The 121,896-nt window shown below is 40.7% G+C and overlaps 9 protein-coding genes and 3 non-coding genes across 18 annotated transcripts; 9 read left to right on the top strand and 3 right to left on the bottom strand.

Annotated features, from left to right (window-relative positions):
- Positions 1–1,846: 1,846 nt before the first annotated feature.
- rdh10a (retinol dehydrogenase 10a) lies at positions 1,847–14,781 on the bottom strand. Its single transcript, XM_061666761.1, has 6 exons — positions 14,168–14,781; positions 12,810–13,036; positions 5,524–5,622; positions 3,899–4,044; positions 3,065–3,196; positions 1,847–2,983 (listed from the first exon to the last, which is right to left on the bottom strand). Exons 1-6 carry the CDS (start codon positions 14,451–14,453, stop codon positions 2,860–2,862), a joined length of 1,014 nt encoding a protein of 337 aa, XP_061522745.1. The 5' UTR covers positions 14,454–14,781; the 3' UTR covers positions 1,847–2,859.
- A 3,156-nt stretch (positions 14,782–17,937) lies between these two features.
- On the top strand, positions 17,938–20,992 carry rpl7 (ribosomal protein L7). 2 transcript variants are annotated; one of them, XM_061666651.1, is made up of 8 exons: positions 17,948–17,961; positions 18,308–18,344; positions 18,429–18,528; positions 18,626–18,792; positions 19,000–19,137; positions 19,957–20,066; positions 20,528–20,743; positions 20,944–20,992. In XM_061666651.1, the coding sequence occupies exons 2-7, from the start codon at positions 18,310–18,312 to the stop codon at positions 20,734–20,736; spliced, it is 759 nt and encodes a 252-aa protein (XP_061522635.1). In that variant the 5' UTR covers positions 17,948–17,961; positions 18,308–18,309; the 3' UTR covers positions 20,737–20,743; positions 20,944–20,992. The 2 variants fall into 2 exon arrangements, with proteins under 2 accessions (XP_061522636.1, XP_061522635.1); XM_061666652.1 differs by lacking the exon at positions 18,308–18,344 and having other exon boundaries at positions 17,938–17,961.
- Positions 19,755–19,846, top strand: LOC133396861 (small nucleolar SNORD12/SNORD106). The gene has a single exon (XR_009767437.1). It is a non-coding gene; the product is annotated as a small nucleolar SNORD12/SNORD106 (small nucleolar RNA).
- LOC133396862 (small nucleolar SNORD12/SNORD106) lies at positions 20,125–20,215 on the top strand. Its single transcript, XR_009767438.1, has one exon. It is a non-coding gene; the product is annotated as a small nucleolar SNORD12/SNORD106 (small nucleolar RNA).
- LOC133396863 (small nucleolar SNORD12/SNORD106) lies at positions 20,786–20,877 on the top strand. The gene has a single exon (XR_009767439.1). It is a non-coding gene; the product is annotated as a small nucleolar SNORD12/SNORD106 (small nucleolar RNA).
- Positions 20,993–21,079: 87 nt separating the features above from the next.
- Positions 21,080–24,270, top strand: si:ch211-171b20.3 (uncharacterized). Its single transcript, XM_061666653.1, has 4 exons — positions 21,080–21,731; positions 22,833–22,940; positions 23,042–23,097; positions 23,541–24,270. Exons 1-4 carry the CDS (start codon positions 21,595–21,597, stop codon positions 23,681–23,683), a joined length of 444 nt encoding a protein of 147 aa, XP_061522637.1. The 5' UTR covers positions 21,080–21,594; the 3' UTR covers positions 23,684–24,270.
- Positions 24,271–27,700: 3,430 nt separating this feature from the next.
- On the top strand, positions 27,701–39,573 carry pabpn1 (poly(A) binding protein, nuclear 1). Of its 4 annotated transcripts, XM_061665960.1 has the most exons (8): positions 27,701–27,859; positions 28,006–28,194; positions 29,925–30,033; positions 31,844–31,911; positions 32,161–32,267; positions 32,371–32,458; positions 32,637–32,791; positions 38,883–39,571. In XM_061665960.1, exons 2-8 carry the CDS (start codon positions 28,060–28,062, stop codon positions 39,070–39,072), a joined length of 852 nt encoding a protein of 283 aa, XP_061521944.1. In that variant the 5' UTR covers positions 27,701–27,859; positions 28,006–28,059; the 3' UTR covers positions 39,073–39,571. The 4 variants fall into 4 exon arrangements, with proteins under 4 accessions (XP_061521944.1, XP_061521942.1, XP_061521945.1 ...); XM_061665958.1 differs by having other exon boundaries at positions 27,701–28,194; XM_061665961.1 differs by lacking the exon at positions 38,883–39,571 and adding an exon at positions 37,889–38,419 and having other exon boundaries at positions 27,701–28,194.
- A 1,110-nt stretch (positions 39,574–40,683) lies between these two features.
- Positions 40,684–45,467, bottom strand: ngdn (neuroguidin, EIF4E binding protein). The gene is made up of 11 exons (XM_061665957.1): positions 45,423–45,467; positions 45,100–45,159; positions 44,833–44,904; positions 44,445–44,582; positions 44,268–44,352; positions 44,137–44,189; positions 43,940–44,042; positions 42,596–42,770; positions 42,360–42,513; positions 41,157–41,220; positions 40,684–40,988 (listed from the first exon to the last, which is right to left on the bottom strand). The coding sequence occupies exons 1-11, from the start codon at positions 45,444–45,446 to the stop codon at positions 40,969–40,971; spliced, it is 948 nt and encodes a 315-aa protein (XP_061521941.1). The 5' UTR covers positions 45,447–45,467; the 3' UTR covers positions 40,684–40,968.
- Positions 45,468–46,176: 709 nt separating this feature from the next.
- Positions 46,177–48,056, top strand: cebp1 (CCAAT/enhancer binding protein (C/EBP) 1). 3 transcript variants are annotated; one of them, XM_061666642.1, is made up of 3 exons: positions 46,177–46,256; positions 47,108–47,395; positions 47,476–48,056. In XM_061666642.1, exons 1-3 carry the CDS (start codon positions 46,254–46,256, stop codon positions 47,782–47,784), a joined length of 600 nt encoding a protein of 199 aa, XP_061522626.1. In that variant the 5' UTR covers positions 46,177–46,253; the 3' UTR covers positions 47,785–48,056. The 3 variants fall into 3 exon arrangements, with proteins under 3 accessions (XP_061522626.1, XP_061522627.1, XP_061522628.1); XM_061666643.1 differs by having other exon boundaries at positions 46,187–46,256; positions 47,111–47,395; XM_061666644.1 differs by having other exon boundaries at positions 46,190–46,256; positions 47,144–47,395.
- A 5,298-nt stretch (positions 48,057–53,354) lies between these two features.
- On the top strand, positions 53,355–68,482 carry slc22a17 (solute carrier family 22 member 17). Its single transcript, XM_061666650.1, is given in 11 exon segments — positions 53,355–53,894; positions 55,168–55,634; positions 55,636–55,686; positions 59,831–59,934; positions 61,002–61,156; positions 61,240–61,405; positions 62,016–62,140; positions 63,273–63,378; positions 63,462–63,685; positions 64,812–64,923; positions 66,989–68,482. Coding segments are annotated over 11 exon segments (1,902 nt in total). The 5' UTR covers positions 53,355–53,779; the 3' UTR covers positions 67,266–68,482.
- A 2,044-nt stretch (positions 68,483–70,526) lies between these two features.
- On the bottom strand, positions 70,527–85,730 carry zmp:0000000991 (mucin-2). The gene is made up of 5 exons (XM_061666332.1): positions 85,511–85,730; positions 79,796–79,872; positions 79,481–79,634; positions 78,023–78,068; positions 70,527–76,459 (listed from the first exon to the last, which is right to left on the bottom strand). Exons 1-5 carry the CDS (start codon positions 85,618–85,620, stop codon positions 71,651–71,653), a joined length of 5,196 nt encoding a protein of 1,731 aa, XP_061522316.1. The 5' UTR covers positions 85,621–85,730; the 3' UTR covers positions 70,527–71,650.
- A 2,972-nt stretch (positions 85,731–88,702) lies between these two features.
- On the top strand, positions 88,703–111,965 carry LOC133396460 (receptor activity-modifying protein 3-like). Its single transcript, XM_061666344.1, has 4 exons — positions 88,703–88,997; positions 104,070–104,099; positions 104,186–104,345; positions 109,648–111,965. Exons 1-4 carry the CDS (start codon positions 88,946–88,948, stop codon positions 109,901–109,903), a joined length of 498 nt encoding a protein of 165 aa, XP_061522328.1. The 5' UTR covers positions 88,703–88,945; the 3' UTR covers positions 109,904–111,965.
- The last annotated feature ends 9,931 nt before the right edge of the window (positions 111,966–121,896 follow it).

Genomic DNA, 121,896 nt, shown 5'->3' with positions numbered 1-121,896 from the left:
TTCTGCTGCCCTTGTACATGTCCTGTATTATTCTAACATACTTCTCTGCCACTCCAGACTTCCAGACTTACTCAGTCATAGGCTTTCTCTAGATCTACAAAGACACAATGGCGCTCCTTCTAACCTTCTCTGTACTTCTCCATCAACACCCTCAAGGCAAATAATGCATCTGTGGTACTCTTTTCTAGGCATGAAACCATATTGTTGCTTGAAAATACTCACTTCTGTCCTGAGTCTAGCCTCCACTACTCTTTCCCATAACTTCATTGTGTGTGTATAAATAAATAAATATATATAGCATACCCATCCCTTTTCTTCACCGCTTAACCTCACTAGGGTCGCAGGCCGCTGGAGCCTATCCCAGCTATCATCGGGCAGGAGGCGGTGTACACCCTGAACCGGTCGCCAGCCAATCGCCGGGCACACCGAAACAAACAACCATTCGCACTCACATGGGCAATTTAGAGTCGTCAATCAACCTACCACGCATGTTTTTGGAATGTGGGAGGAAACCGGAGTGCCTGGAGAAAACCCACCCAGGCACGGGGAGAACATGCACACTCCACACAGGCCGGGCCGGGATTTGAACCCCGGTCCCCAGAACTATGAGGCAGATGTGCTAAACAGTCGGTACCGTGCCGGCATATTATATATATATTATATATCAGTTCTGGGCAACCATTTTGCAATCACACAATAGCAGACAGGAAAATAAATGGTGTTGTTTCTGAGGTATGTATGAATTTGTGCAACTGTCTTTACTGTTATTACAATTGTATAAAGACAAGATTGTAAAGGGTTTGAGTAGTTAGGCTCATCTATGCACTTGCATCCACAGAATTTGACACATGTACACTGTGCAACTGGCATCATTTTTATGAAGCCTTTATGTCTTCACCGTCATCCAAGAAGTGTATTTCAATAATGGGCCACCATCATTTCCTCTGTCAAACAGGATTGACTTTACTATAAATGCCTACCATTTTAAATCGACAATATAACTCTGTGGCTGTTTCAGCAAGGGAGACATTTAAAACCAAGGTGGCATAACATCCATCCATTTGCTGAGCCGCTTCTCCTCACAAGGGTCGCGGGAGTGCTGGAGCCTATCCCAGCTATCATCGGGCAGGAGGCGGGGTACACCCTGTATGTGCCCTGCGATTGCCAGCCAATCGCAGGGCACATACAAACAAACAACCATTCGCACTCACAGTCACGCCTACGGGCAATTTAGAGACTTCAATTAACCTACCATGCATGTTTTTGGGACATGGGAAGAACATGCAAACTCCAGACAGGCGGGGCCGGGGATCGAACCCCCGGTCCTCAGAACTGTGAGGCAGACGTGCTAACCAGTCGGCCACCGGCGGCATAACAACATTGCTAAATTAGTAACCACTACTAAATTAGTGTCAGTAAAAAAAAATGATCTAATTACATGAAAATGACCCATATACTGTGTATATATATATATATATATACACACACACACATACATTATATATATATATATATATATATATATATATACACACAAACACACACACACACACATACTTTATATAACAATTTGTGTTACTTACCGCAGATAACTACTACACTGATTTTATAATCTTGATCATTTTCTATTGTCTTGTTTCCTAACAAAAGACAACTGGCTCGTGCCCCGTGAGGCCAACAGCCTTGGTTGACTCAGGCAGTGTGGCACACAGGCGAGGGGAACACCTCAACAAAGGTAAACAGAGAAGTGGGACGTTTTCTTGAGGGTGAGTCACCTCATTCTGAGAAAGCACACGAGCCCGTCACACATTTTGTAATGTAAAAGAAGTACCAAAATACCACGTCATAATAATCTAAATCACTTTATTAATTTAAGTTAGGTAGAGACACTAAACATCAGAACCATACATCGCTATGGAGCAGTCTTCAGGAAATAACAACAAAAACAAAAAAACAAAAAGGCATGTCATATTGTCAAAAAATAAAAAGGCAAAATAACAAAGAGGTAGACAATTGAGGCTCATCACTGTGACTGGAGGAGTGAAGCCTATTGGAATGTCTTTTAAAACTGTGTCCTCCCCATATTGCAAATATCCGACAATATAGGGAGACTTTTCATTTGGGTTACTGGGCTACTCACAACATTTACAACACACTTTCAACTGGATAAACTGACAGCACAGTGTTACTTCATTTTTTAGGGGTAGGGGTGAAGACAGAAAATAAACAAATCTTTTCATACATTTCCCTCCAGCGGTCGCCTGGTAACAGATACAACTACAAAATCTTGAACATATACATTCTTCATTTTACAGGTGACTGAATCGTTTCATGAAGGGACAGTACTTTTAAATATGTTTGTAACTTTATGTGTATTTCAGAGTTGGCAGTGTAGAGAAAGCTTAGAAAATTACAGTGCAGGTCTACATAAAAAAAAGGGAAGAAAAGTTTGTTGTTTTACTGTCTGTACAGTAACATACTGTATATTTCCAATGACACTAGATAAGGCTGGTGACTAAATAGTTAATTATTGGATACTGTTTCAAAACTAGTGACACAGTATATAGATGTCTCTTTTAAAAAACACGCTCTCACACACACACACACACACACACACACACACACACACACACACAAATCCATTGTGTAGTACACAGCTTTCTTTGTCCCAGAGGAACAATATGGTAAACCATTGCATTTGCTCAATGCAAGTGCACCAGCCCAGAGTCAGTCTTTCCGCCTTGCTACCATTTTCCCCCAAACCCTCCCTCGCAGTGGTCGTCTCCTCGTGCTCGCAGGATAATGTAACTCTTCTCCCCCTCCCCCCCCCAACCCTGTTCATGTTGTTGACAGTGCCCCCTAGATCCCATTCTTGGCCTCGTTGTTGTTCATGGCCTCCTTCCGCTGCGCCAGGAAAGGGTACATGCACTTATCGGCGCCGAGGAAGCGGTACATGCACACGATGGCCTCGAAGGGCAGGATGCTGCGGAGGCGGGACACACGCAATTAGTGGTGACGTTCGCTACGGTGATGTGATGAGGATCTGGTGGGGGTCGAGCCTCACCTTTTCATGAAGTTGACCATATAGACGATGCGAGGCGTGCAGATCATGGGCTGGTCGGTGAGAATGGCACGCATGGCCTGCTTGACGCAGAATTCAGGCTTCAAGGGAGGCAGAAATGGTTCGATCTCCTTCCTGAGCATGAGGGAGAAAGTCAAACATTAACTCTCAGATCCCGTGGTTTCGGGTCAGTAAACACCAAAGCGCTTGCCAGTCTTGCACTTACTGCTAAATCGGACGGAGCCAGCTGCCTATGAAGCAGCGGCGTTTCCCCATCAGCAGAGCCCTAGGAACGTCTGTACTATCGATATAACTCCTGCGCTTTGCTGTGCAGTCAAATGTTCATAGTTTTAGACAGCAATTCTTCAGCATCAGAATTGCTGACTTGTACGCACAGGTATTGTTTATTGTGTATACTCGTGCTTAGCTGTTCTGTATTTTTAAAGGGTACAGCAATGTTTGAAGAGGTTTGTTAGCATTGGAAATATGATTAGAGTTTTTTGGTTTATTAATCTAGGCAATTACAATCACTTTTAGGGGTGCGTCAGTTATTCTCACAAATTCACTATTCGCGTTCGGTCTGGGAGACGGGCGTGGATGGATGTTGGGCGGAGCTTATCGGGCCAGGTGCGCCTACTGGCAAGGCGCTCCTGGGAAAGTGTCGTTCCCTTTGTCGCCAACTGCGCGGTACAAAAAAAAGGAGACTCCGACCGCTACTTTGAAGATCAAATGCTATTCGTCAGCCACTTTTATAAGGTGAAAATCAGAGACAGGCAAACTCTTGCCAGGTGCAAAAACAAAACACTGCAGCGGGGTATGCGCACATGTGAGGCTCACCTTATCCTGCAGCCTTTGAACATGCCAGTGTCCACCAGGTAAGGACACACCAGGGTCATGTTGATGCCGTCCTTCTCAGAGGCCTTCAGCTCGTGGCTCAGGGACTCGTGGAAACCGATGGCGCCGAACTTACTGGCACAGTAATCCTGGGTAGAAAAAAAACAAATGCGTGTCAGGTTATCCCAGAGCCCACACAGGCCTAACCCAGCAGGGGCGGTCATTAGCATTAGTTTGCCAGAGCATCAGATGAGCCCATTTTAATGTGTTTTTTCTTGTATGTTGTGACCACATGACAGCAGTTTCTTAAACGTTACCTCAAGTCCAGATATTCAAACAACAAATTGCACAATGGGTTAATGCTGTAACATTTATGAAAAAAAAAGTACTATCATATACATTAGGCAGCACGGTAAATTAGTGGTTGGTGCTTCTGAAAATTTTTTTTATTTTTATTTTTTTTTAAATGCATTTAGGTTCATTCAAGTGAATGTGAGTTTGAATGGTTGGTCGTCTATATGTGCCTTGCGATTGGATGACCAGTCCAGGGTATACCCATCCTGTTGCGCAAAGTCAGATGCAATAAGTTTCCACCTCACCCACTAACCCTAATGAGAATGGATAAAAATATACAGTATTTATACTACAATTTAGGGATGATAGCTACCACTTTTTTTCAGACGGATAACATAACTAAGTATTCACTCAAGTACTCACCAATACCCAATACCATAGTCCTTAGTACATACATGATACATAAAACTTAAATTAACACAATGACATAATTGTGAACAAAGATTTCGCTTTCTTTTTGACGCACATAATGATGTGTCAAACTGCTGCAGTGTAGCACCAACTACTGGCAAGGAGGACTTAAATGTCAGATTTTATTTTTTGCCTTAAACATCAGAGGTTGGTATTGGCAGCCTTCGCGGGTGCTCGATACCTTGATAATCAGGCCAGTACCGATACCTGGTATCAGTACTGGCCCATCCCTACTGCAAATATACGGTTATATTTTAATAAATGCATGGGCATAAAAGAAAAAAGAAGAAAATGATATGCTCTTTTTTTTTTTTTTTTTTTTTTTTAAATCAAAGTATCACTATCAAGCAGAAGCTTTCCATTTTCTTAAATTGCTCCATCGAATATTGTAAATTATATACAATTGAAAATGTACATGCTGTTGTAGGGTGCACGAGCCACTTTTATGCAGTTGTGCATTCTAGTTACATTTCTGTTTATTCATTCATTTTGTCACGGCAGTGTCTTAGCCTTTTTAAAAACGTATTTAAAAAAAGTTCACAAGGGAATAAGAGGCCAGAGTTTTTCCATGGAAATCTGGAGTGACATGAATACAGAGTGAGCCGTGATGAAGATGTCTCCGTCGCTTGGGGAGGTGTCAGCTCATTCTGGAGCTCCCCTGGGCCCCTCATACATGCCTACTGTTTGTCATAGAAGAATCTATAAGAGGCTCCCTAATGCTCATCTGTGTTACTTAATTTAACAGGTCCGGGGCGGGGGGAATCATTTTCTTGGATTTGGTGTAAAAGGCACTGTTTTGTTTTGGGTTTTTTGGGGAGATGGTGGGAACCTTGAATGTGCATGTGCTGTGTTGTGATACTAACCTCCACTCCAGCTGTGCTGAACAAACCCAAGGAGCTGGCAACCGTCACAATGTGGCCGTGGTTCAGCTCCAGCATCTTGGGGAGAAACGCCTTGGTGGTCTGGGGAGGGAGGGGGAAGGGGGCACAGAGGAAAGTGGAAAATAAAGTTAGTTCACTTGTGCCAAAGCCCTTTGATCACCCTTTTTTTTTTCTCCTTATTTCTCCATGGCGACGCACAAAGAGGTGTCTGAATTCATAAGAGGCATAAAAATTTATTGAAACGACCAGTGGCATGTGACAAGAAGTTGACTTTTTCTTTTTGGTGGGAGTGAAAAGAAAAGAGTGAGAGGTGTCAGCCCACCCCCAGCGCCCCTCCCTCCCTCCACCCTTCAGGTATTCACTGGACAAGCAGGTATGTGATGTGATGTGATGTGTGTGTTACAGTGCAATGTGTTATTTTCCCACACAGATCTGATGGCCATTGTTGAAGCGGCCACTAAAGACAACGCCAATCACAAAACTCAACGCCTCACACGATGTATGCCGAAAGTAAGCCTACATTCCATACAGTACATGCTTGCACCAATTCAATGAAACAATTATTTGACAATGTAAATGATTTTCCTAAACAAGATCACATGGACAAAGACAGGGCTTTTCTCTGAATTTCCTAGGTTCTCGCCCCCCGGTGGCCATCACAGAAAACGCATAAGGCACGTTCACTTCGCATGTTAATCGACCCAGAGGCAACATCAATTTCTTTAAACACAATTTAGATAAGTCTGACTTACCAACGAAAAGTGTTTAAAAAAAAACAAAAAAACAAAAAAAAAACACCAGGATAAACTCTGAATAAATCTTACTTTAAAAAGACAGGGATAGAATCTTTCAGCATGTCCCTGTCCTCGTCTATTCCGTTGTACACTTTTTCATATTTATCTGTATGCAAATGGTCATGCAATTTCATTTCATATTGCAATATTAAACTCTGTTGCCGCGTCCCCACGAGGTCGAGCAAACGCACTTGATTAGGCTCCTGATCGGCCCCGACTTCCATCAGAGGTCCCCAGCGGGAGCCAATCAGCAGGTGTGACATGTGACGGCCATCATAGGAACTGACCAATCACTCTCCCTGCAGGGGGTCCAAAAAACAACCAGCGGGCCTTTTGTTGGGCGCCATACTTGAGCTCAAGGCAGACATGCTCCGCCATGGTGAACAACAATAAATGTAGCTGGCCTGCGACTTTTTTTGCCCCACTTTGGTAATGTTGCAGACAAAAACCACCAAAGTTAGACGGTGATCAAATAAATACATTTATACTAGAGAGCACCCAAAGAATTAACGCTTAAAAATAAATCCACTCGACTCAATGCATACCACTTACATTTCCAGTAAGTCTACATATAAAACGTTACAGTTTTATGGCATGGAGCAGCAGGGGAGTCTCGGTGGAGAAATGAACCTTCTCTGTAAACAGAACCAGAGGGAGCGTGGTACCAGATAGCGCACTTGCAAATCCATGTGTGGGGGAGGGAAGGCCTTGTTAAAGACGCGTCAGACCAGACGCCGCATCTGCTGACGTCTCGGCTCGTTTTGCAAGGTAATGAAACTTTGAAGCAATAAAAAGGAGGATTTCACCGTTTTGGACGGCGCTCCGGCCAGGTAGAAGCGCTTTTGGACGCACCTCCAGACATCTGCACTTTTCCAAGAGATCAATTTTAAGCCGCTAATCGAAAAGCTGAGTGGGAGGTGGTGCGAGCGAGCCAGAATGGCGGGGGATGAGGGAGGATGTTGCGTGCAAATGAAGCATTAACTTAAGATATGTCCTGATGAGACTTGAAGCAAACTTTCCCACTCCCACTGCAGACGTTCAGAAAGCAGTCGATGGATCGCCCTGGCAGGATGTTCCCCGACATGGGCCAACACGTTCTACAAAATATACTGGACCCCCGTTTATCGCGGAGGATATGTTCCAGCTCCCACCTATGTTGGGTGAACATTTACATTTTTTAAATATAGTATATAGTCATAGTTATACCCTCCCATATGCATTAATGCTACTCCTTAGTAGCATTCCTTACCTTATTAACTTATTCCTTACCTCTCACTCTTGCTTGTATAGTTTCTAAAAGCCTGCTTGCTTCAAACGGTTTATACTCGTCACTCCCAGTTGAAGTTTATTGTAAAAACGACAAAATAAGAGAATTCAACATTTGCATATTGAAACACCAAACGATCCAAACAAACCATATATTAACAAAAGTCCGCTAGCTTAATGCTAACATGTAAGCTGAAACGCTGTAGACGCGCAACGATAATTAGCATAGATGTCACAGTAATTGTAAAACTTGAAACCACTGCTACCTCAACATAAATTGAGCACCATCGCATACAACTAAAAGAGAATTCAACTTTGCACACAATATTTAAACACCAAAATGTTTAACCAAACCACAAAATAGCCTACATTACTCAAAGGCATCCAGAATACTGCACTCGCTTTTAGGCACTTATTACTAACACGTATCGCTGTATTTATTGTGTATTTCTATTTTTTTTGCCGTATGACACGATTTTGGATGAGTTGTTTTGCTTTTATCATTTTCATGTAATTGCCTCTTATGCTGCCACATGGCCAGGTCGTCATTGTAAATGAGAGTTTGTCCTCTACCTGGTTCGATAAAATATTCTTTTTGCTCTGTGGAAACAATGACTGCAACTTAGTAGGAGACCGTCTCTGCTTCTTCTTCTCTTCTCTTACACTTACACTGGTGTATTGCGGCACAACATAATAGTACACCCGATGTGCGCTACTCTGTTCACTGTAACTTGACAAGATCGCTAAAAACGGCCGTCCCACCTCTCATGGCAGCTCCTGGCATGCGGCCGTGACCCCTGCTGACCTATCGGACACAAAATGTGTGAAGGCAACCGGGGGGCTCGTGTCTTACATCAGAGCCGGCCGTAATTGGGCCTCGGCGTTCCCTTGTTCCGCTAAATTACCCGCTGACACAGGCCTACGTGGGGTGGCCCCTGCTTCGCCGCTCCACCTAATTGCGGCGGTGGAAGCACTGGGGGGTCCGCACAAAAGCCTTTTGCACCTGGGATGTCAGGCTGCATTAGCCCCTCACCGGTACGATTATGAACAAAATATTGGCCCCTCCGTGTCGGGCCAGATGGCCTCTTAATTAGGCCGACTTCTCCCAGGACAACAGGATGAAGCAGGAGACGGCCGATCTGACAGCTGATCGTGGAATTTGATTGGGCTGCAGGCAGTTACAACTCGTACTCCAAGCGAGCGGTGCCAATAGGGGGTACGGATTTCACTCCGGTTTTCCATGAAAGTGAGATCAATTGTGTCCCAAGTGGTACTGCCAGGTGAAAACTGAACATCCAGCAGCCAATTCTCAAAAACACGCCTGCAAAGTTGCCAAAATCTTTGCCGTTTGAACGGCCGTCACGGATGAGTTCAACAGAGACTTCGGTGTACCTCAAGAAAGCATCAAAGGCTTTAACGCTGCACCTGTCTTGCTTGTTTTTGCAATTCATCTAAACGTGAATTCAAAGCAGTAACTTGCATTCTTTTTTTTTTTTTTTTTTTTTTTTTTAAACAAAGGGTCACTTCAAACATTGTCTGTTCAGTTAACGGTTTTATGATCTGGAACAGAGTACAGTGGTTCCTTGAGAAACGAGTTTATTTCGTTCCTTGATCGCGCTCATTACTCAAAGCACTCGTATCTCAAATCATGTGAATGGAAATGCCATTCATCTTTATGAAAAACATACAGTAATGACAATTAAATGGAATTAAACAGTTTTTGTCACACTTTCTCCTGCAATACAGATTGTGCTGCTCATTCTTGTGTGCGCGCCTCGGCCACCTGGGGGCACTATAAGACAGACCTACTGATACAGTGTACTAGAGAATCACCTCCTCTCTCGGATTTTCTTTACGGCATTAATAGTAGACGTTCTTCTCGGAGGATATACAATATATGCCTGTTAGTATTGTTTTGCTGTCTGCATGTGCTGCTGCACTGTTTGTCTTCAGATATCCGTTGCGTAAAGGGTAACGTCAGCGCCGCACAGATGATAATTGCCCTTAGGTGTGAATGGTTGTTTGTCTATATGTGTCTTGTAACTAAACGGCGATGAGTGCAAGGTGTACCCCGCCTCTTGCCCAAAGTCAGCTCACCCACGGCCTTAATGAGGATAAGCACTATTTTAAAAAGAATAATAATCATAAAATAACATTTATTTAAAAAAATAAAATAAAAATGGATGGATGGATCCTTCCATTCCACTGCACAAAAGTGGACAATACTCTTGTCAATTAACAGACTTCTGCAAGTCGACCTTCCCCTTTATGTACCACTCAGGGCGCAACAGAATCGGGCCAAAATGCAGTATACGTAGATGCAAACAATTGATGCAACAAATGGTACTGCTTGGTAGAAAACCGCTAGATATAAAGGGGGTGGTCCTCAGTTTTTTATGACAATGCCGACATACGATCTTTTGCAGTTACAAACAGTGCACAATGTTTGTGCAGTGACATAAAAACACATTGTCATGCGCTAACCTCAGTTACCAGTGTACTTACTATTTGTCATTTGATTCTTTTAAATTTATGGTCTACTACATTAGTGTAGGTTAATGGCACATTCCGACTTCGAGCTACATCGCCGTCGTCGGAACGGAACTCCTTCGTAAACCGAGGACCCGCTGTAGCTATGAAAGCATTCTTGTGGAAAATCATCATCTTTCAAACAACTTGGCCTTTTTCAAACCACGAGACATGAGCAGGTTTCGAGTAGAGTAGCTGGCTTTGCAGAGGCGTACAGGTGCACTGGGCCTGGGGGGGGGGGGGGGGGGTCATATAAAAGCAGTCAAGTAGGACCCTTCTGCCTGGCTGCCTCCATTCTCTGGCTACAGCAGGAATGCAGCCTGCGGAACTTGGCTCCTGTCGCCTGGCATCTCGTCAAGCGGATCCGCAGACAAGAAACCAATTGTCAGATAAAGTGGGTCAATAGCAGCTTACCATTACCCTCTCATCTCGCCCAGCCCGCGCCCCGGTGCTGCCTCCTCTGCCCTGCTCTTTTCCCGCCACACTTGCGGCATATCGTTAAAAAAAAAAAAAAAAAAAAAAAACATCGGCTTGGGATGCCGAAGTCGGTCCAAAGCGGGTAACGGAAAACTCAGCTCATCTCAAGGTCTCACCGTCTCAGAGAACCGACATTACCGATCCCCATCTGGACTAATGAAAGCATCCTCAAACAGATGCAAGTGCAACACATGGATAAGGATCTGAGCTGGACCTCCACCTCCCCTCTGCATACAAACACGCTCTAACCATCTATTTCCATGGATTCCTGTAACACAGTGTGACAAGTATAGAAACAAATCTTGGCTCTCCCGTGAGGGACAAAGAGTTATTATCAGCATCTCCGCATGACGACTTTGCTCGTAAAATTAAATTTCCTGTATCCTAAATCAGGCTCGCTTGGCCAGTCCTTCACGCAGGGGTGCCTTTTAGGTGATGACCAAGTTGTAAACCTTGTGTCATGTTTTTGTGGGACCCCTTGCCATGCAGTTAGACGCGAATGGTGCAGCACACATGCGCCGTATAGATTGTGCGCACTTTCTGCTTTTAAAGCATGAGGGCTCCATGTAAACCTTGAGATCCATTTGGATGTTGGCGTCATAAGCGCCAACTGGGGGAGTCAAGCTATTTTAAGCGGTTTTTAATAACATTTGCATGCAGCGCGCTTCCATAATGCGTTGACGTAGGAAAGGACGGTGGTTAGTCTGAGCTCTATTAAACCAGCTTGTGTTTTTAATGAACCACGTCCTCTACTCAGACTGTCTCCATTCATTAAGACCTTCTTTCATCAGGAGCACACACACACACACTTTTGTGTAATTCTAACAGTACTTCAGATCCCACTGACATGTTTTCCTCGCAGATTTAATGTCATTTGAAAAAACCTGTTCATTGGAGCCCCGTGAATGACCGGCGATCAATCCGGGGTGTTCACTTGCCCAAAAGTCAACTAGGATGGGCTCATGAGGACAAGAAAATGGAAAGATGGCATTTGCCATTTAAATAAATAAATAAATAAAAATAAAATCTCACTGCATACCACCGAACAACAATGTCACAAAAAGTGGATACACTGGTTAATTATGTGCCATCAAGTATAAGAGCATTTAATTGTTCTGTTCTAGGTCACTGGCTTCGATACGTAGTTGAACAAGATACATTATTTGGGGTAAATAAATCATTTTCAGACAAATTTAGTTCAATTGGATCATTTACCACAGCACGCCTAATTATTTCTCACGGCACATTACACTGGTTGTAAATCAGCGATCACTTGATCTAGCTACAGCACGTGTGTCAGTAGCAGGCCATCATCAGAACTAGAACTAGTAGACATTCCAACAGCTTCTTCCCTCTTGCGATCAACTTCTTAAACACCTAATCTATAATTCCATTACAACAAGCTGGCAATTTTTTGACTTGAGTTCGTTGTCACATTTCGGTGGGGCCAATTATGTATGACTCGTGCACTCACTGTAGTTGTCTCGCCATGCTGCACTAGTTGCATACACTGGCCACTCGTGCCAGAGTAGCATCTGCTCCATTTGCACACCGATTGAGGAGTATCTGTAACATTTGCACAACCGACATTGTCCCAGATGATCGCACTACTCGTCACTTTAAACCGCATACACTCCTCGAAGTCTCGGCGCCCTTTGCGCAATGGTCATTGCACCGGACTATTGCAATATTAGTCGTTCGAACTGCTCTAAGTGCTAGAGGACTAGGAAAAGGCATCTTTTTGCGCAATTGTTTTTTGTCAATGTCTTTATGTCCCCAAAGTGTTCTGTAAATTGACTGTCTGTTGTACCAGAGTGGCTCCAACTACCGGAGACAAATTCCTTGTGTGTTTTGGACATACTTGGCAAATAAAGATGATTCTGATTCTGATTCTGATCACCATCTCGGACTGAAGCGGCTCGAGAAAAGAACAAGCCTGTGATTTCCCTCTGGCGGCATTCTAAAAATGCAAGAAAACTATTTGGGGGCTTTTGTAATTCTCCACACACGCATCCAGCAGCATCATACAGGTGCCAATAAAAATCTGATTCTCCATGTTCACCAGTGAGGGGGATGAGATGAATCGTAGGCATGCATGTCAGCGTGGAAACAATGCTGAGAAGCCAGCGTGGAATTTGAGCATATGGCTATAATAATCATGTTTGTGTGCGTGTGTTTGGACGGCTTAGTGCATCACCTCACCCAGAAGTGTGCGTGGCAGTTGACCACCATGGTGCGCTCGATCAGCTCGTCGGGGCACTCCAGGAGATGATGACCCGACACCACGCCGGCATTGTTGATGAGTATGTCCACCTCGCCCACCTCCCGACGCACCTTCTCGGCTGTGGAGTACACGCTCTCCCGTTTGCCCACGTCGCACGCGTACGTGTACACCTGGGGCTGGAACGGGGGCACTTCTTCAACGCCACCTGAGGGGGGGCGGGGGGGGTCACATTGGATCAATGAAATTGTTTGTGACTTGATCAATTGAATGGTTTCCTCGGTCAATGATTTTCCATCACAATTATGATTTTCATCATAATCGGCTGGGCAAATTCATTTGCCGATATCAGCCCAGCGGCAAAAATCGGCCAATTTTTTCATTTTCCTTTACATATTAACAAATTACAATTTAAGATAAAGATCGTGACAAAGAAACATTTAAAAAAAAAACTAAATCGACAAAAATTGGCTGAAAATCAGACGGATTTTTCTCTTTGCTGTGAAGTTCAATACGAAAAGACAAAGTATTGTTAAACAGTCAAATGTTCTACATTTAATTCATATATTTATTGTTATAAGCATTAAGGGATCTAATTTGGTTTTATTCATTTTTCATTTCATTCATTAATCTGTCGATTAATCGGCTTTCAGAATTTTCTTCGTCCAAATATCGGAACCCGCATTGGCCTTAAAAAAATAATAATAATAATTCCATATTGGTCGAGCCCTAATCGGTATTACACAAAACTAATTTTCACAAATCTGTGTCAGGGCTAAGGAATAACCACTTCCATGTTTGTGTGGATCCACGATTGGTAAATTGGGCCTTTTTCTTTTCTTTTCTTTTTCAATTCCCCAGTGAATAATAAACATAAATGACCGTATTGAAGAGCATGCAAAACATGACATTTTCATTGCCGAATGATCAAATGTGACCAAATGCTGTATATATAGTATTTTAACTGCAAAAAAACATTTCACTTAATGGATCTGAGTGACCCAAGAGGTGGGCATGCCATCTAGTGTGAACGTGTAGAATTAGAATTGTTTAGCCTTGGTACATTTGGCATTCAACTTGAATCCGCATGCAAATAACGATATGCAAAAGCAATTCACAGAATGTATCGTCAAAGTTGACACGATCGTTTTAGATTACATAACGTGCACAATTCGGCGTGTAACGCATGGAATATGCATTTCCCAAGACAAATGCAAGACGGCATGGGCATCGCTTGCTTGTTTCAGCTACAAATATATATTCTTTAAAAAAAAAAAAAATAATAATAATAATAATAATCATCTCTATTCTATATCAAATAATAAATAACGCCCCTCACCGTCTTTGGAGGTCGGCGTGTCCACTTCGTGGTAAATCTGCCGCACCATCTCCGCAGTCTCCTCGTTGCTTTGGCTGTTAATGTCCCACAGCACCAGGATGGCTCTCCGCCGGGCGAACTCCTTGGCGAAGAGCCGCCCGAGGCCACTTCCAGCCCCGGTGATCACGCACACCTGTCCGGCCACGCTCTTCTCCTTGGGCCGCACCACCCACTTGGCCCCGGCTGTTACGAAAGCCCACAGCACCTTCAGGATGACCACGAAGAACTCCGCGATGATGATCATCATGGTGGACAACCGAGTCAACAAAAGTCAACTGAACGAGGACGCGAGCGCGAGGCTGACCAATCTTTACGCGACCCGGAGCAGAGAAGACGGCGACTGCTTCACTGACGTCGCCGAGAAACGGGAAACGGGAAACGCGAGCTCGCCGGGGAAAAGGGCCACCAAGCGGAGAGTACAAGTTGAGTCCAAAGTCGCAGCGGGGACACTTTGGGGCGGACGCGCAGCACACTGACAGGCTTCCTGCTCGCCTCCTCTGCTCCGTCTCATCCCGGAGCGCATCCGGGCTCGCTATTTATTCGGTCCTCCCATCAACACCGGACCCAATCGGACTGAGCCTTTCAGCGCCACTCACGATGGAGCGTCAGGTCCGCACAATGGTGGTGGGGGGGGGGGCGGGGGGTCACAAGGTTGGGACTCAACTCCAATCACATGACCACTCTTACTTGTATCCATCCATCTATCTATCTATCTATCTATCTATCCATCTATCCATCTATGCCATACTTATTCTGTATGGCCATCCAGTCCTAAATCGAAAATCTAAAGTTTACAGAATTGTTGCTTTAAAAAAAAAAAAAAAAAAAAAAAAATCAATCTTTCTCGTCTGTATTATTATTATGAGATACCGGTGGTGTCTGACATCCTACTAATTGTCTAAGGGAGGGTGACAGTGGATCACTCACTCCTGACAAACAAAAGGGAAAACGGCAGATCCTTATTATTCCATATGTGTCCGTACACAAATTTCTGTTTTGTTTTTTTTTTGTGTGTGTGTGTGCGCTTGTCATCAAGATAATTATTCATATTTCACATGAGTTGCAGAGTGTGGCCGGGACTCAACAAGAAAAGTGCGAAGAAAGTATATACCCCCACCTTCCTCCCTCCTCTTTAAACTCTGCACTGGATTTGCAGCATGCAAGCTTTGCCCAAGCTGTACGTGAGTGGGCGTGTCAGGGCTCGGAACCTCAATTTTATCCTTCCCAACAGTTGCATGAAAACCAAATACCATAATTAAAGTGCACGTAGGCCCATGTCGCACTATATGTGCTATTTATATACAGTGCAGTCAAAAAGGATTGGCCCATTTCTCAAATTCTGAGATTGTTTTCCATAGTTTCCCTACTTTAATGTTTAAGATCATCAAACAAATGTAAATATCAGACAAATATAACTCAAGTGAACTTAAAAGGCTGTTTTTAAGTGGTGATTTTATTTATTAAGGGGAAAAAAAAACTATTCCACGGCCTGGCCTGTGTGAAAAAAGTAATGGCCCCCTAAACCTAATAGCTGGTCGGGCCGTCCTCAGCAGCAACAAGTGAAATCAAGGGTTTTCTATAGCTGGCAATGAGTCTTTCACAACCCTGGGGGGATATGTTGGCCCACTCTTCCTTGCAGAATTCTTTGAATTCAGCAAAAATGGAGGGATTCGGAGCATGAACGGCCATTTTAAGGTCATGCCACTGCATTTCAATCGGATTGAAGTCTGGATTTTGATCAGGCCACCCCAAAACCTTTATTTTGTGTGTGTGTGTGTGTGTGTGTGTGTTTATCTGTGTTTTTTTAAAGCCATTCAGAAGTTGACTTGCTGGTGTGTTTTGGAACGTTATCCTGCTGCAGAACCCAAGTGCGCTTCAGCTTGAGGTCACAAACTGATGGCTGAACATTCTCCTTCAGGATTTTCTGTTAAAGAGCAGAATTCCTGGCTCAATCGATCAGAGCAAGTTGTCCGCGTCCTGAAGGAGCTAAGCAGCCCAAAATCATTACACTACCCACCATCATGTTTGACTGTTGGTATGAGGTTCTGTTTCTGAAATGCTATGCTACATTTACACCAGATGTAATGAGACACACACACCTACCCAAAAACTCAACTTTCATCTCGTCAATCCAGATAATATTATCCCAAAAGTCTTGGGAATCATTCAGATGTTTTTTTTTTTGTTTTTTTTTTTAAAGATGAGCCTTTATGTTCTTTTTGGTCAGTAGTGGTTTTGGCCTTGATCCTCTGCCATGGATCCCATTTTTACAGAGTCTCTTCCTTATTGTTGTGTCATGAATACTGAAGCAAGGGAGGTCTACAGTTCTTTAAAAAATTGTCCTGAGTTCCTTTGTGGCCTTCAGGATGAGTCATCACTGTTCTCTTGGAGTAATCTTTGTAGGCCGGCCACTCCTGGGAAGTCCGTTCCATGTTTTCTCCATGTGAGAATAACGGCTCTACCTATGGTTCGCTGGAATCCTAAAGCTTTTGAAATGGCTTTCGTAACTCTTTCCAGACTGATGTCAAATACTTTATTTCTCGACTGTTCTGGAATTTCTTTGGATCATGTCATTTTGTTGCAACCTTTTTAGATCTTTTGTCTGACTTGAAGTGATTTGGTGATTGAACAAGTCTGGAGGTAATCAAGCTTAGGTGTGATAAGTGGGGGAAAAAACTGTGATGAGCCACAATTCATTCATGATTCAACAATGGGAGTAATTTTTCACACAGGGCCAGGTAACTTTGAATATTTTTTTTTCTCCTTAATATATTAAATCACCATTTTAAAACTGCATTTTAAGTTCACTTGGGTTATATTTGTCTGATATTTACAATTGTTTTATGATCTTAAACATTAAAGTGGGGAAACTATGAAAACATTTAAGAATATGAGAAGGGGGCCAATACTTTTTCACGGCACTTTAGTTTAAACAAAAAAATTCCAGCCACTTGCCACCCAAAAGTAATTTGCCCAAATTTTGGCAGGGCTATGGATATACAAACTAAAAACATTTTTTTCTCAGTGTTGCATGGTCTTATTTTCCTACTTGGCAAATCAGTAACGCTTTCTCTCAGTACACTGTACAATACGTCTGTAAAATAAAGTGAGAGCGCCCTCCTTTGGAAAATGGATGTAAAACTGTCACATGTCTTTTTTTTGTTGTTTATTGAATTTATTTTACCAGATTAATCCCTTAAGGGAAGTTTCAATGTACACCTTCCCATATATAGTTTGTGTTACACATCATACAGAGAATCGGATTATACTCATGCATGCATGCTAGGAGGGATGTCAGAGTGACATTATTATTATTATTACTATTATTATTATTATTAGTTTAATTAGTTCTTAAAGTTTCTTTATTCAAACTTTCAGATAGCATATGAGAATAATAATAACAATATTTTGTGTTCATGTGTGCAAAAGCTATAAGAAATGATAAGTAATTCATCCAGAAAGTGACGAATTAATGTAATGTAACTATTAAAAATTATGTCTAAAAGGTCTACTAATGTAAAGAAATTTGTATTTTCTCTACAAGCTAATTGTTCTTCAATGACTGTTTCTGAATGAAGTTTTAGATTGTATGTAAAATACAGTTATACATATATATATATATATAAAACTGTGTTATAAAATCGGTTAATAATCAGGCATCTGAAAGGACAGTTTCATGGGGTCCTCAAATGTTCAAGTTGCGCATGCGCGTGTCGAAATTTCTCTTTCTCGGTGGACGCAATGGCGGACGAAAAGTGAGTATCCATAGCCAAGTCAAATCTTAATGCATCCTGAGTTTAAATAAATATCACAACGATTTTTAATGCTTGGATATACTGTTAAGCTTGTATACAGTGTTATTTAGATCGTATTGTTGAAGATATATGTGTTACGTTGCCGTTTTGTCAATTTTTGTTAGCCAGTGTAGCAGAGTACAACATGGCTGTCGTTTCAACTCTCAACACGAAATGTGGCAAAACTCCTTTGCACCGAGAAATGTATTTGTTGGATCGCTACTGAAAAACTCCTACGTGCTACTACGTTTGCTTGTTGAATGATAATGATATTCAACATATCATGGTTGTTATTTACGCTTTTCTGTAATGAAACCGGTGAGCAAGTTTCCACCTTTCCGAAGGTACGTTGATAATCGCGATAGCTAGCGTCAATATGCACTTTTTTTTGCTATGTTCAAGCTGACGGGAAAATTTTAATGTTTCAGAAAAAAGGTTCCCACGGTCCCTGAGAGCCTTTTGAAGAGGCGAAAGGCCTACGCCGCCTTGAAGGCTAGACGTTTAAAGAAGATGCAGTCCCAGAAAAGGGTAAAATAGCAATGCTTACATCAGGTCAATCTCACTGGAGTGTTATGCTGTCAATGGGATCTGATAATACTGAGACTATTTTGATTCATGTCATTAGGCCCGTAAAGCAGAACGAAAGGTCATCTTCAAAAGGGCTCAGAAGTACCACAAGCAGTACAGGGAGATGTACAGGCGTGAGATCCGCCTTTCACGAACTGCCCGTAAAGTGGGAAACTACTATGTGCCGGCTGAGCCCAAATTGGCATTTGTCATCAGGATCAGGGGGTAAGCAAAGGCATGACAGACTATACTCCATGTTACGATGTTGGTCCTATGTGGTTCATGATGCACGCTCTTTCCCCGACTTATCGACTTTGCTGATACAACCATGTACATTAAGCCAAATTTGATCTGAAACCACACAGAATGATCACATTAATTCGGTGTTGCCCTACAGGTATATTTGCTAATTCAATTAATCATGTTTTGCAGTATCAATGGTGTCAGCCCAAAGGTCCGCAAAGTTCTGCAGTTGATGCGTCTTCGTCAGATCTTCAATGGTGTGTTTGTCAAGCTTAACAAGGCTTCAATTAACATGCTCAGGATCGCAGAACCTTACATTGCTTGGGGGTGAGTTAATTGCTGCTGTCAGTGAGTTGGACAGAACTAAAATCAATATTACTTGGCCCCACCTGCCTTATGTTTGACTTGTCTACTAATGTTATGTAAAAACTAGGGTTGCATTGCTATTTGTGTCAACACTGTCTGTGCTTGAAAAATGTACCGATACTAGAGATACCAGCCCGACATTTAAGGGTACCTGTTACCTGTAAGTACACAGTACTTGTATTCCAACTCCTAAAAAAGTAGCATCAGTAAAAATACTTAAGGCTCGACCAATATGGATTTTTTTAAATTTTTTGGGGGGCAGATTCAGATATTTGGCAGAATACAATCCCCATATCCAATTAATCGGCTGGTTAATTTAAAAAATATATTTTTAAAGGATAAAATAACTTTTTGGGTCACTTAATGCTTACAACAATAAAGATGAATTATCAGGAGAACGTTGCTGTTTTACAATACTTTAGTGTTTAACTTTAGAACAGAGGGCTGAATTTATTTTTCTTAATGCAATTATCTTAGTCTTGTTATGTGTTCCAAAAAGCGGCAGCTCTGCAGATTTTTGACAATTTGAAAAGGGCTGATATTGGCCATTTAACCGGTCGGGCCCTAAAAACACTTGGAATGTGGTTAATGATGCAGAACTTTTTTCCCCGTCTTATCGTCCATGGTGAAAACAAACTGAAATTAAGCCAGTTTTGTCTGAAACCACATTCACGTGTAAAGAAAACATTCTGCAATAAGTGTAGATAATTGGAAATGTTTTATCTGCTGTTCCTACTATTCTTCTTTTTTCCAGCTAATCCCACAACTTTAACTTCACAGATACCCCAACCTAAAATCTGTGCGTGAGCTCATCTACAAGCGTGGCCATGGCAAGATCAGGAACCAGCGTATTGCTCTCTCGGACAACATTTTGGTGAAGAGGAACCTTGGTAATACACACACGCTGCTGCATCTCAATCTGTGCTGATAAAACTAATTATGCTGACTGTCGTGGTTAATGATGCACACTTTTTTCCCCGTCTTATCGACAATGGTGAAAGAAAATTAAAACTAAGCCAGTTGTGTCTGAAACCACGTCAGGAGTGCACATAATGAAATGTTTATGTTGCTGCTGTTAAACCACAGCTTTTAGAGTTTGTCACTTAAGTTTGCAATGTTGTATATTGAATTTTAATTTTTGGTAGAGTATACATGATAATTATAAAATTGCAGCCTATGCATAAAGGCTTCCAAGTAAATGGCTTACCCCTGTTTGCAACACTTGGCACTGTCTGCAGCAGTCGGAATGCCCTCGACCACTTAGAGCAAATGCAGTTATGCTCTTTTAGTTCACCTATTGCAAGTGGCCCCTCAAGTGTTGTGGTTTATATTCTTAAATGTTCACCTGCAGGAAAATGTGGCATAATCTGTGTTGAGGATCTCATCCATGAGATTTACACCGTTGGCAAGAAGTTCAAGTTCGCCAACAACTTCCTGTGGCCCTTCAAGCTGTCGTCACCTCGTGGTGGCATGAACAAGAAGACCACCCACTTTGTGGAGGGGGGTGATGCTGGCAACAGGGAGGATCAGATCAACAGAATGATCCGAAGGATGAACTAGTTATTTGGTAAGTTACAGAAGATGCTTACAGATCTTCAAATGGTCTCAACATGTGGTTAAGGATGCACAATTTTTTTCCCCGTCTTAGCGACTATGGTGAAAACCAGCTAAAAATAAGCCAACTTTGTCTGAAACCACATTTACCTCTGAAGACACTGAATGTGATCTATTTATGTTACTTAAATACCATCAATTTGTGTTTTTCAGGTTTGTACAAGACTCAAAATGTTCAATAAAAAGTTGGGAAAAATGTTAACTGTGTTTGACGATTTTGTTTGCAATTTCCCAATATTATTCATGGACAGCTAGCTTGAGAGCAGTAGAAGTAATTGATACTACAACACATCAATGAAAATAAAAGAAAAACCTTGCACACTTGTCCTATTGAAGGGTTGTGGTAAAATCCAATATTGCCAATCTTTCAAAGAAATGGTAAGTGTTGTTCAACACTGCATGTATCTTTTGCAATGGTCAGCGAGCCTTTAACGTTCCACTTGTTGGCATGTGGCCAAAGCAAAATTGACATGCTGATGTAACTGGAGGCTGCACAAGGTGGGTCTTCCGAGCGATGCTGCCATGGTGACGGAGTCGTATATCTTGGCCACAGTGCAGGCTACGTTCCGTGTTCATTGTAAGTCACTTTCCACTGACGGAAGCGCTTGTGTGCTGTAAAATACTTCGTGTATAACATGACGTTAAAGCATAAGAGCATCGCTGACGCTGTCCACCACGTCACTTTCCACTGACGAAGAGCTTGTGTGCTGTAAAGTACTTCGTGTATAACTTGACATTGCAGCATAATAAAACATCGCTGACGCTGCCCACCACAGAAACTTTCCTGGGCAAGGGTCGTGCAAAATGCGACCATCGTGGGCCCGGCTCGAGCGGCACTCCGACTCTGACTTACGGCTGATTCGTGATAGGAGCCGCTTCGAGAGGCCCACCCTTCAGAGAACCGATACGCATGTTCTCATCGTCGATACAACCTTTGAATGGTGAGTGAGCGACAACTGCTATGTACGACTACATTTGAATGAATCGCTTTGTGCTAAACGAGTGCTAGCTTGCGGTCCGTTGAGGTACGTAGGAATTTAAGAGTTGTTAAATTGGTTTAACCGACCAGCTTCATGTTTGGCGTTCAACCCTATAAGTGGGGTTTTCCCTTACGTCACTGGCATGATCTGATTTGGGACCCCAACTGAATCGATGACAATCAATTTTATCCCTACACTCATCTTGTTATGAATGATCCAGTGGCTTCGTGATTTTATCTTATACCGCTTGTTCCTCTATCTGTGGTATTTGGTTAGTCTGACTTGTCTAAAGATGACTTAATTTAATCAGCAATTTGTTGTAATCGAGTAGAAACTGCAGACCAGAAGTTGACTGGGTGTAACTTGTTGAATGTACCGATAGGTGGGGCTATTCCATTTATAATAAGCACTATCATCAATTAAAGCTGTACTTGATTTTTAGAACACTATTTAAACAAGTATTCTTAGATGGTGTGTTAGAGAAGACAAGTGTCATCCCTCCACTAAGAGACAACCATTATATCGTTGCAGCCATTTGCCAAAAACCTAAGGGGGTCTGAATACTTTCCGTACCCGCTGTATATATAATACGCACACCTTTGACATTGCAAGAAATATTGAGTTGCAGCTGAACATTTCTAATTTCATAATAATGGTAGCAGCATGATGGACTGGTTATATAACCTGTCTCTTGCCCGAAGTCAACTGGGATAGGATCCAGTTTACCTGCAAACCTCACGACAAAAAGCACTGTTACAAAAAAAGATTGGATAAAAAGCCAGACGCTCCTTTTCCGAATCTTTCCATCGTGATAAGAATAAGGAAAAATACAAGCATTGTTGTTACGACTTTCAGCTTGTCCAATGAGGGGTCGCCACAGCGAGGCACTCGTATAATGAGACCCAAGTCGTTATTCTTATCCCTTCTCTCCAGTTGATAAAATCCTAAACGGCTACTCCTATAATTTCTTGTCCTGCCACAATGATTAATCCCCACAGATTTTCTCCCCCCCCCCCCCCTTTTTTTTTTTTTTTTTTTTTTGTGTGTGTGCATTCCCCACAGCTACTCTGCGATATACAAACCCAACCTGTGTCCGGCCGTCTTATTCCCATCCACGTTAGTCCTTAGCGGCTTGAGCACTTTTCCGGTGCAAAACTGCAAATATAACAGGTATTTGGGGGTTGGGGTGGAGGGTTGTAAAATAAATCAGTCGTTAATAGCTCACTGTATACCATATAGTCAAGCCTCTCTGCTTTACATCTCCTCTGCAGGGCCAGAGGGAATTATGTAGCCTACACCCTCCTGACTTTTAGAGGCAACCTGAAGAGTGAGTAAGCATGTCATGTGGACTGAGAACTATTAGAATACCTTCAGGAGAGGATAACATGAGCATAACATGGTGAAGGTCCTCTTTCCGCAAGATGCTTGTGTCTGGGAATACTGGCCCTTCCTCCACAAGAGCATTTTTAATTTCAGAGGTCACTTATGTTGGACCTGGGAGAGGCTCACATGATCCCAAAGTTGTCAGAGTTCTTCCACACCAAACCCATCTAATCCAACCATGCCTTTATAGACCTTGCTATGCTCACAGTAAAGGAGCTTCTGCAAACAGTTCTCACAAAGTTGGAAGTATATGCTTCTTACAAATATACTGTATACTGTAGTATCTGCCAATATAGTGCACATTTATCTTCATTTTACATTGACAAAATGGAGGTCAATTTAACAACACCTCCCCTCTACTTTCTCCTATTTGACATCCTGGTGTAGGTCAGTCGTACCCAGACCCCTTGATGGGAGCCTCCTGCTCCTTTCTTCATAGGATATCGGAGTTGTCATGGTTGGAGGGTGAGACAGCGACGCAGGAAAAGCTCAAGAAAATGAGGATATCCAGAAAAGCCTCATCATCCTGACAATCACTGCTACGCCAGTCAAAGTGGTCCAGGGGGGGAACAGACTTTAGGTTGATGCCAAGAACGGGCGAGGGACATCAAACCTTGAGGGCACCGTGTTCGTTTAGGTGGCTCCTTCTCTCTGCTCTTTTGTCTTCGCTCATGCTAGTTTTCTGCCTGGTGTGGTTGACTGTTACATTATGTCATTTATGAACCTTTCACTGTCAAAATCACTATATACAGTACTGTATTGAGAGTATTGTCTATTGGTTTTGCAAACGTGATTAAAGTGGCATATACATGCAGTTTGCAGTACTGCGAATACACATGTATTTTAATGTGCATTTTGTCTTCTCTCCATCGGTCACAACTTTTCATTTGATGCTTATACATGGGTTAAACATTAGAGTATAGTCATAGTCAACTGGTGGAATGTGGACAGCTAGTATAAAATGATAGGAGGGTCCTGGGTTTACAACTGCAGCGAGTTGACAAATGTGATCAAGTGCCACAAGAAGGCATGCTCAGTTAGCTCCATACTTACTGTTTTTTTAATTTTAGTCTTTTATATGGGTGGCCTAGAAGTGTTTTAATACATACTGTATTTACTGAACCCTTGTGGTATGGAGAGACATAACTTCTCTTAGTCACCCTTCAAGTACTTCCAAAGTCTTTGACTTGGTAGAATAGATTTGCTCCTTAAACCAACCCCAAAGAAAAACTTCACTTGGTGTTTTTAGTAGGCACTCCTGGCTGGTAACTCATATGGACCATGACAACCCATCCATCTCACGGAAGTGGACATTCAGCCAATCACGAACAACAACAGCTCAATGTGGAAGTGCCCAATGTTGCATTAAAATCATCCAGCCTTCCATATTCTGTACCACATCCTCAGGGTCGCAGGTGTGCTGGACCGTATTCCAGCTGAGTGAGAGGCGGTGGTACTCGCTGGATTGGACGCCAGCCAATTGCACACCACAAATCCAGGGGTGACACTCGTTTTTGTCATGGGCCACATTGCAGTTAAGGTTTCCCTCACAGGGCCGTTGAGACTGTGCAACCATATAAATGTGTAATCACCTCGTCACATTATTATATATACACTACAAATTGATGGCTAACTCATTTTGAAATCAGAAGTCAAGGATAACTATTTTTTAAGTTACTGTAGACAGGGTTTTTGGAACAAAAAAACTCCCCATTCTCATCTGAGACCTTGTAACACTGGTGTGTCCCCTGACACTAGGGATTGAAAATGGCTAATTGGGCTCAATTTGGACATTTTCCCTTAGGGGTGTACTCACTTTTGTTGCCAATGTTTTGACAAGGTCAGAGGACAAAGATTTTAACATTTTTATTTAACTCTAGAACCCCTTTACAAACCACATCTGCCATTTCGAAGTGATTATATGGCAGATATACAGCAGTTCAATCGCTAAATATGCAGAATGTGCCTCCTGCTTTTTGCATCCCGCGCCTTCCGGTCTTCGTCTCTTTCCGGCGCTGTGACGTCACACAAGCCAAACATCCTGTTCTTTTCGCGTTGTGTGCTATTGTTCCATGCTGTTGTTCTTGTATATTTGTCGTATGATTTAATGATGTCACGGTGGTTTATTGTGTGGCATTTGGTTGTACATACAAATGGTTCAGGCAGCGGCAAGAGTTTCTTTTTTTTGGCTTTCCAAGTGAAGAAGGAGGGGACAACAAATTTACGCAGTTATCTAACCACTTCACGGTGTAGCAAAGTGTCATTTCTTCAGTGTTGTCCAATGAAAAGTTATGATAAAATATTTACACAAATGTGAGGAGTGCACTTACTTTTGTAAGACACTGTCTATCATTACCATTATCATCACTACCAGAGATGAATATAAATAGACAAAAATAAAGATGATTCTGATTTAGAACGGTGGTTCTCAAAGATTTTACACAAAGTACCAGCTAATAAAATACTAAACTGTCCAAATACCACCATCATGACTAACATCAAAATACAATAGTTTAGTATTCATCAAAAATGAGACAGAGGTTGTACTTCCATCCTTCTATCCATTTTCCATACCGCTTATCCTCACTCGGGCTGCAGGGATGCTGGAGCCTGTCCCAGTTGATCCTGGACGAGAGGCGGGGTACACTGAACTGGTCGCCAGCCAATCACAGCACAAAAACTTTTTTAAAGATTAAATGCGAATCTATTGTACTGAAAAGTTAAATACAACTGAACTGTACTTACATAGGGATTCTTTCACGTACCGCTAGTAGTAATAGTACCACACTTTTAGAATCATTAACTTAGAAAAAGCTTCATGAATGGTGGGAATACTGAAACTGAAAATGTCATAAATGTGTATTTTTGTCAGCATTTGTTTTTTTCTTTTTTTACCACAATTAAAAAAATAACCCACCTAAATCAACAAACTGACCTCCAAATTGATAACAATCACAGTATAGTAACTCGTACAAATAGGCATGCGCAAAAAGATGAACTAGTCATAGTAAAGTACATTTGAGTGGAACAAATAAGGGAAAAATAGACAAGAACGTAAGTAAAACAGTCACTTACACTATTCAGGTTGCTCTATGGGAGGCAAAAATAACAGCTGCTCACATCACAAAGTGGTGGGGGTTGGGGTGGTGGCTGTGGCAGGACAGCTATGAGAGAGAAGGACCAACATCGGCAGGCAATGGTGTATAATAACCTCACCAGGTGAGAGTCTTTCATAATATTGAAGCAGGGCTCTCCAATGAGTGTCAAACCCATCAGAGCACACTCTCATAATCAATTGAATTTTCTCCAAGTTAAGGAGAAATAAGACATCACGCAGCCATGTTTTTAAGGTTGGAGGCTGTGGAGATTTACATGAGAGAAGGATCCTCCTGCAAGCAATCAAGGAGGTAAAGGCAATTACATTGTCCTGCATCGTCGAGGTAGCAAGATTGTCAGGAGTATTATCATATTATTATTATATTATTATCATAATTATCATTTAGTATGTATTATCATACATACTAAACATAAAGACTTCACACTCACATTTGAATTGATGGATGTTTTTTTTTTTTTTGTATGGATCTGACCCACTTAAAGTACATGTCCGTACACAATACACACAGATGTTAAATATTAAGACAGTCTGATGATTATTAAAAGTGAAAGTCAATAACCAGACCTTCTCCTCTTCGTGTACATCACAATTTCTCAAAACCTTACTTTTTTTTTTTTTTTTTCCCCTGAACCTGTCCTTTTTGCAACACATAATCAATAATATAATCTCACACGGATTTATTTATCTAGCGTTTACCCAAGATTGGATACAAGAAAACCCAACTGATACTGTATATAAAAAAATATGGCATATTCCAAAGTATTATTTATGTTCGCTGTAATTTAAAAACCAGTACATACCAAGGGTACCCGAGAGCTGGAAAGGGGATTTGGTCTTTATTTTAGGGTTCATTGTCTCTTTCATTATCAAAATTAGCCCCAGTCAAATCAATCAAAAAGTAAAAAGTGACAGACTCAAAAACAGTATATTGGTAAAGTGTTCTTGGAACTTTTGAAAGAAAGCGCCGAAACATATAAAAGTACTGTTTTCTAAATGAGTATCCAAAACCATGTATTTTAAACACAGCACTGCTACGTCAACAGCCACACATTAAGGAGTTCCTTAAAACGGCATACTTAAAAAAAAAATATATATATATATATGGCTTCTGACTTTAACTAGCCAATGAGGATTTGTTTCTGAGTTTATTATTGTGTTTGTGACTTTCGGTTTATCACTTATTACTGGCTCCAAAAAATTATATAACAGCTCAGAGATTTTTTTTTTGATTGACGGATTGCGATTGTCGTGTATTTGATTGGCATAGTTTTAATCCAATTAAAATCACACATTCGATTCGGCATCCGGAAAAATCTACGCCATTAACCAATTGACATGTGCTCAGGAATAAAGAGGCTGGCCCTATTCGTCCAATAGCAAATGGAGTTGTCTCATACGTCCGCAGTGTCGCTTTGCTCCGCCTCCGGCCTCCATTTGTGAACAGAGGGGACGCCGCGGATCTCATGTCTTCGTTCGTGTTTTTTTTGTTTTTTTTTAAAGAGTTAATTCATTGAACTCGACTCTCTGACGGGAATCCAGGCGGTTATCTGGGGGTTGCGGTTCAAGCACCAATATTTGTTTGACGTTTGTACGTTATTCAAACGGGGGCCGAATCGTTGCTAGCTTTTATTTCACCTTTTAACTTTACTAAGCGGCATTTTCCGCCTTTTTTCCCCCTCCCCCTCCTCTCTTGACCGGGGCGCTCACTCCCCCCTCCCCCTTCTGTGTGAGTAGGGCCTGCTACGTTGGTTTGGCCACGAGGCGCATCGTTACATTTGGTACGAGCCGATGGCGGAGTTCGGTAATGGACTGGCGGAGGAATCTCTACTCGATTCCGACCCTGGACACCAAGAGCTGGAAGACCCAGGCGTCGGCGACGAGGAGCCGGGCTTAGAAGAGGGAGAGGCCGCAATTGAAGACCCTGTAAGTGAAGGGCATTGTTTCAGTCTTGTTCGTTAATGGCGAAATCCTAGCCACTGCGAAGCACTATAACCACGTTTAGCTCGGCTATGGAGTCCTATCCATTTCTCACTAAGTCACCAAAATGTGTGTCACATGTGGTTGGGGTGGCGAGCTTGGTTACGAACCGCCATTACGGTTCGCGCAGTGCAGTAGAATTGGGTGGTGACATGCGCGATATCGGCAGCCATCTTGGCGCAAGAGGGGCGCTAGTTTCGAGACTGAGCCTCGGAATACAAATCACCGCAAAGCTGCAACACGGGGATGTTTGAGCTAGTCAGGGGCGAGGGGAGGACACACCGCAGCCACAGTACAGCGTCGCGTCACTCTCCTTGATTGCGGAGTCGCCCTATTTGACGGTAATGTCACGTTTTTTTGTGTCCCCCTTTCCGCTCCACAGCTTTCCTCGCTGCGGCAACGTTGGGACGTGAAAATGACCTAGCTACAAGCGGCTAATGCTAGCTTCTTACCTTGGCCACCTTGACACAATACAATACAGTGCTCGTGCTTGAACCAGAACTGGACTCGGTCGCCGGTGGCCAGATAAAACGCGCCATGTTTGCTGGTTGGGACTAAATGTATGGCGCCGTTCGATGTAGCAGAGTCGAAATGTGTGTGTGGCCACGCAAAGCTCGCCGACTATACAAGATGGGCTAGGGTGGAGATGGCAGACATGCTCGACTTTCAGTTTGCGCCGAGCGTCTATTAACGACTCGTCGTGTTTCGCATGAGCTGGAAAGATGCAAATTTTCATTTGAACCCCAGGCCCACGCGACACGTCGGCCTTTAAGGCGTGTCTGCCCGCATCCCTTAATGCAATCGTTTCAGGATCGTGCAATTCGTCTGCCATTTGTAGCTTTTCTAATAAGACAATACTGGCAAGCGAGCACATGCTATAAGTCGTGTTTGCACATGCCTTTACATTACAATGACCATTTATTGTGGGTCTTTGCGTTTGGCTTATGTGCTGGTTTGGGTGTGTGTCAGCATTGCTCTGAATGGATTTGGAATGACTCCCACTGCAATGCACCACTCTCCAGGATGGTCCACACTCACACGGGGACACTGCCTGTCTCTGTGTTTCCAGCATGAAATGTTTAAAAAAAAAAAAATATATATATATATATATATATATATATATATATATACACAGATGTGGGGACTTGCAAACATGTCCATATTCATCTGTGTGGTAGTTATTCATCTGTATAGAAAGCCAAAAGACAAAAATCTTCGCGTTGAGATTTTTTGACCCAAATTTGATCTCATCAGCAATAAAACATTACACAGGGACATCATGTGACTATTTAACCAGCTGTGTAATGGAAACACATAAGAATTAAACAAGTGTTATTAGAAAAGATGGTCAAATTAGGTTTACAACCAAAGGCATTTATTATTTGTAGGTTTAATGTTACTTGGTTTTGCTTTTAGAATTACATGGTGGGTCGGATCAAATGTGGTCTCACGGGCCACATGTTCTCCACCCTTTTACGGTTTTAGGAGGCAGCTGCTACCACAGTTTGTCTGTATTGAAGCAAATGGGTGTTAACAATTTCTTGGACAACAGCCAAACATTAAAAACCCTGTAAGACTCGACTGCCAACAGTCGTCAACCCACAATGGTGACGACTCATAATTTTTACTTCGATGTACACGCATAGTCTTCACTCACATTTGTGTACTTGCTTCAGGAGCTGGAGGCTATCAAAGCCCGGGTGAGAGAGATGGAGGAAGAGGCAGAGAAACTGAAGGAGCTGCAGAACGAGGTGGAGAAACAGATGAATCTAAGTCCCCCACCAGGTAAATTTTTCATTTATTTGGAAGTGTTTTAGATTGTTAAAAAGTGAAGTTTTAATTACTTGTACTCTTTGTCTTTAAGGGTACACCAGACTTAAGATGCGGGTTGTAGATTTTAGGAGATGGCTTGGAAGTGATGTCTGGGTGTGCACAGACAACACTTATCCATGGGATTTGACTGGAATACACTGGGACTGAGCGTGTCACACTAATTACTATATTGATTTAACATTTGATAAATAAAATGAACACGATAGTTTTTCTGGACTTAGCTCGCTCCATCGGCGATGTTGTTTAAAACATCAGCACTATGATCCGTTTTGATAGTTCCCGGTTAACACAAACATGGGAACGTTAAAGCTGTTTATTAAGCATAACTTCAGGAGCATGTTATTCAGCCAGTAGTTAACAGCAAACGTCAACATATATTTAATTTACAGGTGAAGGGCTCACATTCAGCAGACCAACCACACAGTAGCCATGTTTACATGGAGTTTTTTTTGTCATTCCGGTTGAAATCATTTCAATTGAAGATCTCTGGTCAACTGTTTACATGTGATTTATTCCGTTCGGGTGTATACATGCTGTGCACTACATTTAATCGGAACAGCCGAATGACATGCGCACTTTGTCGTGAACATCATGTCATTTATCAAGATGGAGGTCTTGTCTAGCACAGTAGTTGGGATTGTTTTTATACGTTTATTGTAAAAAAAAAAAAAAAACGCTTGATTACAGTTAAGTAGTTAGAAACAGCTCCGTCGGGAGCCGCCATATTTGCACCGTGCCTGAACAATGTTACTGCGCATCTACGTTGAGACAAAGCATGCGTAGACAGAGCTTTTCCCAGCTCTATTCCGAATGGCGAAAATTTACTTCTGAACAGTTTGGCAAAAGGAATATTCCACCCCCGTGAAACCGAATGAAATTCAGGCTGTTTATTCTGATTGAGGTTTTGACATGGAGCATTTTCATTCAGTTTGGGCTTCTAAACTGATTGTAATTGGAATAGAGGGCTCCATGTGAACCAGGCCAGTGTTGCAGCTCTTTATTCTTTATTTCAGATCCAGCGGGATCCATATCGCAGAGTAAAGAAAAACGATTTAATCGAAATTATAACAACAATACTGATTCAAAAGCAATAAAATAAAAATAAGGGTTGGTCTTATTTTTCATGATTTCAAACGCATTAAAAACACCACAATATCGTTTATCGCGATAGTTTTTGTGAAAATATATATCGTCTGCGGCACAGTGGACGACTGGTTAGAGTGTCTGCCTCACAGTTCTGAGGACCGGGGTTCAATCCCCGACCCCGCCTGTGTGGAGTTTGTATGTTCTCCCCGTGCCTGCGTGGGTTTTCTCCGGACACTCCGGTTTCCTCCCACATCCCAAAAACATGCATGGTAGGTTAATTGAGGTCTGTAAATTACCCCTAGGTGTGGATGTGAGTGCGAATGGTTTTGTTTTTGTGTGCCCTGTGATTGGCTGGCAACCGGTTCAGGGTGTACTCCACCCCCTGCCCAATGCTAGCTGGGATAGGCTCCAGCACTCCCGCGACCCTTGTGAGGCTAAGCGGCTCAGAAAATGGATGGCTGGATGGATGTATATTGTCTTGAAAAAAATTATCGTGACAGACCTAACTGGGACTGTAGTATTGTCCAGGGTTTTACAAAGCATGATGGCAATAATCACATAAATTTGACAATTTCCAATGTTTTTTAAACACATTAATAAAAAGCGATACAGTACATAATTTTTGATATTTTGGATTCCTGGCTCACAATTGGTTGTTGTGTCCTTCGTTTTACAGTCGGCCCAGTCATCATGTCGTTTGAAGAAAAAATGGAAGCCGATGGCAGATCTATATATGTTGGAAACGTGAGTAGCTTTTTCTTCATTGGCACACATTCACAAAAAGTTTAGCTTTTGCTGTGACTACTGTCTGTCACAAAAGAGACGGACCCCACTATTTTTGACATTTGGAAGAGTATCTCCTAACAGACGGCTTGTCCCTGTTGTCGACAGCTTGTTTACAACAGATAATAATACTGATATACTATTATACTAGTTAGAAAATATTCTGTGCTTATTTTCTCATCGGGAACAGTCACTCCATTTTTAATTTAGGTGGATTATGGTGCGACTGCAGAGGAGCTTGAGGCACACTTCCATGGCTGTGGTTCAGTAAATAGAGTCACCATCCTGTGTGACAAATACACAGGGCATCCCAAAGGGTAATGTATTCGATTGAGTTTATAGCGTTTTTTAATTGCTGGTACAGTATATATTCTGTATGGTTGAATATTTGCCATAAGTTCATTATGCTTTTTTCCATAGGTTTGCTTATATCGAGTTTGCAGACAAAGAGTCTGTCAGAACAGCAATGGCTTTGGATGAGTCTCTTTTCAGAGGAAGACAGATCAAGGTAATGTTTGATAGGAACTATGTTGTTTCAAGTAGTTGCTTTTTTTGTATGACTGTGACAATATGTTTTTGCAATTATGCTGACTTGACCACTAAAAGTTGGTATTAATTGCAAATTTCCTCATTGTGGGAATAATAAAGGTTATCTCATCTTAATTGCTCAAATTTCAAATTTTCAGGTTGGCGCAAAGAGAACAAACAGACCTGGGATCAGCACCACAGATCGCGGTTTTTCCCGGGCCCGGTTCCGATCACGGGGAGGAGGAAACTTCTCTTCACGTGCTCGCTACTATAGTGGCTACACACCACCCAGAGGCAGAGGACGGGCCTTCAGGTCAGTGGACTCTGTGGGAGGACACCGCACCCGCATGAACATCATCTTCACCTGTTGCACTCATAAAATGGTTGGGAAGACTTGTATCCCCACCGTGAGCAGCCATAATCACATCTTCTCACATCCCACATGGTGATACATTTTAATCATGCATCACAACACAACTGTTGCTTATCTTGAGATAGGGTAATGAAATAAAGTTTGAAGATTGGCCTAAATCAAATCACCTATTGGATACTTCTAGCTTGTCAGGAACCTAAATAAATATAATATGGTCATTGATTTTAGATGACAGCGCATTCCTCTCATCTAGGAAAGATGAAAACAAAAGAGCCAAATAGATGTACACTGCTGTTCAAAAGTTTTGGGGTCACTTAGAATAATCTTTATTTTTTTAAAGAAAAGCACTGTTTCTACCACCACAAATTACTAGACCGTATTTCTGATTATCTCCATTAGAAAACTGCTTTGCTTTAAAGTCCCTAAAAAATGAAAATAAGTTTTAAAAATTTGACACAAAAGAGAAGTTGCCAAATCTGAATGATTAAAAAAATACATACATACATACATACATAAATTAAGGCTTCAAAATCATGAAAAATCAAGCTCTTGTCTCCATCAAGCTCTTGTCTCCACTCTCATAGATTGTAGACTTATCTGCCAAATGCGCTGGAACCATGCTCCGTTCAACTGTCATTCAAATAGCATTACTACGACCTGGAAAAAATGGATGTTACGTCGTCTAGCATCTTTCTTATGCCTACACATAACTGCATAATCTTTCTTATGCCTACACATTACTAAATTTTTAAGCCGTGAAAATATTTCCGCTTAAAGCCTCCAGTGGCTGGAATATATCCCACTGGGTCGCCACAAGGCTTTTTAACGGCGTGACAAGGTGCTTTGAGGCGTCCACACAGGCCCGAAGCCCCAGTCCATGCGCTGGCCAACACGTCGGACATCTTTGGTTTTCCTTCTTTTCCCCATCCAGGCGCTTCTGCCCTGCTCACCGTGACGTGGACGCACTCACGGCTGACAACGAGGCGCTCTAAAGCGACTACACTTGAGCGGAACCCCGATCCACACCTATCACGCCAAATGTGTTTTGACATTTTTTCTGCACTGAAACGAATCGAGAATCTTATTGATCCCATACTGAATCGAATTGTTCCGCCCGTAAAGATAGTTTTTAAATCTAGTCACTACCTGTGTATCTAGATATGTATCGAATCGGCCTCATGCCAGAGATTCCCAACCCTAGTAGTCATAGCTAGCTAGCTAACTGCACGTCGTCACATAACCGCTTATGTGAACGAAGGCGCTCAAGTTCTTATATAGTGTGGGTGGGGGACTCATGCCAGACTTCAGAGTGCATCATTATACACAGTTTTAGCCACGACCAAAATATCAGGAAAACTTACATGGTGAAAAACAGTTTAACACTATCTTCACAACTGAGTACAACATAGTTTTTGTTTTGCACATTTTCAGCAATTATTTAAAAACAAATCTGAATTCACTTGACAGTGTATTAAAAAAAAGACATTTCTAAGTGACTTCAAAGTTTAGAACGGTAGTGGAAATGTTAAAAATGTTTGTCGCATTACACATTTTTGCTATCCAGGCAAGATTTGTACTCATTTGCATGTTTTTGAAATGTCACTGTCTCATCTGTGGGGTTCATTGCATGGCGTGGCCATTTCAGGAAAGATGGAGACTTTGTGCACACGACTGTGTTCCTCTCGGCGCAAGTTACTGTATTTGGATCAGCGCTATGGGTATTTGTGATGGGCTTCTGAAAAGTAATTAATTTCTAATAGCTATTGACCAGTTGGCATGTCCCTGCCCTCTCCTCTTACCACATTGGAAACTGTATTCGTTACTGCTGCTTATCAGTTGTATTAACCTGTTGCGGATGATAATTACTTGTGGAATTTGGACTGACACAAGTCTTTCCATACTAGGATCAAACACTGACTGACTATAGCAAAATTGTCACTGTTTCACAGAGGCTATTGTGGTAGCTTTTTACTTTGTCTTGATGGAGATACCCTTACTGGAAGTTCTTTGTCAGATACATGGTTTAGATTTATCTGTGAGGCCATCTTTGGTATCTGGTCACTAATGCCTGGATCCGACTAAAATACAAATTTGGTCTTTCACGATTCACCATGTCAGACTACTGCTATGAAATCTTGATGTATCTTGGTCAGACAGTGGCAACACTACATGACATGTATTTCGATATCACCATATCCCGTCTTTTACAATCACTGGGCTTTATAGCTTGTCAAATCAAATACCGTTGGGAAGGCGTGACTCGGAAAATGAGACCTTTCATCGCAACTTGATACACCCGTTACCATGGCGACAACAAGCGGTTCTCAAAATAATGGATCGTCGCCCGAATGTTTGGGGGGGGGGGGAAATGCATACTTTACATGCATGCAAAAACACGCATACTTTTCCTCACGGTCTTATCCAAAAAGTGTTTTTAAATACTCTGCCTATATTTAAGATGAGAAGTCCAGTTTTGTCTCTCCACCATTCACAGTAAATCACATCAATGGACAAGAGTCGCTCATGCTTTTCTCGTACTTGTGCACGTTGGACATTTTCAAGAATGAGCACTGTTAAGCTATGAAACAGATCCTTACAAATTCTAAAATTAGTTTTTCTCAATTAAGGCTTTGATCATTCTAAACATTATTCCCCCCCCTTTTTTTTTCCTTTTTTTTCCCTTTTTTTTTTTTAAATCCATCGTTCAAAGGTCTTAAAAATTAAACAGTGTATAAGCAGCTAACCTGAAAAGTTTAATTTAAAACACACTTATAGGCATACAAGTCTGTCCGACTATGTACTGCAGTGTATTAACAAAAGCGTGACAAAATAAGTGACTGTAGTGTTTAGATGGCAATAACAGGATTTATGTCAAAAATACTTCACTGAAGAATCTTGTCTTGTGAGAGAGCTTGGGAAGATAGGTTTAAAGCGTGTGGCGGGTTAAAATAGGTTTTCTCTGTAAGGCCTCTTTCTGTGTCAGATTTTCACCTATTTAAACTTAAACACCTTTTAAAGCTTCCTTAAGCTGTTCTCACCCACTCGCTGTCAAGAAATGGGAGCATCAAATCACTTTGAGGAAATGCAAACGTCTTCAATTAAATGTAGTGTGCTTCAAGGTGTTTGTCACTCCGTGTATGCTATAAAAGTGACAAACAATAATAGAATTAAACATTGTTGTCATGGGAAAATTTTACCCTTAATAGACAAGCTCTTTGAGAGAAGTGAGAGATACAATTCAATAAAAACTTGCATGCAAGGAGACAGTTCAAATACAACCAGGTTGGCGGCTGCTAAGAAGCCCCTGACTGTTTTTCTTAAGCTACATCATACATATACAAAGATGAATAGGCAGTCATTTTCCACCTTAACGCAACTGGCGCACCATCCCCCTCCTCCAAACATGGACATCTTGCTCTGTCTCTCAATATCAGAGCGAAGGAGAAAGAGAGCGGAAGAAGGGTAACCTTTCTTATCCATAAATTACAGTAGAATTGGTTCTAATTAACATAATAGATTACACTTTAAAAGTACAAAGATTTTTCTAAACCATTGTATATTTAAACTAGAGCAGTGATTTCCAACCTTTGAGTCAAGGAAAATATTTTACAATTGAAAAATCTCACGACACACCAACAAACAAAAATGTCACAAAAAGTGGATACATTAATTACTGTATTTAATTCCTGCCATTTAATAGAAGACCATTCATTTGTTCTGTCTGTCACTATGCCTCACTGGCATAAATAGATGAACAAAGATACATTATTTATTGTAAATATAATTTTTTGAGCAATTAAGTACACAAGTGTATATACAGTAAATGAACAGGACATTTAAATCCTGTGATCGGTTATCGCTTTTTTAAATTCTGTGATTGGCCCCAAACCTCCTGATCGTGTAAAGCCTAGCATATACCATATACTGTACTTGTCTTGTCATGTGTCCATAGTGGACATGACTGTGCTACTCTTGTTAAGATGCCACGGTATACTGTCCAGTTGGATGTTTGTGACCATCTGAAAACTCAACACGAGTTTGGTTGTGTTGAATGTCAGTGTGCACGACTTGATTGACTTTCGAGCGCATGCATAAAATATCATGTTATCTTCCCAAGTCAACGTAGAGAAGAATCTGGAGGATTCTCCACATACACGTGTGTGTGTCCCTTCGTGTACACAATCAAACATGGATACGCCGACCCATGCGTTAATGTGTGCACTCCCAGAGACAAAGGTTCATTACTGCAGCCTGATCTCAGCATCAGTCCACTGGTGTCAGTCTGCGTACGTGTGTGCGCCTTAAAGGGGTGGGTGGCCCCTCTTGGGCTTTTGTAATACGTTTGGCTTGAGTGTGAGTTTGTTCTTGAGTGATAATGCTGTGGTGTGCGTGTGCTGTGTCTTGCAGGGTCTGTGTGTATTTGTCTTTTGAGGTGTTTCCCCAGAGTGACCCCAATGATGACTCTCATACAAATATAAAGCCCCTTTTACACCTGGTTCATGAGGGAAATATTACGCCTCAACAAGAACATGTCGCCCTGTCTAAAAATCAATAAATCACAGAAGCCAATGCTCTTGAACGTAAAGAATAGAATGGCACCATAGTGGGGTCATTTTTTTTGGGGGGGGTTGTGCAATCTTTGTGTAAAAAGAAGCTAGAGAGAGAGAAAGAGGGAGAGTGTGCCTTTGCTACCCCTCTTACACCTAGCCACAGATACACACTCACAGTCACTTCTCTTGAAATTAAACACTCCCATCCTTTCTTTGCAAGGCTGATTTCAGCTTTTCACTGTACCCTAGTTCATTCCTCCACACTTACTCGTTGTATTGCTACACTGGCGCAAAAGCAAATGCGCAACAGTGTTAAGATGGTACGTCTTACGTTTTAAAACACTGTCCCAGTTGTCTTCAAGACACATTTTCTAAAGCACGTCTGCCCACAAGCGCATACACCAATTTGAATACCACACCAGGAAATTGGTGTCCATCTTAAGACAACAAGAAAGAAACTCACCCTCTTTTTCTCTCTCTCTTCCAGGGGCCGAGGGCGAACATCGTGGTATTGCCCTTACTAAACACTCCAACCCTTCCCCTCCTTTTACTATCAACCCCTCTCCCTTCTCTGTTCCCAAACACACACTCACACACACACACACATTATAAAAATGCCCCCCCTTTCCCCAACAAAAAAAGAAGAGTTCCAGAAGAGAGAAAAAAGGAAAAAAAAGGAAAAAAAACCTTCTGGACAGAGAGACTGACTGGCTGCAGTGTGCATTTGTATGTGAGCGTGCGTGTGCGGCGGTTGGCGCGGCCCCCCTGGTAAGGTATACGCCGGCTGGCCTTTTGGTGCAAAAAGTATGGTGGCAAGCTTTTATTTTCTTATTGCTTTGGGTGCGGGGATGATGATGATGATGATGATGATGACGACGATGATGATGGTATCTCAGGCTGCAGGAGTGTCTCCTTTGGTCTGGCTGTGACATCCTGCTTCCACACCATCCACAGCCCACTCATTCACCCACCACCACCACCAAAAAAAGAGAGAAAAAAAAAAAGGGGGGCTGGGGGCTTAGTGACGTTTTCTTTTTTTTCTTTCTTTTTTTATATATTTTGTTGTTCAAATGTGAAACTTTGCAATAGCCAAGTTGTTGTTTTAGTCTGTTTGCTGTATCACTTCCCCTCCCCCTCTCCATTTCTGACTCCTCACCTTATAGCCTCCTCAGATCAACACCATGAGTTTTTTTTCTTTTCTTTCACCACACTACTTGTTGGGCAGCGACTGACCCGCTTTCAATGGAAAATTAGAAAGGCATGTTTCTGTTCTTGTTCTGGATGGTGGGGCTCTTCGCTGCGTGGCCACCTCCCCCACATACGTTCATGCCCGTCTCCTGCAAGACATCTGTTTTATTCTTTCGGCAGACATCACTGTTTTTATTTGGTGCAACCCCCCCATCTACCCCCCACCCACCCCGTGTCTCCTTCCTTCCTCTCACCCCTCTCTCTGTATATTAGACCACTTCTTGTCGTTTCAGGTTTCAGGACCAGTGGAGGCTGACGACCCCTCCCCAGGTGGCGCCGCCGCCCCCCACTGTCTCCGCAGCGTCTCTCTCTCTCTCTGCTCCCGCTATGCACACGCACCCCATTCTGTCCGTGTGGGGGGGAGGGGGACAGGGCGACCACAGGCCAGCCACAGGGGGCATTTATTACAACAGCAAACGCTGAGGATGCTTTGTCTTTTTCACACCTCAACACACGCACACACACACACACACGCACACACACACACACGCACACACACACTACGCACACTGCAGTACAAATGCCACTAAACAAGCCGCCAGCTCCACACCCGATTTTTATATATCGCCAACATAGTTGAGAGGCAGGCAGGTTTTTCAGGAGTGAGGAAGACTAAGCAAGATGGTGTTTTGTGTGTGTGTGTTTGTGTCTGGAGGAGGGGTGTTACACTTGGGCCCCACCCCATTCTGACGATGCGCAGTGCAGTCACGGCTTGTCGGAGGGAGGCTGACCAGCTCGTGGAATTGATTTAATTTAACAAATGAAGTGGGCTGTTATTTTAGGGCGGGGTAAGTTGGAGACAGTGGGAGTTGTGTGAAGACATTTCTTTTCTTGGGGAGGAAAAAAAAGAGGGAAGTTGGGGTTGAAAAAAAATTTTTTTTAAACTTTTTTTTTTTAAACCCATGGTTCTGTAATTACAAAAAAATAAAGATGTGTAAAAAGTAAGTTGTGTCAGTGAATTCATCCATCCATTTTCTTTACTGCTTATCCTCACTAGGATTGCGGGCTGCTGGAGCCCATCCCAGCCATCTTCGGGCAGGGTACACCCTGAACCGGTCACTAGCCAATTGCAGGGAAACAACCATTCGCACTCACATTCACAACTACGGGCAATTTAGAGTCTTCCATCCACTGTGCTGGCTCAGTGAATTCAGTTATATTGAAACAATATCATCACATTATTATCCATTAAGAGTCAAACCAATGTGCTACCATTCAAGAAGACCAAATGGGATTTTTTTTGTGTTCCAGTAGGAACATGATCTAGGATATGGAATCCAGGGGTTTTTTGTTTTTGGGCTTCGGGACCCAAACATTCTTGGAAAATTTTCCAGGAACCCTCTCACAATCCCAATGTCAAACAGAACTGTTTACCCTGAAATACCATCATTAAAAAGTTGTCCTTTCTTTAGGGGAACTCACACAATAACATTTAGTAGTAATTTTTTTTTTTTTTTTTTTTTAAGAAACAAAAAAATGTAAATTTCCAAGATGAAATCGTAATACATTGGTCATTTAAATGTGAATTTAAAAATGTCATGAATTGACACTTTGCACCCCCCCCCCCAAAAAAAAGAAAAATGAGCCTCCTGTAATTGCCCCCCCCCCCCCACACAAAAGAAAAATGACCTTCGTTCCATTTTCTTTTTTTTTGGGGGGGGGGCAATTTCCCAGATTTTTTAATCCATGCAGGGATGTTAGCTTTATGTGATGATTGGTTTTGTATGTTTGTTTTATTGGTGTTCCTTTTACCAAAGCTCGGTAACAGTACGAACTTTTGAAAAAGAAATTACTATTGCAAAATATTTTGCAGGTCCCTGTAGGATTGAGAACCGGTGCACTTAAGTCATTTCTCAAATCACAATTATAGTACAGTACATTTGCTAAATCAGTAAGTAGACAACTGCTGGCTGCTTAAAGTACTACTATTAAAATTCCCTAAGAAGGCTTTTTTTGTGGTGTGGTATAAATCGCATATAGATTAGGGCTATCATAAAATGTAAAAAAAAAAAATTGGAATGGATCCTAGTTTTTACAACTTTTAATCATAAATGCCAGGAGTGACCCAGAAAAGAACATTGCATGATTCCAAGGATGCCCACTAATCAAAGTGGACTAAGGTGTCAATTGTTAACTATTCTATATTACCTCTACAACTATTGCAGATTGTACTGTTCCTTTGGGGAGAAGATAAATAAAAGAAAGGAACTCCCTACATTTCAGTTATTTATTGTTATTCAACCATCTGGCAACAAACAAAACAGTTGAACATTTTCTCTCGAGATGTTAAATGTGAAGTGATGACAGCTCCACTCTGGTCTATTTGTGCTTCTTGAAAGCTGTATCAAAACAAATGAGATCAGAGAGACAAAACGGACATCCACATTAAAGGAGTGCTTTTCCTAGTCAATGAAACAGAAGGGAAAACTTTCCAAGTGAACTGAATTGCTGTATGCATAATAGGAAATCAAAATTTTGACTGGCCCGTGTATTTGAAATGTCCTCACCTTTTTGTTTTATTTTCTTCTTCATGGTCTGCTTCTTTTTCTTGGGCCGAGGGTTATCAGCATCCTGCGCCAGTAACCACAAAGCATTAGCACCCGCTGATTGGCAATGTGACCCACACAAGCCTCAATGGCCCCTTTCATGCTGGACAGAAACGGGCTGCTCTGTGACACTCGTACATGTCAGTTTTTTTTTTTTTTATTGTGTTCAGAGAAAAAAAGAGGCTTATGAGAATAAAATGAAATAAATTTCCACATTGAAAAATTACTAAACTAACCATCATCACGGTGGGCCTGTAAATATTCCGTTGGTGGTCTTGACCTGACTTGGTCTGAACTGGTTTTAGTCCCACTAATTCATTCCTAGTATAATACATACAATACAGGCGCATGTCAACAAATTAAAACAGTAGTATTCAAATAGTTAACAGGAAACCCCTGCTATTCCTATATATAGGGATGGACACGCAGCGAATAGCAAAAATCCTGTAGTTATACATACCCACCCAAAAAGATTTTTAACTATAAATGCCACAAGACTGCATCAAAACATTTTTCATCTCTTAAAACAATGCTATGGCCTGACTAAATGAAGCATCTCTCCTCAGCACAACAGAGTTGCTTTGCACAAAGATGCCACCAGATGGTACCAAACCAATCTGTTTTTGTATTAGACATGGCTTTGGCCTGAGCAAAAAAAGGAAAACAAGCAAATCAAGGAGAATAGATTCCCGAAATAAAAATATGCGAATGCCAAAATGTTAATATTCTTTGGCTTCACTGTGGTTCAATTAAAAAAATAGTAGGTCATACATTACATAGATTCATTGGACACACAAGAGGCCAATTCCTACCTAATTTCTCTATTAAAAACTGTTATGTAATGTAATTTCTTTGGATAATTTGGGGGATCCATCCATCCTCTGTAAACCATAATAAAATTTCTAAAAATAAAATCATGAAATTTATATATCATTTTGGTAGACTAATCTACGAGTTTTAACATTTTGAATTGAACTACTGAATATGCTGTATATATGAATGTTCTAATTAACTAATATGCACCAGTTGATGTTATGGCAATTTTTTTTTAAAGTTTGACTCCCAGGCATGAACGACATTTCGAATTAGGTTTTTGAGATGATAAAATCAGGGAAACCTTGCGAGAAAGCAAACCGGCACTGGGATTAGACAGCATGAGCTCACCTGGCCGCCGTCGCCGCCCGTCAGCGCTGTGATATCACCAAAGTGGGTGATTCCGCCCAGCTGACCTGACATGGACATCATTCTTCGCTTTCTGGAGTTCTTCTCTCTCTTTGACACATTCAGTCGAACCATCATGGATTCCTCATAATGTTTCCTGCAGGATTACACACCGGTAAAATCAGTGTCAGCGTTCAACGTCCCATGGAACAAAGTGCATCCCGAGTAAACAGACACACCTGTGGAGCTCCTCACGGCTATCCCGTTCAGTCTGGAAGTCCCGTCTTTCTCGGATCTCCTCCGGAGCGTCGCTGTACTGCTGCCGCAGCTCCTGGATCACAGAGCTTCTCAGCGCAGCACGCCGCTGACGCTCCACCTGAGCCTTCTTCTTGTCTGCTTCTGTCATGTCGCCATCTCGTGAGCAAAGAATGAGATCACCTAAGTTTTCACCCAAACTCTTAAAGGCACATTTTCGAAACAGGATCACTGTATCTGGCATGACTGGAACAAATTTTCAAAGAATTATCAGAGCCATACTGAAAAGGGGGGAGAGAGAGAGAGAGAGAGATATATATATATATATATATATTTATTTATATATATATATATATTTATTTATTTATATATATATATTTTTTTTTAATTTAACCTCCTTGATTAAAGTCATACATTTGGAAAAAAAAAACATATATTTGAGATAAACATTTTTATATTTTCCAGATTTAAGATGTAAAGAATGTATACTCTTATGTGTATCAGTTGTTTGAAGGTTTATAATTACAGTACAGTACACAATGTAATATCAATGCTAATTATTGCTAGCCCATCTAGGGTGTTTTGCATCATATGTTACCATTAAGCTAGCCAACTTTTGTTAGACAAAATTATAGGATTTGTTTTTGGTGTTTGAATATATAATGTTAAATTACATAGTATTTTATAGTTCAATTTTATAGTGAACTTCAACTGGGAGTGATAAACAGCTTAAAGCCAGCACACTTTGCTCCTTAAATGTAGAAGTGTTCAAGTGAGTCTTCTATTTGTTTCCTGAAATTGATGTTATATGATTGTCTCCCAATTCTTGATGGCAAAAGAGAGAAAACAGACGCTAAGAAATACAGTACTTAAAATGTGTGTTTTATACGTTTAAGTGTGTTTTAATCATTTGAAATGTGTTTAAAGAAGGTGGGCGGGATTAAACTGTATTTTATATCTGTATCGTAAATGTTCACCGATGTGTCTCACTGTATTACAAGAATAAAGTAATGTAGCATGGAAAAGTGAAGGAACAATATCAGGTTTGTCTCCTGCTTAAGGATGAGCAATGCTGAGGATATTGTCAAATTATACTGCACTTTCATATTACACGGTCAAGATTTTGGAATGGTATTGCAATTAATGGCTGCTTTGATGGATTTTGTCGCCTCATATTATGAATGGAAGAATACCATACCAACACGTAACCATGTCATAGACAGAGTGACTTGTTTAGTTAATATACTGCATTTTAATCAGGGTGGCCCTAATGCTCCTTTGTGCAAATCAATATGACAGGTAATGAAATAAAAACAGAATATAAATACCATAATATACAGCCGCAATCCTGGGTGGAACGTATTTCTTGCCACTAGAGTGGGTCGCTTTCGTCTCTGGTGCCTGGTTGTCTTCATCTTCAGACTCACTCAGCTGTTTTAAAAAATAAAAAATATAAAGTGACCAAACAAGCCCACACGGGTATATTCCGTTGAAAGATTCCAGAGTCAAATGCAATGTTGCGTACTTTACTGATTAGATTCTTCGGGTTGGGACGAAGCTGCAGCGGGTCATTTTCAGCTGAAACCACAAACCTGGAGTTTCATTCACTGTTATATGATTGAACATATTCAATATTAAACTTTAACAACATCTTACCCAAACTGCCAGTGACAGCTGTGCGCACCAGTTTATCAATTTGGTACTTGAGTTTGTGGTCAAGAGGTCGCATCTTCTCCAGGACCTAAAACAAAGAACACCAAAGATCTAATACTGCTAATAATACGGTGTTACAGTGTAGTTAGTGGCAGAGTGTCTATAGGCAAACATCTTTACCGTCCTGACCGTCACCACTCGGGTTAAGGCTTCACTCTCTTTTATTTTTTCACCTTCCGTCTTGATGCTGATCAAGTGAGTGAGGTCTTGAAGATAGAAGAGTAGCAGGTGATAGCGAAGATCCAGAAACGACAAACCCTGTCTCGGGGAATAAGAAGACACAGAAAGTCAGGCTACTCGGCAGAGCAATTTAAATTAAAACATACTTGTGAACCCCCACTTGGCCGTGGTTCATCATTCGCACCCCAACTGCCGTTTTTACAGTATTTACAAGCAAGTCCACATTTAGAGGTGCATGCCTCCACGTCATCACCACTTTGTGGAATCAGTAAGTAAAATGCACATAACATTGCGAAGATTACTTTTTGATTTCCAATTCTGCACTCACCTTTGTCGTGTTAAATGCACCATTCTTCACTTGGGTTATCAGCTGTTGAACATGACTGGTAACCGCTGCAACCTACAGGGAACATTTGATACATTACATATACATGTAATACATCACATGAACTAAAATGGATTACGTCACATTGTGTCTTCAGCAGTGAATGGAGCCAAATACTTAAGTTAAGAATATTTCATTTGCTGGAATACTTAGCATACAATTATACTGATAGGCTTTTGTCTAAAATAACGTAGGACATGACTAACTTACCTGTTCTGTGAGACTGTCCAGCAGTTCAACAAATTTGGGCAAATCGCTATCGATCAAATCCTGCAAGAAAGTGAAATAATTCTCTTTGAAATGAGAAGAAAGCGTCAAACTACGCAAGTTGCGTGACGTGAATCGAAATGGCCACGAAGGCTGGCTGGCTGGCTGACCGAATGTTTTACGACTAAACAAACATCGCTCCTCTTCGGCCTCCATTTTACGCATCACCTCAATCAATCTTCAGGGGTCACGTTCAATTACACGCATGAATGTAAGACAAAGAAAACAATATCAAAGTAAAGGGCAGCTCGTAAAACTTTACTCACGTTGTCGACGGCGGCAGAAGCCATTTTGCGTTTACTGAAAATACGGAAGTCGCAGTGGGTCGAATTTCATTTGGGCGATTTCCATGCACCCCCCCTCCCCCCCCTCTCTCTCTCTCTATATATATATATATTTATATGTATATATGTATGTGTGTGTGTGTGTGTGTGTAAATAATGGCAAATTTGATGTATTGAAGCACCTCTTTAGAATATATCCACCACTGTCTATAGTCCCCCCCCCCCCCCCACATCATTAGCAAACGTGATCAGTGTTGAGTTGCTGTGTGTATGTTAAGATCATTATGCTTAAAAGTAAGTTTCACTTTTGCTCCCTCTGTTTACCATTATGCAAGACAAGTGCATCACCGTGCAAAACGTGTTTTAGTGGGTGAGAATATGCTTTCAAGTTGTGTCTATGTAGGTGAAAAGTGCTGAAGGGTGACCAAGTCAATAAATGGTTCCAGGGTTCAGACAATAGTGTTTAGTTTGAGAAATACATAAGTACAAACGCTACATAATAAATGCACTATAATGATATGTTTATATGGGCAAGGTTGATGGTAACAAATATAAATTCATATTACTGAGACACATTTTGTAGCCATTGTCCTTTGTCAACCAATACTATTTCAATAGTATGTGGTGTGTGTGAAAATGCGTGTGCCTGTGTTTTTGTATAAGAGAGAGAGAGAGAGAGAGAGAGATGGAGGGTGGTAGTGGGGTGGGGGTGTATTAGGGGAATCAGTCTTTTTGTTTCCCCCCCTCGCACCAAACTGTCAACCTGGATGACAATCTGACAACATTATCTGAGAGTTTGAGGAGAAAGTAATCATGGTAAGTCAGTTCATCATATCATTTTTTTGTTGTGGAAAACCTGTGCAATTAGTAGCTACACATCTTTAGTACAATTAGGAATTTCTACAAGAAAGCATGCAGTTCCATATGGTTTATTGAATGACTAACAGCAAAATAATGTGCCTTATTTTCTAATCTAAACTGAGTGGGGCAAAATGTTCAAAACAGTTCTCAGTAGGATGCAGTTAAGTTTGGCACGACAGCAGACTAGAGTTAAAATAATGGATTGTTGAATGCATATCAGACGGTGTCAATAAAAAGTGCGCTTTAATATTTTTGTGAAGACAGAATTGTTGATGCAGCTCTTGCATTGGATTTCATTGTTGCATTGAATTGCCTGAAAAGTGTCCTGTTATTCTTTTTGGAAAAAGCTCGAAGTGTAGTTGTAGAAATAAACAGTTGCCGAATAGAATTACACAATGGTATTTAACGTTTGGCTAAAACAAAACGTAATTATATCAAAGCTGCAACTATTACTATTTTTGTTGTGGCTGTTATGATATGATGATGAGATATTTTGTTGCCTATTTACATATTTTATTATTGCAGCGCTTTTATTCATGGCTGTGACTTTTAACCACTAATGTACCAATAAACGTCAATACATCACACATAAAAAAAAATAAATCGAAAAGAAAAATGCTAATGTGGAAAAATGTAAGCGTTTCACAAATACAATATTTTGTTTTAAAAAGTGGCAGGTAATAGCCATAGTTGCATAAAACAGAAACAGCTGTGGGACTGTTTTCTTCCTCACGTTGATTATTTTTCTTCTGTTTCAGAACATTTGATTTGTTTTTATTAATTGACATTTTGACGTTGAACCCCAGCAGATGTGTGAATCCAGGGTGTCCTCTGTCATCCAGGAGTGGATGAATCCATACCCGAACCAGGCCCACGTGACACTGAACCCGACATCTTCAAGCCCTGCCGGGTCAACCAATTTGGGTGCAATGGACATGATATCATACAGCCAGTCTCAGGGATTGAGAGGGAGCAGTGAGGACAGAATAGATGAGCAGATGATGGGATTGTCGTACTTGCCGTACACATCTTCTTGTCTCAACAGCACCACAAGTTCAGGGAACCACCATCAGAACCATAGCGGCAATCTGCAGGTGAGACAAAAAGACACACCGCACTGTAATTTTGCATGCATATCATTTTGCAACACCGAGCACTAGGATTCATCTTTTAGGAGTTCTCTCCTCCTTTCATCTTGCCAACCATGCGTGCGCCGATGGCCAAGAGAAGCATCAGCAAGGACAGCGCAGAATACCGGCTCCGACGCGAGAGGAACAACATCGCGGTGAGGAAGAGTCGAGACAAGGCCCGCAGGAGGATCCTGATGACCCAGCAGAGGGCCCTGCAGCTGCAGGAGGAGAACCAGAAGCTGCAGATGAAGATCGGGCAGCTCTCACAGGAGCTGGACACTCTCAGACATATCCTGTCCCAGCAGCACCTGCCGGGGGGTGCAGAGGGGGCCGCAGGGGTCACCGCTATCTGAGCAAAATCTCACAGAACAATCAGTCAGTCATACTGTAGCTCACTGAACTCTTTATTAGGTACAGTGCCCAACACACGTTTTAGACCACCTGTCATAAAAACGAGGAGACCTTGCAGCATCATAAAGAGCTTCAATGTGCACTCTTTCATGAGAATGTTTTACCCTTTTGAATGGGAATCAGCAATTTAATACTTCTTTTTATTTCCAAATTCACTGGGCATCAAGCATGGCATTCAACCACTAAAACCGAAATTTCTGTTCAAGAATGTGAGTGAATAACTATTGGTTGACATCATAAGAATAAAAAAAAAGAACATATTTTACTATTTTTTTTTTTGCTGCTTTGTGTCAAACACTTAATTTGAAAAGTCATTTAAAACAATAATACTGTACTGTAATTATTATATTTCAGCACAAAGAGTTCCTGGTGTAGTAACCGTGGTGGAAACGTTCAAAAAGATTTTGGTCATTATCAATACTTTTAATTTAAAACTACAGTGCCCCATAAACTTTACATTGGGTGGTGGTCTGATGGATTTGTTAAGCCCCTCTACACTGCACAATCTCAGGCACTGATACTCAACTGGTGCGTCACGGAGACATTTTGACAAAATGTATAGCGTAATTCAGACTGTTAAAACTGTTCCAGTTGCTTTGCTCTGCAGTCTTCATTTCTTAAAAAGAAGGCAAACTATTGATGTTGCACTTTCCTAAAAAGGAGAGATCATTGCCAAGATATAACATTTTGTACATGCATTTATGATCATCCTCAATTGCTTAATAAGAAGAATAATAACAAGAACCGTATCTTTAATTATGCGTTGACAAAGATGCTAATGCTCAGTTTGGATGACACTGCAAAAATGAAACAAACCTATCCAATTCAATATGCTTGTTATTGTGGGTGTAGTGCATACAGCACTGCATCATATATATTGAGGGAGGCGTTTCTAATATTCTGCTGACCAACACGAGAAGGGCAAAATATGAATCACTTCTTTGTATGATGCAGTGTCGTACTACCTCTGCAAACTGTTTTGTCAAAATTGAGCATTACCATATCTTATCGTGAGGATAAGTGGGATAGAAAATGGATGGATGAATATTAAACTGGGCATGTGTACCTAATATTTTGGCCAGTTTGTTTTGATGCATGTACGGTACATGACAGATTATTGTTCTTTTGCCATTATTGTCACAAATCATGCAACTTGTAATATTCATATGAGGCTGATCTTTATCAGAAAGGTACACTATACAACCTTTAGGACAGACGTGGAGTATGCGGTGCATATTTAGTAATTGTAGCTTCATATTGTAATGTTTTTTTTTTTCCTATCGTCAGCTTCTTTCTCATGCCGATGAGCGCTATAAAAATATTGCGTCAGTTTCTAAGTGTTACAATTAAGACCGTGACAGAAAAGCTCAACAAACTGAAGCCACTATAGAGAAACTTGAGGTCATTTTAAATTGTGTAACAACATCAAAGGACTGTTAAAAAATTTTTTTTTCATAGATAATGTTATGATGCAACCAAAAGTATTCATTCCGTCATTGCGTACATTATTTATTGTATCAGGGAACATGGCATCCACCTGCCACATCATTTACCATAAGTTGTCTAGCCACAGAAACGGACGTCATGTCACGGACCGTTGTTCACTAGCGGTTTCCCTTTGTGAGATGGGTAAGATTTCGACACAGCGGAGAAAGGAGATGAGGGAGCGCAGAGATAGTATCAGTGTTTTGGGCTGCCAGGGCCTTCCTGTGGCTGTGATGGTCGTGAAGGGACACAGAGATAGGAGACACAGAGGAGGGGCTAGGGGAAGCCAGACTGACACCCATGTTTGATATAAATACATTTGCCCAAGACAATTGTCGTATCATATCACTTTCCAAATCTCACATTCTCAAGTGGACAAAGAGTTCACAGGAGGTCGGACGTTTGAAGCGCTGATGTTCATACAGTATAGGATTAAAAGAGATAAAGATGAGATGGAAAAAAGAGAAGGCAAATACACTTACAATACATCCTTGATGAAGTAGATATGCACAGCAATCTGTCTGGATCTGAATTTCAGATTTTAGGACTTCGATTTGCAATTAAAATGAAGAAACGGATACGTAAAGACCGTCCTTTGTAATCGTGCTTCGGTATCATGAAAGATTTGTTAAAATTAATTCATGAAACGGGCCAATATTTTGTCGAAAGGACTTCAGATTGCTAACTCACAGCAAAATACACACTCTGCCAAATTAACCACTATCTATCTATCTATCTATCTATCTATCTATCTATCTATCTATCTATCTATCTATCTATCTATCTATCTATCTATCTATCTATCTATCTATCTATCTATCTATCTATCTATCTATCTATCTAATCTATCTATCTATCTATCTATCTATCTATCTATCTATCTATCTATCTATCTATCTATCTATCTATCTATCTATCTATCTATCTATCGTATTGCTGTGAGAAACTCGTGGCCATCACATATTGAGCACCAAACAATGACTTCTTGTGTGACCCGAGTGTGTCTGTTGAAATGTCCCGCAGCGTCGTGTGGGGCAATATGTGGTCCTGTTGACTGCAACACCTCCACAGAGTGAGGAAAGACTGTATTTCATCTAATCCCCACCAAATTACCCAACAAGCGGCAGAATATTCGAACGCCCGCTACAATCTCTGATCATCCGATCATGAGTTATTTTGGAATTTCACTGACAGTATCTTAGAAATCAAATTACCGAGGGGATGAACAAACTGTTAGATGTGGCAATAGGAAAACCTTTGTTTTTTAAAAATCCTTTAATTGAGTCATATGCATGGACGATAATTGTTATTTATTAGCAGAGGTGGCAAAATAACTCAGTTCTTTAGAAATACAAATAAATGAATAAATAAAAAGAAGTAATAAGTAAAAGTAAAAAGGTACAGGCTCTGGAATGTACTTAGTAATTTAAGTATAAAAGTAAAAATACATTTTTACAGTCAATTACATACAATAGCCTTTGTGGTAACTTGGCACAAAGGGCGGGGGAAAACACCTATGCACACATGCATTTCCCTTTTTAATTAACTTAAATAGTACTCATACTGATGAGAAAAAAGAAAAAAAAACGTTTATGCTATCAACACAACACATTCCCGTAGCTTTGTTAACATTGTGAACGGACGATAAATATTGCTTGAAGTAGCCAAACAATAACAACTGAAAAATACACCTTACGTGTGTGTTTTGTTTTTAGATTAGACCAACTTTTCAGTGCCAGAAAGTTGTTGTTCTTAAGATGGCACAAGACACAAAGCATTCACCATGAATCATTCTTGTAGCAGATATCAAAGAATTCTCTTAAATGAGACCAGCACCAGTTAGTGTTTGCGCAAAACCTTCAGGCTTCTCCAAGAAAGCAAAAACAATGCTGATATTGAATTAATGATCCGTAATGAAGAATCATCGTTGCAAACGTGGAAACAATTTACAACATGGAGTATTTAAACTTCAGCGTGAGCATGGATATTTATTTATTGTGCTGCTTTTCATTTGCATTTTCAGTAGTTACACTGCATTGTGTTTTCAATTGTATCTGTACGTTTAAGTCACAACATGAGTGTTCAACAGCCATACTGTACAAACTCATCCACACTTACTGTAAGTAAAACTTGAACGAACAAATGATCTTTGCTGTACTTCTATAGATAGATAGATAGATAGATAGATAGATAGATATAGATAGATAGACAGGTAATGTTAAATTATGATTTACATTGTCTGCGAGTAATTAATTTAATGCAGCAGGCCTGAGTGGTTCGCACTTTACTGCATGACACAGAGGTGTTGTGTGTGCAATAGCAAAATCATGGGACTTTTGCAGGATTATTTATTATTATCAAAGCAGAAGATTGCTCCACCTCAATGCAGCCACTATTTTGCCCCTCTCACGCAGATGGATGGTGAAAATTATGCAATACAGCGCTTTACTCTTTCTTTTAAATGAAAGTGTAATAAATATATAAATAAATAATATTTTTTAAAAAAAAAAACATCCCACCAGCTTTGTGTGTCATGCAGTCAAGAGAAATCATTTCATGCTTGCTTTGTGAGTCAAAACAACAACAATAACAACAACAACAAACCGTTGAGCTCTTCAGCAGTAGAGTGATGATGGCCCTTCAAATAAACGTCACAGACTGTGTGGCGCCACCATGTGGCAAATTGGTGTTTGTGTGAGTTTTCTAATCATCAAAGTATGAAAATATTTGGTCCATCAATTCTCCTCCAGTCAATCATCCATCCATCCATTTTCTGTACCGCTTCATCCTCACATATGAAAGAAAAATCCTAACTCCCAATGACATTAAAGTATACGCCTTTTCCTCTTGTTATAGTTGAAAAGCGCTTGCGTGTATGTGTGTGTGAATGGGTGAATGTGAGGCTTTGTAAAGCGCTTTAGGGACTGCGATAGTGCAGATAAAGAGCTATATAAGTGCAGTCCATTTACCATTTCATTATTGCTCAAACTTAAAGAGCAATCTACTATTGTGCCTAACACATTTCAGAACACAAAAGATGCTGACCATGTCAATGCTTATTTGTCAAACAGGACCAAAGAGGAAAAGGACCATCCGGATTGTTATCAGCGCAAAGTTCTAAAGCCAGCATCTGCGACGATACGGGGGTTGTGCGCCCATGGGAATATGTGAAGACACCATAAATACAGATTTTCATTTTAAATACAGCAACATATGCTGCCATCCAAGCAATGTCTTATCCCCGGACATCCCTGATTAATTTCAACAAGACAATGCCAAGCCACATTCTGCATGTGTTACAACAGCGTGGCTTCGTAATAAAAGAGTGTGAGTACTAGACTGGCCTGCCAGCGGTCCAGACCTGTCTCCCAATAATATGATACTTTCCCTTGCACTAATTGCACAAATATTGCCATTACATAATTGACTACATTTATTACTCCCTGAAAACCAACATGCATCATCTAAATCTGTTTTTTTTTCTTATTTAGATTGGATTCAAAATTATGTTCATCTCTTTTCCCTATCTTTGTTTTTGTTAGTACTTTGTTTGTACTGCATTAATAAAATGAATGTTTATAGGTAAACTTTGCAGATGTGACACTTTAAATTCCTCATCGGATGAATATAAAAAAAATTATTGATCACCTACCTAATTAGCTCTCTCTCATCTATCTATCTATCTATCTATCTATCTATCTATCTATCTATCTATCTATCTATCTATCTATCTATCTATCTATCTATCTATCTATCTATCTATCTATCTATCTATCTATCCATCTATCTATCTATCTATCTATCTATCTATCTATCTATCTATCTATCTATCTATCTATCTATCTATCTATCTATCTATCTATCTATCTATCTATCTATCTATCTATCCATCCATCCATCCATCCATCCATCCACCCGGCAAAGACTCTATTCTGAAGTGATCGCTCTGCTGTCGCTAGACGATCTCAGTGGCGTGGCCGAAACAGGAGACGTCATCGCCATTTTGACGATTTCAGCCGAAGTTTGTCGAAATCCGAGCCGCCGAAAGGAGGCTCGCGCCACAACCAGCCAGCCTCCTCTCGATGCAGTTCTCCACGAGCTCTTTGTCCGCGACCGGTTGGATGACGACACGCACTTGACTCAGATATTCTCTCAGGACAATTCGTCTCCATTGACCTTCTTATTTCTTAGACCAAACCTGAAGGCAAATAGTCCCGTTTAAAAAGACAACGAGGGAATAGAGGAGGAGCTTCATCACCATTACAGCAGCTGCCAGTGTTAGCTAAAACATAAGCACCGTGTCCTTGTGTGGGTCGGCGTGTTTTTTTTAAAATTAATTCATTTATTTTTAATGTAATTTTTTAAATTATTTTTTTAAAACTGTCGTTATTAACCGAGAGTAATGACGTTTCACGCTGGACTGGCGCACAGAGCAGACTGGCATGGAGGCGAATGTGCGGCGACAGCCGTGGAAGTACTCTGAGCAGCCTGAAACCACACTCTCCGCAATGTTCTGGACGTTCGGGAGAGACAACGCAGCACATAAATAACACCAGCCTAAAAGGGAGTAAGTAAAACAAAAACAAAACAAACAAAGTTGTTGTTTTAAATCCACACAGTCATTGTTTATGTAATGTTATGTTGTGTTGTGTTGGGGCGGCTGTGGGCTTCTCGCCCCCCCTGTCACTTACATTCCCCTCACGTTTTCCAACTATCCTGTAAAACAAACAAACAACAAACAACAACAAAAAAACTCTTCTATAACTGTTAACTGATTCCTCTGCGCAAGGTTTCCTGTGCTGGCCGTGCACCCAAGGGACAAGCATGTGGATCAACAAGGGAGGTTGCCACGCAGTCGTGGGAAGTAACGAAGTACAAATTCTTCCTTACTTTACTTCGTTACTGTACTTGCGTGTGCACTTTACTTGAGTATTTATTTTGTGACCACATGATACTTTTACTCCCTACTTTTGACACAGAAACAGATTATCTGCACGTTCTTCTCTTTTGACAAAATAGCCTCATAACTTCTTTTCAGCCACCTCAGATGACGACAAGACATGCATAGAAAGAGGTAAAGTCAAGCATGGTTGAGATCTTCATTGATCGATATCCGGGTTCTCGTTGGGCATGCAGGGGGGGGAAGAAAAGCATGCACGACAGTGAACCAAAGAAGCATTAACGACAACGCAACAGATTCGGTGAAGCGCGATATTCCCCATCCATGGCATTTTTAAAGACAATGCTTGATGTTCCCGGGCCACAAGAATGATTTGTGGCCTTTGATTTGTCTCACGGCAGCCCAAAAGCCACCAGTTTCTGGCGTTAAAAAAATTCTCCATTTAATCTGAAAAAAAACCCCACAAGTAAGATGTGTTTTTTAGTGGCATTTTTTTGTGACTCAGCACACGTTAGCAAAGTTATGGGAAGACGTTTCAAAAGATTAAAAATTGCACCAATTTTAACAATATTAACTAGGTCTCAAACCCAAAACCTTAGAACTGTGAAGCAGAAGTGCTCAGCACTAGTCCACCTGGCTACCTCTAAAAAAAGTCATAATATCCCAAATCCACATATTTCTATTTTTTACGTGGGAAAATCTAAAGTAAATAACCTGACAAAATGTTTGTTTTTGTTTTCAATCTTAAATCTTTAACAGAATGCAGGAAGTAAATAATGAAAGAAAAGAAAAGATGATTCTTCTTAATGACTGTTTGAAATCCAGTCTTCATTCATTTTCTCTAGTGTTGTCAATGTCAAGCCTATCACAGCCGTTTTATTTAGTCATCCATTATGAAACTTTCAAATGAAAATGTATTTAATTCTTTTTCCTCTCATAGATCTTTTCTACGTCTCGAGCAACTCCACTGCCAATCCCTCCATCATGACCTCGCCAGACTCGCCCCCTCTTGTTTCCCCTTCCCCATGTCCCGCTCCCCCTCCGTCCCTCCCCACGTCTCCTGTGCCATCCTCCCCCGCACCATCCTCCTCCTCCCTTCCAGTCCCACCCTCGCTGCCTCCCACGGGGGAGGTGATGGTCCTGGCTTTGGGAAGGAAGAAGCAAAGGGTCCTGATCGTTCTGTCCATCCTTCCAAATCTCTTCTTGGCCTTCCTGCTCTCCTGCGACCCCCTCATCACCCTTTCCTCGCCACACCACTGCCACGTGCCGGGGCCTGCGCCGTCGCCCGAGGTGCTGAACGTCTCCCTGCCCTGGGAGAAGGGCCTGAGGCCTGGAGACAGCAAAGATCTTTCCCAGTGTAAGCAGTATGCCAACGGGAGCCAGTCGGACGTGGTGGACTGCCAGGCCTGGCTGGGACTATAACGTCACGGAAGGGCTGAGGAACAACATTGTAACTGAGGTAAAGCTCCAAAGGGGAGCATCCTGAGCGCTCTTAATTGCTCCTTCGTTATTGAAGCACCACGTGTTTGCCAAGGGAATTGTGTAGATTGTATTTATTTTTTTTGCTGACGAGACAAACCTGTGTTGTGCTGTGCCCTGCTTAATAGCAGCACATGTGTCGTTTTCATATAATTTGATTCATAACAGTAAAGACACAAAATTCTAATTTATCAAGTTTTTATGCCGCTTTGGTTTTATATGGGTAAATGTCTCCCATGCTGAAAAAGCCACGCTCGTATTTTAAAAAATGTGTAGATGATTTAAACTTTTAAGTACCGAAGACATACACAGTTTTATAAAAATCGTGTGAGTTGCACAATATACATTCATTGCCCTTCAAACTCTGCAGACACAAGTGTGTAACTACTCATTCAACCCATTACTCCTATGTCTCTACACATTTACAATCATAATAACTGAAAGGCAAAGCAAATTTATTTATATAACACATTTCAAACACAAAGAAACTCAATGTGCTTTACATGATTAAAAGTATAAAAAAAAAAAAAAAAAAAGAAATATCATTTGAAAGTGGAAATGCTCTAAAAAGCATTAGGAAAAAAGACGTGTTTTTAACCTGGACTTAAAAACATTCACACTTGGGGCTGATGTCGCTTCTGTTGGCAACTTATTCCATTTGTGTGCAGCATAATAGCAAAATGCTGCTTCACCATGTTTGCTTTTGACTCTGCTCCACAATATTGTCTGTAGATCTCAGAGCCCTACTGGGTTTATTATTCCATCAGCATTTCCCCCCATGTATTCAGGCCATAAACCATTGAGTGATTTATAGACCAGTAGCAGAACTTTAAAATCTATTCTAAAGCTGACTGGAAGCCAGTGTAGAGACTTTAGAATTGGAGTAATATGCTCTGACCTCTTTCTTCTGGTCAGAACCTGAGCTGCAGCATTATGAATGAGCTGCAGCTGTTTAAAGTCAGAAGACCCTTACAATAGTCAAGTCTACTTGAGATAAAAGCATGGATGAGCTTCTCCTGGTCTGCTTGGGACATGCAAGCCTTCACTCTGGATATGTTCTTTAGCTGGTAACTGATTTGATATGACTGTTGAAAGTCAGGTCAGAATCTATCAGTCCACCAAGGTTTCGGTCTTGTCTCTTGGGTTTTTAAAGAGCGACTCCAGGCATTTACTAACAGCAATCCTCTTTTCTTTACTGCCATAAACAATTATCATAGTTTTGTTGTGGTTTAATTGAAGAAAGTTTTGGCAAAGACATGGGATAGTTCCGACACTTTCACAAATTCATATCTATTCATTCATATCTCAGAAATAACACCATTTATTTTGCAGTCTACTATTGTGTGAATGCAAAATGGCTGCCTCATGCTGGCACTTCAGTTCACAGATCCCTCTGGTGTATTATAATGAGGCAATCTCCACTGGCATCAATGGTAAAGACAGCTAGAGTGACAAAGATGGACCATTTGTAAAATAAACTCCCAAAAAAGGAACTCTGAAGACAGTAAGATGCATTTGTGATAGTTTTTGCGGAAAAGAAATATTCAGCAATCCTATCCTATTAAAAAAAATGAAAAAAAACATGTTGCACATCATGAAACTTCATTTGGGAAACATAACTGTAAAGAAATTTGAGAATTAATAGTTTGAAAAAATATTACCTTTGAAATATTGTTTTTCTTAGAAACAATTATTACTGTTTGAAAAATGACCTATTTGAAACTAAAAGGTACATGCATAAGATTTTGACACAATCTGAAAGCAATAGTCCAAAGCGATTTCCGGTAACTGCTATCTTTTCCATGATGTTGCTTTCAAGGTGTAACATCAGAGATTTGATTTGTGTGTGACGCCTGCATGCGTTGGCGTTATAAATATTTGATCACTAACACAGGTTAATCCTGTTGCCGGAGGCTTCTCTTACACACTCAGCCTCCTTTTTATCTTTCTTGTTTTATGCTTCACTCGTCAGGCAGACCGAAAATAAAATCCCCAAGCCAGACATTTTGTCTGTACCTCCATCTGTCTCCATGACAGTTGAGGCCCAGAGTCATTATGCCAGAGATGTCCCCTCCATTCATCCCTTCCTCCTAAACGTGACAAGCCAGGGAGATCCGAAGGCAATTTCATTACCTTTGGCTCTGAGGTCCCCTTGGACTAAAAACTCATTGGTGTCAAAGAACAAGGTCAAGGTGTGCAGTGGTATAATAAAATAAAATGGCCTAATAGAAAAAATCTGGATAATTGGCACTTATTATAATTACACTGAAAACATTTTTTTTTAACACCCCCTCCAAAAATGTGCAGATTCACCCGAGCGGCAAGTATGTGGGGGTCCACTGTAGTGAGCATTGACATACAGTACTTGCATCTAGGCCTGCTGCAAGGTGCCAAGTACAGTATTTAAAAACTGTCGTACTATAGCAATAAAACATGATACATAACAGAAATATACATTTAGGATGTATACACAAATAGAAGTACAATATACATGTGTACTGATACAAGATAAATACTGTATGCTAAAATGTAAAATTATGGCAAAAAGTCAATGTTACGATGACGAATGGTGTAATGAACACAACAACGGTCAAGCATAATTATATGTGAACAGACTGGGAGGGAAAAAGTGGCGAGAGTTAATGGCTTTCATTTCAAAAAGATTTATTTGTTGGGCTCCAAAGATAACGGTACAGAAGAACGGAGAGAAGTTGTGAGCATTCCCCAATGAACATTCTCTTCAAAGTGTTGTCAGATTTCGCCGTTGGACCTTTAACTTCCTCTCATTAAGGCTGACTGCCTTTTAATTGTGTTTTGCCTGCTGCAGTTACCCACTCAAGCTGCTTTCTCTCTCTCTCTTTTCACATCTATGCCCACTCAAGTGCAAACCACGCACACTGGTTCACCCTGGCTTCGTTGGTTACGTGCCCACTCCAGCACTGCAAGCTCAGAAGCACAAACTAAGGGGTTTATGGAGCAGGAATACGTTTGCAAATGGATCTCTGTTAAGTAATGGTGCTCCAACTCTGTATTTTCTTCTATTTTCAGTTCCTGTGTATGTAATGGTTGTGTGTTTTTGAACACTTATCCATTTTGTCTGTATTATCAAGCATGAGAATCATTTGAAGACTGTCCCATGTCTAAGAAATGCAGTTATGAACATGGTGAGATCAATTTCATGTTCATCACAAAGTAGCAGGGAGGGAATGTTCTGATCCAAACGAATCAGAGTCCGAGACAGCTCATGCAGGGTTTTGTCCTATGTTAAAGCACAAACAAAATAGTGCCTGAGTCACAGTCACAAAACAGGTCTGGGGAGTTTTTCAACATGTTTGTGAGCATTTCCCAACCTGCATCCACCCACAGCAGCACTGTGGCCTAATGTGCATTGTTGTGAGTCTGAATGACCAGCAGGATGGCGGATATTATTTGACCAGCTTTTATGTTTCTGCATTCAGGCTCCAATTAGGCAAAGCCTTTTCATCAGCAACCTTCTGGTCACGCTGTTTGTTACTCTCTGTAGATAATTAAAAATCACTTTGCTTTCAGCATTCAGCAGACTGCAACATTAGCAGCTCACTTGTTAATGAAAATCAGTGGCTTGCCTGAATGTGATTAAAAGTTGTGTTTTTATTACCTCCCCCACAGCGACGACGCTTTCCTACGGTTTGTCTGTCATGTTTGTGCAAAATACAAAAGGGCTTATGTAACCCAATTTATTTGTTAGTTTTTAGTTAGCAGATGATTACTTTCCAATACGACTACGCTGTTTTGTAATGGTCTCGGACGGTGAATGCATTTGAGCAGACATACTTTTCATCTTATGTAACTCTACTCTTGCTAGTATTAACTGCTTCGACTGAGAACCGTAACAATGTACTCTGACCACCATGCAATACAAATACAAACGTCAAAACTATTAGACAAGAAGAATCATGCCATCATTGATTTACAGTAAGGAAAACCCATCGTCAGAAACCATGCACCAACATGTGTTTGAAAACTAATCGTCTCCGTTACATTTAATGAATGAGAAGTAAGTCTTGATCGTGTTGTTAGCCTTCCCAAAAACTTGAAAGATAAATGTCACACAGAATGACATTCAGTTGCCCATGTCTGTGCAGTGGGATCTGGTGTGTGGTCAGTACTGGCTGGTCCCCGTGGAGGAGGTGTGCTTTATCCTGGGAGTTCTGACCGGGTGTCTGGGCCTCGGTTTTGCTGCTGACAGGTGACACGCACACATACACAAGACAAATAACATATATGACAAATATTTTAACACTTTTGAAAGATGATACTAGAGAAGGCAACCCCAAATCCTTAGTTCATAATGTCCACATGAGGTACACCTAATAACATAGTGTACAGTATGTCTACTGCAGTTTGGGTATGATCTGCCTAAAGTGGCGGTTTTGAAGGTAATTTATAGGCAGATAATGACCGTAAAAGCTTCCACTTGACTGAGCGCAGCGTTTGTTAACATGAGTGAATGAGTAATGCCTCTTGTATCAATAAAACAAAGGGAACAGTAATAAATATTTAGATTTCTGCACGACAATGTAGAAATAATATTAGACCATTTCATATTTAACAATATTAAAATTTTATATACCCTGTTTATTTTTGGACAGATCCAAATAATTTTTTTTGGTTTGTCTTATTTTGTGTTAGCAGTAGATCTAAATTTGATATTAATTTGATATTAATCTAATAATTTATTTAATAACTGATTTATCATAAAATTGTCCTGTCTTGTGTTCTTCCTGTCAAATCCAAGCATTTAATTGCACAGGGTTTTCCCAAAAATTGGACAGTTTACAATATGAATATCTGAGTAACTTCATATCCCAGGTAAATTAAATTGAATGGGCTTCGTTGGAAAATAAACATTGATCCAAATTTCAACAGTATATTCAAATGGATACAGATTTCACAAAGATTCACTTATGTTCAGTATGTGCACTATGGTTTCAGTAGTCCAGCTCATGCCAAATACACTGTAGCCCTGCACAGACAGCTTTCCTCTTTGAATTATTTGTGCCATGCCCAAATTTGCTTTGTAGGTGGTGTATTTCTCATTAAATTTCCTTGAAAATGCACACTGCACGCTTTTTATTTGACTGTGATCGAGCATATCCTAACACATAAAAATGTGTTTTTATTGCTCCAAAAAACATGGTTGTTACAATATCTTGTTAAAATATGAGGTCATTTGAGTGAGAATTATTAGATGAAGAAATGTTTTTTTGGAACACCCTATATTAAACAAACACAGCCTATTTGTTTTCTTCACAGAATTGGCCGCTCCAAGACCTTGCTGACGTCACTCACTCTGTCAGTTGTGTTTGGCGTTCTGGTGTGTGTCTCTCCGTACCCTTCCGTCTTCATCGTCATGCGCTTTTGTCTGGCGGCTGCGAGCGCTGGTGTCTACCTCACCCTATACATCTCTCGTAAGTTTTTCAGAAACAAACAAACGCTATAATGAGACGAGCCATATCCTGTTGAGCTAATATGCATTTGGTTGGTCTTTCAGGCCTGGAGTTGTGTGAGCCCTCACTGAGGCTGATAGCTACCGTACTGGCAGGGCTGATGACTGTGTCTGGGGAGCTGCTGCTGCTGGCAGTGGCTCTTGGCTGCCACTCCTGGAGAGGTCTGCTGGGAGCTGGTGCCGCCCCACTAACACTCTTCCTCAGCTATGGGTATGAGAGAGTTTATATTCTTTGTCAATTATTTGAGGAAAATTCGGTATTTGCGGTCAGGCTTGGTCCCTATCCTCCGCAAATAGCAGGAGTTCCCTGTAGTGTATATTTAAGAACCAGATCTTTTAGTCTACTGTCTTAAAAAAAGATGAATTGTGAATGATAAGCATGTGTTATGCATATTTTTTGTTTGTTTTTGCCAGAAATATGTAGGAACTGTAGCCAGGATCCTGTCTGTCATTTGATTAAGTCTCTCGATTGCATCTGACAGGCTTTTTTTTTTTTTGGGTTGTATTGATTCCAACTCCCTCACCACACAGAGCCCTTTCGCTCAAGTCAGTATGCATTAAAGCAACTTTGTCACGGCTGCTCGCTTTAGACCTCTGTTCCAAATTAAACCTCCATTTTGGATTCAAAACAAATTAAAATTAATAAACACAGATTAACAACAAACAACTGTAGGTTTGAATTGCGGGTGGTTGGAAAAAAAAAGAGGGATTATGACATTAAGCAAAAGACCCTTGTTGGTTATTTTCCACACCAAAATCACTAATGCTACTATGGTAGGATGCTGAGTAAAGGTCACCTGTACTTGTCGCATCGCCTGCAGTATTCCTGGAGTTTTTCCAGAGTCTCCTCGGTGGCTCCTGCTGTCTGAGCGACATGGAGACATGAACTCCTTCAGCGAGAGAAGAAACTCAAACAGAGATGTGAGGGATGACGAGAGCTTCACAGGTGCGTGCACAGCGATAGGGTTATGTCACGGTGCCTCATCGGATGCTATTTTGGCTTTTGTTTGTTTCTATGTGAAATTAGATCACCTTTCATTTTGGTTCTTCATCACAGAGCTTAATTGGGTATTCATGCAGCCTGTTTATGTTTTAATTCTTGTCAGCGCATATCCCCTAGCGGCAGCAGATAATTACAGGGAGCTATGATTCATGACTTATTTTAGACACGATGTTTCTGTTGAAGTACAGTGCACTTCAGCTGGTGCATTGGGAGAATAAATGTATCTGTCTGTCTGTCTATCGATCTATCGAGCCGTCAACAGTCAGCACTGTCTTATTGATTAAAATACTGCCTATCGATGCACTGGTAGTGTAGTAATTCATGCCTTTAATGCAGACGGTGCAGGTTTGATTCCCGGCCGGTTGCTCGATATCCAGGCACTACCGGTCCCAGATAAAGAAAATGGGTGGGTTGCGTCAAGAAGGGCTTTCAGAGTAAAAACTGTGCCCCAAAAAATAATGCAAGTGCCTCACTGTGTGGACTTGTGAGAACCCAGATAGTGATGGGATAAGCCAAAAGTCACAGCAATAACAACAAAAAGCAAACTAAGTGAGACTAAATAATAGATAATAAATTAAGAATTGTATGTATTATTGCCCTGTTGCCCCAGAACCTCAATGAACTTCATTTACTAAGATCCCAAACAGCAGTTGCTAAATTGTGTGTTCACTCACTCTAACAGGTGTAAAAGTAGAGAAGATGGCCTTATTGAAAAGAGGGTTTTGCGCTTTAGGTAGCTCTGATGGTTTTCACCACAGAAAATTTGGGAGAACACAGCCAGTGCAAAATCTAGTTTGAAGTGATGTAATTGGAAGTGTTAGTGGAAGAGGCAAACAAACATATTTGTGAGTTACGGTAAATCAATTGATCACTCCAGTTATGTTGGGGTGGGCACCAACCGCACTGTAAGTCTGCGCCTCTTTTTGCATCCTTAAATCATTAGTAAATCAGGACCTCTATAGACAGACGGTACTGGAACATGATTGTAAATCTGAATAGGTCAATCGGAAACCAGGACAGAGCGTCTTTGTCTCAGTTTCTAAGGACCCTGCTGTTTTTTGTTTGTCGTCACAAGAGCTTGATTCGGAGCCAGCGGCCTCTTCACGTCCACATCTATCCTTCCCGGAGCTCTTCCACAGTAGGAACATCTGGAAGAATATTTGTGTGCTCGGCTTCACCTCGTGAGTCACCCTCAATGCGTTTCTATTTTCTGTTGGAAAATCAGCACAATCTCAATTTGTGTTTGTCTCTATCCTCCTACTAGATTCATCTCTCACGGCATCAGCCACTGCTACAGCTCTTTCCGAGGTGATGTCAGAGGCACGGCACCGAGCTTCTATTGGACATACCTTCTGTCTGTGTGTGCCGGGGGCGGTGCCTGGGTTTTACTGTGGGCGACCGTCGACAGGTGCGGTCGCCGTGGCATCCTTCTGCTGTCCATGACTATGACGGGCCTGGCCTCCTTGATCCTCCTGGGACTCATGAAGTGTAAGCACGATCATGTTTTCCTTTACTTCAGGAAAGCCCTTATGGGAGCCCTGTGCAGTCAACCCCCCACATATTCACGGTTACGCATTTGCAAATTCATATATTTGCATATACATTTTTGTATATATTTATATATTTTTTTGTAACCTACAATATCCTCCATTATTTGTTGAAAAACTCACAGATTAATTTTTATATATATATATATAGTGCTGTACTTTCAAAGGCAGACATATTCCTCCCAGCATTCATGTTCAGTCATGGTAACACAAATCTATATTTGCATTGTGGCACACGCTGGAGTAGAGTGGGGTGAGCTGTGGATCCTTTGCATGAGACAGGGAAGCCTCTATAATTCTTTATTCTTGGGATATTTTGACTGACTTTATTTTAAGACTTTCAGAAAACCCCATAAAAGCCTGCAGAATTGACATCACTGTCTGAGTCTCTATCGTCCTCTTGTGGCACAAAAGTAGTACTGCCCAATAAAAGACAAATTGTCACCCAGCAACACAGTTCAAGCCAGGTCACTGCTGTAATTTTGGAATGTTAAAACCCGATTGGACTTGTGTTTTCACTGTGGGAGCGACGGAGACTGTAAGTACCACTGACGTTAATAGTATGATATCATAGCAATCAAGTCAACAGAGAAGGAATGCAAGGAGGAAGACACCGAGAATTTAGTGTTCCTTCTTCCTGGCATATGCCAGGGAGAGGTTTTGTATCATCACTCCATTCCTGTTACATTTGCGCCACTGACAGTAAGTACTCTGTCAATTAATCAATGTACTGCACCCTGACTGTTCTCCACTGTACGAAAGGAGGCCAAAAAGGCGTCAGACGTCAGAAAGAAATAATTGCGTGACTTGAATCTGCAGTTCCCGGCGGAATGGAGGCTTTGGGTATTACACTGCAATGTCATTAAACGGCAGCATGGTGGCGTAGTTGTGAGCACGTCTCATGTCTGGTGTTTTCGAATCTCTTTAGAAGTCAGCATGGACAGGCTACAGCTCACCCGTGACCCTGACGAGGACAAACACTAGAAAATGGATGGATGGATGTCATTAAAAGGTTTAATAGTGAAGAGCAAATGCAGTAACATGACATGTTATCTTTCCTCCTTCAGATCTCAGCGAGACTGCCATCACGGTTTTCTCCGTGATGGGCCTCTTCTCCTCGCAAGCTACAGCCTCCCTCTGCATTCTCTTCACTGCGGAGATCATGCCCACCGTCATCAGGTAGGATGGCACGTTGCACATTATATGTACACATGATGCATGTGTGCCGTGGGAAATTTTCCAATACTACGTAATTTGTTTGAAAATTATTATTCATTTCCTACTACAAACAATGTGTCTTTGTGCATCTATCTAAACCAGTAATGTGTAGGACCAGGCAGAACAAATCGATGAACTTCCACTACATGGCATAAGATACAGTTAACCTGCTACTCTGGCTGTTGCCATTCATATCACAGAATAGCTTCGTGTTTAGCGAAACATTTCAACTGAATTAGTCAATTTGTGAGTACATTGAGATGAGATGATCATGACTTCAGACAGTATACAGTGTTCCCACACTGTTCACAGAGAAAACCAGCGAAAATACGCAATTGACTCCCCCAACAGGTTTATAATTACTGTACATGCCACAAAATGGCAGCAAAGCAATACTTTTGTCTAAAAAAATCTTCTTTATGCCGCATTGGTTTAATACAGCGAAATGTTTCCATGCTGAAAAAGCCACACTTAGTCCTATTTTTAAAAACGATATTGAAGATTTAAAATTGTAGACATGAATAGTAAAAGCAATCCGTTTTGAAAGAGCAAGTGGTAGTGGGCCACTAAAATACACTTCTTGCATAACAGTGAAAACAAAAGTGCTGCCCTTTAAACTCTGCAGATACAAGTGCATGAATGTTCCTTATTACTCATTAAACCCGTTGCACTCCTTTCTTTATACAATTGTGATAATGGTAAATACATTCAATACTTCCCACACTTTCACAAATTCATACGTAGTCATAAAAGTCTCAGAAATAACATTTATTTTGCTCTCTGCTATTGTGTGAATGCAAAATGGTTGCTTCATCCTGGCACTTACGCGTAGATCCCTCAGGTTTATTGCAAAAACCTAATGAGGCTCTCTCCTCGGGATGGGGAATATATGAAATTTATATGGCGGGTTGTTGCATGTGAGCTGTATAACAATGACTACATCGAAAACGGTTGATTTTAATATGTATATAGTTATAAAAATCAGAACATTACGATGTATATCGTGTATCGCGATATAGCCTGAAAATATTAACATATTGGTTTTGGGCCATATCGTGCAGCCCTAATCTCGCCAGCGGCATCAACGGCAAAGACAGCTTGAGTGACGAAGGCAGACCATTTGTAAAAGAACCGAAAAAGGAACTCTGAAGACACAAAGACGCATTTGTGTTAGTTTTAGGGAAAAATCATATGCAGTAATCTCTTGTTCATTGCGGGGGTTAGGTTCCGGAGTTGGACCACCGACGCAATTGGTGAAATCGGCAAAGTAGCAACCACATATTTATTTGATTATTTATCCATATTTTAAAGCTGTATGTACCTTCCCAGACTTTTATGAATCTTCCTCATACTCTTCTTTAACCGCTACCGTACTCTTATAAACACTTACTGTACTGTTAAACAATTTTCAGTCTTAAACATACAGTAATGCACAGTAGTACTATACAGCATGTACAATTTATTCCTTGTAATATGTTTTAATGAATTTTTCTTTATTTTTTTTTTTTACAGTTTTGTTTTAGGCTAGGAAGTGTGTATTTTACCACAAAAAAATGACAGCATAGTCCCAAAATCTCACAATATAGCAAATTATTCTGGGAAGCACTTAATCTGCAATGGGTGAACCTCGATATAGCGACGTAACACTATATCCAAAAATGTAAATAGCATCTTCAGAAAACATGTTGGAAATCATGAAGCTTCATTTGGGACACAAAACGGTACATGGAAAACATTACAAAACAAAAGATTGAAAAATATTACTTTAGGATATTTTTTTTTCTTAGAAATAATTATTACCGTTTGAAGGATAACAAGTGTCAAAAATTAAAATACAATAATATCAGTAAAATTAATTGATTTGCAGAAAGAAATTCAAGTGGGGTATGTCTTTACTGTTATTGATCAAATTAAATGAAAATGAGCCACATACTTTTTGTGCCATCTTTGTTTTGTGGCGTGCCTGGCCTCAGTAAATGTTGGGAAGCAACGCTTTCGATGAAAACCTGAGCACGTGTGTCCACAGAGGGACCGGCGTAGGTGCTGTGCTCGCCCTGGGCTGCGTGGGGCGCCTCAGCTCCCCGCTCATGGACCTGAGGAACCACTACGGCTACTTCCTGCACCACGTGGTCTATTCCTCTCTGGCCCTGCTGGCTGTGTTGTCCATACTGCTGCTGCCCGAGAGCAAGAGGAAGCCGCTGCCTCAGACTCTGGCCGACGGCGAGCAGTACAGGCGTCCCCCGCTGGGTAGGAGGAGGCGGGACAACGTGCCGCTGTTGGCCACGCCCAACCCAGAGACCTAACCGAGCCCGACAGAGTAGGAGGGGGCATGTGCAATTCCACTGGAACACTTGCATCCATTTATGTTGATGGAGGATGGAGAGTACAGATAAAAGGGCTGTAAAGATTTTTTTTTTAACTCGCGTTCAAATCCTCCTCTCTTTGTGGCCCAGCTTCCTCTGGACTTCCTATTTAAACACTCCAGGAAGTCTTTCGTTGATCGGCGCGCGCAGCCGCCCTCGGAGGGTTGCTCCCTAGGAAGCGCAACACCGTAGCCCCTGGCATGTGTCATGTTTTGTTGTTGTAGCTCAACACTTGTTCTCTTTTAATGTCATGTACGTGAACTGACACTTGCCCCATCTGATGTAGAGCACAGTTCTCAGATGTATACTGTTACACACTAAGGTGTTGTTTGCTGTAAATACTTTCTTGGTTTTTTTGAAGTCTGGAAGTTGCACACTTCAGTACGCTTTGTAGAGGAGATGGTGTGGCGTGGAGCACTGTGATACAATGCCTTCAAAGTTAAAGGAGGGTTGCCCAACTAAACACTTGTACTGCACTGCGCAATCAGTACGAGGAATCAAATTAAAGTCTGCCAAAAGTGTAAATCTAGCCTGGAGCCAGATTATTTATATTTTATGTAAATTGTTATTACCCAAAATAGCCTGAGCAGTACATAGTCTCTTAAGTTATGGTTTAGGCATTGAGGCAAAATATGTCGGAACATTCCTTTCTGCATGTGTGGAAACACTTTGAAGGCCTTTTTATGTCCCCCCCCCCCTCCCTTCAGAAGCTTACATTACAGTACATCTTTAAATGAGCAGTCTCAGCATAGACGTATGAATAAAAGTGGAGTAAAAACGGTGACGAATATACTGTAAGCATACTGCTGAATGTCTGTCAATGCTGTAAAAAGGGCCCGATGATGAAGCTCCACAGTTGCTACTGAAAGGCCCTCCGAACTCCTTGTTATTCCTCTGACTGTTTTCTTGCTCATGTTGAATGTAGTGACCGCAGTCAAAGCGTATGCTGGTGGGCTTACTCGTCCCAATTGTAAAGGGATCATGAAGATGAACACTTTTACTGTTACTTCACATTTTAGTACTTCCTCGGTACCTTGACTCTAATACTGTGTCTGAAAACACTGATTGTTCAATGATGACCCAGTTAACTCTGTAACCTGATTTCACGTCGAATAAAATTGGTCCCTTCAGCACTCCCCTTCTTGTGTTGGCCCTCCAATCAACCAGACCACTTATGAAAGATAAACAAGACTTTGGCAATTGTGTGTATGTGGTTTGTTGAAGGAATGGGGAGGTACTTACCTGGAACAAGTGAGGGACACCTGCACAACATAATGCATTCTGTGTCAAACCTACAAATACACAGTTGTAAAGTTCTATGATTTTATAATGGCCACAATTATTCCCAAAGAGTTCCTGAACAAACCACGTTTTATCTGGGAAAATATAGCCTCTCAGGGGAAAAAAACACTTTACTAATAGATCTTCTTAATTTGCCCACTTACAAATACACTTATTTTTTCAATTGTAGGCACAGTGTGAACTCCTGCTTAAACCTTGTAATCTGTTCAGGAACCTCTCTTTCACTGTGAAATGTGAGCTCGTCTGAAGCTGACAGCAAATGACTACCCGAGGAAATACCAAACAGAGCAAAAGCATTAAGAACATTTTTACGTTGTACTGCATGCACTGTAGCTGTAACTGTACAGTTACTCAGTGATGCGTTAACATGATACTGCATGTGAGGGACTTTTACATAGTACTGCTCATTATTCCAGTTATCTGCTGCTTATTCAACAGCTGGGAGTGTGCTCCTCCAGCAACTAAGCAGGTGCTGAACTAACAAAGGAAATGAATGTAGCAAAAAAAAAAACTTGACAACACACATACAACTGCCGTATAATCCCTTGAAATTTACCAACATGTTTAGGCACAGGACCCACACGAACGTGTTAAAAAAAACAACAAAAAAACAAAAACAAAGATGAAGATCATAAGTCTCAAAGACACAAAATGTGTAAGACATGGGGGAAGGATAAATCGCAACAAGGCCCGGAATGTTCCACCCTGGTCACGAAACAATGGCCGCAAGGTCAGAGTGAAATTTCTAACGCAGGTGTGGAAGGCGGTGAAAGTTGACAGAAAAGATGATGACCCACGGGTTGTCATGTCTACAGTATTCCACTCATAAAACAGTCACATCATCCTTCCATGTGACAGCTCTCTTGACCTTTATCTCTTTCATAAATTTCTCATATGAGCTCAGCAGAAATTTAGTGGACACCCTTGAACTAAGCGTATTTCTACATGCTTACATGTATCCAACATAATAATGAAGACTAAATAGAAGTTTTGGAATTTTGTCTTACAAAATAATTTTCAGGATGTCAATTCAATGCTAAAACGTTTTTTTTTTCATTTTTTAAATTTTATTTTAGTGCTTAACTGCTTACGAGCCATTTATGCAAAATAAAACCGAAATCAGAATAACAAAAAAATAAAAAATAAGCATTACAATTATTGGATTTTCTGAAGAAAGGGCAAAGCGAAAGTCACAAAAAGAAAGGCAAAATCAACTTTCCCATGTTTGACTGCTAGGGAAGATCAAATGTAGAGAATGTTAATTGCGGCACCTCCCTGTGAGAGTTTATTGTTGTGTGAAAGCCAACACGGCCGACATTTTCAAGTGTTGCTTTTACACAGCAGATCTGAAAACGTGACTGCATTTGATTTTTTTTTCAGAAAAGTCAGGTAGTTTTGGTCAGGAAAAAGGTCCACCTTGGAATTACATTGTGTCGTACTAAATATGTCAATATGGTCTAATCTGTTTGTGTGCACACTAAACTTCCAATAATTGAAGAACGGGTTGTAGGCATTACCCACTCAGTGTGAGGCCATTGTTCAAGTCCCGCCGTGTGACCACTGCTGTACTTTCCAAACGACGACATGATGGAAAAGCTCCTTCTAACTCAGAGCTGTGCCAAATAAAGCAGTCACGCCCGCATGATGTCAGGTCTGTTGTCTCTCGGGTAACATCTATTTGGTGCAAAAAATACAGTAAAAGCCAGAAAGTTTCATGACACCAGTGACTATTTTATGACTGACTGGACACAACGCCAGTCTTTACCCGACTGTCACCCATAGCAGGCTGTGTTTTCACTGCAAAATACATCTCCTGTTGGACTGCATGGATCGCACGCTGAAGACACTATTTGACTGAATGAATGGCACATATTCAATTCTGAGACAGAGCTTGTTGGAAACATGGCATTTATTCATAAAACACATATATTTAGACGTTGGATTGTCAATGTGCAAATATTGGGTCTGGGCAAACAATGTCAGGCACTATATGAAGCATTTTATGTTTGACAACAATGTTAAATTACCACATCCAGTATGATTCTTTTACCCATTAAAAATAAAAAAGTGGTTAAGAAAATAAAACTCAGCTTTACATTTAAAACATTAACAACAATTTCAAGCACACAAAACTAAAATATTTTTGAACGTTAATTCTCCTTCCCCTGTGGAGTTATTGCTCAGCAGCAGAAGAAACAGTTTGGTCCGAGACGACCACGATACATTCCACCAGACGTCCCGACTACGATGCCTTGAAGCAGCAAGTGGATAAAAGCCCAATAACAGTGTCGTGGCTCTACCTAGTGGGGTCGATACACTTTCAGCAACCATTCACGATGCAACATGACAAAAGATGTCAATAAAATTGAACACGGACATACCATTTTGGCAAATGTTCAGCTCGGGTTTACTGTTATAAACGCACAAAATATGAACAAATAAAAGTATGTTCCGTTCTCAAAAACCGGACGGAAAACCAGGACTCTCAGTGGAATGAAATTAATGCGTTATAGCAAACTTTAGGATTAAAACTACTTACACAGATGTAATTCCCACACTGAAGCCATGCAGCTGTCCAAATGAGTGCTAAGCATCCATTATTTACCATAAATTAGCAAAGCATAATTGTGCTTACGTACATACTTGACTTTACAGTGTACCCTGTCATCATCCGCGCCCCTGCTATATTGCGGTTTTTTAAGTGACTTTTTTTTTTTTTTTTTTTTTTTTTAAACAGTATACAGGAAAGTCTAAAAATAGTTACGTGCCATCAGTGTAGTACCACGTTGTGCAGCAACATGTTAGGCAGCACTGATGTCTCTTGGAAGAGATGCGGCATAATCGAAGAAGAAGAAATGTCATATCTTGACGTCACGTTTGAATACAACGAAGACAAGCCAATTTAAGTCACCTGCTATGACTGTCAACCTACATTCTTAACTTTCCTTTGCACGTTTCTGTTGCATGTCATCTTATTTTTACAATATGAAGAAGAGAACCTAGCAATCAAATTGTGACTGCTGTCACAATTCGGTCTCCTTTTCTTCTTCATCACTTTTTTCGAAATAATATTCATCATCTGTAGTTGTATCTGAGCTGCTGTCTGAGGACTCTTCAAATGTGCTTAGACTGGATACATAATTCCGAGAAGGCAAATGCCCCTTGGGGGACTGTCTGTCCAGTGATTCTCCAGTTGGGCTGGGAAAATTAGGCGAGGAAAGGCTGGGAGGTTTGGACATGCGTCTGGGTTGTGGCGACAGAGGAGGTGTTGGAGGAGGAGTTGGGGGGCTCACTGCATCCCACTCAAAGTGACAAGTGTTCATGTTGGGACTCCAACGATGGGGCGACAGTGACGACGTGGTGTCTGCAGGCGAACAATTAGAGACACCTGAGCTCCACTGGGCCAGGCGCCGAGTCAGTGATCGAGGAAGAGATCTTGATCTGAGCTTTCCGGCGTCACTGGGGAAGTAGGACTGCATCTGACTGATTGGTCTATGATTGAAATTCCTCTCTAACCACTGATGAAAATCCTCATCAGCTCGTCCGTAGGTTGGGACTGATTCTGAAAGATCACCCACACTCGTGAATCTGGGGCCGGTGGAGATTCGTCCAGGCCCTGATGGGCGACTGGAGAGTACAGAGCTCACAGAAACGGACCTCCCAGGCTCAATGCCATACTTTAAATCGGCATAGCATGATGCCTCGTCCTGTGCTGGACCTGTATTTGGTGGACCTGTGGAGGCCCGGCTTCTCCGTGAACTCACCAGACTGATTCCCTCCCCCGGCTCACATGGTGATGAGGTCTCCCTGCGGCGTTGCATCTTTGGGCTGTAGAAAACACTGTCGTCCGCCACATCAGGTGAGGAAAATGGCGAGTGAGTGGAAAGAGAGGAAAAGGGGGAGAATGGACTCTTGGAACTGGATGTAGAGTTCCTAAACTTAGTACAATGACTATCAGTGAGTTTAGGGCTCCTCTTGGGACTATGATCTATACACAGAAGGAACTGGTTTGTTGCTCTATTCTTGACATCAATCTGGTCCGACACTTTTTTTGCACCAAATCTTAATTTGTCTTGGTCTTTGGCGTTGGACTGGTCTGGCCAAATAAATAACTCATTTTCTGTCATGGAGGTTTGTACCGATAAGGTAGGTATGATCGAGTAGCTGCTCTCTGTCCACTCTTCGCCCTGTTTTGTCCTTTCTTTGTCCTTCAGCCCGACTTCTTGTTCTTCACACTTTGCAGTTCTGTTGCTCTCAATTGTGGTATCACTGGTATTGCTGGTACCGCTCTGTCCACTGACAGAGGGCGTATCAGAGGCTCGCCTCCATTTCCATGGCAACAGGTCATCATCAGGGCGTTTAGGGCTGAAAGTTTGCCTCAGTTTGTTGATAACCTGGTCCATTTTATTAGAACTCTTGTGTGACTTCTCAGTTTCTGAGTTTGGCGTGCTGACACTTTTCTTCATCCCAAAACGACGTCGTCTCTTTGGGCCTTGCTCATTGTTGCTCTCTGCTGAGAAAAGTCTGAATTTACCCATCACACTTTCCATTTTTTTGTTGCCAATGTCATCACCCACAGACTGACTATCCGCTGAGCTGCTGCCACTAGAGCTTTGATTTGAATCACTTGGCTTTGCCTTCACAGGAGGGAGCGTCTTTGTGAACGGTTGCAATGATTCAGGCGTTGTGTTCTTTGGAGCAGAAGCATTTCTATCCATTTTTGAGCTTTGCAGAGATTGTGGGCTGACATCAACGCTGCTCTCAACAAGTAATAGGCGGCCATTTTGTTGATTACGACATATGCTCTCGTAGCGATTGTCGTCGATTTCATCTGTTTGTGAAACACTATACAATGAATTGTCAAGTGATAACATTCTGTTCTGCAGAGGAGAGGACAATGGTTTTGGTGAATTTGTAGGTGATGGTTTTGTGTTAGGTGAGGTTGCATCTGCAACGAGATGAGAATGTGCTGGATGATTTGAGGTATAATTTGAGTTGGTGTTTAGATTTGGGAAGAGTGATGTCCGAGGAGTTGCCTTCTTAGTTTCACTGCGGCTGGAGATGAGAGTGGAGTAAGGTGGGGGGCTGTAACGGATCTTGTATCCATTTGAAAAGTCAGGAGGTGGCGTGAGAGCAGTTGAATGATACAGGAATTCATCAGCCTGCAATGAGAGTGACCTCCGCAGTCTGCACGGCGTTGCTTCTCTACTCTCTTGGTCAAAGCTCATTGCTTCACTGGGGTTTTCTTTTGATTCTCCTCCCTCTCTCAATGTTCGATCAGCAGAGTCAGAAGACAAGGATTGATATTTCTCTCCTTTCCCCCCCTGCAGGTTAGAGGTCTTGGGTGATGTAGTGCAAAGAGAAGTGTTCTTTGTGTTTTGACTGCTTGATCTTAGAAAAGAGAAGATGGATGGTGCTCTGATGTCTTGCTGGGACCTTGAGCGGGATAGTGGACTTGTCAGGACAGATGGATCTGGACTCTTAGCGGGTTCAGAATTCTCAGCGTCCTCCCACATGACATGTTTCACTTTCTTTCTGTGCCCTAGGCCCAATTTTTTATTGTCTTTTCCTGATTGGTTAGTTAATATTCCTCCCACTTTTCGGTTTGGACTGATTGGAGATGTTGAGGGTGTTTGGAGATGTGATGTCATGGCAGGAGTACTGGTAGAACTAATCTGGGTGGGAGTAGTAGGGGTGGCAAGAGAAGCGGTCATAGATCCAGGACTACAGTTTTCATTGGAAGTGTTATTTGCCATTGGAACATGGCGGCACTCGGTTTTTGGTTGGAAAGGCTTTGGGGTGGCAGCATAACTTCTTCTAAACCCAAAAGGTGTGCTGTTGGTGGTGGCTCTATTGGCGACCTTTGGTGTTTGGGATGTAGAGCCAATCAATGATGAAATGTTAATATTTGTCTGAGAAAAATCGGGTTTGGACTGAAATGACGGACGGGCAATTGGATTCTGTGAGAAACCAGCTACATTTTTAGAGGCAACAACCTGACTCTTGAGAGTGATGGTGCTATCATAAGACGAAAACGGATTAATTGTCTTGCTTTGATGAGTGTTATTTGTTATGAGCGAACAATGATCATTTCTGTATTTGCTCTCAGGAGGTGCAGTGCTATTTGGATTTAACAAAGTGGGTGCCAATTCACTCACATGTGCTTTAAATGAACCATTACTTACATCATGCTTAATGGAATCTCTTGGGTGATCTAGAGTAGATTGCCCGTCAGGCAAACTTTGAGACTTTTGTGGCTGTAGTTTTCTTAAACTGGACTCGTATAGTTGTTTGGAAAGCCTTAGTTTGTCAAGTGAATAGTTAGAATGCTTCTCTTTGACACTACCAGTTCCTGCTTTCTGTGGCTTTATCACAGGGTTGACGCTACCATTGCAAACTGGCTCTGTCGTGGCACAGTTGGTGCTATTTGAGATTTGACAGTTAAGACTTCTGTTATTAGTTGGACTTAGAGCTGGTGCGTCACAATTATTGTTACGTAGAGGAATTATGGGTGTGTTTGGCTTGTTTATGATGTTGGGTGTGTCTGTGTGAACTGCAGTAGCACTGATCTTATGGCTATTTTGTTGCCACCTGGAAGAGGATATCCCAGATGTTTTTCTGGGAGGTGTGCCACTTTCTGAAAGCAAACCAGAGTCATATTGAAGATGATTATGTGAAGATACGACACTGTCAGAAAATAGGTTTAAGCCACTTCCTGAACCGCTCCAATTCTGTTTTTTTTCCGATGGTCGTTGACTGGGAAATGCTTCTCTAGAGCATGGAAGACTTGGCTGCCTCTTATTCACTCTTTGTGGTTGTTTGGGTGTGTCAATTGTGACCTTGTTCATGGTCGAAGATGAAAACAAGCTTGTTTTCGATGCGCTTATTTTATTGCGATTAGTCAATGGTGTTGAACTAATTGGTTGCGTCTCTGGTTCCCTAGGAGAAATGGACAGTGAAGAGGGGAGCGGCTTTAACTTTTCTCGCTCAAGTCTTTTGTGAAAGGGTTGAGACGGGTGTCTTGAGATGAGTTTTGCATCTTGGTCACTCTTCAGAGACATTGGCTTGACCTCAGATGGGGTAGGGTTATGAGAGTTCATGTTTTGATTATTTATTCTTCTTAATGACAGAAGAAGACTGCTCGTTGTTGGTTTTGAACTCAAAGATGAGAGTCGCACTGGATAACCATCTTGAGGGTTCCTCTTTTGCCCATATAGACCCCAGGTACAACTTGCTTCCGCTTTTTTTATTTCTGTCTCTTTAGCGCTTCCATCCAACGAGACTGTTCCAGCAACTTTACTCCTCGATTCATAGTCCAAGATTTGCGGACCACTTTTAGTGGACCAACCTGTTGTATTTTGCCTACTACTCAGAAATGGAGGTCTTGACTGGGCTTGCGATACATTAAACACCCTCCCCATATCACTTTGAGACCCCTGAGAGTAATCCTGTGAATGACTTGCCTCAGAGTTTACCAGACCTGGTAGATTTGCCAAGGTTTCCAAACTACCCGTCGCCTCAAACCTTTTGGACCGTCGAAGTCGGCCACTCCATGTGGGGCCAAGAACTGTCACCATAGCAGAAGACAACATGACTTCACTGGAGTCAGACAGCGCCTCAACATCAGTTTGCTTCTCAAGCTTGGCACAGTCCTTTATAGTTTGCTCTAATTCAGTGGATCCACATGGAAGTCTAATTCTGGACTTATGACCATTGCAAGCAACTGTGATAATGTCTTTGTCCTTCTTGGCCAGAAATTGTATCTTCTCTGGTATCGGAGAATCACTTGTTACTTCTCTGGAAGTGTCTGGTACTGAAGTTTGTTTATTCACCTGTCAAAACAAGAATTATTCAATGGTAAACAAAATATGCTGTTTCAAAAAAATAGTTGGGTTTCATTTAAGGAAAATAGCAGCCTAACTAGAAATGCACGGCTGTTTATGCATTTGATTATGATACTGTCTATCTTGTCAGTTTTTGGGGGGAAAACAGGTTCTAGTATAAAGGTCAACACAAAGGTCATATCAAATTAAAGTGTTAATGGTATGACATTGGATCTATAAGACTTTCTTGTTGGCATCCCAAGCACAATTACAAATATCACAAGGGAAGTTTTTGGAGTGTTGTTCATAATCACTACTTTGAACCCACCAAGGTTCTTTTGAACAGTGGGGCTGCTTTCTAGTGCTTATGAAGCAGCTGGAAAAATAAGGTCCCTTGCTCAAGGGCAACTTGTATACATAACTTTACGCAACAAGCAACTCTTAAGTCATAGGCCACATTCCTGACTGCTGAATATCATATTTATCGTTGTATCATTGCTTTGCAAGTTCGCCAAGAAATATAAATTATAGTGGAACATCAGTTTTCGTGATTTATCAACTTTAAAAAGTCTGCCAAAAACCGAAGTGTATGAAAACTGAATCAATATTTACTATAGGAAAAAATGTGAATCCAATAAATCTGTTCCAGACACCCAAAAATATGAACAAATGTTTTTTTTTTAAGAGAATAATTATAGTTTCACATAACATACAGAAAACATGAAATACAAATGTGAAATAAATATAACTGACTAAATGAACATCTAACATCACTTTTGGTAACTGGGACAAAATTGTGGCAAAAAACATAATTAAAAAGTCGAAACCCGAATCTTGCAAAAACTAGGGCATACGAAAACCAAGGTTTCACTATATTTCTTTCAGCTATTAAAGTGCAATGGAAGTCTGCAGTGTCTGTTCCCAAGGTGTACGAAACAAAAATATTCAGGCCTTGAAAAACAGGTTATTTACAAGTACATACACACCCTGCCTTTTCTTATCCCAACTGTGATGATTTTAAGAGGATACAATGCTACAATGTTATGATCTGATCATTTATAAAAAAATAAAATAAAAAAAAAAAAAAATAAAAAAAATTCAAAATATTTCTGTTTTTTTTTAAGCACAGGTGTCAAAGTCAAGGCCGGGGGCCAGATCTGGCCTGCCATAGCATTTCATGTGGCCAGTGAAAGCGAATCATCAGTGTCTAGCTCATGTCCTTCTGTACCAAAATTGCAATCAGAGATATTTTTCTTTTTGTTGTCACCAAACCCCTTTTTAAAATAACATTGACTTCTGATTTCAAAACAAATTAGCCATCAATTTGTTGTGTATTATATAATAATATAATGAGGTCTACATTTATATGGTTCTAAAGTCACAATGGCCTTCTAACAGAAAGCATAACGACAATGTGGCCTACAAGAAAAATAAGTTTGGCACCCATGTTTTAAACGACCTCAATTCAGGTACAAAAAGTACATTTATTGGAAATATTAAAATTTGACTAAAATGTGTAGTTTCTACAATGTTTTACAAACGAAATCTCATCTCATTATCATGATAACTTACTTGAGAGCTGCTCCCCACCGTTTTACTCCTTTGTGGCTCATTTGAACTGGAGGAGAAAGCAAATATTTGAATACATCAAGTTAGTTACAGGTATAATAAGAGGTCATTCATTAAATGAAGCAATTCAATCTGATTACACAAGTGCAATTTGTCTCATCAGGAAAAAAACCCAAAAAACTTTACATTTCACAGGACTTCCGCGTGAGAATGCTCAAGTTTTGGATGGGTTAGATGTCGAACATTTAGCACAGCAATGCCGAGCAACATGATGGCCAGCATTCCTTTTCTCTGTCCTTCTTCACGAAGCAGTTTTCACACACTTAAGTCACACCTCGTACCCATTTATGAAAGCACTTAGAAGGAATGTATATCAGCGACATTGTTGCAAGGATCACGCAGAACAACAGACTCTCTCTTGTACACACAATTCCAGATGTCCTTATAAGTTTGTGTTCTGTGATATGCAAGCACTGCAGGTGGTAGAAATTCTGTTAAATGTTGTGTCACATCTATTGAGCCAACAAAAAACAATTAAGGTCAAACAAATGCAATTACCTTAAAGACAGCATGTGCTGTGAACCGAAATAGATACTCCAAATCTGACCAGAGATGACGACACCTTTTTTTCCCATGTCTATGAGGCATTAACATAGGGACTTTCTCATGTAGGGTGCTACAGTTTCATATGATACAGTAGTTCTTATTATAGTTCAGGGAATGATGATTCATACTTTCCCAAGGTTGCATTTCATTAGGAGTGACAAAAACACTCCAAAATTTGAGATTGACATTTGACTCGTGGACATTAATTATTCATGTATCAAAAAGAAAAGATTTTTACAGAATACATTTCAGTACGAAAGTGTATAGTCAAAATGATCTGAATATATAACATGGAAAATGTAGTTTATCTCAGGAGTTCACTTGAAAAAGTGAAAGCTCACTTCACACAGTGAAATATTTACATAATGTTAGAGCTTACAGCTATTCAAAACCCCAAACTGTCCATCTCAATAACTTACAATATTACAGAACAATCAAAATTATTTTTAGTTTAATAGAAGCTAGGTAGGAATTGGCCTACAGAAAAGTATTTTCCCTCGTGTTTAATGAATCTATATATGAATCGCACTTTTTGAATTGAACTACTGAATTAAATAAACTTTTCCAATTTATTTTGATGCACTTGTAGATTCCCTCAACTGTCCTGATATTACGCTAGCGATGGACCTCATCAAACATTGCTCTTATATTGTCAGGATTCATTGACTGCCGTTTGTGAAAGTCAAGTAAAGATCTTTAACGACGACAATGAATGTGCCTGCCGCAGGATATTTCTGATGCCTGCGTGCAGCATCCTTGTCATTTTTTAAATACTCTTCTATGCACTGATCAACGTATATGAAATTGAAATGCAGGCTGCCGTTCTGACATGACGTCAAGCTTTTCTGTGCTTACCTATCGACACAGGAGTCTTGCTTCCTCTTGAGTCTGATCTCAGATTTATCCAGGTCCAGGTTGTTGGAGAGTCTCAACACAATACGGGTGGTGTATCTGGGCCCACAATCAATATCCACCTCTTGCCTCGGTCCGTCTGCTCCAAATATTAGTGCTGCAATACATTCAGGGTAAGCTTAGATTCTCACAAACCAATGGTAAACGATTGATGGCAAGTGCAATTTCAGTGTTCCTTTAATATTTTGAGCAGTGTACATCTTTGTTGTGTGCAGACAGTCTTAAATCTTAATGTTAACTGTCAGATGAGTCTTTCACCTTTGGGCGTTCGTTCATGTGTGTTGGCACGGCGGCAAGAGTGCTGCAGATGTGTAGTTTCATGCCCGTTCCCCTGTCTGCAAAGTCAAATCCAAATAATTCATTTAGTTTACGCTCACTTGACATTTTAGATACAGCTGCGCAATCTAATGAGCTCCAAGGCATAGTTTTTTCAAAAAGTCTAACGCTCAGTTTTGAGGGATCCCCCCCTCTGAGAAGAATTAATTAAAATACCATGTGCTGTGTAATTTATTTTGGCTGTGGTTTGTAGTGCTATAAAATCACACTGAATGCTGAGAGGTATTTTGAGTTTGCATGGCATAAAGTTGAGAACATGAACTGATTTGTACTGCACCACTTTTTTGTCAGCTGTTTTTTCAGGATACCAAACTTGGTGGTGGTGAAGGCTAAATGGTGGAGCTACAGTAGATCCACAGCAGCCTATAAATTGCCGCATACTGTATACTCTTCTCATACAAGGGTTGTCCTCTTATTTTAACATGAAACATTCAGTTCTGTGTCAAGAAGAACAAACAAGTGCTGGATTTCTTCCATCTTTGGCTTTGTTTACAGTCTCGAGCTCCTGTTCATTGTTGAAGTCATTAGCAGGGTTGGCACGGGAATTAGGTCACCTGATTTATCTTGCATTTACTTGTTTGAAGAGGGAAAACAAAATTCTCTTAGAGTGCCAATCAAAGCATTATGTTTTTATCAAGTTGGGATCATAAATTCTTGTATTGCCTCTTATTATTGTGCAGCTGTATCGAATGAAGTGTGCAAAAGAGCATTTGACCATGTTTCATCCCAAAAATTACATGCATCGTTTAAAAAAAAAAAAAGAAAATAATAATAATCTCAGTCTTAGATCAGCTTCCTCATGTAAGCAGTTTGACTGATAAGCATGCGGTTACATAATCCAACTGTGCCCGCACCACACTTACTTTTCACATGCAGATAACACCCACTGACGTCGCTGCTAAAGCGTGCGTGCATATGCTGAGCCCACACTAACTACTCTAAGTGAGCATGACAACGCAACAAAGATGAGGCATTTATACAAATAAGGACATGCATGTGACTGCAACATTTATAAAGAATGATTTAACAATGATTTTAGGGGCTATCTAAGACAAAACAGTCATCCATTTGTAGTTCAATTGAGCACTTTGTGTGAGGACATCAAATGACTTGACACATCATAAATTGCTAACACAAAAGCCGACTGCCCGGGTCACATGAATGATCACAGCTGCTCTTTACCCTTCACATTATTGGATAATCATGTCTGGCTCATAAAAGAACACTTGCATGACCTGACAGGAGAGAAAGTTACAAAAAAAAAAAAAAAAAAAAAAAAAAAAAAAGGGAGGAACACCTTCATGCAGCTTTTGTGGCAAGCTCAACACACCTTTCATGCAGATGTCTTTGGTCCTGACGCTCCCGCAGGCCATGAGAAGAAATCAAAACACATCACACGCAATGCACCTGAACTTCTTGGCCATCGTTGTACTTAACCAGCAAGCGATAGCGCGGCGACAGCGGAACATTAGGAGCAGCTGCAGAGATGTCTGCCTTTAAATTAATTCTACATAGTCTACCATCACATTCATAACACTGCTTTCCCCCCAAAATAATTTTGCAAGTTGTCTATGTTTTGTCAAGTAATTTAGGACAATTTACTGACAGTAACATCCATTTCTCTTCTTCAGGTCTTGTTTTCATGCTAAATTGTTACCAGTTTATTAATCCAATCTTACAAACTTTGCTGACGGTAAATTGAATAGTAGACGATTAAAAGTTAGTAAGTGTGTAGTGAATGTTACGTCATCAATAATCAGCAAAATAATCTTAGACAGTAAATTTGTTGTTGACCAGTGCAATCTGTTTCCAGTTTACCTGATCTTATTTGTGTATTGTACATTTTCATTTATATTGTTTTGTAGTCCTTCTTCTATTGTCATTTTTATACAACTTCTTTGCAGATCCTTCAAGGATTTTTAGCAAATCAGTACGTTATCCTTATATTTTCTGCACTGTAACACACCAATTTCCCTCAGGGATCTGGAAACTATTCTGATTCTGTCATTCACAACTGCTAATAAGCTTACCAAGTGCAGACTTGAAAGAGGCAATGCAGCCAAGGTGAGGCCACCGAGTTTCTTTTTTCTCTCAATGTACTTTTTCCTTCTGTTCATATAACACAAACTGCGTTTTAAGGTCACAAACTTTTGAAAAACTGCAGCCGGGGTGCAAAAGTGCTTCCATGTGGTTGGGAAAAACAACATTTTATTGAGCTTGTATTCTTTGTATGACATCACTTATTTAAGATGACTTTTGTGTTTAGTTTTGTTTATTGTTTACTGGTTTATATATACACCCACCTGCCACAATATCATGAACACTTGTACAAAATAAGAGTGCTGTACATCCGTCTGTCCATCCATCCATTCTTAACCTTCTGCCTTTACAAAGATAATAATGCTTTAAGTTTGATTGACAATGTCACAGAGGTATGAACATTAGTTATTGCGGTTGTAATTTACGGTGATCTAAAGCTGTAATGTGTCACAGTGAGGATTCAATTACCGTAGTTACATCCATCCATCCATCCATCCATCCATCCATCCAATTTCCGAGCCGCTTCTCCTCACTCGGGTCGCGGGCGTGCTGGAGCCTATCCCAGCTATCATCGGGCAGGAGGCGGGGTACACCAGCCAATCGCAGGGCACGTACAAACAAACAACCATTCGCACTCACATTCACACCTACAGGCAATTTAGAGTTGTCAATTAACCTACCATGCATGTTTTGGGGAATTCAAGAGTGCTATTCAGGTGCAACTTCACTCTCAGTCTACACATACTGAATAACTCCTTTTTTCACAAGTAAACCATTGTCTTGTCTCGAATGACACCTGTAGCTTTGGCATGTGCTTGAGAGCCTGTGAATGCGTTAGTGTGGACCGAGACTCTGTTTGACACCAGAGGGGGAAAATGTGGTGCTGCGCCACCATAAATCACAACCACAATCATAAACAATCACAATCATTACACATCTCATGCAGTTGCCCTGATGAACCTCCTAAAATGCGCTTTGACTCTCACTTACATCGCAATGACAACTCGAAATGGTGTCTCCAACTCACACATAAGCTCAAATTATACTTTTGTTATTGTGATAGTGTGTTAAGTTTGCTGAAATACTGTAGTGCTATAGGAATTTGCGTGAACTAAAATGATTATCAAGTAACTGGAATGGCAGTGTTATGCTAACTAATTGCTTGCTTCTTCAAAACACACCATAGATGGAACGACTGTATATTAAATCAGAATCATCTTTATTTTGCCAAGTATGTCCAAAAAAACACAAGGAATTTGTCTCCGTTAGTTGGAGCCGTTATCTTTTCAGCAATTTTGATTGTCCGTTGCAGTCGTTTGCAGAGTTTGTCCTTTTTTGTAGCAGCACCAAAGGAGACTGTGATGGAAGAAGACAGGACTGATTCGAAGACCGCTGTGTAGAAGTGCCTCAGCAGCTCCTGTGGCAGGCCGCGCTTTTTCAGAAGCCGCAGGAGGTAAATCCTCTGCTGGGCCTTTTTGAGGACGGAGTTGATGTTGATCGCACACTTCAGGTCCTGAGATACTGTAATTCCCAGGAACTTGAAGGTCTCGACGATTGACACAAGCCAGCTGGACAGCGCGAGGGGCGGCTGTGGCGAGGGACGCCTCCTGAAGTCCACGATCATCTCTACCGTCTTGAGCGTGTTCGGCTCCAGGTTGTGTCGGCCGCACCGCAGCTCCGGCCGCTCCGCTTCCTGTCGATACGCAGACTCGTCACCGTCCTTGATGAGGCCGATGACAGCGGTGTCATCTGCAAACTTCAGGTGTTTGACAGCCGGGTGCGTCGAAATGCAGTCGTCCGTGTAGAGAGGGAAGAGCAGCGGAGAGGCGACACAACCTTGGGCCAAATCGTTGGCCAGTGTGCTATTGTTCTCAGCTTGGGGTGATCGTCGCTTGCAATTGGTCAGTGATTGTAATGCATGCCGGACTGATTTAAAGTCGTCAGCGGTAAACTGTTTTTCCAACTTTGCTGCATAGTTTCTGGTTTCTAGCTAGATTATACAGGGCCCTCTCCCCGCTTCGATTTGCGTCCTCCTTAGCTTGGCGTAGTTGTTTTAGTTTGCCAGTGAACCACGGCTTGTTGTTGTTGAATGTGCGAAATGATTTTGTTGCTACACACACATCTTCACAGAAACTGATATAGGATGTGACAGTGTCCGTATATTCATTCAGACTGCTAGCTGAATTTTCAAAGACACTCCAGTCTAAACAGCTTTGAAGTTCTATCTTTGCTTCACTGGTCCACTTTTTCACTGTAGGCTTCACGCATTTACATTCTTGACTGTATGTTGGTATTAAGCGAATGAAGCGGTGATCAGACGAGGCCAGAGCTGCACGAGGTATGGCATGATATGCGTTATTTCGCGTTGTATAGCAGTGGTCGAAAATGTTATTTTCCCTGGTAGGACAGTCTTGTTTATCATTAATCAGTTAAAATCAGTCATTAATCGAAACATTAATCAGTCTCCGCAATAAGTCGGCTCATCTTTTTGTTGACGCTGAACATAAAAAGGAACTGTTCCCAGCATTCGTGTATTGTAACAAGCACATTATCATGACTGCACGAATTATGTCACTGTTTGTTTTGATGGCTTTCAGGCGGATGACAAATTGTTTTCTTTGACAGGCTCGTTAGTCTGAAACATTACTTGTGAGGTATGTCGGCTCCGGTTTAAGGGCCGCAGGACTTGTGGGTGTGTGGCCTTTTCTGGCAACTAACACTTGCATAACCACAAGGATCCCAGCTGAACTAAGAGTGGGTGTGTACGCAACACGGACAAACACGTAATTGAGATGTTCCGAATGCAAACGACTTACCCCCTAAATGCCTCTTCCCGATGGATCTTAATGACCTCGCAGTGATTTACAACATTAAAGAGAGGCCAGGGCAGAAGCAGACTTGTTTTCTTGTCACACTTAAAGCAAACTGCAAATGTCTCCACCTGTAAATGGATTTAAGTGCAAAGAACTGGTACGTTTTGCAGCCAGTGGCTTTGTGTATCCATGGTGACAGTTGCAGATCTGAATGTGCATCAACTGTAACCCACAAGTCAACAAAATCAACTTAGAATACCATTACACATGATGTAATGTCTATTTCTATGTACAAAACGTGCAAAAATGTTATTACAGTATTTGCCCAAATGTCCACATCCACACGCTCTCAAACGACGAATCTTTCAGGGATAATTACAAACGATGTAACACTAAAATCCATTAAAATATGTATCCATCGTGTCTAGCAAAATGTGCCGTTTATTGGTCATCGAAAAGCTCTGAACTGAAATAACAACAACAACAAAAAGAACCAAATAAATACAAATACTTAATAATCCAAATGCCGAATGACTTGAAATAACGATGTAGACCTTGCGGCGAGTATTTCGACAAGCTACACGCGATCGAAGGTGTTCGAAATTGAAGGTGAACTTTTAAAACGCGCAGTTTGTAAACGCGGTTCCGCGTCACAAAACAGCGCAGTGTTCCAGCCCCTCCGCGACGACAAATGTGAACAAAAACCCACACAGAAGATGGCGAATGCAACGTAAATCCCCCAAACAACAAGTATAAATGCATATGGGAATGTAATTGGACCAACCTTGCAGTCGAAGTCCGCTCTGCGTGTGCTTGCCCGCGCGGAGGCGTCGCAGTTTCTCCTCCAACTTCAACTGTCGGCGCCTCCGAGTGGACTGCGTCACTTGTTGACATTCAGTTTCAACCGGTTCCGACATCCACGTTGACGAGACACACGCGTCTTAAACAGGAATTTACACCCGCAGCGCGAACGCCGCCAGAGCGGGGCAGCCGCCGGCCGTCAATGGCTGGCACGCAGGAGGTCAAAGGGCAACCGGGGAACTTTCCCCCTTCAATAGAAGAAGACAGCAGAGGTGCCAGATACTAGCTGGAGTACAGATACTTCTGGAAAATAACAACAACAACAACAACAACACTGGTTTAGGTAGAATTACTGATTAAACTATTGTACTTAAGTAAAAGTACAAAAAAACAACAACAACAACTGAAATCTCTTAAGTACAAAAGTAAAAAAAATGGATGGATTTATATTTGTTTATTCAATGTTTTAATAATTCCGTGCTTGGCACCAAAAACGTCTGCACACGAAATAGTTTCCCTCTTTTATTAACTTAGTGTTCTCATTAAAAAAAAAAAAAAAAAAAAAAAAAGTATGTTACATATCAGATTTTCTTTGAAACTGTCGAATCAGTCAGCATTGGCTCGACTTGTGCGTTCCGGGTGGGGAATATCTTGCTTCTCCGAATCTGTTGCCATTGTTATCAATGCCCTCTGTTTCACGTTTCGCCTACCTGTTTTTTTCTGCTCCCAAGATCTCAATCAATCAATCAACCAATCAATCAATCAATCAATCAATCAATCAAGATCTCAACTGCAGTTAAATTGACCCCTTTCTATTTATGTCATTTCACTTGCTTCATCATCAAAAAATAATAATAATAATAATTAAAGTAAATGCATGTATATACAGTGGGTACGGAAAGTCTTCGGACCCCCTTAAAATGTTCACTCTTTTTTAAATTGCAGCCATTTGCTAAAAGCTCTTCAGGCACTTCCTTTGACCTCGTGATTCTCATTTGCTCTGACATGCACTGTGAGCTGTAAGGTCTTACATAGACAGGTGTGTGGCTTTCCTAATCAAGTCCATTCGGTGTAATCAAACACAGCTGGACTCCAACGAAGGTGTAGAACCATCGCAAGGATGATCAGAAGAAATGGACAGCGCCCGAGTGAAATACGAGTGTCACAGCAAAGGGTCTGAATACTTGTGGCTGTGTGATATTTCAGTTTTTCTTTCTTAATAAATCAGCGAAAATGTCAACAATTCCGTTCCCCCCCTGTCAATATGGGGTGCTGTGTGTACATTAATAAGGAAAAAAATGAAGTTAAATGATTTTAACAAATGGCTGCAATATAACAAAGAGTGAACAATTTACGGGGGTCTGAAAACTTTCCGTACCCGCAGTATATTAGGATTTCGGGGACAATTATGCAGGATGTGTCTTACGCAGCAGTTCTTGTAGCTGGACAATGCCCTCTATTGGAGAGATACGAAGAAATTAGTGCAAATTACATTTATCCTGTACTGCACCAAAAGGAACGTTAGGCTACTGTTTGAAATTGGGTTTGGTGACTCGTGAGGCAGTGGTCGACTGTGCATTTGTTAGCTGGAACCTCAATGAGCATTTATCCACCTCTAAATACCACCGCTGTTACATCGCAATTGCAGAAAACATAATTACATGCACTACACACAAAATGCAATATGACAGGGCACAACTGTGCCACGTAATGGAGCCGTTAAGAATCCATATTTATCTAATAACATGACGAAAACGAAATACATCATGTTGATCATTAAACGTATTAACTTGGGCAGAGCGTTACGGACTTGTCGAACTTGGCTGTGACAAGGCGAAATGGGATGCCATTGTGGTTCCGGTTATTGGCCCTCTGAGGCAAATTTGAAATCTGATTACAGTCGATGATCCACATACACGTACTGGAAGCCGAGCAGGCGAGAGAAATGCTATGAAATGAAGAGGCCAGACCGCGGTGAATACGCGAATAACAATTGTTTGGCACAAATATTAGAATTTCGCTTGTGAATGTAGGTCAGTGCTTTTGATCGCGTTAAAACGTTGCTGTAGTTTAAGGTAAGTGAATACATTAGCAATCGTCACGCGTGCCACGGGAAATGATCCTATTTCACAGAATTGGTCCAAAAGTGATTTCTTTACTACAAATAATATAGAAACGTATCTTTGTTGATCTATCAATGCCAGCGAACAAATGCTCTTCCACTTGACGGAAGAAGGTACAATGAACCTGCTGCCATGACGGAATACCGTAATTGCTTCATTTGTGTCCAAACTAAACAGGCCCAGATTTGGAGGACATTTTGGAGTAAACTGAGCCGAGTTCATCATTCTTTCAGTATACAGTGTACCTTTTATGGCATTTTTGTTTGGTGATGCGCACTGGATTTTTCTCATATAAAACACTGTATGTACCTCGGCTCAATGTAGTTTAGGGAAACACTACTGTACGACGCGTTTGAATGCTAAAATCAAAATCCAAAAAGAAATAAAAACAACAGGTGAAACCCATAACGAGTATGCACCACACTATGGAAAGCTGTTGGAGCATTTATTACCTATCATTGATATTCATCTTAAGGTCCATGGCAGACTCGTAGGACCGCTACATGTTACTATAATGAGGCAAGGCAAGTAGTAGGGTCCGGGAGGCTACTAGTGCTTGACACATGCGTACTCAAACGGGCCTGGAAGTGTTAGTAGTGCAGCAAAGTAGCTTACTAATAAGGTTTAATAGTCGGCTAAAAGTGTCACTAAGACTGGGACAACATGTTTCTTAAGACAGTCGTTCCACTAGTGCGCCCTCGTCGTTTTGCTAGTGCACTACTCGTGGAGCCAAAGAGCAGTTTAACGTCAATGACATGGAACGAATGACCACATGAGGTCAGTGTTGTCATGTTAGTTTTTGAGATGACCTCACAGCGGTTCCTAGTTTTCATGCTTGACGAAATTGCACAGTTTTGGAACGGAACGAGAAAAGGTGTAGTATGCATTTTTGGCCCGTTGGTATTCAATAACATATTGAAGCAGTTATTGGGACGCATACCAAAGGGTACGGATGTCTGAGTAGTCCAGTTGCACTGCTCCTCCTCCTCGGTCTCCTCCTCCTCCTCGGTCTCCTCCTCCTCCTCCTCCTCCTCCTCACTGGGATGCAGGACTGGTGCTGAGCTCTGACTCCTCACTACGGACAAGTCTAGATCACCATCACCGGGACGCACGGGAATCACGCACAGGAATCCTCGTTTATTTCGTATGCTTTCTCGGATCGCCCCCATTCGAACCCCAGCATGACGGACCTCGGTCTCGTCTTTTAGGGAGAACAATGGTACGCTTCAAATGTACATTTTTACTGAGCTGCAGCTGAGCTTTCATTCAGAGTCCAAGTGGATCCACACAGCGGGATGGATACAAATTGGTTTGCAGTGCTCAAACTTTTGGCTGTTGGGATTTTAGGTGAGTCTTTGAAATAACTTCATTCAATATTTTTTTTTCTCCACATCTACAGGCCACACAACAGGTGCACCTGCGCAGTCTAATAATAAGGCATCATGGTACACTTCAACTATTTAACCTGTTTAGCTGTCATGACAGAAGACGCATGCAGTTTGAGCTTTCAGTATCTGAGACAAGAATGATTGACACAGCTAAAGATGCACGAATACATGTGCGATATACAGGATTTGTTCGTATGATATGGTCAATAAAGTGTGTGGTTTCACACACTTTGTTGAGTCAAGGCATATGCAGTATTTTACACTGGGAAAAAAAACAAAAAAACATCTCATGGCACACCAAACAATAACAAAATAATATCATAATTATGTACCTTCTGCCGTAGAAGAGCATTCACACGTTCTGCCTGTCACTCTATGCCACTGTCATAGCTAGACAAACAAAGATAGGTCATTTGTTACAAATAAAAGATTTTTGGACAAATTAACACCTGATGACCTCTCACGACACACGCTGAGCGAGAACTCCATAATGTCACACTGAGAACTGAATACAATATTTGGAACCCCTCATGTGACCACATAAGTAAACCAAAATAGTACAAACATCTCTCAGTGTAATGTAGTGCAGTTCTACACGCTAACTTACTGTTGCATTTATGATTTGTGTATATTTGTACGATAAATTGTGTTCATTTGATTAAGTGTACCTTATAACGTTTACATAAGTCAAGTTTTCGCCTTCTTTTCTGCCACGCTTATTGAACATAAACATGAGGGATGGGCGTATGAAATTTGTAATCAATTACACATTTAATTGGAAATAGTTCGATATTATTTTGTATGCATTTTTACTGTAAATATTATCCACAGCTTCATGTTGCTCTTTGAGTCGTTTCGAGTGAAACAACAGAAACTCCTGACCCAGTACAGCCCAAACTGCCGATACCATTCATTCCACACGTTTGAAAGGATTCTTAATCAAATCATTGATTAATATCCCTCATCTCAATAACATCAATACACCGTGCGTAATGATGTTAGCCTTATAACTTGGGTGAGAAACGGGTATAATGAGTGAGGCTTCAAGAAGAAGAGTCGCAAACGTCCTCCATGACTAGTGCCGAAGGGGGACTATACCCTGGCGTGCCCCAGTGGACAGAGCTGACCTATATCGAGGCCAATGGGACCTGGATCTGGCTCATTAGCTGGTCCTAAAAGGATTAAATCATGTATGAAAATATGTTTTCATGTGGTGGAAATGCTGCGACTCGTGAGTTTATGTACCCGGTTTGAATTGGGTGGCGTGATAGTGAGCAGCTTCTCGGGTGGTCGTGCACTGTGCTGATGATGGCACCATTTTTGATATTGTATTGTCTTGATATGAGTAGTTGAATTATTGGCAGTTGCTATCCATCAAAATGCCCTCATTGTTTTTAAGAAAAAAGAAAAAAAATGGAAAGTAATATTTTCCTAACTTTAAATGCCAAAATGTCTTTACTGTTAGGTGTCCCGAATGCATGTTTTCTGAAGATGCTGACTACATTTTTGGATATGTAGGATTTCCCCCCCCCCCCGTTCCTGTTGTGAAAGTGTCGCAACTATTGAATGTCTTTACCGTTACAATTGTATAAAGACAAGAATGTAATGGGTTTAATGAGTAGTTAGGATCATTTATGCACTTGTATCCTCAGAGTTTGAAGGGCAAAGCATGTAAATTGTGCAACTTACATCATTTTTATGAGGCTGTTTATGCCTTTACCGTTATGCACGTTTGTCTTTAGCGTTATTAAGAAGTCCATTTCAATGGGCCAACACCATTGGCTCTACTCTTACCCAAGTGTCTTTCCCATTCTTGATGAAATTACTGTATTTGAAAATGACCCATGGAAACTTGTCTCATAATCGGCCGCTTTTTGAAATCATTTCCTATTTTTGCAATTTTCTTTCCATTGTCTTTTTTATTTATTTATGTATTAATTTTTTTTATATCCAGCAACATCTACCTGTGAATAAATGTGACATTACCAAGGGATTAGAATCTTAGCAAGTATGTTGACCTAAATTGATTAGTTGGAGAACCGATTTTAACTGAAGTAAAGTGATTTGTGTTTTGGCATTTGCAAATTAGACAATAAGACACAGTTTGAAAAACTCATTGGAGACTTGAGGATGTGGTCTGTGTTTGGCCTTCACTTGGGACCTCCCCTCCATGGACCTCAGCCATATGACAGATGTGGCCCTCACGGCAGTGCTCAGATATAATGCTTACATTGCCATTTTTCTTCCTATTTTTTCTCTCTTGTTCTGGTAAAATGTAAAAATCATAGATGATAGATGAATACGGTTAGACATCATACGAAATACTCTACATGCAGTGTGGATTTTCCCCACAGTAACTCTTGTCTAGACGAGACGATTTTCTCATCAAGCATCCCTGTTGGGAGGAAGAAAGTTTGAGGGCAGTTTGTTTAAGAGATACAACCCAGGAGGATCCCAATGAGTCACAGTGATTTGTTACTTTCACACTGAGGCCTGCAGTTTGCTTGAGTCGAAGGTCCCCATCTGTGTTACAGGAGAAGAAGGCGTCCCACTGAGTGCCAAGCATGTGCTTGGGCCAATAAACAGCTCTTCATTCATTCTCAGCGAGCGAACGTGCCTCGGGCCTCTTCTGTTCCACTGACATGTGAAAGAAACATTTTGGGCAAGGAAAAGTATTTATTTATTTGTTTATTTATCTTTTTGACGTGCATATGCAGCTGGCTATTCTTTGTGTTTTAACAGCACATATTTATTACGTGTTGCTTGTATATCCATCTGTTTTTTTTTTTTTTTTAGACTGCTTGTCATCGCCTTGCTTGTCTGGGGTTTCTCTGGGATTCTCCTCCTTCCTCCCACATTCCAAAAACATGCATGTTAGGTTAAATGAAGAGTTTGAATTGTCCATATGTGTGAATGTTAGTGTGGATGATAAGTTCCCAAACTCAGCTGCGATAGGCTCTGTCTCACACACAACCTGAATGAGAGCAAGAGCTATAGAAAATAGATGGATGGGTAGATGGAATTATGAAAGACGACAGAAGCTCCTCTCCTCACGACAACATAGTTCCTTGTGACCAAGATACCACAAGATGGCACCAAAGCAATTCTTTTATAATTCACAGTGCCTGGGCCTGTGAGCAAAATGAGTGAAAAGGTGAGATTTTCAGAGAGTAACGGAGAACAGGTTCCTCCCCCAAAACAGTGATGAGATGAATTTGCGAATGCGGAATATATGGGAGTTCACTGTAACATCAAACTGGTTCAGACTGAATCATGTCTTTCTGACAAAAATGATTTCATCTCAGTCAATAACTGCACATCCCATACTGCCCATCACTCCCCAAAGTGTCCCCAAGGTACACTTCTAAGCCCCCTCCTCTTTATCCTGGACCTGTCCCCCCCTTGGTCAGATAACCAGCCATCATGGTCTCAACTTTGACTCCTTCAGCTCGCATCTAGCTATGAATGTGATCTCGTGCTTACCTTTTAATCATCTTTTTGGGCATGTTGGTCATGTTTGTGGACAGTGTTGTTGACTTGACACACTCTGTGGGATTGCGTGGGTACTTGTGCATGTTCATGCTCATGTTGCACCTAAACAGTATTGTTGTAACACAACATTGTGCTTGTTCTTTCTGGTTCCTATTAAATTCTCATAAAAAAAAAAAAAAAAAAACCAAAAAAACAGCAACAGAAACAGTCTCTTGTTGTAAACTTATTGTAATAGTATGTCTGCATTCCTTTTATGTGACTAATAGAGAATATTCAAATGATAATAGCTTATAGTTACATTAGTATGGTCAATCTCCGAACATTTTCTGTAGCAGTGAGAGCCTTTTGAAAGCATGATTAATCGTTCAGGAGGCCGCGAAAATCTCAGGCAACAGAAGAGGCTTGAACTTTGTCTGCTTTGCGCTTCCTGCTCGTATCAAAGTCTGACACCGAGGTCTCGCTGACACCACTGTCTCTCACCAAGCATGGCCAAAAAGGTAGCCTGGTTTTACTCTACCCCGTGAAGTCCTGTCCGTATGGACCAAAATATTGGCCTTAGTGTTTAAGAAACGGCGCCACCGTGCAGTCCAACGCAAAAGAGCTGAGTGGAAGGATGCCAACCAGATGTCTATTTATATCAGGATAAAGAGGATCTGACAAGGGGATAGTTTGCACCCAAAAGCCAGCTCACACACTGGCTGATTTCAAATGACAGGCACTTTTCTTGAAAAGAAATTTGGATAGTCTAATGTAGATTGGAAATCTAGCAGGAAATCACCAAAGATAGCTGGCAAGAGCTTTATATTCTAATGAGAGAAAATGCTCCCAGCTATACTGTGGGAAAAACCTAACAAGTTAAAGCTGAATGAGGAAAATATTCAAATGTCTGCTTCAGAGCAAAGAGTGTGTTAACTCCGCAAAGAGTTAAGCAATCTGATTTCTTAATGCAGAGTTCTTGCATAACCCAGGTTTGCCACACAGTATAATTTGTATATCAAGTAAATGTTTTGCTAAGAATTGAAGTGCCATTCAAAGCCTCATTTAACAGAAAGGGTTTTTCTGATTGAATGTAATCTTACTTGGGTAATTGGATGTTATTTATTGTTATCTTTAAAAAGACAGCCGTCTCCCCCTAAAAAAACTGCTCTTGCATTGGTTCTCTTAAAATTACCATTACATTTAACCATACATTTAACATTGCATTAAAAAGTTACATTGAAAAATAAATTGCTTTTGGCAGAGTGGCATGAGTACACTTTAATTAGAAAGACTGCATGGCTAGGTTCACAATGTGAATACAAAACTAAAGGGAAGACGGATTCGCTGATGCACTTTTCAGCCGTTTATAGAACGAGAGCAGTAAAACACACTGAGCACACTCATGCAGAAGCTGCTCACCGATATCACATGCCACGCCAGCAGGCCCCGCCTCTTAAAGGCACGTGCATCAACACAGGCGCTACATTACAGACAGTATTTTCCATACATTGTTCCCCACATTTCACGACTTCGCCTATTCACAAATGTACCTATTCACAGATTATTTTGGAAGCTATTGTCCCGGGGCTTTTGAACTTTGCGTCCATAACAGTCCGGATGGTTCTTTTCCTCTTTGGCCCGGAGGAGACGACGTCCACAATTTCCAAAAACAATTTGAAATGTGGGCTCGTAGGACCACAGAACACTTTTCCACTTTGCATCAGTCCATCTTAGATGAGTTCCGGCCCAGTGAAGCCGGCGGTACAAACATACAGGTTTTGGAGAAACATGCTGCCATCCAAGCAACGTATTTTTCATGGACGCCCCTGCTTATTTCAGCAAGACAAAGCCAAACTACATTCTGCACGTGTTACAACAGCATGGCTTCGTAGTAAAAGAGGACATGTACTAGACTGGTCTGCCTGTAGTCCAGACCTGTCTCCCATTGAAAATGTGTGGCGCATTATGAAGCATAAAATACGACAAAGGAGACCCCGGACTGTTGAACAGCTGAAGGTGGACATCAAGCAAGAATGGGAAAGAATTCCACTTACAAAGCTTCAACAATTAGTGTCCTCAGTTCCCAAACGTTTATTGAATGTTGTTCAAAGAAAAGGTGATGTGACACAGTGTTAAACATGACCCTGTCCCAGCGTTTTTGGAACGTGTTGCAGCCATGAAATTCCAAGTTAATGATTATTTGCTAAAAACAATAAAGTTGATCAGTTTGAACATTAAATATCTTGTCTTTGTTGTGTATTCAATTAAATATAGGTCGAACATGATTTGCAAAGCGGCACGGTGGCCGACTGGTTAGAGCGTCAGCCTCACAGTTCTGTGGATCCGGGTTAAATCCCCGGCCCCGAGTGTGTGGAGTTTGCATGTTCTCCCCGTGCCTGCGTGGGTTTTCACCGGGCACTCCGGTTTCCTCCCACATCCCAAAAACATGCATAAATTGGAGACTCTAAATTGCCCATAGGTGTGACTGTGAGTGCGAATGGTTGTTTGTTTGCATGTGCTCTGCGATTGGCTGGCAACCGGTTCAGGGTGTACCCCGCCTCCTGCCCGATGACAGCTGGGATAGGCTCCAGCACCCCCGCGACCCTAGTGAGGAGAAGCGGCTCAGAAAATGGATGGATGGATGGATGGATGATTTGCAAATAATTGTATTCTGTTTTTATTTATGTTTAACACAACGTCCCAACTTCATTGGAATTGGGGTTGAAGAAAAGTATTGATTTTTTGCCGTCTTGTGAGATATATAGACATTTATAAACCTTTTTAGTGGGGCTTCAATTACTCTCCTCTCGGATTTTCACTATTTATTGCTCTTTATTGTGTTTTTTTTTCTTCTATTGCAAGTGGCACTGGAGCATATCCCCATCATGACAAATAGCAAATGAGGTGTCAAGCATGCTGTGAATGAAAACATGATGTGTTCAGAAAATATAAAAGTATTAGAAATGTTGACAGATTTTGGATCATGACACCCAATTTTAAACTTTTTTTAAGGGATTACCAGCCTCAAACAGTCTAGCTCATAAAACGTTTATGAACTGCACAAGCAATTTTAAGAAGCAATTTAACATTTCTTACTCAAACAAGGACTGGAAAAATTGAAGTTAAACACCTATATAAAAAAAGAAAAAGTAAAAAAACTAACAGAGACATAATAAAGGGGAACTGGAAGGTGTTTGCAGAGATACTGTCAAAATTGTGTGTTTATTATTTCATGTGTTTCTCATATTGTACTCAGCTTTCGGGCTGCACTATATTTCTCTTTAACATTACAAGCTCTGTATTGATTTTTGAAGCTAGACTACACAGATATTTGCAGGGTTGTATTTATTATTTTTTTCTTTGTGTGGGGGGTCAGGGGGCGGGGGGGGGGGGGGGGTTTAGCATGTTACACAAACTGAGACTATGAAGCATTTCTGCAGAGTTGGAATGATGGGTTATGATGGGTTGTCATTAAAGGAAAAGTACAGGAGGATTTTTGTGACTTGATGATTCATAATTCTCGTTGGTATGTAAGGTTACTGATGAGATTTTGACCAAAGGGAGAGTGATAATCATTCCGTTGCTGCCTTTTGGCTTTTCCGGCACAGTCACAGTGCCAGGCTGTGTCACCTCGACCTTTTGTGTTAACAAACAGACAACGTGGAGGGACCATCTCCCTCACAATGATTAATAATGTTGTGTCTTTAAATAAGTACCAATTGAAAACGCTTAATGTCAGTTGGTCTTGAGCAGGAAGATAACTGATGTTTAATGTCACAAATGGAAACAGCGTTATTTTTTTTAACATCTGCTATTAAGACTACTGTCAGATGCATTTAGCGGAAAGTGGCTGATTAATGTCTGTCATGATGTAGCACCAAACAACAATCTTAGATTTAATAGCTGAAAGTGTTCTGTTTCAGCTTGTTTTTGTGCTTCATCAATGAGGCGATGGAAGTAAGCTGCTTTGGTGCATTTTTGGCCTTAAATGATTTTGACGAGTACATTTGAGAAGTGGTGTCGACGTGTACGGGGATTTTGATGGGAGAGTCTGAATCAAGTCCCCTGTTATGCTGTTGTTCCACTTGGTAAACAACTGTGATTTCCCAGTCCATTGAACCAGGCAATTCACTTTGTCATCATCGTATTAGTGTTCTTTATCTGTCGTCAACAGCTTGCTAAAACTAATGCCAAAAAACAAAGCTTTCGCTGAGGTTTTCCACTATTGAATGTTGATGAGGCGCCCAGCGCAATGGATTGACAGCAGGAAAGTTAGAGCTACTGGGCATATTATGGGATGCTCCTCTTCCTATTGTGTGCCTGTTACACAGCGGCTTTAAGATGCTGCATTTGCAAGTTAGACCTCTGCAGTTTGTTTGCTGCTGGCACTTCGTACCGCCGGAGGTTGCATTGCTTTCAAATCAATTTTGCGGCATCATGAATATTATACGACACACAGTTTTTGGATTAATATTCAAATCACAGTTGCCAGTCCAAAACTATATGCTGGTACGATTTAAATGAGAGGTCCACGGTTACATAAAAGCATTTCCTGAAGGCTACCAGTTGATTCCCTATGCAGTGTTACTTAAGACTCACATCTAATTTAACAGAAAGCATACTTTGGATGTTAATTCATAGTGTGATGGACATGAAAAGTTCATGTTTTGACATCCATTCAACTCTAAATCTGTCTTTCCTGACATCTGCAGTGCAGGGAATTCTTTTAAACACAAGCAACCATCAGCGATCCGCCTCACTGACCTCAAGCAGGAGACCCCCAGGTTTCATTTGAGCAGCTGTGATTCCCCCTAGAACCAAGAGATGGAATCACAAATGAGGAAGGAAGATATTCTTCCTGGCAGGACACTGGACTATTGGTTAGCGTGTCTACCTCTGAGGTCTGGGTTCAAATATCGTCTCCGGCCTTCCTGTGTGCCTTATGCATGTTCTCGCAGTGCTTGCGTAGGAACTCCGGCTTCCTCCCATGTTCCAAAAACATGCATGTTAAGTTTTGTAGACTCAAAATTGTCCATAGGTGTGACGCTAATGAGGAAAAGCCCTATAAAAAAATAGACTGATAGATGGATCGATTTTTTTTTAATTATTTGCTATAGAAAAAAAGGGATTTAAAGTAAAAAGGCCCACATCCCTATTAATCCTAATTTTCCTTCTAATCTGAAAGAAAGTATATAATATCTTCTTGCACCACGGGTCTACAAACAAAACAAGCACTTCCTTTCATGTTTCACGCACTCATTGATCTCCTCGCCTCTATTGTGCCTCTGCAGATGGTCAATGGGGCTTGAAAAGGATCTTCAAAGAGCACAGAGGAAAGTCAGAAGTCGTACTCCTGAATACTCACTTGTGTTTGTACTAAATGTATCCATGCATGCAGATTTTTACCGACTGTTTTGTCTCGCGGGTGTTGGCGTTATATAAGACTAAAACACAAAATGAAATGTTTCAAAAACAGAAATTCAATAGGACATGCAAGCACTGATGCTCGAGCAGCACTGCAGAATGTAATATTACTGACATAAAGGAGGGCAATATTGCTATGATCAATGATGAACAGCCATCCAATTTCGACTTCTTATTCTGTTCAGGGTCATTGGTGAACGGGAGCCTATCCTAGCCGACTTTGGATAAGAAGCGCGGTACACACTGGTTGCCAGTCATTCGCAGGGCATAAATGATGAACAGTGATTAAAAATGTAACATTCCACAACAGGAACGATGAGAGGAAATGGACATTCCCCGCTTGATAGCCTTTTCAGGCTCTGAATCGGGGAAGACAATAAGGAGAAACTCGCTCCAACAAAATGAGTTTTAGGTTGAGAATATAAAGGGTGGATTCAAACCTATACGTGGTATAAATGAAACAGTTATCATGTCTACCGTGTGGCCTGCTTCTGATATGTGTCATGGCAAATATGTATATGTCAATATGCCCAAAAATAAAATGTATGGACTCTGATGTCAATCATAATCTAAACTGTACATACAAAAAATATTTCTGTCATTCTGACAGCAGGGGATGCAGACTGATCAAATATTCGCTGATTGATGAGGTATTTATATAGCCAAACAAGACACCTGCTGTAAATCAAAAGCGTGTGATGTCCGTGTCCATTTTGAACATTCGCACCATCACTGGGTGAGAACTGAACCGACGCAAGTGAGGCGAGGGAACCATTATGGCGTCAGTGACCGCACGCATGTTGTTTCCAGTTTCGTTTCAATGAAAATAACATCAGTGCTATCATACAGTGGGGATTCCTTGAAAATAGCTGAAAATGTCATTAGAACTGGACATGAGGATTGGCACGCAAGTTCATTGAGTAATTCTGGATCATCACAGCAGGTCTGAAGGATGTGATAACCGTCAGCAATCATTTCCCATATTTAATGGACTACACAACTGTAATATACCATATTTATTGTTTGAGTATTTGCAGTTGTGTTTTATTGATGTCTGGGCTTCATTAAAAGGGTATATCCAATATGTCCTTATAACTTACAATAGCATTGATTGATTCATGTCAGTGTTTTATTCAAATTTAAACGAGACTTGATTCTGATCTAAAGGTATCCGAGTCCATGAATGTTTTTCCTCTTCATGCAGACTTGACACATCCAAATCGGGCCAAATGGGAGAAAACAAAATCTCATAGGCTCTAATGTGATACCATCCATCCATCATTTTTACACTGCTTCTAATCCTAGTTAGGGTCATGGGTGAATGAATCCTATCCCAACTGACTTCGAGTGAAACACCTCATACACGCTGGACTTGTCTTGTCACCAGGCAATGGCAGGGCACATACATCAGAATCAGAATCAGAATAAGGAATCAGAATCATCTTCATTCGCATTATCTTTAGGTCTGAATATTGCGGAAGGGTGCATTATGTTTGTTGTTCAGGAAGTCTAGTGAGCATCAGTATTCGTTTCCTGTCCCAATTAACTGATAGATGAGAAACAGAAGATAATGTAGCCTTGGGCATTAATACACACTCAGACTGCTTAATATCCTGTTCGGGATGCATTTAGCATTTTTTCTTTCCCTGTGTTTAAACTAACAAAAGATTTGGAACTTTACAGGATACTCATGGAAACACTTGGGAATAAAAAATGTCAACACTTACTTTTTTAAAACACTCTTGGTTTTTGTTATTGTTATCTATTATTATCTTTTTCCCAACTGGTGCGGGTTCCATTTTAGTTGTACCTAATTTGGTCCATTGCCTTATAAAGGGGTACTACAATGAAATGCTTTGCGGCAATAGTACAAACATAGTACAAACAATCCCCTCTAGTAAATACATACAGTATCTTCCAAGGTGATGCATGTTAGAATTAGACAGACTGATAAACAAGCAGCACCTGTTTGGCTGTGCTTCAATTCTGTTTGGAAACAATTAGGACATTAATTGATCTTCTATTTCCTTTATTCCTCCCCTCATTTCTCTTGCTAGGCGAACAAATGTAGGATGACAGCGGATATGAAAGATTATCAGTCATCCTTTAGTCAAACAAGAACTTGAATTGATGTTATTTTTAATAGACCAGCTTGACTTTTATTTTAGTAGTAGTAGTGTGTATATTAGTGTTTTAATAATAGCTGTAGCCATGGGAATCAAATGTTTAATGGGCTTAAAGGATGTTGGTCAGTTGGGTGGAATTGATTGTTGATTAATTGTGTCTTGACGCAACTGATGAAAAACGGGCTGCACTACATGGTTGCAACCAGCAGAGGCACCAGAACCTCCATGATGGACTTATGTTGATCATGTCTGCCTCAGAGCCAAGAGGTTCTGGCTCTCTTGTGTGGAGTTCTCATGCACTGTACTCACTGCGCTCGCAGGGGTGTACTCACTGCGCTCGCAGGGGTTTTCGCCAGGTACTCCAGGTTCCTCCTACATTCCAAAAACATGACTCTTTGGTTAACTGGAGACTTGACATGTGACTTGAACTGGAGACTTGACATCACTGCTTCTCTTCACTTCTTGTGTCGTCTTGTCTTGTTAGTCTTTGTCTCCCATGTTTATGTTATGTTAAAAAAAAACTTGTTTCCACCACATGCTAGTACAATGCTACTTTGACTTGAGAGCATTACATGAGTGCTCCCACTCTCGATTTTCTCAAGTTATGAGCCATCGCTTGGTCTATTTCTGTCTTTGTTTTGAGAGCCACAATTTGAGACCAAGACTCCCTGATGCACTTTCAGCCATTTATCGAACAGGACAAACATGAGAACACTCACCAGGAGCTACATTAGGCCAAAACTCATGCCCAGACACTAACACACAGACTAACACATACAACACCATACACATACAGTCACTTTTGACTTGTCCCAACGTACAGCAATTACACAAAAGTTGATTTCTTTACATTCTATTTTATTGTTTTATTGTGTCTTTAAATATGGTACGATTTTTCTTTACTAAGAACATGTACCAAAAGTAAATTGTGGTGATTTTGTGTGAGCTTAAATTGATTTACGGCGTTTCAATGAGAAAAAAAATGGATGTGATATACGTTGTACAATCACATCATCAGTTATGATGAGCTTGGTGACGGAAGGAGTTCACCTCGTCAGCAATTGCTGTCTGGCCACCATCTGCATACAACCGCGTACACTCCTTGAAGTCTCGGCGCCCTTTGCACGATGGTCATGGACTATTGCGAGATGAGTCATTCGAACTGCTCTAAGTGCTAGAGGACCCTGCATCTTTTTGCACAATTGTCAAATAAATAAATAAATACATTTGTACCGGCATTACCAGATAACAAGCAAACATTTATTGCTCAGTGACTGTTTTCCTCAATGTCTTTTTGTCTCAAAAGTGTTCTCTGTCAATTGACTGTCTGTTGTCATACTAGAGCGGCTCCAACTACCAGAGACAAATTACTTGTGTGTTTTTTGGACATACTTGGCAAATAAAGGTCATTCTGATTCTGATTCTGATTCTGATCTGCTTCCTCACCCTAGTGACACCCTAGTGATCACGAAGGTGAATCCAATTGAATGCTAATTGTCTAATTTATATTTGACACGTCAACTGAGAATTTCCTTGTCCCCGAATGGCCGGTATAGAATAATTGACTGCTGCTTAGCCAAATTCTCTCCTCTGGCACATTCTCCTGCAATCCAAATCTCAACTTGGCTCTTTGTTGAACTGCGAGTGAGACAAACTGCATTAAGTCACAATCTGGCATGATCCACTGGGTGAAACAAATCACTCACACACGCTTTCCTTCTGCTCAGGCCGGTTCTGTCTGCTTTGCCGACAGATCATGATGCAGGTAGAGTGGATTGAGAATTAACTGCTGTCCTATATACGGTAGATCAAAATGAAAGAGATTCCTTCACTCTATACAATACATTTTAAAAAACTAAAAAACTAATGCATTATGAGGAGCAGTATTCAGTGCTAATAAAAATATCCATCCATCCATTAACTATCATGCTAGTACTCATTGAGGTCACAGGTGAGCCTATCCCAACTCACTTTAGGCAAGAGGTGGGTTAAACCCTGGACTGGTCACCAGTCAATTGCAGTGTTAAAAAGAAGAAGTTCTAATGCCTTAAAAATTATTCCACTCCATTTACCTAAGAAGTAATTAAAATGAAAAAGTTGTAAATAGCTACAATAGTAAAAAAAAGAAAAGAAAAGAAAAAATACTGGTCCCGAACACTTCGTAAAACTGTTGCACATTACTGCATATAAATATTATTGTTATTTTGACTCAGGTCAAATAGTGGAGCACAGAGACCAAAGCAAAGATGGCGAAGCAGCATTGAGCTATTATGTTGCACACAAATGGAATGAGTTGCCAACAAAATTGACGTCAGGTTAAAAACTCTTCTTTTTTCTCATGCTTTTTAGAAGATTTACACTTTTAAATGTTATTTCTTGCACTGTATGCTGTTTTAATTGTACTTTTATTTTTTCCCTCTTTGTTTTAAATGTTTATAAGCTGCTTCCCCCCCTCTGGTTTTAAATGCTTTTAATCATGTAAGGGACATTGAGTAACCTTGTGTATGAAATGCGCTATATAAATACATTTGCTTTGCTTTGACAGTCACTTCTTGAATTTTCTTTAAACATTTTAGCAGCAGTTGGACCAAAATGTAACAAATACAAAATGCTTTGACATATTTACATATGTAATTGGTCTTTAGAAGCTTTGTGCTATTGTAAGTGGTTTTCTTATCAACAAATGCATGTACACGCAAGCATGTAGGCTGGGGTGAAGATCCACCGTTTCAGTATTACCATTTTCCCACTGAGAACCGTGACCTCGACCCAAGCTCCTGCTCCCATTGTCCAGGGTCTGATTGGCCCGTAGTAGTGGGAAAGGTACTGTAGGTCTACAGAGTGGAGCGCAGAGCTGGTTCAGTGTTCCACATCCAGATTTCAATAAAACTGCACTCCTGCATCTGAGATTGGGCTAACGCTTGGTGTGAGGTGGTCAGAGGTGGGCACCTACCTGGTCTTCTGTTTTCAAATCTGGACTATGAGTTATTGTAACACTCATTTGTATTGCAAAACATCGTTGTATGTAACAAGGTTGACAGGAAAATATGATTGAACATTGTTTAGTTTTACGGTGCTTGAGCGCAGTGTGGTCTTCTCCTGACATTTATTGTTATATTATCCTTTTTTGTACAGTATTCTGTATAGTAAATGCATAAGGTGAAATTTCTCATCAGTGAGTGAGTCGACCTCCAAGCGTCCTTTAAATCCTCAAATGGGGAATTCTAAATTTAGCAGACTTAGCTACGTATAGTGTTTACCCCATGGGGTCTTTTAAAGAGATCTTCTGCTTTGGAAGTGCAGCACCTAAAATAGATAAATGGACACCTTTCCCGTGTTTTTTTTTTTTTTTTTACCTTTGTCACCCATAACGGCTTGCTTTTATTGTATGTTATACTGTAGCTTTTACTGCGGAAGAGGTTCCCCTTTGCTCAAATCTCTATTCAGCTTTGTCACAGTTGCGCTTGGGTGTAATCCAATGAAGCTGAACCTTGGTGGTATGAGCGTGACCCAATCGCTGCCTGAATTCAGCAAGGAGGAATGGTTGACATGTTTCAGAGAAATGCCTCTGTGTGTAACGGTTCTCCTGGGAATTTAGTCGGACATCATGCATACTGTACATAAGAAGTATTGGCTTTTTCTCAGCAAAATAAAACATTTCATTGCAGCGTTGGTGGGCAGCACCTAGCACTACTGGTTAGCACGTCTGTCACAAAATCTGCCAGTTAAAATATAGAAATCGATGTGTGATGTTTTTGTTAGCTTTGCAAAGTTAGACGTGAACAATGATCCAACAGCGATAGCTGTGACACATGCAGTATGATCATAATGACCCAGGGATGCGAGGGATGAGGGGATGATAATATGTGGGGCTAAAGGTCAGGGAGACAGATGTGCATGTCAGAAAAAGAAATAGGTTGTTTGTGGCTTATTTCCATTTTCAATTCACGTATTGGAACCGTGTCTTTTCACCAGAAGCCTACAATGAATTTCCGTTTGTTTATTTGCAGTCAATGCCTGGTTGGTTGGAGGATTGTCAGGTAAGCGTCCATTCAATCAAGGTTTGAGCGGCCTTGGATTTAACCATTGGATGGAATTTCTTGATGAGTTTCTTTTTACTTCGCAGCTACAGAGAGTTTCAACATCGAACCCACCTCTGCCCGGCCAAGGAGACCCTGCAACGAGTCGCGCTTGGAGTGGGAAGTGGAGGTCTGCGGTGAAGACTTCAAGCGCAACATGGCTCACATAGACCCTCAGTATTGGTGTAACCTCACTCACTTTATCAGGTATTACATACACAGTGCATGTAGTTTTATCACAGTTTGTAGTATCATTTAAGGCGGCACTTTTCTAGGGTTGTGCCAGGTGCAGCAGCTTCAGAAAAATCTAATGTTTTTCTTTCTTTCTTTCTTTCGTTTTCAAAACCTGTCCCGTTAGGCTACTTGGTCATTCAGTATGGTGGATCTGCGGCAACAGCATTGCTATGAAAAAAAAGGACAATAATATGGATCCCTTTTTTTTAAAATTTTTTTTTAGCTCCCACGGTGAGAGAGCAAAAAGAATTAGAAACATCGGGTGCCACTAATACATTTGAAGCTATCTTCAAGCCACACATCTAATTTTAACTTTACATGAACTAAACCCTTTAAAACTAGGTTAGATGTCACATTTCATTTATTTGCATCTCAAAATAAAAATTGCCTTGCTTGAGAGTGTATGTTTTTTTATTTTTTTTAATTTTTTAAGTCAATCGCCAAAATGTATTTAAAAAAAAAATACGTGGCTGTAAGCAAGAATTTTCTAGATTTTTGGGTACCCCTTCTCAGACGTTTAATTTGATTTCAGTTACATTTTTATTGCAGTTGAATTGTTGAACTGTTAAGTGCGATGACACACTAATGTCTATATTTGTCAAGAGCTGACTTGTTGCACAAACGTGGGCAATTAAAATGTAATTATCATCTGATCACAAGATTTAATATGATGGAGTAACTCCAGGAAGAAAAAAGACCATCAGTTCACATGCCACCTCTGCCTGAGTGCTAAAATTAGCCTCCTTAACTTGGGTCGTTCAGCGCGGGCTCCATGAAGACACATGTTTGGCTTGAGGCATGCTCGGAAACATCTGAAAAGATGATGAGTAGCACATCAGCTCTATCAGGGTTCAAAGAAAGACAGCGTTTCAAAGATAATGTGCACAAGAACATTTAATTTCAACACATATACTTGCTGCTCTGATTTCAAAACAAACAGACAACCAAACACAAACTAATTTGTTCCAGGCTTAAACTCTCACCAACATAATACATGTTGCTGTACACTGTACACTCAATGTTTTAAGTCACATTTGACAAATTTTACAAAGCAATGGCAGGCTGTGCATTTAGTGCCTTGGCCATCACTCATGTTGATGGTGTGAACTGAAAGTTTTGCTCCATATCCCCCCAAATTGGAACACTTGGGGTGTTTGCATTTGGAGATGTCATTGTGTTTACCTCCACTTATGTAAGTGCATGTGTGTGTGTGTCATGTGTCTGAAAAGCTGTCGAAAATTTCATTACGGGTTACAGATGAGGCTAGATAACCGATAACGTATGTTGCCTTTGTCTAAAACAGTGAAAATCAACCTATGTTTTTTAACTATATGTCTTAGGAATGCAGAGCCCATACCGATATATCATATTCATGTGTCATTTTTGGATTTGTCGAGAATAAGCCATAAATTGACCCCTGCTATTGTGGGAGAGAGCGAGTTCTGAACATGGTCCAAGTCTGTATTATTTTAGAGTCTCCTCTGACTTTCTCCTTTTAATTTTCAGCAGACTTGACACAGGAAGCACGCTGTTGCATCACTCTAGTTTATAACAATGATGCCTTTGCTTAGGGAAATGACACGTTTGTTTGCAATTAGAGAGGGGAAGCGATACTGAGTAACAAGAGCGACGACCCACGCAGAGACATGTTCTAATTCTAAATGAGTGTAGATACACGTAATCTCTCGCAACAGGGCGAGGATCGGAGGGAAAGGCAAATATACAGAGATTGTCTTGAACAAGACAACCAGAGTGGTGAGAGGGGATCAGGCTCTGAGAGGAAAGAACCTCATGCTTAAACAAGCAGTGGCCCCTGCAGAGCGTCTTCTATTTGAGAAATGTGTCGCGCTTCCCCACAGTGCAGCTGCTGCACAAACAGCTCAGATGATGATTGGATGTTTTAAGCTTGTGTTATAACATGTCAGTAGGATGGAATGTTGAAAGACTCCATGTTTTATGCTTCATTTATGGGAATCAATCATTTATCTCCTCATGACTTTTGAGTCGATCTGCCGCGCATAGTGGCTTCATATTTCAGGAGCAGGAAGTCTTAAGGGGCCGTGGTGCCGCATTATCCGGACTAGAGATAATCTAAAGATGTCTGGCACCCGTGAGGGCCAGATGCGATTCTTCAGATATTTTTTGGCAGTCACTGATACATCTAAATGATAATTTGCTATAAAAAGGTAACCCTAAGATTGCCTGTGAACCATTAATACTAAAAGCAAACTTCTTGTTATTTGGTGTCTTCATCTGTTTGTGAAACAGATTCATATACTGTATATTGTATTACCCACTGCCAGGTTTGTTCAACTCTTTTGACAGTTAAATAGTGAAATGTATACAAGAATTACCTTTCTAATATTATTTTTTTTTGGTGATCATGGACTTTTGTTTTGTTTTAATATTGATAGGGTAACATATCTTGTTAAAATGTTACGTTAAAAGTGCCTGTCCAGTTGATAAAGGATTTATGAAAACAGATGATTTCTATTTACATGATTTCTTTTGGGGATTTTACGTCTTCGTCTGAGGTTGACCAGCATCCTAGAATGAACTTTGCTCAACCATAGCGGTTCCACTTTAAATGCATTCCATGTTTTATGTTTGATGTGAGTCAGAACACCACCCAAAGGGCAAACGGAATATTTGATGTCGTAATGGGCTCGATAGTCTTACCATTGTCTTTCAGCATACTGTGCTACATGTGTGGTGACATGAACCAGGTCAAGTGCTTTGGAGCCTACCCTAGCAGATTATATACATGGATATGAATTTACAGTATATTGTTTTGTATTAAATATAAGAATGTCACTGAAAAGGGGAATATGGATCTTAATTATTTATTATATACCCCATAAACAGTTGTCGACTGTTACCATCACAGTTTTAAATTTTTGGTGTGATTGTAATAAAACCTTAGTTTTTCATTTATTTTTTGTTTTTTTAAATTGTGGACTCACAAGATAGAAGCAGGAAACCAAAACTGACAAACCTGCCCAAAGCCTACCGCAAATTCCAAACACAAGCTCGACCTAATGCACTTCTCAAAACACTCATTCTATATTTCATTAAATTTGTCTTTTTCCCATCACTCAGTCAACAGGTAACATTTGTACAGGAACACACAGAAAAAAAAGACAAAGAAGATGCACTGTCATAGAATTAAGATACAAATCATTCACTTATATCAAGAAAACAAGAAACGTGAATAAATGTTATAGTTACAACAAGTACCTTTTTCAGAATGTTTAGGCATAGCAGATCTCTAGATCCAAAGGCAACATTCTAAATGTAATAAAAATTTTATCTACCCAATTTTCTTCCAAGCCTGTTGGCGAAAACCTTTTCCTATTTCCACACACTCGCATGAACTAAAATAGGATGAGTTTCACCTTGTTTATTACCCAACTAATACTGAGTTCAGATTGGAGAGGAGGCAAAAGATTTCTATTATCGCTGGCATATGGTGCCTTTGTCAATGTCCTGCCGAATATACGTACAGTACATCTATATACGACACACACCAGACACGCACAAAATACATCTGCTACAGGCAGCAGAATTTATTTGATTAGCAGCGCCTAAGCAAAGCGCCTTCAAAACAATAGTGACGGCTTGACGTCAGAGGGCACACATTCATGTGGTGCTTGGCGGGCAATGGGGTGTGACGGCTCATATATTAGAGGCCATGTTGGCCTTTCACGAGTTGTTCTTTTGGAAAGATTTATGGCATAATAATAAAGATATGTGTAAATCAGTTACTACCATTCGCACATGCTTGGTATTCCGCAAATGACTTTTTTTTTAGATATAAGCTGGACGATTTCTTTGCTTTGGCTTGTGCGCAGATATTTGAGATACGAACGCTGAATGGTGGCAGTGAACTCAGCTCAACTCAACTCACCTCACAACAAGCAACAAAAAGACACTTCAAGCTGTTTAATGCCAATCCCGGTTAAAAAAATAAATATAAAGCGAGAAATCGAAAAGAGAATTGCACATTGTATATTTAAAACAACCACATAACCTTTGAGTCGACTAGCTTATTGCTAACACATAATCGGAAACTCCATTGGTGGGCTAACTTATAGCGTCTAACAGTCTGCGCGTACAACTCTTTAAGGAAGGGATATTTGAATAAAAAGGGTGCAGCAAGACTTGTAAACAGCATATACCAATACTCACAGGCATATATTATTTATCCTCTGCAGAAAACAACAACATTTACAGCCGATTACTGAGATACCTAAGTGAAACTGTTCTTCGTTTGTCTGCATGACTGCATTATACTGCTGCCCGGTGGCCAAGCCGCGCGCACCAGAAAGCGCCACAATGAATTAAACATGACGCACAAACTGTTTATTTACATGTTATCTAATTATTTTTCTGCCATATGTTTCTATAAAGTACGATAATACATAGTTGTACATTCCTTATTAAAATGGCTTTTCCATTTATTTAATTAAATATTTGCAAAATATTATTCTCATAATATTTAGACTTTTTCCACACATTTAGTATCATACTTAAGGAAATCCAATAGCGTGTGACCCATTAAGTGTTCAGTGATCTCTTCTGATGGGCTGCTTGGATTATCGTATATTATGACTTCATCACGAACCAGCAGCCTTCCAGTAAGTTTATTTCATCATGGTGTCATCACCACTGTGATTTGCCGATCTTTTACTCCTCACATGTGGAGCCAGTGAGTGTCGATTGAGACACAAGTGTTGCTATATTCACTGCTGAGCAAGAAAACTACTTGAAGGATTGTCCGTTTTGGATGGAGACAGAGGGGATTAGGGTGGTTTTCATGGATTTATCAGAGTTCAGCTCTAAGACTTTATGGAGTCTCTGAATCCTTCTGAAAGCTCGTCGCGACAAATTGGACAGCTGGGCCAAAAAGGGAGTAAAAGGAAACACATTCCATGTCACAATGACGGATTACTTGCTAAAAGTCTGTCAATACCAGTAACTAAACCACTGGAGCGCTTTAATTAGTTTTTGTTTTGCAAAGCTTCTTGAAAGAAGAAGACGTTTGTGTCTTAATAGATGGCAAAGTGTTTACGTCTTACCACAATATACTGTACATATTAATATTGTCATTCCTGAAAACAGGTTTATGTAGCGTATGTAATGTAAGTTTGACACCATTGAACCTCTCGGACGAAAATAAAATTGTAATAGAAATGGTACACGTTTGACCTGCTCAGTTTACTTAACTATTTACTTACCTGTAATCCTTTCCCTTTCTTCCTCCTTTTCTCCACAGTGAGTACCATGTCTTTACGCTCTGTACAGAGACCAAATCCGACGTTGTCCACTGCTACTGGCCTAATCCACTGGTGGAGAGATACATCATCCGCATACACAAGCACTTTTTCTCCAACTGCACTTTGGAGCAGGTGGTATGGGTGGACCCTCCTGACAACACGTTAACTATCCTCATCCTAATTCCTGTTTTCCTCACCTTGGCCATGATTGTCCTGGTGGTGTGGTGCAGCAAGAGGAGCGACAACCTAGCTTAGAAGGAGAGGGAGACGTTATACCGTTATGTAAGAGGGGAGCTGGACTGTGAATAAAAGACATCATCAGAACATGCATCCATTTTCAACACCGCTTATCCTGGTTAGGGTCGCTGGAGCCTATCTCAGCTGACTTCGGGCGAAAGGCGGACTACACCCTGAACTGGTCACCAGTCAGTCGCAGGGCACATATAGACACGGACAACCATTTGCACTTACATTCACAACGCCACTGAGTGGGAACTGAACCCACGCTGCCTTGCACCAAAGTCAGGCGAGTGTACCACTGCACCATCAGTGACTCATCAGAACACCACTGTACAAAATGAAGCAGTGTTCGAAAGTTTTGGGAGGTTGATTTAGACGGTCATTTGATCTGCAGATGTTCCAGCAATCCACCACCTAAAGATAACAATAAAAAGTTAAAACATTGTGGGTGCTTTCACACTAGCATCATGTAATCAGTTTTCATCAAACTCTAGTTCATATTCCCCCCTCAGTGTGATTATTTGCTCAAGTGTAAATGCAGTAATTGACCAAATCAACCGGTTCGAGGTCCAAACAAACTGGCATTGTTCGGTTGTGTTGAGAAAGGGGTCCAATCTCGATCTGATCCACATGGCAAATCAGGTAAGACCTAAAAGACATAACAGTGATGTAAAGACATACAACATTTGTTTTCCTGTTTAGCAAATTAGCAGTTTGCATGTTAACTGAAAACAGAATGTCTTCTTTGGACAATCAAGATGCTCACCAAGTTGCTGGTCTCCTGTAGCCTGTTGGATTGCCAAGATAAGTATTAAAGCTATCGGAAAAAGCCAGTTTTGTGTTACGTTGTGTTGTTTTCCTTTCTAGTCTGTACACCAAAACATTCCTCCTTTTTAGAGCGTTATCACACAGGATTTGTTGCGATCAATTTTGGTTTGTTTGTATTTTTATTCATTTTTTTTTACCATGTGAAAATGAATCAAACCATGATGAAGCGGATGTAGTTTCCTGATTTGGACCCATTAGGCCAATTACATAATGCATCGCCAGTCTTGTCCTTTGGCATCATACATGACACAAGGGGCTTTTAATTAACACCAACATAAACCAATCAAAGTCTACATAATACAGTATCTTCCTAGATAGGCTAAATTATATGATTTTGGGTAATTCTGTTCATTTTGTCAAAATTCCATTTGAAAACAAAACACAACCTTTGTCTAAACCCGCTCACTGTTGTGGCTAAACCCATAGTGATAGTTGATGGTGTGAATATCATACCAAACCATCATGTTCATTGACTTTATTTGCAGTTGCAAAGCATGGTGGGAACCACAAAAGAGACAATAGTCTCCCACCCAAACATTAAGGCCACAAAGGTCTTGTCTCAAGCCTCCTGTGCCATTTACGGATTTCAAAGGTTTAAAGTAAGGATTAAAATCTATTTCGGAACTATTCCATTCCACTTCTATTTGTACAAATGACAATATGGTTTATCAAAACTGGTAGACAGAGTTTGCTCCCTTCCAATCATAAAGGTTGAGTTTTTTTGTTTGCTTTATATTAAGCTGTTCATCCAGGCACTGGTTGCTAATCTAACTCTGGAAAGAATTCATGTATATTTGCCAAAAATTCAAACTATTTATTGTATTTGCCTTAGAGTTATATGTGCATATCCAGTGCGAAACAATATGACCTTTTTAGGTTTTGAACACTTCGATGTAGAAATCGACTGGGCAGACCGAGACCAGTGACCTTGGACGTTCTTGTCAGTCAGCGCACTGTATTCTAGCGGAAGGCCAAAGTATCTGGTGATGGAACTCTTTCAACTCATGGGAAATAAGATTCCCAAAGGACAACATTTTAAACATGATACATGAAAGGATGAAAAGGACCCTAAACATGGACTTAAAGGGATTCTGCAAGTTTCCACTCACTGCTGAGTTACTCATGGGGCAGTCGTCACTGGAAATGATAAACAAACATGTGACAACACTATGATTCAACTATTTTGAGTCTCTTGTGGCTGTTTTATAACAGTGTAACTTATCAGATACTGAAGAATAAAATACTGTTAATACACTGAGACTTCATACTTGTCGTCTGTGTAATGTATCCGCCTCTTTATTGTTTTCTTTGTTTTTTTTTGGTCACATGCATGCCAACCAATGGCTTCTCTTCTTACGTCTTATCCGAAACTTTCATTTGAATACAATGTCGTTGTAAATTGTTCATAAGTTTAAAATTTGACACACTTTAGGTTTTTCTGGCTCCAAAATGACATTGTCATGTAAACAAACTGCCTAAAAAAAAAACTCTATTTTCAGCGTAACAATGACATGTAAACGACACGTAATTCTGTTGTATTCCCCTTAACAACTTGTCACCTCTGAGTAGTGTAGCTGTGTGAACAACAATACAAAAAAAAAATATAGCGATTTCTTTAAAATATAATGAAACAGACACTTAAGTCTGGTGATATCATTCAATCATTTTTGGAAGATTTACTCGCAGTACCAGGCATTCAGTCCAATGTCTCAAAAGATCTTCAAAATTTATGCATTATACTGTAGTTATAGTTAAAAAGATTTTCATAGTCATCTGGGTGTTGCATGAGCAGCGCGTGGTCTTTGGTGGCTAAATATGGATCTCTTCCAAATGTTTTATAATAGAATGGAAGCCGACAAACTGACGCCACTGATTTTCACTTACAAATGTATAACAATCCTAGCTTTATTGCGTTTAATTGTTCTTTTATATGAACAATACCTCTTAGACTTGGGAGTGGGTGAATATTTTTATCCTCCAGAGAATTTCTTCTTGGAAACACATTGTCTTGAATTGGCTCATTGGTTCTCTGGGAGTGTTTATTCGGGCATTTGTGCACGTATTCAAGCAGAGACATCATTCTTTTATTAAGTCAACAATTTTGACGTATGCAAACGTCCAGACATTTAAATAGACAACACATTTGCTATGTGTAAACCTACAAAACAATAAGAAGAACACCAAGGCATGCTGATTAAATCTTATCATCGTATCGCGTAAATACAGAGTCAAACAAAGCAGTCGTCACTGACAGCGGCCGATGGTCAATGATGTTGGTTTTGTTGTAGACACCCACTTTAATCCAGAATGAGTGGACTGAGAGGACAAAGCAGGAAACCACAAACTCAGTGAGCACAATACAATGCCAGTATCATAAGTTACTATCTAAACAAACACAAGCAAACACACAAGCACAATTTATTCCACTGGAACTCCAGGAAAGAAGTGGAGCGATTTTGTTTCTTCAGAGACATAAAACATCGAGTGTTTATAGACGCATACTGAGGGGACCATAGTTTACGACAGGCGGGACCTAGCAGTGCAGGTTCCCTAAAGGATGGCTTTCCAGAAGGCCTCCATAACCAGCCACTTGGAGGCAGGAAGGATATTAAATCTTTTTCCCAGAGTTGACAGAAGAATACAGGGAAGTGGGTTGACCTAGTGCTTTTTGACCAAAAGCGGCACAGGAAGTATGAGGGTGCCATTCAACTTCCATGTAAAGTTGCTCTGCCGTGAAGAACCAACTTGGGGCAAAGCCTATTCATGAGCTGGAGCTTTCTAGCATTATAGCACAGATGGGGACTTCTTTGTGGTCACAAGTGTGACTTACAGCAAGAATATGTAATAAGCTGTTGTTGTTTTTTTCCAATAGTGTCCAAACTGACTAAACTGTCCCAATTATAAACCTTTATCAACTGTAATTGGAATATTTCTAACCAATATTTAACTGTCAAGAAGTTAACTACTGTATTGTAAATAGCAGAGTCAGAATCAGTCCCATATGTGCAAGTCGGAGGGAAAGCTCAAGTCTTAACCTTCAAGTTAAGTTTCAAGCAAGACCCAAATTACTTTGGCATAATCAAGCAAGTCAAGTCAAGTCTCCAATAAATTTCAAGAAAGTCGAGTCAAAAGTAGTCACAAGGGTTAAGCAAGTCATAAGTCAAGTCACACAAACTTACTCAGTTAAAACATATCTTGGAGTGATACAAAAATATGTTTTTTTTCGACTGTTTGCATACAGTAAGTGATTACAGCTACCATTGTTACCGTGATGGTAAAAACATATATATATACATATATATATATATAAGTGAACACTTATCATAATCAGATTATAAATGACGTTGTTTTAGGTGACTGCTTTCCACATATATTAGTGTGTGTGACTTGGAGAAGGAGAAGCATTAACTTTGTGCACTTTGCAGCTCTTGCTTCATGAAGTTCACTCGGTTGACTTGCAGATCTGCCACATCAAATCTGGCCGACGCGCTGACATACCGCAGGAACGAGTCAACCCACTCAATGTGGCATCTATGTATACATGTCTATGCAACACAATCATCTAGCTTTTAATGGTCAATCTCCATATTGTCTATCATTTTATTGATTTTGAAATTAAACTGACATGAAGCTCAGTTAATGTTTTACCAGCTGTTGCTGAGCTAAACTGTGAAGCTTAAATAGCTTACCTGCGTCTGTGGGTTTTATAGTGATAGATGAAATTAGATATCATACAGTAGTTGTGTCTTCAACATGTGATTCTTCTCCTTATGAGCATTATGAGATCCAATACTAAGGGTTTATCAGAAAAATTGCCTTTAGAAAGATAATGTCATGGAATTAAATCCCTACCAAATGTCCATCTGACTGGTTCAATATAAAAAGAGTACTGTTATCTTCACTAAAGCAGAATGTGTGATACAGCTCTTGTATTGGATCTTATTAGATTGCATCAATGATACATCATGTTGTGGCCCAAATCATTACCAGGGAAAATCCTCTACTGCCCTTCACCATACAGGAAATGTGAATGTTGCTAACATGAGGATCATTGTTGACATCATCTCGAGCCATGTCTTTGAAAAATAGTTGCTAAATATAGCGAGAAAATCGCTAAGTTGACAACACTGAAAAAACAAGTTGGCCGGAAGATATAAAAAATTTTTGATGCAAGCAATGCCATTGATTAGACATCTGTAATTACAGTTTTTTGGGGGAATTTTATTTCCTTTTTTCACAATTATTGTTACAAACATTCAAACAAACATTGGTGTTCTGTTTTAATTCCTCAATGATTTACCACCCGCCCCCACAAAGAAATCACTGACAGCCATCCCGAATGAACAGCAGACGCTTTAATAAGAGGTCAGTTCTCACAAGTTACGAAACTCAGACCTCACACAAAACATGCAGTTTCCCACAGTAAAATTGCTCCGAAGCACATGACCCAAACAGGACATCCTCCCAATCTTTCACCCGCTTAAATTCCCAGTCTCACCCTACTACTCCACCCTCATCATTCTCTCGTTCCTTATTTTCTGCTACGATGAAGGATGAAGAAGCTCACTTTTGCAACCTTAGTTACTGCAGCTTCAGACCTTACCAATTTCTAACCGATCAAGATTTACCAGATATCTTCGGCTCACGACCCAAATTAAAAAGTTGATTCATCCCTGGGACCCAATCTGAATAAAATACATCATGTATTGCCATAACATGGACATACTACAGTAGTACTATTAAGATAATAATGATGAAAGATCCAACTGACACAAATTTATTACAAAAAGAAAACTCGGGGGGGTGTGGATGATTTTAAAAATTGCGTACAGCATTTTAATAGAACGATGACATTTTTTTATTTGTAAACCCTTTTGGATCCTAACCCTTAAGCCATATACACACATACCGATTTTTAACACCTCAAGCGACTCCACCCAACGAGGAAAATAAATTGCCATTCTTACAGTGAGCGCTGTACTCGAAATGACCAACACAGCATACCACACACATATCCTACTGTATATCGCCGATCTCCAATCGCAAAGGTCCTCTCTCTTACTAGATGTCTGTTGTAACACCAAGGATAACTTGTAAGAGGAAGCACGGTGCCACACGGCATCCAAAATACAAAAAAGAAGAAGAAAGAGTAGTAATAGAAGAAATAGAAGAATCTAGGTTAACTGTTAACTTGTCTGGTGGTGGAAAACTCTTCTCCTTTTATTTTTCATATTTATTGTGGTGAATGACACCCGATACAAACACTCAATAACAAGGAGTTGCTCCTCTATTCACTATATGTCCGGCAACAGCGCAAGCTTTAGGTTGCATATTAAATCATGCTGTTTCAGGTCACACTCACCGAGTCCGTGGTTCAGTCGAGCTAAATGTCGAGTGTGCACTAGGCCTCAGACTCGCCGTCTAAATCCCCGTTCGCTATTCGCATTGACAGTAACGAATGACTAGCGAGCCACAATCGAAGCGTTACTCCTTGTAGTATTCCGAAATAAAGACTATAAATCCAGTTTGACTATTTGAAAACTATCCATAGCTCCCTTGTTACATCCTGGTCACAGTTTTTTATGGGTCATAGATTTCGTCATAACTCCAGAAAAGACAGTACGCTGATGCATTTTAGCAACCGATTTTACCTTTGGAAAAAGCTCGTTAAGACGCTTCTTTTTCGTTTAAAATGGCTTACTTGCCAGCTAGTTAGCTCAGCTGCTAGTGAGCGGTAGCTGGCTAGCTCTCGTCAGTCATTTGCAAGGATGTGCTGAATGAACCTTGCACAACTTGATCCAATTCATCTGCCATGTAAATCCACGCACCTCGGGCACAGCCATTCTGCGGAGATTATCGTTTCGGGAGAGACAGTTCCGTGATCCGTGTGTTTGTTTACAGTCGCTAACTGTACAACTACGGATATGTAGAAGTAGATGCGGCTTCGCAGCAGTGCAGCTCTTGTCAGAATGAAGTATGTAATATGCTATTGATTTGTTTTGATTCAAATGCGAAATTTATGCTTCGGAATTCCTTTTCCAAGCGGACTGGCGAGTCATTCCGAATCACCACTGCTTTGTTTGTAGCTCTAGTGCACACATAAGGCTGTGTGAGTGAAAATGAAGTTTAACATTTACGATTGGTGACCCCAGCTGTTTTCTGGACAGATCGAGCAGGAAAAATCACTCTGAACGCACTCCACACCACAGGTTAATTGCTCAGGATATTTTTTCATAGGCATCCGATAATTGGTCCTTTGCTAGCAGGCGGGAATCAGGGTCAAAGTCAGCCCAGTCTACCACAACAGTGTATAATTGGCCAATAAATCAAGCAAAGAGAATGTAAGTTGGAACTAAATTAAACTTAAAATGTACAGTGTATACACCTTTTTTGTTTTCTTCTCATTCCACTCTTGACAATTCTCTGTTAACCAATGAACAGACAGCAGTATGTTTAGCTCCACCCTACACAAGTGAAACCTACCGTACTCAACGGAACAGAAAGAGCGGTGAAGGATTTAGGATTGTTAACAAGGGAAACATAGAAATATGGTGACGCTACCTAATAGTGCTGCTAAGCAAAGTTTGCACCAAGCGCAGCAATGCAGTACATCTTCACTTTATTGAATTTCCATGGTTGGCCCTCCTTTGGGGTACCAACCACTACGACACTTAATGCGTGTCTAAAATGATCACTGAAACGCTTAGAAAGTATCACGTTCAATGGCACACTATATGCTCATGTCCATGTTCAGCTATGTTGACATAGTTTGATCTCCCTGTAATCCTGTTTCATGCTTTCACTATTCTCATATTTGTCTTTCCCTCTTCTTCCTCCTCCTCCTTCCTTCTCCTTTCCCCCAGTGACCTGAGTGCCCCTCTCTGTCGGACTCCCCCGTTCACCACACAGCTGGACTCGGTCTCTCTCACACAAATACAGCTACACACAAGGGTGCACCCACACTGAAGAAAGAAGTACTTCATTTTAACATACAGTATACCTGGGTCGCACATGATTAAAAAATGTGGTAAACTGATGTAATTTCCCCCTCTTCTCCTCGAAAGTAATAGAATAATACTCTACATGTTAGGTTAACACATTTTAATCATGAGCAACCGATGTACAGTACAACCCCATTTCCAATGAAGTTGGGACGTTGTGTTAAACATAAATAAAAACAGAATACAATGATTTGCAAATCATGTTCAACCTATATTTAATTGAATACACTACTAAGACAAGATATTTAATGTTCAAACAGATAAACTTTATTGTTTTTAGCAAATCATTATTAACTTAGAATGTTATGGCAGCAACACGTTGTAAAAAAGCTGGCACAGGTGACAAAAAGACTGAGAAAGTTGAGGAATGCTCATCAAACACCTGTTTGGAACATCCCACAGGTGAACAGGCTCATTGGGAACAGGTGGGTGCCATGATTGGGTAGAAAAGGATCTTCCCTGAATTGCTCAGTCATTCACAAGCAAAGATGGGGCGAGGTTCACCTCTTTGTGAACAAGTGCGTGAGAAAATAGTCTTCTTCCATCTCCATGTCATCTGCATCTTCTACCTGGTGGCTTCATTTTCAGCATCTTTCTGTTGATACATCCAGTGTCCCACCTCAGCACATGTCAAAACCATCTCAAACTGGCTTCTCCAAACCAAATAACATGGCTGGTGTAGCTACTGTCCTATTTATACACATGTACTCTGTCTTACTGCGACTGACTGACCTTTATTCCTCTTCTTTCCAGGGCATACCTCAACCTTTCTAACGTCTCTCCCACCTGCTTCCTACTCTCACCAGCACATTTCTTCTACAGTCTTCGGAGATCTTGTCATTCTGTAAGATCCTGTTGAAAAATCTTGCCCAAAAAAAAAAAAAAAAAAAAAATCACTGCTATTTCTCCTAGGCGTATTCATACATCTGTCATCAGGATCAATAACCTGTGTATCCCCTCACTTATACTCTCGTCCTGTAGACTTTTATAATTTACGTAATTAATGCCACCCCACTTCAGTTGTACAGTCGGGTTCACGACGATTGTCCTGCATGCTTCTTCTCCTGTCATTGTTCTGTTCTATCTTGTCCTGTCCTTGTCCTGTAGCACTACAGCCCCAACCAACACTCATATTTAATGTTTCATTGTTGTAGATAACGTAATGATTTACTTCTCTCATCCTGTTTCCAATTAGTGCTTTGTCTTTTGTCTTTGTTTCTCTCTCCCTTCTAGAAACTTTGTTCAGTTCGACTGATCAAGTCTGATTCTCAGTAAACCTCAATTATAAAACCACAGCTTAAAAACTGACACAGTAAAACTGTTCCGGCATGAAAGGGATACAGATTTTCCATTCTGCTTGACCTAACAGTTGAACAGGACAAAAAAAAAAAAAAGGATCAATAGCCTTTCCACTCTTCATCCTCCCGAGAGCTTTCTTCACTTCATCCCTTCAATCTGGCCTACAGTTTCCACCTCCTCTGTCCATCTTTCGCTTTCATTTTCCTCATCCACGAACTCCTCAAAGTACTCCTTCCATCTACTCAGCACACTTTCCTTACTCATCAGTAGATTTCCGTCTCTGTCTTTAATCACCCTAACCTGCTGCAAATCCTTCCAGCTCAATCCTTCTGCCTGTGTACAGCTCCTTTTTATCTCATTCCTGTAAATCCAAGTTCTCATAAACTCATACACTTTCTGTTGGGCCTTTTCTATCATCCTCATTACCTCCCATGCCCACTCCTTGTACTCCTGTGTGTAATGTATAATTTATATAATGATACGTATATAATGTAAAATGTATGTGTTATCCGGGAATATGAATTAGCACACATACTGTGGTCAAGCAATCTTTACTGACTTGCATGTATGTTTGCATAGGCACAGTACACAGTCAGGTCCATAAATACTGGGGAAACTGGACGCAGTTCTCATCTTTTTGGCTTTAAACACCACCACAATGGATATGAAATAAACAAGCAGACTTTCAACTTTAATTTGAGGGTACAGTATGTACATCTGAATTAGGTGAACGGTGTTGGAATTACAGCAGTTTGTATCTGGGCCTCCATCTTTTTAAAGGACCAAAAGTAGTGGGTTCTGTCTTACACTTTGTGAGTTTGATAAGAAGTGGACACTTTCAAGGGGAAAATGTATAGTTTTTGGTTGGAACAATAATTAATGGCAAAAATGACAGCATTTCACATCTAAAACATCAATGCCTTTAATATGATGCGTTACGATGTGGTTTGTTGCACATTGATATTGACCTTGTTTTGCTGCATGAAGCACCAGCCTGAATTTTAGTGTGTAGATGTCTGCACATCTCAGTGCCACTGGCCCAAATATGAAGATGGAACGCTAATCCAGGGATAGCATCAAACCAGCCCATGAGAAGTGTTTAATATCTTTTAATGGAGATCCAAATTTATATTGTATTGTAGTATTTGTTCGTCTCAGAAGTCAGTTTTACTTTTCCGGTTGACGTTATTGCACCTTGTTTTATTGTGGGCGTTGTATCCTGCTGCTGTAAGTACAAAAGTGTAATCAAAGGAGACTCTTTCTAAAAGCAGTTCCCTCCAGTTGGACCTTCCTGTTTACACCTACACTCACGTTTACACACCAGTCTTCCCCTTACATGAACCGCTCACATACAGTATATCGACCTGTTTCACAGAAGAAATGGTTACTCACATGTATGATATGCATCCCACAAACACATTGTCACAGTGTTTGACCTCACACAATGCACCAGTCAACCACTTGAACTATTTTAATAAATATCTTTTCCTATGACATCATGCAGACCCTGAGAGTCCATTATTTTGAGAGGAAAGACATTCTCAGTGGAATGCAAAAGTGGCTTTGATTTATTAGCATGCGCCTAAACGAGCCAGTCAGTGGTTTATATTACACCCTTCTGTCATGCCCGTCATGGCTTCAGGACAGGCGGTATGAGGGAGGACAAGGACCAAAATGAGGCACTGAATCCAAGACGATAATACAATCACGCCCCTCAAAGCCATTACGCCCATATTTGTTTTAATATTTATTTTTTTTAAAGAGGAAAACTGATTAAGGTGATTGCTTTCGCATAACAAGAGAGGAGGATCCACCGCGTAGAGCAGAAGATAAACCTTAACCTCTCTTTTCGATTTTTAGTCTTTCCTCCCATTGCACCACCAGGGAATGGGAGGTATTGCAAGACGTAACCATTACAGCATCTCCTTCACAGCATGCATTTCAATGTTACTCTTGATGTTTTTGTTTTGATTTGAGCAAATCCGCTGCCTTTCCTTGAAAAGTATACAATGATTCATTGCTGAATCATGCTATGTTTTTATCATGTTGGAATCTCCATTGCAAACATCCCTGTGGGTTGTACAAATCGGAATAAAAAATTTTGGGAAAACTATGCCTCTCAAAGTCACTGACATGCATGACGGCAGCATATCCCAGGAGATTTCAGTTCAGTTCAGCAAGCAAGTGAATAACTCTGCACTTCTGCACTTTGCTTTTTCTTTGACATTTTCTGGTGTTTTTTCATCCCTTTTTCCAAAATAGCACACTCAATAACAGGTGTTAAGAAAAGAGCTGAGAAGCAAAGACGAATAAACCTGGACGTTAGTAAGAGGACTTTACAATGCACTCTAGCAGCACCATATACGCTATCACTTGACATGAAAGGCAGTGTTCCATTATTTTTTAGTTGTGAAGTGGTTAACTTATTTTTATACATTTTCTACAATGAACAATCTCACAAAATTTGAGGCAGATCTGACACGCGAATAACCTCAGCAGGAGCTCGTCTGTAAGGGCTTGAGAGCTGCAGCGACACATTTCTAGTACCGCTGTGGACAACGGACTGTGAGTTTAATTTCTTCTTGAGGGATAAGTGATTCAGAAAATGGGAGGATGGATTATAATAATAAATAATACAACAAAAATAATCATTGGTCATTCAAGTCAGTGTATTGTTTTTACATTTTACTGTTAACTTATTTTTTTTTATGTAAGAATGTTACATTGTTACGTATGATATATCAGATCGTAAATGTTTTATGATGCTGAAGTAGACCATAAAATATTTCATCCATCCATCCATCCATCCATTTTCTGAGCCGCTTCTCCTCACTAGGGTCGCGGGCATGCTGGAGCCTATCCCAGCTATCATCGGGCAGG

Source organism: Phycodurus eques, chromosome 21 (assembly GCF_024500275.1).
Source record: "Phycodurus eques isolate BA_2022a chromosome 21, UOR_Pequ_1.1, whole genome shotgun sequence".
NCBI classification, from domain to species: Eukaryota; Metazoa; Chordata; class Actinopteri; order Syngnathiformes; family Syngnathidae; genus Phycodurus; species Phycodurus eques.
This window is presented reverse-complemented; position numbering and strand designations above follow the sequence as displayed.

What these genes read in the sequence shown, in the direction of transcription:
- rdh10a (XM_061666761.1), bottom strand. Translation starts at nt 14,453, where the DNA reads ATGATGATCATCATCGCGGAGTTCTTCGTGGTCATCCTGAAGGTGCTG. An exon ending in CACGCCGACCTCCAAAGACG is followed by an intron (nt 13,037 to 14,167) that starts GTGAGGGGCGTT and finishes GCCCCCCCTCAG; the next exon opens with GTGGCGTTGAAGAAGTGCCC. An exon ending in TCAGCACAGCTGGAGTGGAG is followed by an intron (nt 4,045 to 5,523) that starts GTTAGTATCACA and finishes TTTTCTACCCAG; the next exon opens with GATTACTGTGCCAGTAAGTT.
- rpl7 (XM_061666651.1), top strand. Translation starts at nt 18,310, where the DNA reads ATGAAACCGGTGAGCAAGTTTCCACCTTTCCGAAG. An exon ending in AAGTTTCCACCTTTCCGAAG is followed by an intron (nt 18,345 to 18,428) that starts GTACGTTGATAA and finishes TTAATGTTTCAG; the next exon opens with AAAAAAGGTTCCCACGGTCC. An exon ending in TTTGTCATCAGGATCAGGGG is followed by an intron (nt 18,793 to 18,999) that starts GTAAGCAAAGGC and finishes CATGTTTTGCAG; the next exon opens with TATCAATGGTGTCAGCCCAA.
- si:ch211-171b20.3 (XM_061666653.1), top strand. Translation starts at nt 21,595, where the DNA reads ATGCGACCATCGTGGGCCCGGCTCGAGCGGCACTCCGACTCTGACTTA. An exon ending in GTCGATACAACCTTTGAATG is followed by an intron (nt 21,732 to 22,832) that starts GTGAGTGAGCGA and finishes CATTCCCCACAG; the next exon opens with CTACTCTGCGATATACAAAC. An exon ending in CAAAACTGCAAATATAACAG is followed by an intron (nt 22,941 to 23,041) that starts GTATTTGGGGGT and finishes TCTCCTCTGCAG; the next exon opens with GGCCAGAGGGAATTATGTAG.
- pabpn1 (XM_061665960.1), top strand. Translation starts at nt 28,060, where the DNA reads ATGGCGGAGTTCGGTAATGGACTGGCGGAGGAATCTCTACTCGATTCC. An exon ending in GAATCTAAGTCCCCCACCAG is followed by an intron (nt 30,034 to 31,843) that starts GTAAATTTTTCA and finishes TTCGTTTTACAG; the next exon opens with TCGGCCCAGTCATCATGTCG. An exon ending in GATCTATATATGTTGGAAAC is followed by an intron (nt 31,912 to 32,160) that starts GTGAGTAGCTTT and finishes TTTTTAATTTAG; the next exon opens with GTGGATTATGGTGCGACTGC.
- ngdn (XM_061665957.1), bottom strand. Translation starts at nt 45,446, where the DNA reads ATGGCTTCTGCCGCCGTCGACAAC. An exon ending in GTGCATTTAACACGACAAAG is followed by an intron (nt 44,583 to 44,832) that starts GTGAGTGCAGAA and finishes TCCCCGAGACAG; the next exon opens with GGTTTGTCGTTTCTGGATCT. An exon ending in GAAGAAAATAAAACAAAAAG is followed by an intron (nt 40,989 to 41,156) that starts GTGAGGACATTT and finishes GTTTTGATACAG; the next exon opens with CTTTCAAGAAGCACAAATAG.
- cebp1 (XM_061666642.1), top strand. An exon ending in ACCATAGCGGCAATCTGCAG is followed by an intron (nt 47,396 to 47,475) that starts GTGAGACAAAAA and finishes TTCATCTTTTAG; the next exon opens with GAGTTCTCTCCTCCTTTCAT.
- zmp:0000000991 (XM_061666332.1), bottom strand. Translation starts at nt 85,620, where the DNA reads ATGTCAACAAGTGACGCAGTCCACTCGGAGGCGCCGACAGTTGAAGTT. An exon ending in CAAGACTCCTGTGTCGATAG is followed by an intron (nt 78,069 to 79,480) that starts GTAAGCACAGAA and finishes TTTCTCCTCCAG; the next exon opens with TTCAAATGAGCCACAAAGGA. An exon ending in CGGTGGGGAGCAGCTCTCAA is followed by an intron (nt 76,460 to 78,022) that starts GTAAGTTATCAT and finishes TTGTTTTGACAG; the next exon opens with GTGAATAAACAAACTTCAGT.
- LOC133396460 (XM_061666344.1), top strand. Translation starts at nt 88,946, where the DNA reads ATGGATACAAATTGGTTTGCAGTGCTCAAACTTTTGGCTGTTGGGATT. An exon ending in TTTGGCTGTTGGGATTTTAG is followed by an intron (nt 88,998 to 104,069) that starts GTGAGTCTTTGA and finishes GTTTATTTGCAG; the next exon opens with TCAATGCCTGGTTGGTTGGA. An exon ending in AACCTCACTCACTTTATCAG is followed by an intron (nt 104,346 to 109,647) that starts GTATTACATACA and finishes TTTTCTCCACAG; the next exon opens with TGAGTACCATGTCTTTACGC.